Source organism: Aphidius gifuensis, linkage group LG3, assembly GCF_014905175.1.
Source record: "Aphidius gifuensis isolate YNYX2018 linkage group LG3, ASM1490517v1, whole genome shotgun sequence".
Lineage (NCBI taxonomy): Eukaryota > Metazoa > Arthropoda > Insecta > Hymenoptera > Braconidae > Aphidius > Aphidius gifuensis.
This window is the reverse complement of record NC_057790.1, coordinates 10,516,809-10,660,987: the sequence shown is the minus strand read 5'-3', so window position 1 is coordinate 10,660,987 and position 144,179 is coordinate 10,516,809. Positions and strand designations below refer to the sequence as shown.

At 28.7% G+C, this 144,179-nt stretch overlaps 1 protein-coding gene and 1 long non-coding RNA gene across 2 annotated transcripts; one reads left to right on the top strand and one right to left on the bottom strand.

Moving 5' to 3' along the window:
• The first annotated feature begins 12,123 nt into the window (after positions 1-12,123).
• Positions 12,124-13,293, top strand: LOC122851952. The gene is made up of 3 exons (XR_006373771.1): positions 12,124-12,245; positions 12,352-12,539; positions 13,191-13,293. It is a non-coding gene; the product is annotated as an uncharacterized LOC122851952 (long non-coding RNA).
• Positions 13,294-34,632: 21,339 nt separating this feature from the next.
• On the bottom strand, positions 34,633-133,621 carry LOC122851928 (alpha-2Db adrenergic receptor). Its single transcript, XM_044151439.1, has 3 exons — positions 129,245-133,621; positions 92,097-92,462; positions 34,633-35,348 (listed from the first exon to the last, which is right to left on the bottom strand). The coding sequence occupies exons 1-3, from the start codon at positions 130,445-130,447 to the stop codon at positions 34,737-34,739; spliced, it is 2,181 nt and encodes a 726-aa protein (XP_044007374.1). The 5' UTR covers positions 130,448-133,621; the 3' UTR covers positions 34,633-34,736.
• Between the last annotated feature and the right edge of the window lie 10,558 nt (positions 133,622-144,179).

The window sequence follows — 144,179 nt, the reverse complement described above, 5'->3', positions numbered from 1 at the left end:
CCTTCTTTAGCAGTAAAGAAAATCTTTATTTTTTTTACCATGGTGGAGATAAGGAAGATAAATTTTAGGTGTCTACCATGGTACCAAGCTAATTAAACAATAGGAAATATGAAATAACAAAAAAAAAAAAGGAAGAATGTTTAACTGAAAAATAATAAAATAATAATTTGAGGATAATATAAATTAATGAGCTTGTAATATATTTAACTTGTTTTTATAAAATCCTCTTGTTTTTTTATTCCCTACAGGGTAACGGGTTAGGAGGGAATGTGTATGATTGTAGATGTACCTTGATGTTAGAATAATCCGAAACCAGTATTGTTGAGAGCGTGTCAATCTGGATAGTCACCTTTTGATGTTGGTAGTCTCGAATAATCCAAACGGTAAAATAAACTCGAAGCACAGAAAACAACACCCCGGAGAAATGTCACAGTCAATTATTTAATAGTTGTAGGAACAGTCAATTTATAAAGAAAAAAATAATCATTTTATCACAAAGATTATTTAATTTAAATTCACTTGTAAAATTTTATTTATTAGAACGTAAAGGTTAAATTGATTTTATTATTTATTCAATTTGATTTGATTTTATAAAATTTATTTAAATTAAATTTAGATATTGTCCAAACAAAAGTTGTCGCAAGAGTGAAGCTCCTTAAATTATAAAAATAAAAATTCCCATAAATTTATAATCTAAGGTAGGGATGATAAAAAGTGGAACCATAGCTGAACCAATCGTATTTAAGGGTTCCCATGGTAGTCAGCATTTATCATTTGTTTAAACATTTTATTTATAACAATTTAGGAAATTTAACGGATGTAAACTATCGAGTTGCAAAGGTGACTTTGAATTATGGTTCGCAAAAATAATTAAAAATAAAAATATAATATTGTCAGAGAAAAGGTAAAATGTTGATTTTGCTTAAATAAATAAAAATAATTTAAAAAATAAAAAGGAAAAAATTTAATTGCTTACACGGTATTTTATATGCCCTTGAATTTACTTAATATTTAATTTATTCATTTATTTATTTATTATATTGATACCAAGACGTAACACGCTTTTTTATTATCTACTCGAATAACAAGAAAAAAAGCAGTTATGTCATTTCACAGGTAATAATATAACTTTAAAACTTATTTTGAAAATAAATTAAATTTATATATTATTCAGTTTGATTAAATTCTCAAAACAAATATATTTTAGTTTTTAAATTTAAAAATGACTTTTTTTTTCTTTCCAAATGAAGAAAATAATATATAGAAAAATGCAAGAATTATAATTCAGAATCCAAGGTAAATTTATTTAGTCATCAAAGTTATTCCTTTATTTTCGGCTAAAAACCGTACATCAATCGTATAATAATGGATGATTAAATAAATGCAAAATAAATGCTCAAGAAAAATATTTGAAAAAGTATATTTTTTTGAATCTATAGATTCGACTAGTTTACTAGACGAACACCTATACTCAGTTAACTCAAAAAACGTTTATTACTTTGACTCAAATTCTTCTTGATCCACATATTTATAAATACTTTGCTCAATTATTTTTTTACCAATTGACTTGTGGAATTTGGTTCTACATCCTTTAAGTTTTGAACTGATTCATGAAAAAAATTCGTTATTTAATACAAAGCCTATTCAATTTTGATAAAGCCCAAACCACAATTGCTCCAGGAAATAATTTTTTTGAATAAATAAAATTATGAGCATATTCTATCACAATCACATAAAGATGTCCAGTTGATATTACTACTTGAATCTATTATGAAAAAGTATTATATTTTTATCTCAGTGCAATTATTTTTTGAAAGAAATAAATTTTCAGTTCTCAATTTTATTTCGAAAAATATGTAAAAAGATAAAAGCTTTTCAATTCGCAAAAATTTTCATTCAATCACAAAAAAATAATTTATTTAGTATATTTTTATGACGTTTTTAATTCTATTTATAATACATTGATAAATTGAAAAAATATATATGTAATATATTATCAAAACAAATAAATGTGAATATTAAATTTCGAATATTCAAGCTCCTTTGTTCATCATTTTATCACGGTCTATGCACACTTTATCTTTGCATGTATTTTATTATTTTTTTCAAAAACTACTATACGAGTGTATAGTGTTCCATTTTTTCTTTAAATTCAGTTAATTAAAAACTGAATTACCAAACACCGTTAGTTTTTAGTGGATTGAAAAGCCTCATAATTTGTCATATATTATCGAATGACAATAATTAGTGCTTCTTTTTTTCTTTATTTTTCTATTTACAAATACTTTTTGTGTTACATTCAAAAGGCAAAATAATTCGAATATCAAACCCTGAAAGAAAAGAAAAAATCTAAATCAATCTAAATTTAAAAAAATTTAGAATTTTAAGCTAACCTGAAAAGTAAATAATCAAAACTAATCAATTACAATTATTTATATTGCCTAATTTTCGTATAGTTATTGAAATAACGAATTATTCTCAAATTTAATAATGGCAATCAATAGAGATCGTCGGGGAGAAGAAAATGTTTTTAAAAAAATTTCGATATCTCGAATAGTTTTCGAGTTATAAGATTTTTTAAAATTTCAATATATCGATTTTTTTTTAAATTAATTTGATAATGGAAGTCGATTAAACTCATCAAGCCGAAAAAATGATAATTTTTTTCATAATTGATAATATAATGGAGCTAAGTAAAAAAGTAAAGCTAATTAAAAAATATAGCTAAGGAAAAAATATAGCTGAGTAAAAAAAATAGCTAAGTAAAAAAAATAGGTAAGTAAAGAATATAGCTAAGTTAAAAATATAGCTGGTAAAATTATGTAGATATTGTGTGTTTGGCTATAAATATATAGCTAAGTAAAAAAAATAGCTAAGTAAAAAATATAGCTAAGTAAAAGATATAGCTGATAAAATTATGTAGGTATTGTGTGTTTGGCTATAAATATAGCTAAGTAAAAAAAATAGCTAAGTAAAAAATATAGCTAAGTAAAAAATATTGCTAAGGAAAAGATGTAGCTAAGGAAAAGATGTAGCTAAGTAAAAAATATAGCTAAGTAAAAAATATAGCTAAGTGAAATTATGTAGATATTGTGTGTTTGGCTATAAATATAGCTAAGTAAAAAATATTGCTAAGTAAAAAATATAGCTAAGTAAAAAACCTAGCGACCAAGTAAAAAAAAACTTGGATATATTCATTATTTTCGAAAAAAAAATATATATTCGTGCTTAACAATGCGCGACAATCAATAATTAGCAGTTTTTTTTTAAAAAAAACAAAAATTTCGACTTTTTTTTTTGAGAAAAAAAAAATTGTATACATTTTAAAAAAAATATCGATAATTTGATAACTATTCGATATAACAATTTTTATTGGGCTTTTTTTTAGCTTGGCGAGTTTTATCGATTGCCTTTATTAATATTAAAAAAAAAAACTTAATATATCGAAATATATAAGTTATTATAACTCGAAAACTATTCGCGATATCGAATTTTTTTATGTTGACTTTTTTTTTTACTTGACGAGATTTATTGATGGCCATTATTAAATTTGAGAATTAATCGTTATTTCAATAACTATACGATATATAACCGATAAATAGCCGTTTTTTCCATATTTCAACTCCATTTTTAACCACTGCGCATTCGTAAGAATTTTTTCCGTATTTTTCCCGTAATCGTGAGAAAATTTTCTATAAAAACCCAATAAAAAAACATGTTGTCTCGGTTATGATAATATCTTCTGAAATTCCTCTGTACAATTACAATAATAATTTTCTCTTTCAAACTAACACATCAGTCATCAGTGCCTATTTCTCTTTTTTTAAAACATAAAATTAGTCAATATTATAAATAAATTATTATTGTATAATAATTCAATATTATGTTTTGAATTTAGGAAATATTATTTTATATAAACAATAATAATAGGTATATTAATCTTGTAAATGAAAAATACTTGCATATGCATTAGGGTGGTTCTTATTTGGGTGATGGCAAAATTTTCATCGTGCCGCCCCCTAATATCGTTGAAAAAAAATTAAAAAAATTTTTGGGCTATATAAGAAATTTTTATTTTCATCCTAGCCACCCCCTGTAAGAGGGTGAAGTTTGTATGACAAATCGCTTTTAATCTTCATTTTGTTTTATTATTGAATTGTATACATCAAACAGGCTAACAGCTCGTTTAGCAGCAGCATTGACGGCTCTTCACTCCGTCACTGTTTTCAAACCTCTTTTGTAATTGATAACACTATGACTATAGAGATGGATCAACTTCTAAAAATCTTTTATCAATATGAAAACGAAGAAAAAATAAATTGATTCATAATCTAAATTAACTCCATAGCCGTTTCATACAATAATTTTAATTTAATATAGGAAAAATTGCTGTAAAGTTAATCTAGGCTTTGGATTAATTTATTTGGTTACACCCTTTCCTTAGCTATTTTTGCCATGATTAAATAATGAAAAAGCTATCAGCAAATGTTCCTAAGGAGAGGATGTAACCAAATAAATTACATCGTAGTCTAGATTAGTTTCACAGCAATTTTTTCTATATTAAATTAAAATCAAATGTGTAATAGAGTTAATTTAGATTATAAATTAACTTATTTGGTTACATCTTTTTCTCAGGAACGTTTGCAAATATTTTTTTTGATTAATTAATTATGGCAAATGTATCTAAGGAAAAAATAAAGCCGCAAATAATTTAATTAACAGTCTAGATTAATTTCGTAGCAATATTTTCTATAATAAATTGAAATTATTGTGGGAAATGGCCGAGAAATTAAGTCAGACCACGCATTAGTTTATTCGATTACATTCTTTTCTTAGCAACCTTTTTCATTGATAATTTATAAAAAAAACTATTGGCAAATGTATCTAAGGAATGGATGTGACTAAATAAAATAATTCGTAGTCTAAATTAATTCCTCAGCCATTGGCCTCAAATATTTCAATCGATTATAGAATATTTTGCTGTGGAATTAATTTAGACTAGAAATTATTGTATTTAAAAGGAACTTTTGTATAATATTCAATTGATTTATTTATCTATTTAATTCTTGAAAAGGGTGTAATTGAAAGCACGTTAAGAGGTTCTGCCGATTTTTTAAATCAAAGAGTAAGACAACAGTTTTCTTCTGTTTTTTGTCTTTTTCGCACTCATAGAAATACTGTGTTTTTAAAAGTCATCCACAAGAGGTCTCTAGTGATTTCTGAATAATTCCTGATCAAAACCAATTTTTTTTTACTTGAATTATTAATTGTAAAAAAACTAAGCTCCAAACCTCTTTTATTTTATGTCCATACGTTTTGTCTTGTCTCATTTTATAACCCGATAGTTTTTTTCATTACATTGTCATATTGTCGATTAGAGATATTGCTATTTTAATGGACTTTTTTTTGACAAAAATCGCATTCTCCATAATAGCCTATGGTAAAAGTTTCCAACTTTGAAAATTAATAGAAAATAACAAGCATCCAAACAATTACCAAAAAAATTACATAGAATGTATTAGTATTTCAATAATCTACTGTATCCCTTAAAATTAAAATTTTTGTTTCACCTTGAAAAAATTATAAAAAGATTTGCAAGAAATGACATCCCTTGAACAATTTGAGTTATAAGATGACCTTTAATTTTATTGAAAAATAAGAAAAAATAAGATGTTATTGGATATTTTGATCAATTAATCCATATTAATAATTAAACTGCACCTGAATAGTCCAAGGAGGTATTCAAACATAGATGTACAGTCTAGAGTGAATAAGAATATTTCGTTCTGTCTTTTTTTTTTGTGCAGGGCTGATGTCAGCGCTGCAGTTGGTAGCTTTCGAACTGACTTACTCCGAAATTTTAGGCTTCAGCGACAGCCTATGCTTCAACACAGTAAAAAGGCAAAGCTTACACTTCTTATTCAACTCCATGGTTTATACACATCATGCAATTTAATTTGAAAATTCAATATTTGTCTTTATAACTTATAATTTAAAAGAAAATGTAAAAAATTAAAAAAATGACCCATTTCATAAGTTTACGTGTAATGACCCATAGATTTTTTATTTAAAATTTTTTTTCATCAAATATATAAAGTATAATGTCATAACACTCATATTATATTGAAAACGTTGAAAACTAGAGAAATCGAACAAAAAAAAAAAAACATTAGCGTAATAAAAAAATTATGGAGTGACCCATATAAATTTTTTTTTTTGTCTTAAAGCAGACTTTATTCTCGATGATTTAATATAATGAAAGATTTTTTCCATGCATAATTGACGCTTTTAGATCGATTCTCACGTCTAAGTAAGAAAACCCCATGTATTTTAAACGGGAAACTTCACCCTCTTACATGGGGCGTCTAGGATGAAAATAAAAATTTCTTATATAGCCTAAAAATTTTTTAAATTATTTTTCAACGATATTAGGGGGCGGCACGATGAAAATTTTGCCATCTCCCAAATAAGAATCACCCTAATATGCATGTATATATATTTTTTTTTTCTCTCCCACCCCCTAAAATCTTAGTATTCAACAAGACAAAGAATCTACTATTTTCAATTTTTTTTTTTTTTTTTTTTTTAATGTCGCTCATCGACTTTGAATATTTTCCATTTAAAATACATGTAAGCAGAGTGTTCATTTGATACTTTTGTTCATAACTTCATCAATTCTCAAGCGAGAGACTTGAAAATTCGACCGTTCGAAAGCTTGAAAAAAAAGCTTCAAAACACATATTGAAAAAAAAAATTTCAATAAACTGTTTCGCGGCTAGAAAACTTTGTAGACGTTTATTTCTAAAAAAACGATAATTTATTTATTCGAAGACCTCTGGGCATTCATTAAAAAATGAAAATTCGGCGTATAAGATAAAGTATCTAAAGCTTTTTAATGAAGCTTTTTAGATAATCATCTTGAATTCAAATATATTGATTATTTTGAGAGTTATGATTTTCTGAAACATTTAAAAAAAAAACAGTGTTATTTGTGCAATTTTTTTATAAACGAATAAATGCTGTTTTCATCTAAGTGTTTCAGAAAATCATAACTCTCAAAATAATCAATATTCAAGATGATTATTTAGAAAGCTTCATTAAAACTTTAGATACGCCGCCGAATTTTCATTAATGAATGCTCTTCGAATAAATAAATTATCGTTTTTAATAAACGTCACAAAGTTTCTACAGCACCGAATTGAAAATTTTTTTCATATGTGTTTTGAAGCTTTTCTCAGCTATCGAACGGTCGTATTTCAAGTCTCAGCTTGAAAATTGAAGTTATGAACAAAAGTACTACAGCAAATGTATTGACAAAGTCGATGAGCATTAAAAAAAAAGACTATTTGTCTTGTTGAATACTAAGAAGGGAAGAGAATTTTTGAAACAATCTAATATATATGTACAATATGAACTTTACTTCGCCTAACAAATGCAAGTATAACAAATAAATACTTGTATATTAATATATACAACGGCGCATATATATATATAATAATAAATAAATTAAATATATAAATACGCGCATTTAAATTCATCTATACTACAGACCGGCTGATGGTAACGGTTACCGACCGATTACCATGGCGCTGCAAGGCGCAATGTAGACTGACAGAAAATGGATTCCTGCCCAGATCCGTTACCGGATCTGACGTCTAAACTCTATGTTTTTCCTTTTACTCCAACCCAACCCGCGCCTAAAGATGTTTACACATCAAAAGTTTTACTATATATATCGATGGCCCTCTTTCTAATAAGCCTACTTTCGATTCTTTCCAATAACTAATAAAAAAGATATCAACATCAGTAAAAGCCGAAAACAACATCTTATTAAAAAATAAATTTCTCAGCTAAATGTCCTCGTTGCCCCCATTTTCGAGACGTTTCATGTCGTACATACGGATATGCATAAGTCCTAGAAAAATTATCTAGAATATACTCATTAGAAACGTCTTAATTTGTACCATTTTGCACCGCAATTGTTTTCATTTATACCTTAAAATTAAAGAGTGGAGAAAGGGTTACGACCGATTTTTTTTCTAGATGACTCAGGGAGAAAAAAAATTGCTACAGACGCAGAATAATTTGTACTAATTTGTACCACCAAGCCCGGAATTTGTACCTTAAAAATAAAAAAATTATTTACTCCAAAACGTTAATTAACAATTGAATATCTGCTTTAATTATTGAGGTACACATTCCATTCTAGCTCACGTTCTACTCTTTAAAATAAAAAATAAAATATTTAAAAATATTTTTGAGGCCCCATGCAATTGTTAATAAAAATGTTTGATTAACAATTGCATGGCGCCTTTAAAAATCAATATTTTTGAATAATTTTTTTTTGTTTTAAAGAGCAGACGTTAAACTAATTTGTACCTCAATAATAATAATAAAAAAACAAGTTACTCCAAAATTTCAATTTTCAATACTTTGTTATTATTATTAAGGGTACAAAATTAGCCCACGTTCTGCTCATTAAAATAAAGTGAAAAATATTCGAAAATATTCATTTTTAAAGGCGCCATGCAATTGTTAATCAAACATTTTTATTAACAATAGCATGGTGCCTCCAAAATTCAATATTTTAAAATAATTTATTTTTCATTTCAAAGAGCAGAACGTGAGCTAACTTGTACCGTCAAGCCCTGATAGAAATATTTCTCCGCCATTACTCTGGCTTTCTCCGGCTTTTTTCTGCATTACTCCGTTTTTGGCCCATTTTCGGAGAAATTACTCCAGCATGAGATTAATGTCGGAAAAATTAATCTGCCACGACTTTTATGCCGGAATATTTTTTCCGCCATCAACCTCATGCCGGAGTAATTTCTCCGGAAATAGGCCAAAAACGGAGAACGGCCGGACTAACCCAGTTTAAATAATCTCATCGAAACCACGAAAAAGCGTCAAATACACATCAAATGCTCATAGAATAATAATAATATCTATGAGCATTTGATGTGTATTTGACCCTTTTTTGCGGTTTCTATGAGATTTTTTTAACTGGGAATGCCGGAGTAATATTTCTACCAGGGAGAGCAGAATTTGTACCTCAATAATTGAAGCAGATATTCAATTGTTAATTAACATTTTTGAGTAAATAATTTTTTTTTGTTGTTATTTTTGAGATACTAATTCCTAGCTTAGTGGTACAAATTAGTACAAATTATTACAAAGTGGTACAAATTAAGACGCTTCTAATGAGTATTCTATATAATTTTTCAAGGACTTATGCAGGCCAGGTTCACGCACCTGAATTGTACGAATATAATTCTTTATATTTTCTCTCACGAATTTTCATAAATTATTATTAGTTAAACAAAATGTGTGAAATAAAAACAAAACATAAATTTACAATTGATGTCCCTAGAAGCCTCAATTTTAGATGAGCTGTTTATTTTTTTATCATAGCTTTAATAATCAAAAGAAGTGAAATATAAAAAAAAATAGCAAAATTTTAAAGTATAAAGTTGAATAATTTGCTGGATAATAAAAAAAAAAAATAAAAAAATTAGGCGCTTTTTCACGATAACGCTTGCGATACTTGTTAATAATATTATAATGAATTATTAGCTCATGGCTGATGTGTACTTAGTCAACACTGACATTCTGGCCAGAACATGCCTGACCAAGACTACTCACAAACTAGTGGTCTTAGTCGATAATTTCCACAGGTTTATAGACCAATAACCATTGTCAAGAGGGCGAGACCTGCTAAATTTCGTCACAATTGTAACAAAATTTATTATTGAGTGGGTCCGAAATAAATAATCAAGCAATAGCTCGATAATAAATCAATAGCTCTGATTATTGATTTATTGTCACTCGGATTATTAATAAGTAATTGAAGTTTGTTGTTAATAATTCAAAGATTTCCAGTAAAGTTACTGTGAAAGGTCAATTTCCGAAATAAATAAAAATTCCAATTACTTTTAAAACAGTGAAATCGATAGTATTATGATCTAACTATTGAATTCATATTTTTTTCAAATTATTTTTTTTTGAGTTTTTTCAAAGCATGAGTTGCAACATAAAAAAATAAAAAAAAAAAAGTTGCAACTACCAAAGTGACTTTACGTTGGCATGCATAAAATTTTTAGTCAATGTGATTTTTATTTTTTCTCGTGAATATATAAACAAAAACAAAAAATAGATTCAAAAAACATAAAGATGTATATGGGGCATTCTGAGTCACTTCAGCTGGTCATCTGCCTGACTCTCTCGGATTAAGTTGAAATTTTTTTTATACATTGTTTTTGGCTTTTTATGCAGCCTGAATTTTTTCGGAAATTTTATGACGTATTTTAGCCGGTAAAGTAGAGTGTTTTAATGTTAATTCTCTTCTTTCATAAAAAAAGCCCCAATTTAAAAACATGAAATTTTTTCCATAAAATAAGGTACTCAATCCACGTGTGATCGATTAAAAATTAGAGTGGGCCAAGACGTTTTTATGCTTTTTTTTTTTTTTTCAATTTTTTTTTTTTCAAAATATTTTGAAAAAAAAAAAAAAATTAAATTTTTAAATACAAAAAAATAAAACAAAATTAAAACATATCTTGGTAAAATTTCATTTTCGGCATATTTTAAAACTTAAAAGTGGAAAATTTCACGAACATTTCGTTAAAAATTGAAATTTTCCACTTTTAAGTTTTAAAAAATTTCATGTTTTTAAATTGGGGCTTTTTTTATGAAAGAAGAGAATTAACATTAAAACACTCTACTTTACCGGCTAAAATACGTCATAAAATTTCCGAAAAAATTCAGGCTGCATAAAAAGCCAAAAACAACATATAAAAAAATTTTCAACTCAATTCGTGAGGGTCAGGCAGATGACCAGCTGAAGTGACTCAGAATGCCCCATATATATATTTTTGTGCATGAATATAGTTTTTTTTTTTTTTTTTTTTTATATAAGTTGTATTGTATTAAAAACAATACGTAATGAAAGAATATGAACAACTAAGATCCAAACAATGAATAAATCTGATATTAGTGGTTTTGTAGAAGTTTACAAAATACATTTCCAACAAGATCACCACGTCTTAAAAGCAAATTATTGAGATTCAATTCAGCATCAACATGTTGATTTGCTGTACCAAAAACATTTGAAATGAAACAACTTCATAGATACATTGAAATATTCAAACTCGTAATTGAATCACTGAAAAATTACCAGAAAAATTGAAAAAATATTGTCATATCAATTTAAATACACGTGATAAGATAAGTAGTCCAAATAGAAGTTGTCAAGAAAAAATATCTAACAGTATAAAAATAAGTAAAATTAAAAATCTATTTATCTATTTCTCTTTTTTCTTTACTCTTTTAATATTTATCATTTAATTATGACACTAAAGTTAGCTGCTTTTTATTTTAATGAAACTTTATATTGACATACGTTGTTGTAAAATGAAGTAACTTTCAAAATTGAATTGTCAACAAGTCGATCATGAACAACTCTAAAAGTGAAAGTTTTTTTTTTAAGTTTTATTGATAAAAATATTAAAAATGTAGAAAAATTGAAAAAAAAAATATATCACCTTTAGTACTTTTTGAGACAAAAATTATCATATATTTTTTGTTTTTCTAATGTTAATATTATCTGAGATATCTATTTATAAAGAGTTTATGAATAATTGAAAAAAAAATTAATTAATGATATTAAAAAAAAAATACATCACCTTTTTAAATTTTGAAGTATTTTAGTATAGTGTGTTTAGTATAGTTTTGAAAGAAGAATTTTTCTAAACTCAAGATTCACATATGAATTTTTTTATCAATAAGACTTGGAAAAAAAAAATAAAAACACATCACTTTTCGAGACGTTCATGATCGACTTGTTGACAATTCAATTTTATAAGTTACTTTATTTTACAACAACGTATGTCGATATAAAGTTTCATCAAAATAAAAATGCAGCTAAATTCAGTGTCATATTTGATTAATTTATTTATTATTTTCAATATTTAATTATTTTTTTCTCAACTTATTTATTTCTTTTTATACTTATTTATATTTAATTATTAACAGGAACGAGACGCTAAAGAACTAGTTTACTCTCGAGCAGAAGACGTTTCTTTCATAGCAGCTTTCTCAGTAAAAGATTGCTTAAAACAAAAAAAATATGGTAAAACAATTTTAGATTTTTACCAATCCTCAAATCCACCACGGTTTTTTAAACCACAAAAAGACAGGAGATTCAATTGTAAAGCGGTTGGAGATGCAGCTATGAGCGTCAAATTAAAGTAAGTAGAAGACAAAACATATATGTACTTGCACTCTCTTTATTGTAATTATTAATTAATTAATTAATCAATTATAATTGTTAATCTCTGTTAAATTCATTTAAAGATTGTATTAATTGGATCTTAAAACTTTATCAATTAAAATTGCGGAAGCATTTGTTGGAGAAGAAGCAACATTTTATTTTGATAAAATCAATGGACAACCAAAAGGTGGTCTATATCAGTATTTTAAAAATAAATATGCTCAAATATTAAAAATGAAAAGAGCAATAACTGCTGAAACTCCACCACCAGGTAATTGTCTTAAATTATTATTTATTATTAGTTATCATTACTCATTAATGCACCTGGCTAATCAACAGCAATAGAATTTTTATTGATATAATTTTTTATTTAACCAAACTCAAAAATTTTCTTCTTGGTATTGATAATGATGTACAGTTTGTTACTATACAAATTCGTAAAATTTCATTGGACTAATTCTTTTTTAATTTACTCGGTGTACTATTTTTATATTTTTTTGTTATGAATTGATATAAACAAAATACGTTTGATTATTTTTTTTCAAGTTTGTCTATTGTTCAAATTAATTGATTTTACTGTCTAAAGTCTTAAATATTTATTGAATCAACGAATTTTTTTTAATTTAAAAATTATTTTCAACATTTAATAAAGATACATTTATTTTATCTAATATTTTTTTATATTCATCACATAAGGAGTTCATAAATTTTAATTTAAAATAATTTATTTATTTTTTTTTAATTTAAATATTAGAATAATTTTATAAATATAATATTTTAACTAAATTTGAAGTTATAATAATAAAATTAAAAAATAAATTTTTAAAAAGTGAATACGTAGTTGGCCATGTTGGAATTTTTTTTTAATTCTCCTAATTTCTTATTACTTATTTCTTATTCCAATTTCTACTATTTTTCTCAGTAGTTAATCCAGACATAGAAGAAAGCCGAAGATTGTTAAATTCTGATATACCTGAGAATTGGGATAAAATTGAACATGCTTGGCAAACAACAATGGAAACAAGACAAAAAGATCTTGAAACCATTGAAAAACCGAAAAAAAAAAAAAAAAAAATGATCAAATGCTTTCGAGTCAAAGATTTGTGGATTGGCCGATTCTAAAACATCCTGATGGTTTCAAGCTGATAAAGTTAGATTTTACTCATTATTACCCTGATGCCAGAAACTTGACAGAAGAGAAACTTGATGAGCTCGTTTACAAACTCCCATGTCGTCGAAATGAAAATTGCTCAAGAAGAAGTGTCAGTTGGAAAACCGAAATTGAACTTTCAAAAGAAAATATCAATTCAGACACAAGCAGTCAAAGTGTAAAAACAGCTTGTAAAATCAAAATGTTGGCAAATCTTCTTCCACCTACGACCCGAGCAAACGCCGCATATCACACTACGGTAGTTGATGTTCATAAGAGCATGGTGTTTCATGTAAAAGTATAGTATTTATTATTAATATGTTTTTAAAAAGTCTATATTTTAGGTAGAAAATAATTTATTCACATTGTATTTTATAGACTGCAGATGCCGTTGAAGATGCATTAAGAGAAAGAGACAATTGGCTCAAAAAAAGAGGTAAAAAATTACAGCCTATTCTAGTAGTGATTGGTCAGGATTGGAACAATCTGGTTGAGTTTATTTGTTGTGTCAATGGAATCCGTTGGAAAGTGTGCGATGTTATCACTGGCATTGACATAATTTTTCAAACATTTTTTGCTATGAATGTTGAATATCCTTACGAAAGCCACGTCCATTGGCAGATTATTCAACAATATATTTATAATATTTCTAACGTTAATATGTCACCTATTCCCAGAGGTGTTTTAGTGGATTTGAAAAAGATTCCAATCTTGCCTGATAAACTTGCGCAAGTTTATGATAATAAACCTGTACCAGTCGTACCAAATGAACCTGTATTAGTGGTACAAGATGAACCAAATGAACCTGTATTAGTGGTATCAGATGAAACACAAAATACACTTGACGGTGAACCAAGAGATCGTGATCCAAGTAAAACGAACACTGTCATGATATCGAGACAGCATGAGCAAGCACGTCAAAAAACCAACAAAATCAGTATTCATCAATAATCTGGTACACATACAACATCAAATGAACCAGATAGTTTCGAGCTGGGTTTGAGTAATATATTGTTACGTTTATATAAACTACTTTTGGAATATTCAGATAAAAAAAATATTAAAAGTTGATCCAAGAAATTGTGCAGCTATATTAACTGATATTATTGATGCTAAATTACATAATATTCATTTTATTAGTTTAGATGAGGGAACATGTAAGATACCAGCTCATTGACTAGAAATAATTTTGAAAAAAAATGTTCATTATTTAATATTTATAAGAAATGACCAAAATATAATTGTTTTAATATAAAGAATAGATTATATTTATATTTTCATATAATAAATTAGTTTTTCGTGAGAAATCCAAATTTTTCGCAAATATTATGATGATTATTATATATATAATGATAATATAAATAAAACAAAAGAATGGTGTTTAAAAAAATTCTGAAAAAAAAAATTTATTCTTCAAATTATAATAATGATAAGCTTAATAATTTTAAGTGAAAAAATAAATTATATAGTTTTATATAATAATTGAACAATGTTTTTTTTTGTGTGAAATATCAAATGTAAGAATTTAAAAAAAATAATTGCATTTTTAGTTTTTTTCATTTTTCTGAATTTTTTTTTTCTTTGAATTATATGTTGAATACTTGAATATACTCAATTATTTTTTCAGACTGAATATTTTAAATTTGATTGATTAATATTTTGATTGAAACTAAAAGATAATTTAATATGAAAAATTTTTTTCTGACAGTCTAAGGTAGACATTACTTTTTTGGAGTTTCGAATAGATAAAATTAATCGTTTTTTGATAATGGTTTTTAAAAAAAATTTCTCAAAACAATCTATTTCTTGTTTTTTTGTGATGAATATTTGTAACAATTTAAAAAATTTAATTATCAAATCAAGAAAAATTTCGTTAATATGTAAACACTTCAAGATTTGTTCAAAGAAAAATTTGATTCGGAAATTAATTTATTCATTTGACACAATATATTTTTTTTTTCAATTGATATAAATTGTATTTCAAATAAGTCATATTAAACAGTTGATTTTGGATATTTCTCTCTTTAGTAGTTTCATTATTTTATCAATACAAGAAAAATATTGATTATATGAAATAAAAAAAAACCTATGGTCAAATCGTTTTTTTCTGTAGTTTAGTAAATTTTTTATTTCAAAAGATCCCAATTTTCTTGAAACAATCATACATAAGAATGTTCCCAAAAATTTTTTTATTCAATCAAGAATGTTTTTGTTATTTAAACAAGAAATGTTTTTATCACAATAATAATTTTTTTTATTTATTTAAAACCATAAATTTGGAAGAAAAAAATTTCTAACCATCAGAAAAAATTTTTACCATGTACTTTCTCCCACACTTATAATACTTGTGACGTCAGTATTTCTTATAGGATAGTCACAATGTGATATAGGCCTATGTGGAACACGATACTTTCTCGATCGCGGAAAAAAGTTATTCGGGATTACACTATACGTAGAAAATATGAGAACTTCGAATAGGGTTACCATGCGTCCTGATTTAGCAGGACATGTCCTGATTTTGTTTGGCTTGTCCTGATACGGTCCTGATTTGTCAAATGTCCTGATTTTTTAAACTCGTTCACAATTTAAAAAAATTTTTTTTTATTATAATTTTTTTTTTTAATAAATATAATATAGAATTTATCATTTACGCTAACTATGATAGACTCTTGAATACCTCTAATTATTGAAATTAAAATGGCGTGCAGAATATGTACCTCGTCCTATAGAGTATAGAGGGCCCGATGCAAAATTTCTATAGCGTAGGCAACCCTTCTTTTATTTTTGTAAATTTTGTGGTTTGCCACTTAATTTCTTTAGCTAAATTGAGCTAAATTAATTCTTCAAAAATTAATTGGTAAGCAACTTCCTTTCCTTAGCCATTTTTTCTATAGCTTTCAATTTCCCTGGTAGAAATAATTTATCCGGATTTTTTCCGGATTTCTCCTAATTTTCTACGCAATTCACAATTGAGACTACCGGAGATATTAATCCGAAATTTATTCGGATTTTCTCCGGATTTTCTTGGAAGAAAATTCGGTTTTTATATTTCGTATGTAAACTTTTATTTCTGGTTCTTTTATTGATTTTTCTATTTTTTTTTGTTGGTTTTTTTTAAGCGAAAATTCCGGAAAAAATCCGGAGATATTATGAAAATAGTCTGGAGATTACTCTGTAAATATCTCTGGAAGTCTCAATTACGTCGAAATCCGGAGAGAATCCGGAGAGATTTTTTCCACCAGGGTTGTTTAAATAGATAAAAGGCTATTGACAATTAATTGGTAAGCAACATCTATTTCTTAGCCATTTTTCCTATAGCTTTCAATTTGTTTGAATAAATAAAAAGCTATATTGTCAAGTTGCTAAGAAAAGGATGTAGCTCGCTAATTATTTTTTTTAGCCAAATTAATTCTTCAAAAATTAATTGGTAAGCAACTTCCTTCCTTAGCCATTTTTCTCATAGCTTTCAGTTTGTTTAAATAATTATTAATTTAACAACTTAAAAGCTATAACAAAAAAGCCTAACGAAAGGATTTCGCTTACCAATTAATTTTCGATGAATTAATTTAGACAAAGAAATTAACTACTGTAAAAAATTTTTCTATCGTTTGTGTAATTTTAATGAATAATTATTGAATAATTAAAAGAAAACAAATGAATAAATAACATATAATCAAAATAAATGAATTGTTATGATTATCTACTTGAAACATAAATTTATAGGTGGAGGGGGTAAAATTTTGGAGTGGGAGGAAAATGTCCTGATTTGGCTTTTTCGAGATATGGTAACCCTACTCAAGTGTATGCTGTAATGCTTCGACTTTTTGCTCTTGATGATTTTTCCTTTTTTTATATTTATATTTCTAACGTTAATATCCTGTTCAGCAATATTAGAATCAGTTCTGAAATTAACACAAAAAAACAAGTCGTTTGATTAAGCTACGATACAAACAAAACAATAATCAAAAAATTCAAGAAAATAAAAAATTTTACTCTTCATTAGTGTCAATATCTGATAAAAATTTCATACGGTCCTCGTGAACCCATTTTTTATCTGGAGTTCCTCCTGCAGATCCTGTTTGTTTTTTCATTGAATCAAAGCCATTTTTCTATTGTGAGATGTACGTAAATTTTCACACTTTTTGGACAACAAACCAATATCTAATATTTTTTGTTTTATCTGGATATTCAACTGTAAACGTTTGAAGAAAATAAAACTGAAATTTTTGAACAGTAATAAAATAATAATGTGAATATAATGTATTATTAATTATGTAACCCTTCATGGCATCAGATATTTCTGTCCATATTGCTAGTTTTCGATTAGGTGATCGTTCTGTTATACTCAATGAAAAGTTCCACAATGATGGATACTTATGGACTTTATCAATCAAATTTTCTTCCATTTCAACATACCATGTATTACTCTTTCTTCCCGGAATACCTTTTTTTTTAATGTTTGGATTTGAATTTTCATTTTTCTCACAGCCCTTACTGAATTGAAAAAAAGTGTTCAATACGATTATCGTTATCTGAAATTTATTTCATTGTAAGATTTGAGATTAAAATATGTGTATTTATTATCCAATTCTTATAGTAATCGAATTTACCTGTTTCTGTAATCTGTTGTTTTGCGATTATACTGACAGGTTTAGAATTCAACGACAACAACTGACTGGCAGTAAACCTCTTGACAACTACTCCATCAGCTGAGGAAAAGTTCAATGGGAAATATACATTTCTTGAATTATGATGATGACAAGATTCAGAATTGAAATGATTACTGACCTTTAACAGGGTATATTTTTCCATTTTCGAAGTGAAGCTTGGCATAACCATTGAAACATTTGTGACTATAAAAGTGCTGATTATTTTTTATTTCCAAGTGAGGAATCTCATCACAGAGACCACAGATCTATAATTAACTTACATTTTTATTCATTGTTGTGATCACAGTTACACACTATTCTGACGTTTGGTTATGTTTATGTTTATGTTGACGTCATATTTGTTGTCGACAAATGAATATTTGCAGTCTACAAATAAATATTTGCAGTCTACAAATAAAATATTTGTTGGTGACAATTATTTGATTGCAGGCTGCAAATATTTTATTTGTCGCTGACAAATAAAAAATTGTTGCCGACAAATAATTTGAGTGAAAATTCACCTTAAGAAGTTCGCACACAGTTACACACTCACATATAACTTCGAACAAAATATAAAATGTAAATTATTATGATTATTTTTACCTTTAAATATATATTTTCCAATGTTTTCTTTTTCGTCTTTATCCCTATTACATGAGTTTTCTGAACAAAAGAAACAAAGAAAATCTAATGAATTATAAAATATATTTTTTTCCCACAGTCTAAAATAAGCGTTCAACCTGAAAACATTAAATTTTTCTTTGTGTAAAATAAAAAGTAGTTAAATTTATAAATTCGTTTCATACATTTATTTAAATACATTTCATTTGTTATCAATAAATATTGAATAATTTCTATTGTTAATTATTGTTAATTTCATTAAAAACAAGTATTTTGAGTAATTGCGCCATTCTCGTGGTAATTTAATCACACATAAAATAAATAAGTGCCCTCTATGACAAAAATCTGTGTCCGTTACTATCGCATCTGTAGTAGTATGTATGTACCCGGCCTATACCAACACACACAAGAGCGACTGCAGCAATAAAGTAAAGGAAATTTCGGAGTTAATTAATCATTCGCGATTGAATATTTTCTGAAAACAACGGTCGAAATTAATGATTTTTCTTTTTAAATCTTCTTTATTAAAAAAAGTACAAATATGAATTGAATTTAGTAATTTCGAGTAGAAGTTTTAGTAGATACAGATAAAAACGTAGGTTTTTTTTCGTTTACGGTCGTGTTAACTCGGTCAACTTTATTTCTTGGTCGAAAAATTTTAAAAAATAACATTATTGGTCCATTAATGCACCCAGCCTGGATCGTTACGGTAATTTAATATCGGCTGCCATGAATGGCCCAATGATGTTCCCCGAAATTAGGCCGATGATTGTCCAAGTATAAGCCGATAAACGGCCATTTATGGCTCATTAGTCCCCTGAGGGTAAACCAAGTACGGCCTAATGCTTCCTACCATTTATCAATTCCATTAAAAAATTTAAAAAATATATCTTTTTATTATTTAACAACATGGCTTCTATTAAAAAAACTATCAATAGTTATTTGAAAAAATTATGATCAAACAATACTGATATTTGATTCTACCTGGACTTGAACAGGACTCTTCTATGCGATATCCTGAAGCATTACCACTTGGCCACGGGGGCTATAACGAAACTTATGAATAAATTTCTGCTTCGAATGAAATCAACTGGTGACCAATTCTTGGCCGTCCGAGAGTCAGTCAAGGCTTCGCCATGAATTAGAACCATAAATTGGTAATACAAGAATAAGCCAGTCGTTTACCAGGGATGAACCACGAATTGCCCGTGCCTAGTTACCAATCATTGTGGAAGCTACTATATTATAATGGTTATTTACAGTATAAAAAGATTCGAATGAGTTGTTTGAATGTACTACGAATGAATATTTCTTCATTAGAAGTAATTAACACAGGTGAGCACATCTTTATTTGAAGTCTGTGTTCAGTAGAGAAACACTTAAGCTTCTGTACTTATTTTTTTTCGTAAATTCAAATTTTTTTAATTTTTATGTGTTAGGATTAGGATGAATTAAATTGGTCTGTGGTTTAGTCACGTATCTGTTGGATGATTTTATTTCTTTATTTGTATAAATTGTATGTTTTTTTAATTTCAAGAGCCTCAGGAGAGAGGTGATCTTGTTCAGTTGTGTGATCGTAGACTAGTCTCAGCGTCAAAGCGGAGTTGTCGAAATTTTTGTACGAGGAAAATTTCTTTATTCCTTAAAATCTAAGGTTGTTGGGCTTGAGAAAATAATAATCACAATAATAATAATAATAATAATAATAATAACAACATCACTGTTACGGAGTAACAGTCTGGCATATCGTTTTTCGTGTGGTCTATAAACACTTTACTATAATGTTCATAATTATGATGAATTTACCTTTTCCTTAAAAATATACCGAGCATGATAGGGTTAAACGGTAGAAAAATTCTATAATAATAACAAGAAAACTAATATTTCTGTTGTTTCTTTTTTTATTTTAAGTTACAGTGTTAGTGATAATTATATACCAATGCATTTTGAATTAATAATTGTGTTGATGACATTTTATTTAACTAACGTAAATGAATACAATGTAAATAGTAATGATAATATAACATCATCACTACAGCGAAATTCCTTAATCTTAGTTAACAAGTTTGAGTTAATTGCTTAAATTGAATTTTTTGATTTACTGTTATAGAAAACTATTATTCCAACCCCAAACGTACGAGCAAATAATTATGATTTTTTTCGAATTATACCTGAATTTTATTTTAAAAGTTTATAAATTGCAGGAATTTTCGTATTTTCACTACAAAGTAAAAGACCTATTCTCGTCAGCGGAGAATCTACTTTCTCGTGTATTAGGCGTTAAATCAAGCATCATAAATAAATTCAACATGTTGGAAGTTTGAAACTCTTACGCATCATTTACCCGTCCAGCACCGAGAATAGGCTTTTGGAAAGTACTATTTTTATAATGCCAGAATTTGAAAATATCCTAACTTTTTATACAATTAGTATGAGATAGTCTTTATAGGAAATTGAAGCATAAGTTCGGATATTTTCGTAAATCTTTATAATTTGAAAGAATGAAATAATTATACTATATTATGAATTTTTAGTTTAGATTGGTCAAACTTATGTCAATAATATTTTTCACATTTCATCCCAACACAATAAACTTTATTCTTATGTGTATTCTTACTGACTTTCATGAATGAAAGAATAAAAATGGAAGACTTTTATAGATTAAATATTGAGATAAATTGATTTCCGCAAGCTTACAAGTTTTTTTTATAATTTGTATCCATTCCATTTCGACACTTATTTTTTTTTATTTTAAAATTATTTAGTATTTTTAATAATCGGTAAAATTGAGAACTAAAGATATAAAAACATCAAGTCCATTCTCAGGATACTTTTTAAATTATTTTGCACATACAAGATGCTATATAGAACCTTTTGGTCCGTTGTCATAAAATTATTTTAAAATTTTTAATTTAACAAACTTAGTGTTATCAACAATTTTTTTTTCGACATGTACATTAGGGCAACACTTATTATTTGCAGTTACTTTAATTTAACGAAAAATTACATGATTTAGATGTGAATTCATGCTTTTCTGATTGTTCGAGCATTTCTTGTATTTAAAATTCGTTGTTTTCATTAATTTGATCATATTCGAAGTAATAACATGGATGTATGCAATAAATTAGCATTGTTATAACAACATCGCTGATTTCAAAATCAGAACATTTTTTAATCTCCGAAATAAATCGAAGAAACGTAAAAACAGAAGTTCAATTACAGTCAACTCATGTTAATTGTTGACTGTTATCAAATTCCTAAATATCGTTTTACTCAAACAAATTAAACGAGACTCAGATGAACTTAAGCACCATGTCACCGATTTATTAGGTGACTCATCAATTTCCTTTCAAATGTTATTCATAGTGATCGTACTTTCAAAGCTTTTATCTTTATAGGTGTATCAATATAAGATAAGAAAAAATTTAAAATATTTATTTCTTTTAAAAAGTTAAAAAATAATATTTAATTTTAATTTCATCAAGTTTTGATGAACTGACATTTAGTTTTTTTAGAAATAAATATTTTGGAAATGAAATTAATGTTTCAAATTAATTCATAATTAAAATATCATAGTAAAAAGTCAATAATAATTGTATCTTTAGCCCAGGTAGGAAGTGACGACGGGCACAAGCCTGGGACAAGCCTGATTACCCGGCTCTCGGGCCTGTGTCAGGCCTGAGACACAAGCCTGTGTCAAGTCTGGAATGTTCACGATGTATTTGCTGGTGTCGGACTAGTGTATCGGGCTTGACACAGGCTTGTGTTCCCAGGCTGGACACAGTCTTGTGTTCCCAGGCTCGGCACAGTCTTGTGTTCCCAGGCTTGACACCGGCTTGCAAAAAAAATTATAAAAAAATATAAATAAACAATTATTATTAATTTATTAAGTTGACATTATTATTTTTTACGCAATACAATTTGAATTAACGATAATTATTGAACGAAAAAAAACGGCGTAACGCGGGATCGATCCTAGGCCACTCACGTGAAACTCCAATGCTCTATCAAGTCAACCGCGGGGTATTACTGAAAGAGTCAGTCAAAATTTTTTATATGAATGAATTTATTCAAGAGTCAATTCACAGTCCTTGTAAAAGCCTAGCACGATAGTCAAAACCTAATAATTGTTATTTAAAATTTCTATTTACAATTTATAGATCTATATTAATTTTTTTTTTTTAATTGAATATATGCACAAGTCAAGTCCCGTGTGAGGCTTGGTCAAACGGGCTCGACACAAGGCTTGTGTGAGGCCGGGGAAAACAAAAAAAACAGGCTTGACACCGGCTTGGACTATTGAGGCCTGTGTGAGGCCGGGGAAAACAAAAAACACAGGCTTGACACAGGCTTGGATTATTGAGGCCTGTGTGAGGCCGGTTAAAAACAACGGGGACAGTCTTGTGTCAAGCCTGTGTTAACAAGGCTCGTGTGAGGCCGGGGAAAACAATGGGCACAAGCTTGTGTCAAGCCTGTGCTCCCAAGGCTTGATACACGACCCTCGCACAAGCCTGGCACAGTTGTTCAAGCCCGAGAACTCCTACCTGGGAGTATCTAATTTATTGATTGTATCTAAACGTTTCGATGTATAACTAATAAACTACCATTATCATGTTCGGTTCCGTGGTGCATCGGTAACGCGTTAGCTTTCCGTCCGGTTAGAATCCAGTTCGATTCCCGCTCGAGGCAGTTAGGTTTTTCAGGTCAGAAAAAAAAAAAAAACCGTCTGTATCAACTCATATCATCAAGTTTCTGCTAAAATAAAATTAATTATTTTTTTTTTCATATTTCAATATTCAATCAATTAATCGTTTGTATCAAACATTTTGTCGTTTGAAATAAGTAGTTGATCATTTTGTTATAAACCGTCGACTGTTTGTAACAAGAAGCTAGTGGCATATTTTTAGAAGTATTCTTCTTGAAGCAATTCATTCTGTGGATTGAAACAAGACGCCATCTGCATAAAAAAAAACAGAATTTGGTTTGTATCAAGAAGAAACGTGGTTTACGTTTAGTAGTATTCTTCTTTAAGCAAACCATCTATGATTTAAAACGAGACACCATCTTCATGAAACAAACAGAATATTGTTTATATCAAGACTTTTTTTTTTACTTATTACAAACCATTTATTGTTTTTAATAAACTGTTTTCTTCTTTTTTCAACTAATATATTGCCAAGAGGTTTTTCTTCTAACTACAAGAATACTTTTTCTTATTTTTAACCAAAAACTTTCTCCGTGTACCGGGTTGAAATTTTTCAGTCCTGCTCAGTCTTTTGCGTTCTGCTCCATCCTGAATGCAAGCTAATCGTGTTGTATCGGCTTTGATTATCATTTTTTTGAAGACAATCGTTCTGCATCGTCTATTAAAAATGTTTAACTATTTTCTCTCTAATTTTTCCGAGTTCTGGAGGGTATTTATTTTGGAGACGATCGTCCGTTGAATCATTAATGAAAAAAAATCGTCTTTATTTATTATTAAATTATTGTTATTTTTCTTTATTGCGAGATTTTTAATATGATTTTTTTAAACAAAATTTTTGATCAGGATCGGATGCCGAATCCGTCGAGACTGACCAGATTTACACTCGGTTAACTTTTCATCGATAAAGACATAAATGACATTCGTCTTTTTAAAAAAAATTGACAAGAACGAAGAAAAAATGACGTCAAAATCATTTGACCTTTTTTACGCTTCATTAAAGACGTCCATTTTCTGAATAAAAACGATCGAAGACACGTCGAAACGATAGGCATAAATGTATGATTGAGCAGAACGCAAAGGACTGAGCGGAACTGAAAAAAATCGACAAAGCTCTCAAAAAAAAAACAAAACTTACGAGAACGGAGAAAAAAAGACGTAAAAATCATGGGTCTTCAACGGAAGGGGATTTGAAAACCAGTAATGGCTATAACTGGTGAAAACACCGTTTCAAAATCCTAACTGTCAAATACCTGGAAAACTGAATAGAGACAAAGAAATTTTCTCTCAGGTTTAGAGACTCGTTTTCTCACCTTGTCTTGTCTTGTCTTAAGTAAACTAAGAGAAAAAGAGAGTGATCTACGAGAAAAATATTGCCCCTTGTCTTAATTTATTCTTGTCAAAATCAACACTTTCTGGTCTCGTCTCTCGAGATAAGACTAACACAAGACTATGAATTTTTAAGGTGAAGTGAGACTGGGACGATACTCGCGTAGACCTAAGCGTTTTTCATGGAAACCTCACGAGGGTTTCACCAAAGCATAGATGTTATCAAAATTTGTCATCATCTCATTATTCTTCGAAGTGACCTTGTAGCATAACAGTTTGTATACTATTCACAATCATACACTTATGTTTTTTTCTCCTAACACAATAGCTATTGTAGACTTCCCTGAGTGTCAATAATATTTTGTATACGGAGAGAATTTTTTTGTGAAATTTACCAAAAAAAATATTTACTTTTACATAGTCACCACGACAGTTGGGATCGAAGTGCCAACGATGTAATTTAAAAAGGAGAACTTGTTAATTTCTGTGTATACATTAGAATTTTCACAGTGTACAATGTAAAAATAAAACGGATGTTATATTTTTAAAATGTTTTCTTTTTCACATAGCACAATGTAAAATTAAAATGTATTTTAATAAGTTTTTTTAAGGGTGACCATGTAAAAATAAAATGAAATTTTTAGTTTTTTTTTACCAATGCTAAATGAACAAAGAAAAAAAAAAAAATAGTATTATACATATTGTTCATTGTTTTTTTTTTTTTTTTTTTTTTGTGATGACTGTCCCGACCGGAATTCGAACCTGTGACTCTACCTAAACCTATGAAACCTATATTCTAAACCGAATGCCTTATCCCCTAAGCTATCGCGCGCTATTGTGAAAAGTATAAAATTTTAATCCTTATTAAGAATGATCTTCGCTGAATACAAAAGAAGAAGTTTTGTTTATTAATAAGGATACTAAATCGAAACATAATATAATAAAAAAATATAAAAAAAATTTGAACATTAAAAATGTAGAAAAAATTGAAATCTAACGAAATATTCAGGATATTTTAATGAATGTTGGTTCATATAGCTAGAGATATCAGAGAAATTAATTTGTAATCTTTGATAATTCCTTATTTTTTAATTTTTAAAAAATAAAAATGTCCAAGGAAAAGCAGTAGCTAAGGAAAAGATGTAGCTAAGGAATTACAGTTGCCAAAAAATTATTTTTCAAGCAAATATATTTCCTTAAAACATAATTCTTTGGCAACATTAATTCCTTAGCTACATCTTTTTTTTAGCTACTGCTTTTTCTTGGACATTTGTATTTTTAAAAAATTAATTCACATGTATTTTATTTATAAAATAAATAAAAAATGTCCAAGAAAAAGCAGTAGCTAAGGAAAAGATGTAGCTGAGGAATTAATGTGACTAAGGAATTATTTCCTTGAAACATAATTCTTTGGCAACCTCAATTCCTTAGCTACATCTTTTCCTTAGCTACTGCTTTTCCTTGAAACATAATTCTTTGGCAACCTCAATTCCTTAGCTACATCTTTTCCTTAGCTACTGCTTTTCCTTGAAACATAATTCTTTGGCAACCTCAATTCCTTAGCTACATCTTTTCCTTAGCTACTGCTTTTTCTTGGACATTTGTATTTTTAAAAAACAAATTCACATGTATTTCATTTTTTAAAAATACAAATGTCCAGGGAAAAGCAGTAGCTAAGGAATTGATGTTGCCAAAAAATTATGTTTCAAAGAAATAATTCCTTAGTCACATTAATTCCTTAGCTACATCTTTTCCTTAGCTACTGCTTTTCCTTGAAACATAATTCTTTGGCAACCTCAATTCTTTAGCTACATCTTTTCCTTAGCTACTGCTTTTTCTTGGACATTTGTATTTTTGAAAAATAAATTTATATGCATTTTATTTATAAAATAAATAAAAATGTCCAAGGAAAAGCAGTAGCTAAGGAAAAGATGTAGCTAAGGAATTAAGGTTGCCCAATAATTATGTTTGAAGAAAATAATGTTGCTTAAAATATGATTTTTTGGCAACCTCAATTCCTTAGCTACATTCTTTCTCCAGCTACTGCTTTTCCTTTTAGACATTCGTATTTTTAAAAAATAAATTTACATGTATTTTATTCATAAAATAAATAAAATTTTCCAAGGAAAAGCAGTAGCTAAGGAAAAGATGTAGCTAAGGAATTGAGGTTCCAAAACAATTATGTTTGAATGAAATAACGTTAATTAAAATATAATTTTTTGGTAATCTCAATTCCTCAGCTGCATTGTTTCTTTAGCTACTCCTTTTCCTTTTGGACATTTGTATTTAAAAAAAAAAAATTTACATGTATTTTATTTATAAAATAAATAGAAATGTCTAAGGAAAAGCAGTAGCTAAGGAAAAGATGTAGCTAAGGAATTGAGGTTGCCAAATAATTATGTTTGAAGGAAATAATGTTGCTTAAAATATAATTTTTTGGCAACCTCAATTCCTTAGCTACATTCTTTCTTCAGCTACTGCTTTTCCGTTTGGACATTTGTAATTTAAAAAAAAAAATTTACATGTATTTTATTCATAAAATAAATAAAAAATGTCCAAGGAAAAGCAGTAGCTAAGGAAAAGTTGTAGCTAAGGAATTAATGTGACTAAGGAATTATTTCCTTGAAACATAATTTCTTAGCCACATTAATTCCTTAGCTACTGCTTTTCCACGGACATTTGTATTTTTGAAAAATAAAATACATGTAAATTTATTTTTTAAAAATACAAATGTCCAAGAAAAAGCAGGAGCTAAGGAAAAGATGTAGCTATAAGGAAGTGAGGTTGCCAAAAAATTATTTTTCAAGCAAATTTATTTTTTTAAAACATAATTCTTTGGCAACATTAATTCCTCGGCTACATCTTTTTCTTAGCTACTGCTTTTCCTTGGACATTTTTATTTATTAAAATAAATTGCATATTTTTTATTTGTTTTATAAAGTAAAATACCAAGGATTAGTAGCAGATCACTAATTAATTCATCAAGTTCTATCCTTGTTGTAGACATTATCTCATAGTTTTTTAATTTACATGGTAACACTGTAAAAATAAATATGTTATCATTGAATTGAACCTGAGTAAGATTTATTGAAAAAAAAAAAAATTATATCGGTTTAATTTTACATGGTAACACTGTAAAAAAAAAAATCTTATTCATCGAACTTCATATAAAAAAGTAAACACACAAAATTTACATGGTTCATTGTAGAAATATACGGGTTCTTCGGATATAAATTGTCAATTACCTGCTGAAAATAAATACGCTTAATATTTATTATCCATACTATAGAGAAATTACTACAATTTAGATAAATATTCCTAATGACCATGTAAATATCTCAATTTACCAGAGATTTATATTTAGACACACTGTAAATAAATAAGGAAACCCCTGTAAAAATTACGATATTGTTTTTTTTACATTGTGCCAATGTAAATACAACCAAAGGCTTTGTATTTTTGATACAAAAACTAAATAATAATTACCAGGCATGTCACTTCGATCCTAACTGTCGTGGTTACCCTGTAAATTTCACAAAAAAATTCTCTCTATAGGCATCAACTAACAAATGTTATTTTGAAGATAACTACAGGCGATTTAAAAAGAAAACCCAAGTGCATCTGATTTATATTCATTTTTGAAATAACCTATATGTATTTTTTCCATGTAACAATAACGGCAATATTTATGATATAAAAAATATACAATGAAATATATCTTTATAGATATTTGTGGCTATGTCTACTAATTATGATCAACGATTTGTGCGTCACTATCTGCAATCTCTTTGTTTCTCATAAATGCTGTAGTTCTTGACAAAATATGTGTTTGTGGATTTTTCCAGATATTTACTGACCATATTTCAGCCACTGAGTTTTCAGAAATATTTTTTTTTAAATCAATTTTATCTAACTTTTTTTGCGTGAAAAGAATTTTTCAGGCTATTTAAAATTTACATTTTTTTTCTGAGAATGAAAATATATGGAATTGCATATAGATTGATAATTTTTTTAGATATCATTTTGGAGAAGCTGAGATAATTTTACGCTATATATGTCTTCCTGTGTCATCGCAGTTCTCCATAAATACTTTCGGAATCATTTAAGAACCAAAAAATGCGGAATAAAAAATTAAATTGGAAGAAGATAAATAAATAGAAGTCTTTGTATACTTTTATTATATTTCAATCTTTAATAGACTTAAAAAAGTTTTTTCATATTTTCCGAAAATTTAATATTTTGAGAACATATATATGATATGATTATAAATTATTTACACGTTGTTTTTCCGAAAACTACGATTTTTTTGTTTACGAAACTTTCAAATAAAAAGTGATTACAAAAGTTCGTTGTTCACCTTTACGTCCTTAACCCGTTCCGAACGACCTGAATGTGCATATTTTTTATGGTGTAAAGAAGAGTAGAAAAATATGCACAACTTACCTGGAAAATCTTAAGAAAATCTGCACTGTAATTTTTTTTTTTTCTATTTATAAGACAAAAAGTTCTTAATAATAGAAAATTTCTTCTTGCAAAAAAATGTATTTGGATTTGATTTGGATTGTGACAAAGACTTCTTAATCCAAATCATAAAAAATTTCTTGAATCATGAAAAAAACGTCATGGTTCGAGACAAACTGTTCGTGTTTTTAGAAGCATACTTCTTGAATTATAAATAAAACTGTCTCGGTTTAAGATGTAGTTTTCGTGTTTTTAGAAGTATACTTTTTGAATAATGAATAAATATGTCTTGGTTCGAGACATTATTGTTTAAATTTATGGATAAGTTTTTTTGATGGCGTTTGATTTTAAAAAAAAATATATATTTTTTATTTACGTGAACCTGATGTATTTTTTTTTTCCTACCTAACGAGGGACTTAAACCTATGACCGAAAATTCCTATCTATTGGCATTAACAAATATCAATAAAACTACCATTTCTTTTTTTTTTTTTTGACAAACTTGAACAAAACAATAAATTTTTTTTTTTTCGACTAACTTATTAAGTAATAATAATGGTAAAATGTTATTTAAAATATGTTAATAATTGTTTAGAAAATATAAAACGTTTTGATGAAACCATAGAATAATGTTCTCGTAATTTAGTAATTGATTGTTTTTAATCCAAATAAAAAAATCTTTGTCTTAATTCAAATCATTTTTTTCTTAATCCAAATACATTTTTTGAAGTGAAACTTCTTTAGTATGGGTAGTAAGAATGAAAAAAAGAAGAGGTATGCAACGAATATAACGCTATAAGGGTGGGAGTTTTTTGAATTATATCTTTATCTTTTTGTTTTTTTACTATTTATTCATTCTCTTAACTACGTCAATAAATAATCTGTTTATATTCAAAAAATCAAGAGAAGGTCGTGCTATAGATTGAATAAATCAATTGAAAAATACACAAAAATACAGGTAAGCATTAATTCTATTTTAATAAATATTATTTTAATTCTAAATTGGGTTAAAAAATACTTAGTTTTAAGACAAGAAAAATCGTAATATTCTATCAAAACAAATAATAACACCAGCAATAACATCAACAAATGATTATGTTTTACTTGATGATGAATGGATATAACGAAGACTTGTTTTATCCAGTATAAAAAAAGTATTTTTTAGCTGGTATGATAATCCAATGACATTTTTTGTTGCTTGCTCATGTCAATTAAACACCAATGAATATATATAAATTTACCAACAGGTACACCAGTTGTTACAGTATATAAAAGTGATGGTGCACTTTATCAAGCTGATATAGTCAAGTCAAATTTTGCAACTATTCGAAGTTGATGATAAATTTATGATATCTCCAAAACAAGCTGCCAAGTGTTGTTCAGATATAATAACCATTACGAATTCATAATATATAGTCTAAAAAATCGATTGAAATACTGAAAAAATACTTGATGTTCACAATTAGAGTGTACGTATGTTAAAGAAAATTATAACAACATATTTGTTGTGTCATTGGATAATCGTAATATTTCATCAAAAGGAATAATAACACCGGCAATAACATTAACAAATGATTATGCTTTACTTGATGATAAATGGCTACAACGGAAAGTTGTTTTATGGGTCCTGATAAAAATCTTTAGGATCCTCAAGCAACTGGAAGGAGTCAGTATTTTGTGAACATTTATCAACAATTCGAGATACTTTTCTTAATCGGTAATTTTTTTTTTTTAAATAATTATAATTATAATCGTCTAATACACATTTTATCATATAAATCGCTCTTCTTAAGATATTGCTCAGAGACTCAGAGACAGTTCAATAAAAATAAGTGGAAAAATTGATGAAATAAATTTTTATTTCTTGGTTACAAAATTGCAGAGAATCAAGAACACTTCACTTATTTCAAAGGAAAAAATTAAAAAGGGATTTAACCCAATCACTCAGGCTAATCGAAAAAATTAGCTTAAACAGGAATGACATCGTAGAAATTATTGGAGGGACTGTTAAACAATCACATGGAAATTTTCGTAATCCAAATGTTCACGTATTGAAATTCCACGTTCAGTTACCAAGTACAATAACGACTTTGAAGACCCATACATTTCAACGTATAAATCAATCAATCTTCCGCAAGCCATTTTCATTGAACCTCAATATTACAACTAATCAATAAATTTATGAATTTCTACCATAATTGTTAATGAATAAATGAACGAATTAGTTGACTCAAAATAGAACCGAAAAAGACCGCCAGTTTAAAATATATTAATGCAACGAGGGATCCTTCAATTAGAATTACCAAAGAAGTTTCACTTCCCTGTGCGTACAATAACACACAAGTTTTTTTGCAAGAAGAAATATCTGGCGTCTATCTGACAGAAGTTTTTTTCTTCAGTGTGTCGTGCTTGTAAGAGAATAATAGTATATGTTACACGTAAAAGATATGTAAAACCCGTATAAATATAGGATAGTACAAATCACTTTATGTGCTACGTTGTTCATTCATTGAAGAGTCTGCATAACGTACTTCAATTTTATAAAAAGCTTTTTCCTAAAAAAAGGTGTGATATGAGAAACTTGCATGCATCATACTCATGTATACTATAATGGAACAGAAAATGATCTTCAAAGTTTGAACTGGTTGCTACAAAATAACGTGAAAAAGTTACAGCTGTACACGGAGAAAAATAATTTGTAAACTTAACAAAAAATAGCGCGTATATCGTTGGTATTTATATGGAAATAGGCGTTCACGAGAGAGGGGGCTGATAATCACGCATATATAGCCTTAACGGCGGCTCTCAATTTGTTGTTAAATTAATAACTCAATAAATAATTAATAAAAATATCCGAAAATTTGCATAAAACTTCTTGATATACTGCTCAACAGACAACAATATTGCTACTGACAAGTTACTCGATTTTGAAATTTCTCCGACTCTTTTTTCATTCGAAGTTAGACAAATTGAATTTTCCATCGGCACAATACAATAAATAAAAAAAGTTAAACAATATAAATAAATAAATTTTTTAATATTACTATTGCCATCGCTAGCCTATGATAAAGCTACAGTTAAATTTTTAAGTCAATTTATAAATTTTTAAAGGAGTTATCACGAGTTATATGTTGAAAAAAAAGTATTTTTTTCAAAAAAAAAAATTTTGTTTTTATTTTTTACTGCATTAACTCATTATTATAAAAAAAAATTTATTTGAATGAAAATGTATATTTTTTAATTTTATAGATCACTGTATTTTTTTTTTTTTTAATTTTTCAATTTTAATTTTCCACCGAAACAACGTCGCGTTTCTGTCTTTGAGCGCTCGAGGTGTTATTGCATCCAGACCCTCAATTGGGGAATCCGTAACATAAAATGTGTAAAAACTACAAAAAAAATGTGTAATCAGATCAAAGCCGTAATTCACATTATCAAAATGTAAAATTTACATTTTTTTTTCACTAAACATCAGGCTTATTGAAAAAAAATGTAAAAGTTACATTTTTTTTTAGTAAATAAAGGATTCTGCAAAAAAAAAATGTAAAAATTACAATTAAAAATTGTTTTCATCGCGGAGATACAGTTTGCATAAAAAACATGAAAAATTAACATTTTTTTTTACTAAATGACATGCTTAGTAAAAAAAAAAAAGCAAAATGTAAATTTTTTGTTTGTAAATGGAGAGAGTCGGTAGTTGTTTTTTTTTTTTTTTTTTTTGTTGCTACGTGTACTGACCGGGATTTGAACCTACGACTCTACCTAAACCTATTTATCCTATCTTTTAAAAGACAGCGCCTTATCTCCTAAGCTATCGCGTGTTTACGTTAAAGTGGAAAATTTTTGTCTATATTAAGATAGACCTCCAATAACGACGGAAATAAAACTTTTTATTGATGAATTAGTAACATTAAAGAATTAACACGGAAATAAAAATTTGCACGTTAAAAATATTAAAAAGTCGTTTTAAATCAATTTGTTGGAATATTTGAAATCGTTTCGGCAAAAAACTCATGTAAGAATGAATTGAAAATTCTTTTATTTTATTTCGAAATTTAGGGCTAAGGAATAAATGAGGATGGGTAATAACAGTATTCAGATAGATTAACCAACATTAATTCCTTAGCCACATCTTTTCCTTAGTTACTATTTTTTCTTAGGATTTTCATTTATTTAAAAAATAAAATGCATGTAATTTTATTTGTTATAAGCAAAAATGTCCAAGGAAAAGCAGTAGCTGAGGAAAAGATGTAGCTAAGGAATTGAGGTTGCCAAAGAGTTATGTTTTAAGGAAATAATGTTGCTTAAAATATAATTTTTTGGCAACCTCAATTCCTATTTACATCTTTTTTTTCTATGATTTTCTTGACATATTTTTTTATGAATGAAATACATGTAAATTTATTTTTTAAAAATACAAATGTCCAAGGAAAAGCAGTAGCTAAGGAAAAGATGTAGCTGAGGAATTGAGGATGCCAAAGAGTTATGTTTTAAGGAAATAATGTTGCTTAAAATATAATTCTATGGCAACCTCAATTCCTTAGCTACATCGTTTCCTTAGCTACTGCTTTTCTTTTGACATTTCTATTCATTAATAATAAATTTATATGTATTTTATTTATAAAATAAATAAAATGTCCAAGGAAAATCAGTAGTTAAAGAAAAGACGAATTACTTTCTCACGCACACATGTTTCTTACCAGGCTTTCGAGAAATTAGACAACCCCAATTTTTTATACAATAAAAAAATGTAAAATCTACCTCTTAAATTTGTTAATTTCTATAAACTTATTTTTCCAATATACTTTACAGTTTTTAGATGTAAAATTTGCATTTTATTTTTGTGTCTTTTTTTTTTTTCTGAATTACAATTGAAAGCTGCAGAATTTACTAAAAAAATATCTAAAATCGTTAATGATTATTTTTTTTGTTTTTTTCACCGCATTCATTTGTAAAATTCGCATTTTTCAAAGATATAATTTAAATTCATTTTAAGTAAAACAAAAAAAATCAATTTTTAACATTTTTATCATTAAATTTCACCCAATAAGAATGTAAAATTTACAAAAAAAAATGTTTATTCAGTTTTGTTTTTAAAAAATAAAAATCTCACCAAAGAAAATGTAAATTTTTAAATAAATTGTGTCGGATTCCTCAATCGCAAAAAAAAATGCGAAATTTACAAATTATTTTTCTCCGCGTAATAGTCACTTTATACCAACAATGAACAGTGCATCACCTTTTTTTAAAAAAATTACTTTCACTGAATTCATAATCAAAATTTCTTGGATAAAAATCATCAACTCCATATTTTCTAGGAAGTATTCTATCAATAGTTGTTTTTGGGGTGGTTAGAGGATTGGTTTCCGGAGGAATTGTATGGTGCATAGTTCATCGGATTTCAGGTTTAATTAATTAGAAAATAAATTTACTCTATAATATACAATTATTCGAAATTGTTAAAAATGACATTTTATTTTTTTTTTCTTCATATTTGAGTCAGTTCTGATATACCATTCATAATACGATCATAAATTTTTGGCGACAAGCTCTGTACTATTTGTAAAGTATTCTTCGGAATGCCCGGCGAAAGTCTTTATTAAATACTGTATAAATGACAGGATTGAGTGCAGAGTTGATATACCCGAGCCAAAAAGCAATGACAAACGCCTGCGCAGGTATTGTGAGACTTGGTATCAGAGGTTTAATAATATAAAGAAAAAAAAATGGAAGCCAGCACGCAATAAAACTCCCCATTATTAAACCAAGAATAAGGGTAGCACGTTTTTCTTTCTTACGCGCGATCCTCCGTTTTTCACGCTCTGGATCACGAGGTTTTACTGGTTTTATTTCGATTGGCGTACTTATGTCACATTTACCCACTATACCAACATTATTGCTTGGATCACGTTTGATTTTTTCAACTGCTTTGCGACCAAATATTGGACGACACAAACGTAATTTAAGAGGCTTGACGACTGCACACCTGGATACAACACCACTGTCTGATGAAGATGGATCAAATTCTGATACCATGTCAATATCAATTCCGAGACTCGGTGCTCGGCATCGTGCTGGTACAATGTTGAAATTTGACTCGTCTTCCCCACCATTGAGTGATAGAGTTGCTTTTATGTTTGACTTCTGCAAGACCAATGGTACGTCCACCTGAATACGTAAACATATTTTTTTTAAGATTCTTGAATTTCATGAAACGAGACCAATGGCACGCCTTCAACGCGCACGTTGGAATTTCTTTGTGATATTACAATTTTGTTGAAAATATTTCCTTTTAATAATTTCTAATCATTTTTTTGAAGTGAAACTTCTTCAGAATAGGTGGTGAGAGAAAAAAAAAAAAACAAAAGACGGATGCAACGAATATAACGCTATGACGGTAGGAAATTATTAATTTTTTTGATAGTATCTTTAACTTTTTTTTTTTTATTGTTCAATTATTCTCAAATACAACGAGATATATCACACAAGAAGTATATTGTAAATTCCCCAGGTAGGAGTAAACGATTGTGCCAGGCCTGGCACAAGCTTGTGCACAAGGCTCACATGCTTGTGTCTAGCTTGTGCTACAAGCTTGTGCCAAGGTTGTTAAGTGATTGGAAATGTGCCTATGTTACAAGCTTGATGACAAGCCTTGTGCCAAGGCTCGTGTCCCAGCCTCGTGTCAAGACTCGTATTCCAGCCTTGTGCCGAGGCTTGTGCCTCGGGCTTGACTCAAGCTTCCAAAAACAATTTAAAAAAAAATATAAATAAATTATTATGGTTAATCTATTATTATTGTTAATTTAATAATTCCGACATTGTCATTTTTTAATTCAGACAATTCTATTAAACGATAATAATTAAACGAAAAACTAGGGACGCGACGCAGGATCGATCCGGGGCCTCTCACGTGGAAGTCCAATGCACTATCATGTCGACCATCGGGGTATTGATGAAAGTGGTCGTCAAAATTTTTCATAAAAATAAATTCTATTGAAACTGAAAACACAGTCCTTGCGAATGCCTCACACAATAGTCAAAGGCTGATAATTTTTATTTGAAATTTATATTAAATTTACATATCTAATTACTATAATTTTTTTTTTTTTGAGTTAAATATAAGCATAAGTCAAGTCTCGTGTCGGGCTTGGTGAAACAATGGGCACCAGCTTGAAACAAGGCTGTATTACGAGGCTCGTGTGAGGGCGGGAAAAATCAAGGGGACAGTCTTGTGTCTAGCCTGGATTAACAAGGCTTGTCTAGTGACTGGAAAAACAGGCTTGACACAACCTTGAAATTTTTAATCTTGTGTGAGGCTTGGGACTAACGATTAACACAGGCTTGGTACAAGCCTGGACTAATAAGACTTGTGCAATGACTGTAAATACAGGCTTGACACGAGCTTGGAATTTTTAACCTTGTGTGAAGCTTGAAATTAACGATTGACACATGCTTGTTACAAGCCTGGACTAACAAGTCTTGTGCAATGACTATAAATACAGGCTCGACACAATCTTGGAAATTTCAACCTTGTTTAAGGCTTGGAATTACCGATTGACACAGACTTGGTACAAGCCTAGACTAGCAAGTCTTGTGCAATGACTGTAAATACAGGCTTAATACGAGCTTGGAATTTTTAACCTTGTGTAAGCCTTGGAATTAACGATTGTCACAGGCTTGGTACAAGCCTGGAATAACAAGTCTTGTGCAATGACTGTAAATACAAGCTTGACACGAGCTTGGAATTTTTAACCTTGTGTGAGGCTTGGAATTAACGATTGTCACAGGCTTGGTACAAGCCTGGAATAACAAGTCTTGTGCAATGACTGTAAATACAAGCTTGACACGAGCTTGGAATTTTTAACCTTGTGTGAGGCTGGGAAATAACAATCGACACAGGCTTGGTACAAGCCTAGATTAACAAGTCTTGTGCAATGACTGGAAAAATTCTCTGTGCCAAGCTAGGTTCTAGTCCACCAAGGCTAGGAAACACAAGCTTGTAACAAGCCTGGCACGGCCGTTCACCCTTGTGGGATCCTACCTGGGTCTTAGGTCCGATGACTAATACCAATCAGAGTAATACTGACATCGATAAATTTTCAACTCTGGTTGAGAAAGAAGCACTTGAAGCTGAAGTTGTTAAAGGTAAAGACGAATAAACTGGAATATATCAAATATTGTTGAAACGTGTTGTTAGTGGTGTAACATCAAGTAATTATATAAAGCCGAGGATATGTTGAAAAATAAGAATCGTAATATTTCATCAAAACAAATAAAGTATGGTTAATGTTGAAATATACAAAAAGTTGAAATCGAGATTGAGTACAGAAATTTTAGTAGAGAAATTAATAACATGAACACTGCCCTGATGGAACTTCTAAATGCCACATATCATCCACAAGTTATCCTGTGGATAAATATGCATCCAGAACGTATTTGCAAGATATCTTTGTATCCAAAAAAAAGGCTAAGGATTTAAAATTCGTCCAGAGGATATCCAGAGTTGATTCCCAGGTAGAAATTGAGCATCCATTTGACGTCGATTCGAAGTCGAATTTCGAGCTCGGAGCTCACTCCGACGTCCGTACGTATGTCGGTTGGACTTCGAAACGTTACGCTAAAATAGCTCGGACGGACGTCGGAATTCGAGCTCGGATCGAGGTCGAAAAACGCTCGATTCGACGTCGATCCAGAGGGAGCTCTAACATAATTCTGTAAGTGAGATTGAGGGCAAGAGGTTCTCATTAAAAACTTTCATAGTAAGGTGATTAACTAATTAACGTTAATATAATAATTAATTTATGAATTTGTTGTCCGATTGATTCTTTTATCCGTCTATTATTATTGAATATTTGATGAATAGCTGTAATTCACTGTTATTGCAAAGGAATTTCGTTATTTATTGATTTATTTATATTAATTTTTTAGTTAGTGTTTGAATTTAATAAAAATAAATTTTATTAATTTTATTTGTCAAATGAATAAATAAAATAACAAAGGACATCAGCAGCTAAGGGAATAATGTGGCTACGGAATTGATGTTGCCAAAGAAATTATGTTTTTTGCAACATTAATTCCTTAGCTACATCTTTTCTTTAGCTACTGCTTTTCCTTGGACATTTTTATTTATTTTATAAATAAAATACATGTAAATTCTTTTTTAAAAAATAAAAATGTCCGAAAGGAAAAGCAAAAGCTGAAGAAAGAATGTAGCTGAGGAATTGAGATTGCCAAAAAATTATATTTTAAACAACGTTATTTCTTTCGAACATAATTCATTGGCAACCTCAATTCCTTAGCTACATCTTTTCCTTAGCTACTGCTTTTCCTTGGACATTTTTATTTATTTTATGAATAAAATACATGTAAATTTTTTTTTTTAAATTACAAATGTCCAAACGGAAAAGCAGTAGCTGAAGTAAGAATTGAGGTGAGTTAAAAAATTATATTTTAAGCAACATTATTTCCTTCAAACATAATTATTTGGCAACCTCAATTCCTTAGCTACATCTTTTCCTTAGCGACTGCTTTTCCTTGGACATTTTTATTTATTTTATAAATAAAATACATGTGAATTTTTTTTGGAAAAATACAAATGTCCGAAAGGAAAAGCAGTAGCCAAGGAAAGAATGTAGCTGAGGAATTGAGATTGCCAAAAATTTATATTTGAACAACGTTATTTCATTCAAACGTAAATGTTTTGGAACCTTGATTACTTAGCTACATCTTTTCCTTAGCTACTGCTTTTCCTTGGAAATTTTTATTTATTTTATAAATAAAATACATGTAAATTTTTTTTTTTAAATTACAAATGTCCAAACGGAAAAGCAGTAGCTGAAGTAAGAGTTTGAGGGAGTTGCCAAAATTATATTTTAAGCAACATTATTTCCTTCAAACATAATTATTTGGCAACCTCAATTCCTTAGCTACATCTTTTCCTTAGCGACTGCTTTTCCTTGGACATTTTTATTTATTTTATAAATAAAATACATGTAAATTTTTTTTTGAAAAATACAAATGTCCGAAAGGAAAAGCAGTAGCCAAGGAAAGAATGTAGCTGAGGAATTGAGATTGCCAAAAATTTATATTTAAACAACGTTATTTCATTCAAACATAATTGTTTTGGAACCTCAATTACTTAGCTACATCTTTTCCTTAGCTACTGCTTTTCCTTGGAAATTTTTATTTATTTTATAAATAAAATACATATAAATTTATTTTTTAAAAATACGAATGTCTAAAGAAAAGCAGTAGCTGGAGAAAGAATGTAGCTAAGGAATTGAGGTTGCCAAAAGATCATATTTTAAGCAACATTATTTTCTTCAAACATAATTATTTGGCAACCTCAATTCCTTAGCTACATCTTTTTCTTAGCTACTGCTTTTCCTTGGACATTTTTATTTATTTTAGAAATAAAATGCATGTAAATTTTTTTTTAAAAAATACAAATGTCCAAAAGGAAAAGCAGAATCTAAAGAAAGAATGTAGCTGAGGAATTGAGATTGCCAAAAAATTATATTTTGAACAACGTTATTTCCTTCAAACATAATTCATTGGCAACCTCAATTCCTTAGCTACATCTTCTCCTTAGCTACTGCTTTTCCTTGGACATTTTTATTTATTTTAGAAATAAAATGCATGTAAATTTTTTTTTAAAAAATACAAATGTCCAAAAGGAAAAGCAGAATCTAAAGAAATAATGTAGCTAAGGAATTGAGGTTGCCAAAAAATCATATTTTAAGCAACATTATTTTCTTCAAACATAATTATTTGGCAACCTCAATTCCTTAGCTACATCTTTTCCTTAGCTACTGCTTTTCCTTGGACATTTTTATTTATTTTATGAATAAAATACATGTAAATTTTTTTTTTTAAATTACAGATGTAGAAACGGAAAAGCAGTAGGAGAAGAATAGAATGAGGTTGCCAAAAAATTATATTTTAAGCAACATTATTTCCTTCAAACATAATTATTTGGCAACCTCAATTCCTTAGCTACATCTTTTCCTTAGCGACTGCTTTTCCTTGGACATTTTTATTTATTTTATAAATAAAATACATGTAAATTTTTTTTTGAAAAATACAAATGTCCGAAAGGAAAAGCAGTAGCCAAGGAAAGAATGTAGCTGAGGAATTGAGATTGCCAAAAATTTATATTTAAACAACGTTATTTCATTCAAACATAATTGTTTTGGAACCTCAATTACTTAGCTACATCTTTTCCTTAGCTACTGCTTTTCCTTGGAAATTTTTATTTATTTTATAAATAAAATACATGTAAATTTATTTTTTAAAAATACGAATGTCTAAAAGGAACAGCAGTAGCTGAAGAAATAATGTAGCTAAGGAATTGAGGTTGCCAAAAAATCATATTTTAAGCAACATTATTTTCTTCAAACATAATTATTTGGCAACCTCAATTCCTTAGCTACATCTTTTCCTGAGCTACTGCTTTTCCTTGGACATTTTTATTTATTTTATGAATAAAATACATGTAAATTTTTTTTTTTAAATTACAAATGTAGAAACGGAAAAGCAGTAGCTGAAGTAAGAATGTAGCTAAGGAATTGAGGTTGCCAAAAAATTATATTTTAAGCAACATTATTTCCTTCAAACATAATTATTTGGCAACCTCAATTCCTTAGCTACATCTTTTCCTTAGCGACTGCTTTTCCTTGGACATTTTTATTTATTTTATAAATAAAATACATGTAAATTTTTTTTTGAAAAATACAAATGTCCGAAAGGAAAAGCAGTAGCCAAGGAAAGAATGTAGCTGAGGAATTGAGATTGCCAAAAATTTATATTTAAACAACGTTATTTCATTCAAACATAATTGTTTTGGAACCTTAATTACTTAGCTACATCTTTTCCTTAGCTACTGCTTTTCCTTGGAAATTTTTATTTATTTTATAAATAAAATACATGTAAATTTTTTTTTTTAAATTACAAATGTCCAAACGGAAAAGCAGTAGCTGAAGTAAGAATGTAGCTAAGGAATTGAGGTTGCCAAAAAATTATATTTTAAGCAACATTATTTCCTTCAAACATAATTATTTGGCAACCTCAATTCCTTAGCTACATCTTTTCCTTAGCGACTGCTTTTCCTTGGACATTTTTATTTATTTTATAAATAAAATACATGTAAATTTTTTTTTGAAAAATACAAATGTCCGAAAGGAAAAGCAGTAGCCAAGGAAAGAATGTAGCTGAGGAATTGAGATTGCCAAAAATTTATATTTAAACAACGTTATTTCATTCAAACATAATTGTTTTGGAACCTCAATTACTTAGCTACATCTTTTCCTTAGCTACTGCTTTTCCTTGGAAATTTTTATTTATTTTATAAATAAAATACATATAAATTTATTTTTTAAAAATACGAATGTCTAAAAGGAAAAGCAGTAGCTGGAGAAAGAATGTAGCTAAGGAATTGAGGTTGCCAAAAGATCATATTTTAAGCAACATTATTTTCTTCAAACATAATTATTTGGCAACCTCAATTCCTTAGCTACATCTTTTCCTTAGCGACTGCTTTTCCTTGGACATTTTTATTTATTTTATAAGTAAAATACATGTAAATTTCTTTTGAAAAATACAAATGTCCGAAAGGAAAAGCAGTAGCCAAGGAAAGCATGTAGCTGAGGAATTGAGATTGCCAAAAAATTATATTTAAACAACGTTATTTCATTTAAACATAATTGTTTTGGAACCTCAATTACTTAGCTACATCTTTTCCTTAGCTACTGCTTTTCCTTGAAAATTTTTATTTATTTTATAAATAAAATACATGTAAATTTTTTTTTGAAAAATACAAATGTCCGAAAGGAAAAGCAGTAGCCAAGGAAAGAATGTAGCTGAGGAATTGAGATTGCCAAAAATTTATATTTAAACAACGTTATTTCATTCAAACATAATTGTTTTGGAACCTTAATTACTTAGCTACATCTTTTCCTTAGCTACTGCTTTTCCTTGGAAATTTTTATTTATTTTATAAATAAAATACATGTAAATTTTTTTTTTTAAATTACAAATGTCCAAACGGAAAAGCAGTAGCTGAAGTAAGAATGTAGCTAAGGAATTGAGGTTGCCAAAAAATTATATTTTAAGCAACATTATTTCCTTCAAACATAATTATTTGGCAACCTCAATTTCTTAGCTACATCTTTTTCTTAGCTACTGCTTTTCCTTGGACATTTTTATTTATTTTAGAAATAAAATGCATGTAAATTTTTTTTTAAAAAATACAAATGTCCAAAAGGAAAAGCAGAATCTAAAGAAAGAATGTAGCTGAGGAATTGAGATTGCCAAAAAATTATATTTTGAACAACGTTATTTCCTTCAAACATAATTCATTGGCAACCTCAATTCCTTAGCTACATCTTTTTCTTAGCTACTCCTTTTCCTTGGACATTTTTATTTATTTTATGAATAAAATACATGTAAATTTTTTTTTTTAAATTACAAATGTCCAAACGGAAAAACAGTAGCTGAAGAAAGAATGTAGCTAAGGAATTGAGGTTGCCAAAAAATCATATTTTAAGCAACATTATTTTCTTCAAACATAATTATTTGGCAACCTCAATTCCTTAGCTACATCTTTTCCTTAGCTACTGCTTTTCCTTGGGCATTTTTATTTATTTTATGAATAAAATACATGTAAATTTTTTTTTTTAAATTACAAATGTCCAAACGGTAAAACAGTAGCTGAAGAAAGAATGTAGCTAAGGAATTGAGGTTTTCAAAAAATTATATTTTAAGCAACATTATTTCCTTTAAACATAATTATTTGGCAACCTCAATTCCTTAGCTACATCTTTTCTTTAGCTACTGCTTTTCCTTGGAAATTTTTATTTATTTTATAAATAAAATACATGTAAATTTATTTTTTAAAAATACGAATGTCTAAAAGGAAAAGCAGTAGCTGAAGAAATAATGTAGCTAAGGAATTGAGGTTGCCAAAAAATCATATTTTAAGCAACATTATTTTCTTCAAACATAATTATTTGGCAACCTCAATTCCTTAGCTACATCTTTTCCTTAGCTACTGCTTTTCCTTGGACATTTTTATTTGTTTTATGAATAAAATACATGTAAATTTTTTTTTTTAAATTACAAATGTCCAAACCGAAAAGCACTAGCTGAAGTAAGAATGTAGCTAAGGAATTGAGGTTGCCAAAAAATTATATTTTAAGCAACATTATTCCCTTCAAACATAATTATTTGGCAACCTCAATTCCTTAGCTACATCTTTTCCTTAGCTACTGCTTTTCCTTGGACATTTTTATTTATTTTATGAATAAAATACATGTAAATTTTTTTTTTTAAATTACAAATGTCCAAACGGAAAAGCAGTAGCTGAAGTAAGAATGTAGCTAAGGAATTGAGGTTGCCAAAAAATTATATTTTAAGCATCATTATTTCCTTCAAACATAATTATTTGGCAACCTCAATTCCTTAGCTACATCTTTTCCTTAGCTACTGCTTTTCCTTGCACATTTTTATTTATTTTATAAATAAAATACATGTAAATTTTTTTTTTTGAATACAAATGTCCAAAAGGAAAAGCAGTAGCTAAAGAAACAATGCAGCTAAGGAATTGAGATTGCCAAAAAATTATATTTTAAACAACGTTATTTCCTTCATACTCTTTCGTCTTGGTATCAATATTATTAATAAATAATAAATAAATAAATATTTAGTGAATTCAAGGGCATATAAAATACCGAGTAAGCAATTAAATTTTTTCCCTCTTATTTTTCAAATTATTTTTATATTATTTTTGCAAAATCAACATTTTACCTTTTTTCTCACAACATCATGTTTTTTATTTTTAATTCTTTTTGCAAACCGTAGTTCAAAGTCACCTTAGCTACTCGATATTTTACATCCGTTGACGTTACAAATAATTCTCTAAGTAAAATATTAAACGCTGACTATCGTGGGACCGGTAAAATATAATTGGTCAAGATGTTCCCACTTTTAATCATCCCTTTTTTTTAATTTAATTTTTATGGGAATTATTATTTTAGAATTTAAGGAGCTTCACTCTTGCGACAACTTTTGTTTGGACAATATCTAAATTAATTATTATATTTAAAATTTTATAAATCAAATCAAATTAAATAAATAATAAAATCAATTGAACTTTTACGTTTCTAATAAATAAAACTTTAAAAGTGAATTTGAATTAAATAATCTTTGTGTTTAAATTATTATCTTTCCGTTTATCAATTGACTGTTCCCAATACTATAAAATTATTGACTGTGACATTTCTACGGGGTGTTGTTTTCTGTGCTTCCAGTTTATTTCACCGTTTGGATTATTCGAGACTACCAACATCAACAGGCGACCATCCAGATTGACACGCTCTCAACAACAATTGTTTCGGATTATTCTTACATCAAGGTACATCTACAATCATACACATTCCCTCCTAACCCGTTACCCTGTAGGGAATAACAAAATAAGAGGATTTTTTAATATTAACGTGAAATACCAAGTTGATTTGTTTTAATTATTCTATGATTTTTTGCCTATTTAATTTTGGTTTTACATATTCTTTTTTTTTTTGTTATTTCGTAGTTTAATTTTAATTTTCCAACTTGGTACGTAACAATACATAATTTTTTGGCAACCTCAATTCCTTAGCTACATCTTTTCCTTAGCTACTGCTTTTCCTTGGACATTTTTATTTATTTTATAAATAAAATACATGTAAATTTTTTTTTTAGAAATACAAATGTCCAAAAAGGAAAGCAGTAGCTAAGGAAAGAATGTAGGTGAGGAATTGAGGTTGCCAAAAAATTATATTTCAAGCAATATTATTTCCTTAAAACATAATTCTTCGGCAACCTCAATTCCTCAGCTACATCTTTTCCTTTGTTACTTCTTTTTTTTAGTTTTTTAATAATTTATTTGACAAATAAAATGAATACAATTCATTTCAATAAATTTAAATACCAAGGAATAAAATTAATCGAAATAAATGAGTAAATCAACAATAAAATTTGTAACGATTCTCGTTGCCTTAAAGGCTAAGCCACATAGACAACAGTTTGACTCTTCAACTAGCGACATCATCAACATCAAGTCACATTAGAATAGGGCAAATCCCCCCTCTTTTTGATTTGTAAAATTGAGTAAAATAATTAGTGAGTGAAAAACTCGCTCTCTTGTTCTTTGAGACGTCAGACTGACTGGACCTCTGTTTTAACCAGTCGTCTGGTGACGGTGAGTTTGAGGTTATTTTTGTATGTTTAACATGGTGGATCAACCACCATGTGTTACCTTTTGTTAGCTTTGTTTTTGGATGATCAACTCAAGGCGGATCCTCGAACTGACCATGATACTTTCGATACTTTTGATAATTAGAATTAGTTTGTTTATTAATTAATAATTAATATTTTGTTGGACGCGGTCCCCTTCAGATTAGGATTTTTGAGATAATTATGGATTAGTTTATTTTGTATTTAAGTTACGTTGGCTAAATGAGTTACGTTGATAATTGAGTTTGTTTGATAAATAAATATAATGTAAAATGAATTAATAGTGTTTCTTTTGTTATTATTTTGGGATATTTATTTATTATTATTTTCAGGTAAAATTAATTATAACCAGAGCCGGGAAGTTCGTCTGTTATTTCAGCTTGCCGTAAATACCATGGCAACATGGTGAAATATAGTTTAAAAAAAAGACGATCTGAACCTCGTACATGGAAAAAATGGCTCCAAAAAATGGCCTTATTTATTTTGGCCTCTTAAAAATGGCCCTTTAAAATGGCCTTATATTTTTGGCCTCTTCAAAATGGCCTTAAAAAATGGCCTTATTTTTTTTGGCCTCTTAAAAATAGCCTCAAATGGCCCCAAAAGAGGCCAAAAACATAAGGCCATTTTTTAAAGCCATTTTTAAGAAGCCAAAAAAAAAAAAATAAGGCCATTTTTGAGGCCATTTTTAAGAGGCCAAAAATATAAGGCCATTTTAAAGGGCCATTTTTAAGAGGCCAAAAAAAATAAGGCCATTTTTTGAGGCCATTTTTTCCATGTACAAGGTTCAGATCGTCTTTCATCACCATGGCCATGGTAACTAAACTGGAAACTTCAGTTCGCTTATGCTTTATCGGCTTCTACCAAAACCCACACACTGAGCGACCCTGCGGCTTTCCTCTAGATTGCTTGTTTCGGTTGTTTTATTCATTTGTTTGATTGTATTTTGTCCAGGTATGAATTTGTTTTGAGCGCGCGATTGTGTTATGCCTTTTTCCGGTTTTAAGGTGATTTGAAAACCCCTGATTTTAATTACTATGTTTTTTGGATACAAATTATTATTATTATTATGTTTGATTTATTGGTTTTTAGCTTTGTTTATGAAAAAGGACAATTTACAGGTAAAATGGCGGTAACAAGCGGTCCGAGAAGATAACTGGCAGAAATGTCATGTTACAAATTCTATTGCAGTAATGAAGAATAACTATTTATTAAATATTCAATAATAATAAATGCATAAATCAGTCCAGATCAGACAATATTAAATTTCTAAGTTAATTCTTATATTATCATTATTATATTAGTTTAAATTGTTCATTTAAATTGATATGTAAGTTCTCGCAATGAGAACCCTTTGTCTCTCAATCTTACTTACAGAATTGTATCAGGGCTCGCGTAACGTTTCGACGTCGATCCGAGTTCGATTTTCGACATCCGCTGGATGTTGACCGTCGGAAATCGACTTAGATTTCTACCTGGATCCAGCGCCTATCTATTGGATAACCTGTCTCTACTAAAAATTTGGTCCCAGAATTTGGTCCCAAAAAAGGGAGTCCCAGTATCTCCCTGGCATTCAGCAGATAAGGAGTTGGACTTCAACTGTTGTAAAAAAACTTTTTTTCTTAAAATATTATTGATATTATATGAATAAACACTTATAAAAAATTAATAAAAATGTTTAAACATTTATTATATCATCCTGGTAGAAAAATTCCGTCGGCCCGACGTTGGCCTGACTTATTGGCCCGACTTTACACATTGAGAAAAAAAACTTCTAAAATACAGAACTTTTGTTCTCGCAAAAAAAGTTCTTGGATTATGGAAAAATTTTCTTACATTAAATAAAAAACTTCTTAATTCGAGAACAAAAAATTTCTTGAATTATGGAAATCTTGTCTTGAATTATAAAAAAAAATTCTTAAGAATAACAAAAATTTCTTAAATCTTGGCAAAATGTTCTAATTTTTAGAAGTAAGGTTCTTGGTTTATGGCCAAACAGGTCTTGAATTATAACAATTACTTCTTGAATTATAAAAAAAAATTCTTAAATAATAACAAAAATTTCTTGAATCATGGCAAAATGTTCTAATTTTTAGAAGTAAGGTTCTTGGATTATAACCAAATAGGTCTTGGATTATAACAAAATGTTCGCGATTTTAGAAGTAAGCTTCTTGGTTTATGACGTATTTGTTATAATCCAAGAAAAATATTGAACGAATCAAGAAAAAAAATTCTTTTACATAAATAAATATAAGAGAAAAAAAAAAAAATGTGTGTGTTAGCAGTACGCGCGAGGGAAGTGAAACTTCTTTCGCAGTCTGTCAAGACATTTGTAACGACTTCGATAATATCAACAATCAATTAATTAGTGATGATATTATTAATATCGATGAAGTTCATAGTATAAATGATGATATCTATATTATATTTATAATAATAATATCAAGAGACTCGGTAGAGTCTCGCCTCAATTTTTAAAAAGCGAGACTCTTTACCGGGTATAAGTATTTTAAGTCAGTGGTCCGTGACGTCGTCGTTTTTAATTTATCAAATGGCGTTCTAATTATTTGTTAAAAAAAAAAAATAAGAATAGTTTTACTACACTCAGAGAAGGATAAGTTAACAGTTAACATACCAATATGTTTACATTAAACATACAAAAGTTTAATGTTAAGATATATATATTAACAATAAACATAGATATCTTAACTGTTAACATACGTATGTTTATAGTTAACATACGTATCTTTACGCGGCCAAATATTTTGATGCGCCAGTCTACTTCTTGTCATCTTTTTTTTTCGACATTATATTGTGATACTATTCTAATTGTAATATAATATAATATGTACTCGTGTTGTCATAAATTTATTTAAATTTAGTTTTTTTGTAAATTCATTCTTAATTTTACATTCAATTTTCATATTTAGATACGTAAATGGCTTCAACTATCAGCCTAACCTTCAAATTGTGTCAATTACAGATATCTTAATAGTTAACATACGCATATTAACTATTAAGATACGTATGTTTAATGTTAATATATATATCTTTGATGTAAACTTATCAGCCACCACCCATTTTCACATGGCATATGTTAACATTAAACAGGATATGTTAACTGTTAACATATCCTTCTCTGTGTGTATGTATATCGATGCCTCTCTTTCCAATAAGCCTACTCTCGATTTTTTCCAACAAATAATAAAAAAGATATAAGAGTCAGTAAAAGCCAGGTATTAAATCTATACACGTATATATACACGTTTAAATTTTTATATTTCAGAAAATTAGTATTCGATTATTATTTATTATTTATTATGGTATTCACGGTCAATTTAAAGTAGACGAATTACAAATATAATTCATTATTAGTTTAAACAAAATAAGTGAAATAAAAACAAAACATAAATTTACAATTAATGTCGCCAAAAAGCCTCAATTTTTAAATACCTGTCTATTCATCATACCTTTAATAATCAAAAGACGTAAAATATCCAAAAGAATGTCAAAATTTTGAAGTATAAAGTTGAATAATTTGCTGGATAAAAAAAAATTAGGCGCTATTTCGATACATGGTATAATAATAATATAATAAATAATAAAAACTGCAGCGCCTAATTTAAAAAAAAATTTTTTTTTATCCAGCAAATTATTCAACTTTATACTTCAAAATTTTGGGTATAAATAAATTGCTTTAATTAAAAAATATTTTGTTCAAATTAATACATTTTTTTTTTAAATCAAAGCCTAAAACTTTCAATCAAAATTTTGCTATATTTTAGCAACTTTTTCTCTCAGTGTACCTTTTTTTAATTCACTATAATAAACTTAATAATTATAAATATATATATATTTATCAAGTATACCATTTTTTCTTTACTTCGATTAAAAAAATATAAATAAATTATATTGTAAAATTATTGTACAATTACAATAATAATTTTCTTTTTCAAACTAACACATCAATGTCTATTTCTCTTTTTTTAAAACATGAAATTAGTCATTATTGTATAATAATTCAATATTTTGTTTTAAATTTAGGAAATATTATTTTATATAAACAATAGTATATATTAATATACTAATCTTACAATATCAATCTTGTAAATTAATGTAAATGAAAAATACTTGCATATGCATGTATACATATGAACTTTATTTCGCCCAACAAATGCAAGCATAACCAATAAATACAAATAAAATACTTGTATATTAATATATACAACGGTATATATATAACAATAAATAAATAAATATATAAATACAAAAATAAATATAAAAATGTGTGTGTGTTATTGTACGCACAGGGAAGTGAAACTTCTTCAGTAATTTCAACAAAGAGTGATTGAAGAATTCCTCGTTGCATTATTATATTTTAAACTAGCAATCTTTTTTGATTTCCTTTCGAGTCAACTAATTCGTTTATTTATTCTTCATTAATTATGAATCTCAAAAAATATCTGGAAAACTATTTCGATTTTTGCATCGTAACCAGGGTAAATAAAAAAACAATCGACTAAAAAGAATTTTTTTATTAACTTCAATCAAACTATTGACGTAAAAACATTTCGAAAAATATCTGGAAAAAAGTTTAATTAATACATTATAAATGAAACAGCATAATATTCTTTTATAAATATTTATATTAACAAAACATGATTATAGTAATAGACCAATTTTTTTTTTTTTTTAATTGAACACAACCTGTTTTTTCTTTAACATAACTTGGAAATATAATATGAAATGGAGAATAACCATAAGAAACTAATAATTTGAATTAATTCTAATATTAAATTGTCATTGTTTTTATTGTTGTTGTTTATGATAATGAAATGAATAATAAATAATTTCGACATCAGACTCGAAAGAATCATACAAATCATGGTTTTGCTGTTGTTATTGTTCTTGTCGTTGTTGATGGAAAGTATCATAAATTATGTTAACATCGGAATCATCGTCTATAATGGGTCATATAAATCATGGTATTGTCGTCGTCATTGTTGTTGTTGTTGTTGTTGTTATTGCTGCTGCTGTTGTTGCTGTTTTTGTTCTTCAACTAATAATGAAAATCAATATAACATTTATATTATAAAATTTGTTACTAATTGTTATTAATTTGTTGTAATTTAAAAAAAAATAAAAATTACCATTTGAGAAATATTGCTATAATCTTTGTTAAATATTTAAAGAATATTGTGTCCTCTCAGTCACTTGAGGATCATCAAGATTTTTATCAGGATGCAAATGCTTGATATTTTCCCTATACATATATCATTTTCAGATACATCAAGCTTCCAACGTTGTTAAACAATGCTCTTATATCGTTTCTAAAATCATAATGTGACATGTTGGAGCCTGAAAAATATAAATAAATATAATACAAATTTTGATGGAGAACATTAATTTTTTTCCATTTGGTTTTTCATTGACTGCTAGAACAACTAAACAATAACAGGAGCAATACTAATTATATAATTGTAATATAAATCATGGTTCATAACAAATAGTTCACGTATGTATACACCAGACAAATTGGATTGATTTCAAACACTACTTCTGTACTGGATGAAACAGTTTTTTTAAACATATGGACACTCTAATTGTAACAACTTGGTGAATCATCAATACTTGTATCAATAACTTTATTTGGTAATTTTAAAAGTACTTCAAGTTCAAGTGCTGAACAACCAGCTTTAAAAAGTACACGTGCAGTTGGAAAATCTACCAGTACTAATTGTTTATCTCGTTGTCCTTTCTTTCAGTACCATAACTAAAACCAGATAATACAACAGATGACATCGTTTTTCTCTATATTCAGTATATTGTCAGCAACTCAATGATACATTGGTGTTAATATATTTTCACGTGTTTTCTAATTCATCCATTGCTTCAAGTAATACACGTGCATCTTTATTATGTGAATAATCAAAACTAGCTTGTCCAAGATATAAATGCATTATTTGATTTGACATTGGTAATGCTTCAAGATCATATGCTTTCATACGATTTAATTTAGGTTGAAATGCACAGCCTTGTTCTAAATGACGATATATTTTATCCTCAATAAAACCATTTTTTCGACGAAATGTAAAGAATTTTCGAAATTGACGTTTTTGTAATGCAGTGAATGTAACACGTCTAATACTACGTAATATTAGCTCATCTTTATTTTGTTAACACTTTCTTTCATAAAGTGTTAATAATTTACGTATTTTTTTTCAACTGATATTGGTATACTAGGTATTGTTAATATAACTTTTTGTAGCTCAAGAAGTGGTAAACTCAGATCACGAAATGAACCCATAAGTTTTTCAATCAATTCACGTAATCTTGGCGATCAATATGGATCTGATAGTCAATAACCAGCTAATGTATTTTTCTAATGCTGCACGATATTTTTGATGTAAAGCATTTAGTTTTTTTGGTATTGCTAATGATATTGGTGATGGAAATGGTCCAGTATATTCTTGTGTTTGTGTACATTGTTTTCTCATCATATTTAACTTATTGATAAATTTTTTTTTGATGGTTTCAATTTATCTCTCATTAATTGTGATGAATAATTATTTTTAATTGAATCTATAATGTTTCAATTGAAATAATTTACATTAAAAGAGAAGTATTGCTTAACTGTATATTTGTCTGATGTTCAATCAGATAATTCAATCTATCGTAGTCAAGGAAATAAACAGTAAATAGGAAAAAACAAAAGATAAATATATAAATAAATTAATAAATTAATTATCATTGACTACCTTCATTGCGTTACTTTCATTGCACCCATCTTTTGTTTTTTTTTTAACTACCCATTCTAAAAAAGTTTCACTTCAATAAATAAATATATAAATACTCGCATTTAAATTCATCTATACTACAGAACGTCTGATGGTAACGGTGACCGACCGATTACCATAGCGCTGCATGGCGCAATGTAGACTGACAGAAAATGGAGTCCTGCCCAGATCCGTTACCGGATCTGACGTCTAAACTCAATTTTTTTCCTTTTACTCCATACCCAATCCGCGCCTAAAGATGTTTACACATCAAAAAGTTATTTTTGCGATTGTTTAAACTTTAAATGCCTAATTATACTGTTTTATTTTGATTTTTAGATGCAATTGTTATTAACAATAAATTTAAAAATTATAAACAAAAAAAAAATTTTTTTGTTTAAATTTTTACAAGTTTTTTTATATATTCTATTATTTTTTTTATAAAAAAAATGCAAATTTATCATGAATAAAGTCCTTCATGATGTTTAAACAATTTAAAACAATGGAAAATGATTAAATTAGACACCTCTCAATTCGGTGTCGAAAGCCTGTCGATTTAGTGACAAAATATCTCGGTAATAATGATCGAGTCAATTACCGATGAATGGTCTGAGGCTCGACAGCTTTCCGACTTCAGTAGATATGCGAATCATGTCAATCTAACCTCTCTACCTTGTATAATTCAAACTCTTATTTAATATTAAATACATGTCCCTGGCGGAACACACAAGAGCAATTCATTAGCTATTACAGAATGATTTCGGCGCTTTTAGAAGAACGAATCAATAGCTATCCAAGAGCAAATTAAAATTAATATTACAGAACCCCTAATTATAATATGAACCATTGAATACCATAATAAAATATTAAAATATTCTATTGACAGTTTAGACACATTAATTTAACGTAAATTATCTTTCATTATTGACAATTTATACGATTCGAAAACATAGAATTAAGAGGTTAGGGAGCCAGCTGTCAAACAAATTACAGACACAAAACACAAGACCTCCACTAGCGGTAATTTATGAAAACTTACCACTGAAATCAAAAGCAAATCAATACCAAACCATGAGCAAAACAAGAACAGAAAAAAAACTCATAAAAATAAATGAATAAACCTATTGTTGATAAGTGTATGTCGTCTTATCATATTTATTGTTATTATTTAGTCATTTTAACAAAAAAAAAAAATATATATATATAAAAAAAAAAAAAAAGTACACATAGTCTGCACAGTATCCAATCCATAGCAAATCAAGAGCAAAACAAGAACAAAACCAGAACGTTTCAATAGCAAAACCAGAGCAAAACAAGAACAGAAAAAAAAATCATAAAAATTAATAAATAAACCTATTGTTGATAAGTGTATGTCGTTTTATCATATTTATTATTATTATTTAGTCATTTTCAAAAAAAAAATATATATATAAAAAAAAAAAAAGTACACAGTATCCAATCCATAGCAAATCAAGAGCAAAACAAGAACAAAACCAGAACGTTTCAATAGCAAAACCAGAGCAAAACAAGAACAGAAAAAAAAATCATAAAAATTAATAAATAAACCTATTGTTGATAAGTGTATGTCGTTTTATCATATTTATTATTATTATTTAGTCATTTTAACAAAAAAAAAAAATATATATATATAAAAAAAAAAAAAAAAGTACACATAGTCTGCACAGTATCCAATCCATAGCAAATCAAGAGCAAAACAAGAACAAAACCAGAACGTTTCAATAGCAAAACCAGAGCAAAACAAGAACAGAAAAAAAAATCATAAAAATTAATAAATAAACCTATTGTTGATAAGTGTATGTCGTTTTATCATATTTATTACTATTATTTAGTCATTTTAACGAAAAAAAAAAAATATATATATATAAAAAAAAAGTACACATAGTCTGCAGTATCAATCCATAGCAAATCAAGAGCAAAACAAGAACAAAACCAGAACGTTTCAATAGCAAAACAAGAGCGAAACAAGAACAAAAAAAAAATCATAAAAATTAATAAATAAACTTATTGTTGATAACTGTATGTCATTTTTTTTTGGTTAAAATGACTAAATAATAATAATAAATATGATAAAATGACATACAGTTATCAACAATAGGTTTATTTATTAATTTTTATGATTTTTTTTTCTGTTCTTGTTTTGCTCTGGTTTTGCTATTGAAACGTTCTGGTTTTGTTCTTGTTTTGCTCTTGATTTGCTATGGATTGGATACTGTGCAGACTATGTGTACTTTTTTTTTTATATATATTTTGTTAAAATTTAAATAATAATAATAAATAAAAACTATTATAACTCAAATTCATTTACTATTTTTGATTGCTTCATTTTTCAGTGGTAAGTTTTCATAAATTACTGCTAGTGGAGGTCTTGTGTTTTGTGTCTGTAATTTGTTTGACAGCTGGCTCCCTAACCTCTTAATTCTATGTTTTCGAATCGTATAAATTATCAATAATGAAAGATAATTTACGTCAAATTAATGTGTCTAAACTGTCAATAGAATATTTCAATATTTTATTATGGTATTCAATGGTTCATATTATAATTAGGGGTTCTGTAATATTAATTTTAATTTGCTCTTGGATAGCTATTGATTCGTTCTTGTAAAAGCGCCGAAATCAAGTCTTGTCATTTCCGCCAGGGGTACTAGTCAAAGTTTCATTCAGTTTAAGTTATTGTCATTATAATCTTATATTTATTTTATATTTTTCCACCTCATTTTGAGTATCCGGTGCTCCTGAATTACGTTTTATATATGCTGTCGAATGGCTGTCAAATCGCTGTCGACTAAATGCTACATTGGCGAGTCGAGCCATCCGCTAGGGTGTGTTTGCATCAGTTGTTGATGTGGTTATGTTCAATTGGTTGACAAAATTGGTCATTGTTGTTGAATGTTGAGAAAAAATTATTCGGTTTTTTTACGTTAATAGTAAAGTCACCCATAATCGTAATCCATAGATTTTTTGGAGCATTTTTAATATGCTGATTTAACTGATTCTTGAAGACTTCATTAGGGGTACGTGGAGATTTATACCCTACAATAAAATAATGGTTATTCAGTTCAAATGTTCTAAGATCAAGTTGCCAACTTTTGTCGCTACCTTCTAGCTTCCCCTCTATCACATGACTTGGTGAGAGATTACGAACTTCAGATGAAGTTTTTGCGAAAATGATTAATCCTCTTGATTTTTTTTTGACAACCTTATCTTCCGTCAGAGGATATAATAAATCAAAAGTTGGGAGAATTTCAAGAGAGTTTATTTTTTCTATATTGGCTTCTGCCAGAATTACAACGTGAGCTTTTCTGTACCAACAGTCTCTGTAAGTACATCTGATTTATGTTTTCGATACGAATTAATATTATGGTAAATAACACTTTTGCCTTTCTCACAGTCAAAGTCGTAATAACTTATTGATAGTTTAGCTTCACTTCTTAGACGCTCTAGTTCAATTACACATTTTGATTTTTTGTCCTTAGGATTCGGAATTGTGAATTCACCAGTTATATAAAGTCCATCATAGTCACACCTCGAAAGTGCTATATATTTTAATGCTGCTGACATATTATTTTTCATCTTAAAATCCACGCAAACCGATTTTCGTGTCGTACCTTGGGCTTTATGGATTGTGCTAGCTTCAGCTGCTCGTAACGGAAATTGGTCACGATAAGCTTTATGGCTCATTCTGATTTTATTAGAAGTCATTTTCACTTTCTCTTTTTTTATCGGAACGTAATTTGAAGGAATATTGTTAATTTTCATAAACTCCCAGTATTTTGATCTTTCTTTTGAACCAATATGCTCATCGTCAAAACTTAACCGAAGATATTTGATGGTCGTATTGTTTTCATCAAAAGTAATACGTTCCAGTTTTCCGATATTTCCATTTGCTAATCCATCACTAGGATCAAGATTTACTACAATCATATATTTAATGCCTACTTTTATCGGCAAGACATATGGAATGAGAGTAGATGCAATCTGGTCATCCATATATTGTACTAACAAATCTTTAGTATCTTTAGTCGACAGATTATTTTTATAAACAGTATCTGTCGCGTAACATTGGTAAAGTTCACCTGGCATTTGCTTTATTTTCCTACAGTTCAAATCATTTACTTCTCGGTTAGTATAAAACAATCTTGAAGCATCATTTGGAACTTGACTTTCGGAAACTGTTCGAGCTTTAATGAGTTTTATGTATTCTTCACTCATTGAAGAATGTGCACCGTTCTTTAGAGCTGTGATAAATTTAATATTTTTTCGCCGCATTACTTGCTCTAACTCATAAAATTTAAAATTATCCCAGAGGTAATATTTGAAAAATTTAGTAGGATCATCACTATTCGGTATTTCATAAACTGCACTACCTTTCACAGGAGGAAGTTGAAGTAAATCACCAAAAAAAATGATGCATTTCCCACCAAATAGCTAATAAGATATATCAACACCGAACACTTCTCGTAAAAAAAAAATCTAGGTCAGCTAAATTTAATTGTGGAAACATTGAAACTTCATCAATTATAAAAATTTTCACATCTTTTAGTACAGAATAGTGCATTTGAAGATTATTGATGGTTCTTTTCTTATTCCATACGAAACGATACGAATATTTTGGAAATTTGAATACACTGTGACAAGTTTTTCCACCGATAAGATAGGCAGCTACACCAGTTATTGCACTAAGAACAACTTTTTGAGTATCTGTTTTAGCACCACGTATATTTTCAAAGTATTTTGTCATTAATTGATCAATAGCTTTTATTACGTAGCTTTTACCCGTTCCTGCCGTACCTTGTACCATGATTAATTCATTTTCTCTTCCAATTTTAAAACAATGTAAAATGTGCAAACATATCTCTCGCTGCTTTTCATTCAAATTTTGCATTAATTTAAGCAATTCGTCCAGATCAATGCGTGGAGTAACTGTTATTACGTACGAATTGATATTTTCATCATCATTAATCTTATTATTTTTATTTTTGTTAAGGCTTTTTCATTTATTCCAAGCTGAGAAAACGCATCCACTTTTTGGCTATCTGATATTTCATTTTCTAAAAATTCTCTTACTTGCTCTAATTCGTACTCTTCACGATCTATGTCGTACTGCTCTTTCTTTTCTTCTAATTCTTCAGGAGTAAAACTATTGTAAGCTCCAAATCTTTGAACTATGATTTCAAGATTTTGGAAATAAATTCCTTCTGCATCGACTTCGATTATTTCTTTTTCTTCATTTCGCCAAGGTAAAAAAAGCATAATTTGTTCGCGATAAAAGTTTGTAGGGTCAACAGCCTTTCTAAAATTACAGTATCGAATAATAAGAGGTTTTGTCCGTCTTAACTCTTAAGTAAATGACTCCTTCCCGTCCTTTAATTTCATAGTTTTCGTATTCATTTTCTTCGATTTCAACATCGTTTCCCCTAAGATTAATTTCGTTACTTTCATCATTGTCCTTATTATCATTTTCATCTTCGTTTTCACTGGCACTATCACTTTCGTAATCATTTTTAAACGTCTGAGAGGTTTTCTTAGTATACCATGCAGCAAAGTCAGCTAAGCAAACTTCTTCAAGTTCTTGTGGTCGTTTGCTGTAAAGATCTAGAAATTCTGCATGTGCAAAACTAGTATCGTCCTCGTCCAATTCTGCTAATTCTCGCTCAGATTTTCGAATAACAATTCGTTTTGAAGGAAGATTAGTGTTTATAAATTTCTCTCCACGACTAAACTTGGCCATGTAATGTGATAAACATTCATCTGCAGCTTCTTATGCTGATATAAGAGATGAATTTATGAAAACGTTGCTAACTTTTTTGAATTTTTCCTTTACTGAATGGTTTCCGTCTTTACATTCTTTTACAGCATCTTTCATCAGTTGTATCATTCCATATTCGCTCTTGAAACAATAGCCGAATAAGTATTTTATAGCACTGTATATGGATCAAGAATATACTGTATATCGTGGTTTCCTTCCCATACATCTAGCAACTCTCTATTGTAATTATTAATGTCAACTTCATTACTAGAGCGACGCAACAGGACAATGGGCGTTTTTGTGGCACATGATATTGCTTCGTAATATTTTTTTTCTGATATTTCAAGTTTTTTCAACATTTCACTAAATAACTCAATCTGTCGAACTTCACGGTAACTTTGCATTTGATCCCTTATTTTTTTAAAATTGTTTTTTATTTCTTCTATGTGACTTTCTTCGGGAAGAGGAAACACAACTGTTGTTTTTGGCATAACAAACTTTGGAAAATTAAATTGGCATTTCGATTTATTCCTCCCTTTATAACATGTATGAGTACATTGATGAATATATATGAATAAAAAGCTCTTGCTCTGTTGTGAAATTCAGCACACAAAACTGGATCATTTTTAATGAGACGACTCTTTTCTGCTTGTGATAAATTCAAGGCATCGACGAGTGTTTCAACAATTGGTGGTTTGTTCGTAGTTCGAGCTTCGTTAATTGCTAGTTGTAATAATAATTCTGGTGAAAAAAATTCATTTGGACCAAGCGTTACGAACAAATGGGGTAATCCTAATTGTCGAACCATTGCCAACGCATGTTTACCACGTTTTTCAGCGTAGCCTGGACTTGTTCGAATATTCCTGAGAAATTGATAAGCTGCGTTGTTATCACAAAGTCTTTGTCGATTTTCTTCACCCTTTACATCTTTTACTCTCAAATTATCACCTTTGAAATTTTTACGCATCGCTGTCCCAATTGCAGATTTTAAACAATATAATAATTTTTGTTTAGCTTTAAATAATACAATTTTTGGCTTGCAGTTTCTGCGGTCATGATGTCTTATTTCCCATTTGATTCTTCGAACATAAGATATTTTAGTTTTATCATACTCCAAATAGTTTCCACCATATATGGTTGGAAATGCAAGTTCATCGAAATATTCAACAGATTCATGTGATACAGGCTTCTTGTTTTGACCTGGAGCAATAATATGTATACCGTCTTTTACCAATGAATCACTTTCTTCGGGAAGAGGAAACACAATGCGATGGTCTTTTTCTTCCTTCAGTTTATTTTCATAATCAATAATGTTAAAATTTTTTCTAACCATTACTTGATCAGATTCTATAAAAGTTGAGAATATTCCTCCATAAAAAAAATCATCCGGAACGTCATTTAATTCAAAAAACTTTTCGTCCGATAATGAATCCTTTCTTTTTCTTTCTTCTTCAGTCTCGTATTTTTAATGAAGTCAGAATCTTTCATAACTTGATTTGAGTCTGTAATCGTTTGTATTGAATCATTAGGAATATTATTACTTTTAGCAGATAAGACTGTTTTATCATGATTACCGGCTATACTTTTGATTGCACTAGAATTATTTGGTAAAACAATATCATGTGAATTATTTAACTTTTCTTGGGTTATCATTTTTCTTATCTTTGAATAAACAGCAAGTGATGGATTTATAAACGTCTGTAAATTAATACTAGTAGTCTTTTTTACTTGAGGCAAATCATCAATTTTAATCCAGCCTGATGGGAGCGAAGAATAACCGGTATAGTGACCGATTTATTTATTTATTTATTTATTTAGGTTTTACGCCCTTGACATTTCTTTTCTTTTGGGCTACATGATATAAGTTATTATTATTACAATTACAGGTTACTAATAATATGTATATAATTTCATATATATGTAAAGAGAATATGTATTTGATGAGATGAACATGTGGTAGTAGACGGCCGTTGATGGCTTTTTTATGACGATCTACAACTGTGACAGAGTGCCATATGACTGACGATTTACAGTTGTAGTAGAGTGACACACAGGCTTCCACGTAGATCCACGACCAGATGATCATCATTATATTGGTGTTTTTCAAGAAGAATTGTGCAGTCGAAAAACTCGAATCTTTATTTTACATCGCCTTTTCGTTGTAACGATGACAACGTTTTTCGATGAGAAACTACTGTATAGACTCTGCACATAGCCAACAGTAATTTTTTGTTTTGCCATAGTCCGGGATCGAACTCGAGACGTTTGGGTGGAGAGTTAAGAGCGCTATCCACTACTCCAAACGAGCCGGCTTTCTTTTTCAGATTGAGGAGGATCATAATTAATAACAAATTGCAGATTGTACTTTTCATTATTTAGGATTAAACAAGAAGGAAGATTTTCTAACGACACATCCTGAAATGGATTGTGTGGTGCAAGCCCCATTCTGACAGGATTGATTAATAAAATCTCACGGAAATCAATAGTATGATTTTCGCGATTTTCCCAATGAGCACAAATTTGTTTAAGTTCAGAAGTGGTTTCAAGCACCAAACTATTCAAACTTTCGAAGTCAGAAGATGTCATAAAGACTGTTATTACGATAGATAAGCTACATGCCATTTGTTAGCATTCAGCACTAATGCAATTCACAACGACTGAGCAAAAACTCCTTTGGAAAATTGTGGCAGCAATTTCAGAGATATCTGCATCTTTCAATCTGCAAATCCCACTAGATTTTGAATATATATTCGATTTTCTTTTAAATGTTTAAATAAAAATGAAATCCAAATTGAATTTTTCAAACTATCGTTCGAAGATTCTACAATCATTTTAAGTGTAGAAAAAAAAAGGAAATAATAAATAAATAATATAAGGAATTTAAAACAAGACATTTTTTAACGGGTTTAAATTTTGAAAAAAATATATTTTTTAGTATATGAATAGGTCGCGGCATACAATAAAGTAATAAAGTGCCTGTCCAGTTGGGACAATAAAATACCTTGGTAAAGCACACATATGTGTATATGCTATGCACCAAATGCATGTGCGTATATAAAATCTTGGAAAATTTAAAAACAAGGAGATATAAAAATATACTTTAAATATACATAAATAAATTTAATACAATAATATCCATCATATGATAAATAATAAATAAGGAAATTAATTTTTTTTTTTTTTTGCATTTTAATTTTAAGGTTTTTAATACTATTATTATTAAGTTGGCATTTAAATTTATCTAATAAAAAAAAGTTAGACGAAAATGTTTATAAATAAACGTAGGAGGTAATTATTAATTTATAAATTTTTTTATTATTTTCGTCTGGGAATTAGTGCATGATGACAAAAAAAAAAAAAAAAATTAAAAAAAATTTTAAGTAACGAATTCGTTTTATTGAAAATTGAAAATTTTCAAAACTCCGGCGAAAGCCCGTGTGGTTTATCTCGATTATTCCAAATTCATTACAGTTTAATTTTTTTTACAATTTTAAATTATATAATTGAATTTTTTTTTTTTTTTTTATTTACCCTGATGTGCGCTGTCAAATTATGTACACAAATCAAAATACAGATAAAACAAATTTGAGGTTATACTTCATGTAGGTATTGATATCAATGATTCTATTAGATTTGTTCAAGAAATGAATCAATACAAATATTAAAAAAATAAATCGTTCAATTTACTTTTTTTTTAACTAAACAAGTTTTTTTTTTTCAAATCATTTTGTTTAATACTTTTATTTATAAAAATTTTTCCGTGGCAATTTTTTTTTTTTTTTTTAATAACGTGATAATTTAAATAACTATTTTATCGATCAAGCAAATTATAACTACAGCAAATAAACTTTTATGCATACGCGCATCTTTTTTTTGTCAAAAAACAGTGTTATAATTTAAATTATTAGTTGTTTATACTTTCAATAACTTTTGAACAAATAAACATAAAAAAAATTTGTAAAGCCCAAAAAATTCCTGATTAAATTTCTGAGAGCCACACTCTCTTCTAAAAAATCGTTAAAAGCAATCCTTCATGTCTATTTTTTTATTAGAACATACCAGACACTACTTATTATTATAAACAATTGTTGATAACTAATTAACGCGAGTTCGGAGTGTTTTTTATCAAGACAGTGTGGCTCTCGGTATTTAAAAGGCCAACAATTTGAGACCAAATGGAAGTATATAAGTTAATTTTTAAAAAGTTATGCAAGGTATAAAAAAACGTAAATTTTGTTTTTTTGTAAATTAACAAATTTCTAACAATAGCGAAAAAAAAACTACTTCTCAATTATATAGATTTTGCAATTTTAAATGTCTAGGCAAAAAATCGCATCCACGATTTGTTTTTAGTTTTCTTAATATTTTGATTTTAAAATTTTTGCAAAAACATTTTTTGTTGATAACTAATTTATTAACAATGAGAATATTTTTTTTTTCCTATTTTCGGTTGTAGTGTTTCTTCTAAGCTTTAATTTGGTTCTAATACGAACATTCTATCTATCTTATTTCAGAAGATATGAACATTTTTCTAAATTCATATAGTGAAAACAATACTAGTAGGCTTCCGCCTACGTAAAAATGAATTATGATGGTGTTCAATATATTTTTGAGTATCAGGATCAATAATATAAAGAGTAGCCATTCTATGTATAATTGAATTTACGGAACATGAATGTTCGAGAGACCTACTCTCTTGATTATATTCATCATACCCGCAAATTGTATTATTGAATATACCTCTTTCAATTAACAATTGATTTTTATCTTCACGATCAGCTAACTTACTACTTTCTAGTTGAAAAGGTGACCATGGTAAAAAAATAACATTTTCAACAAATTCTTTATTATCGACATTTGCATCATCTGGATTAACAATAAAATTTATTTGAGTTTCAGGATTCATAGAATCATATTGTTCGAAAACTTCAGGATCAATTTTTATTTTATGCATTTTATGAAGAGGTTTTTCATACAAAATAGAAATTGCTCTCATAACTTTTGAAGGATTAATGGTTTCATTTATATAATCAGTACGATGTTTCAAATTTCGTTTCAATTTGAGTTGAATGACTGACGTGTCTTTGAATTTTCGAGGCAAAACTGATGTCATTTCGTTAACGTCCACTGGAATATTGATCACAGATCCTTTGCATCCAAGTTGAGGATTTATTGAATGTCTTTTTAATTCCATAATTTGCATGAAAGGAATGTAAGGTGACACTAAAATTTCTTCAAGGTCAGATAAATTTTTTATGTCTTCTTCAATTGTAGGATATTTCAAACCACAATTCACAATTTGGATTAATAACTGGTATTTTTGCTTGACGGATGTTTGAGTGACAAGTGTGACATAAGTACGTTGAATTGTAACCAATAAACATGGACCTGAATTCTTCTTCGATTTCAATTTGTTTATTCTTTGTATAGTTATTATAGCTGCTCATATAAGAATGAATTTTTGAAGTAACGATCGATTTTTTGAACGAAAGCCCTTCACAACAACAACAACAAATATAGCTAGGAACTTCTTTTGTGGTCCTGATAAAATCAAGCATATATTTTGCACTAATATCCAGTGTTGCCAGAGCCTAAACTGAGAATGTGCCTCCTAGGCAGGGGGAAATGTGCCTCGACTTAGTTTTGAAAATTCAACACTAGATGGCGATACCATATTTTCTATATATTCAAAAGTTTATTTAATTTACTGATACAATAATAAATAATTATTTATTATTTGAAGCGATATAATATTATTTCATTTGATAATTAAATTAATTAATAATTTAATTGTTAAGTAATTCAATTTGATATAATAATAAATATTTATTCATTATTTAATGCGATATAATATTATTTCATTTAATAATTTAATTAATTAATGATTTATTTTCTAAGTAATTTTATTTACATTGTGAATATTTGCTATAAAAATTGTGCTTAGCCTTTTCCTAAGAACACATTTATCCCAGAGTTACAGCTTTACCGTTTTATTTTAAGAAAAAATAAGAAAAAATTACATAAAAGCCTTTATTTTACTTTAAAAAATTAAAATAAAAAAAAGTTGTGACGTAGGCAAAATTGTAATTTGCGGGATAAATTAAAAGTGCAAGCCACTGGCCCAGGAAATCTTATATAGAATGGAGCTAAGGAATTGATGCAGCTTACCATTTAATTTCTTTGGCTACATTAATTTTTTAGCTTCATCTTTTTCTTAGCTACTGCTTTTCCTTGGTATTTTTATTTATTAAAATAAATTGCATTTATTTTATATTTGTTAAATAAATTAAAATACCAAGGAAAAGCAGCAGCTGAGGAAAAGATGAAGCTAAAAAATTAATGAATAATGTTTCTTACCACATAATTTCTTTGGCTGCATCGATTCCTATAGGCAAACCCTAATAATTAATTTCAATGGCAATCCACACTAATTAAAATTGTATTATACAATGAATATTTTAGAAAGAGTTTCTTAAGTTGTACTCAATGCTTGGAACAGAGAAAAGAATACTTCCATTCCGAAACATAATATCCATAACATAAACATAATAAAAATAAAACATAAACATCATAAAATAATGAATTCGAGTTCTGAAGTTATTCAAAGCAAGAAGGCAGTTCTTATCGCATTGAAAAAAAAAAAATTCTAAAATGTTTTGGATCTAAAATGTTTTGAAAGCATATAAATAGAGATGCCGCGATACGATACGATACGATAATTGGCTGATTATCGTATCGTGTCGCGAAAGATGATTGTCGTTATCGTATCGTGTCGTCTAAAAATTCGACAAAAAATCAGATTATCGTGTCGTCTTATTATCGTATCGTCATAGGCGTTGTCGTATCGTATCGTGCGTTATCGACACTATCGACGATATTTTTTTTTTTCGAGTATAAGTTACAGTGAAATTTTCAAATATTTTTGACATACAAAAACATTATAAAAGCAGGAAGAATCATCTTAAGGACAATAAGTAAATGAGATAAATAATCTAAGTAAAAATTATTATACTAAAAGTTTATTATGTTTAAATTCATGGTTTAAAAGCTCATTGGCAAATGATATTGAAGAAAAACTTGAAAAACAAATAAACAAAAATATATTATAGCACATGCAACAACGTTTTATATAATTTATATAAAATTATTATCAATTATCATATTATTATAATTTATATTAATTTCATATTGTTAGATTGATATATCCAATATTATAGGTTGCAGTAATCTATTTTTTCTTTAATTTAACATTTTGTGGAGTTTAACAATACGAGATTTTTGGTTTGGTTTAAATGTATATTTTTTCCGACATTATCGTGATAACACGATAATTTTATCGGTTATCGTCAGTCAAATATCGTATCGTGTCGTGACGACGATACGATAAAAAATAGCATTATCGTATCGTTGTCGTCATTATTGTATCGTCTTGTCACGATATTATCGATTATCGCGGCATTGATATTTCCTTTTTTTTTTCAGCACCAGAATTTTGGACATCAAACATAGAATATTCAAGTGATCCTGCATACTTAAGTATTTTTTCTTTACTTGAAACTTGTACATCATAGATAGGATACTCCAGTAAATTTTGATATCCTGATGTATTTTTATTTTTTTCATCAGTTTTATTATCATTACATGTAGAATATTTTGATGTTTTTCCAGCACCAGAATTTTGTACATCAAACATAGGATATTCAACTGATCCTGCATACTTAAGTATCAAGAGGCACGGTAGTGCCTCGCGTCAAGTATGAGAAACAAGTGGGAGAAACGAGATTTAACTACCGTGCCTATATATTATCGACACAAAGCTAACCCTAACCCTCCAATTTCTCGGGAAATTATTTTAAAATATGATTGATCAAATAAATATATCATGTCTTCTGATCATTTTATTAAATCAATATCACACTTTTTTATAAAAAAAAAAACAGATTTTTTAGATGTATACTTTTCTTTTAAACTTCAAAATCATTTTTAGAAATTGCGCTTTTCTTGAAATTCTTATAAAACCTTACCGCACTCTGACAAACATTATAAAACCAAAATCAGATCAAAGCATTATGGCTGCCAAGTCCAGAGCAATTCACAACCTTATAAAATAAAAATTGAGCAATAATAGTAGAATGGTGTGAAAGAACCTTTATTTATATCATATACAGTATTCAATATCGCATCGTTGGTGCTACAGTATTCAATATCGCAGCGATGGTGCGCGCGCCATATGCCGTTGGGATATGGGCGCGAATCCTGCTCATCAGGTGTGCTAATGTACTAATATACAACATACACATGCTTGCTGATAAACGTAACCTTTTATTTATACATCCCTTTGTCTTTATCGTGCCTTTGTTTCTTGTGCCTTTTGTAATATATTATTTGATTGATGTGAAAAATATTCTGTCTTCTGATCATCTTATAAATTAATTGAAACTTTTTAATAAAAATAAAAACAGATTTTTAAGATGTATACTTTTTTTTAAAACTTTAAAATCATTTTCAGAAATTGCGTTTTTCTTGAAGATTATTTAAAACCTTACTGCACTCTGACAAACATTATAAAACCAAATCAGAGAAAGCAATATGGTTTCCAAATCCAGAGCAATTTGACAATATCATAAAAATAAAATTGTGCAAGGTAGATGGTGTGGGAAACCTTTATATTTACTTCAGTATCCAATATCGCATCGATGGCGCAAATTAAATAATGATACTTTAAGCTATGTTCCCAAGTCACATGTTATTGTTTATTTCTCTTTCCATCAAGTTTAATGAGTTTTTTTTTTTACATCATATGTAAACAAAAATATACAATATTTTTATTTACGAAAGGATTTATTTTTGAATTTTTAAATCATCTGCCAGAAGCATCGGTCTATAGAGCAAGAAAGCTAACATATTTAGATGGTGTGAAAAAACCTTTGTATATGTCAGTATAGTATTCAATATCGCATCGATGGTGCGCGCGCCATATGTTGTTGGGATATAGGCACGAATCTCAGGTCTGTAAAGTTAGCACATGCCAGTCATGCTAATTATGGTAATATATACAACATCCCAGGTAGGAGTAAACGATTGTGCCAGGCCTGGCACAAGCTTGTGCACAAGGCTCACATGCTTGTGTCTAGCTTGTGCTACAAGCTTGTGCCAAGGTTGTTAAGTGATTGGAAATGTGCCTATGTTACAAGCTTGATGACAAGCCTTGTGCCAAGGCTCGTATCCCAGCCTCGTGCCAAGACTCGTATTCCAGCCTTGTGCCAAGGCTTGTGCCTCGGGCTTGACTCAAGCTTCCAAAAACGATTTTAAAAAAAATATAAATAAATTATAATGGTTAATCTATTATTATTGTTAATTTAATAATTCCGACATTGTTATTTTTTAATTCAGACAATTCTATTAAACGATAATAATTAAACGAAAAACTAGGGACGCGACGCGGGATCGATCCGGGGCCTCTCACGTGGAAGTCCAATGCACTATCATGTCGACCATCGGGGTATTGATAAAAGTGGTCGTCAAAATTTTTTATATAAATAAATTCTATTGAGACTAAACACACAGTCCTCGCGAATGCCTCGCACAATAGTCAAAGCCTGATATTTTTTATTTGAAATTTATATTAAATTTATATATCTACTAATTACTATAATTTTTTTTTTTTTGAGTTAAATATATGCATAAGTCAAGTCTCGTGTCGAGCTTGGTGAAACAATGGGCACCAGCTTGAAACAAGGCTGTATTACGAGGCTCGTGTGAGGGCGGGAAAAATCAAAGGGACAGTCTTGTGTCGAGCCTGGATTAACAAGGCTTGTCTAGTGACTGGAAAAACAGGCTTGACACAACCTTGAAATTTTTAATCTTGTGTGAGGCTTGGAACTAACGATTAACACAGGCTTGGTACAAGCCTGGACTAACAAGTCTTGTGCAATGACTGTAAATACAGGCTTGACACGAGCTTGGAATTTTTAACCTTGTGTGAGGCTTGGAATTAACGATTGACACATGCTTGTTACAAGCCTGGACTAACAAGTCTAGTGCAATGACTGTAAATACAGGCTTGACACAATCTTGGAAATTTCAACCTTGTTTAAGGCTTGGAATTACCGATTGACACAGACTTGGTACAAGCCTGGACTAGCAAGTCTTGTGCAATGACTGTAAATACAGGCTTGATACGAGCTTGGAATTTTTAACCTTGTGTAAGGCTTGGAATTAACGATCGTCACAGGCTTGGTACAAGCCTGGAATAACAAGTCTTGTGCAATGACTGTAAATACAAGCTTGACACGAGCTTGGAATTTTTAACCTTGTGTGAGGCTTGGAAATAACAATCGACACAGGCTTGGTACAAGCCTAGATTAACAAGTCTTGTGCAATGACTGGGAAAATTCTCTGTGCCAAGCTAGGCACATTCTAGTCCACCAAGGCTAGGAAACACAAGCTTGTAACAAGCCTGGCACGGCCGTTCACCCTTGTGGGATCCTATCTGGGATACACATGTTTGCTGATGAACGTAACCTGTTGTTTATATAGCTTTCCGTTTTTATTGTGCTTTTGGGAATATATATATATTATATATATATTATTATGTTCCTTATATAAAAAGGACAGTTGTCATCGATCTTCCTAAGATTTGATTGGTTATTTGGTTCTCTTTGTCATTCTCATGTCATTTGTCATTCTGTCTTTGTCGGTTGTTAATGAAATAAATAAACAAATTTTCTTTCTCAGTCACTCACATTTTTTTTTTTTTTCCTGTCGTTAAGGTAATCAATAAATTTATTTGTTTATATATTTTGAAATCAAGATTTGACAGATCGCTTGAACAAAAAATAGTCTTTAAATTATAATAACTGTTTTTATTGATAATAAATGAACTGATTTATATATAACTTTATTAATATGATGATGGAAAAATCAATAGGCTTATGTACAAGAAAATAAAAGTATGTATCTATATAATATCCACATACATTCTATTAAGAAACAAAAAAAAAAAAAAAAGAGAATCATTTTATTCACAATTTTATTGACAATTGAGAATGTAATCATTCTATTTTGACAAAAAAAAAAACTGATTATTTCAGTATAACTATTGATAAATATATGACTGTTATAATTTATTGATGGAACTGGTCATTTTGATATGATTAATGGCATAGGTGTTTATTTTTATAATTTCTTCTTTCACATCTTATAAATAATTCACGAAAATGAGTAATGTCACACTTTGTTTAGAAGTTGTGGTGAATTATGTAATGAAAAGAAATTGAAACAAATAAAATGAGGATTCGAAACTTTAAAGGTAATAATATGTTGGTGTTGTCTTGATATTAGTCATGATCTCACTAAAATTTCATTGGAAAATATTTATTAGTCTTACAAGATTTTCATGTATCTAAGCTAGGCAATTTTTTTGAAGAAGTTCTTTGATCAGGCTGGCCTTACTAAAGAGAAGTTAAGGTTTTCTTCATCAATTCTTGATCAGGCTGGCCTTATTAAGGATAAATTAAGGGTTCCTTGATCCAATCTTGATCGAGTTATCCTTAATCAAGAATCTTGATCAAATTTCGATCAGGCTTCCAGTGTTAAGGGAACATTGATCAAGTCTCAATCAAGACTTGAAGTCAAATCGGGCTAGCCTGACCAGATTTCCACTCGGGATCATATTTATAAAGAAGAATTTTTTTTTTAAAAATACTTAAGAACATAATAATTCGCTCTGTGTGAATGAATGATTAATTAATCAAAAATATACATACCCCTGAAAACGGAATAGTAAAATGGAAAATGTTTGAAGTAAGCACAAAAATGTTATAAAGAAATGGATTTTTTTTCGACAAAGGTTGCCGGAAATTTCATTGTTTTATAAATTATATGTTATTCGTGAAAATATAATGTCGAAATTTTTTTGAAAATTAATAATCAACATAAATGAAAAATAATTGAAAAAGAAGATTTTAGAATAGGCGCATGATTTTTCAGATCTTTAGATTATGATTTGACAAATGGCTCAAGAAAAACGAAATATTAGCCGCTTTTTGAATTTATTTTATCTACAAGTCGTGGTAAATATAAAACTGCATAAAATAAAGAGTTATAATCATTTCATGAAATTGTTTGGAGATTTTTATTGAGGGTGAGTTTGAAGTCTCAGATTCATAGTTTCACAAAAATTCTATTTAGAAATATATGTTTTATGTACATGACTTGAAGCAGGAAACGTCGTATTTCGTGTACAAGTTATAGCAAATATAAAAAAGAGTCAAAATTGATTTTAAAATTTTTTAGGATAGAAGTACTGCACGGACAAAAATGAAAAGTAAAATTTATCATAAAAAAATTGTATAATTAATATTTTACGGAGGAAAAGAAGAATCTAAGGACAAAATCAAATGAAAATTACCTATTAATAAAATGAAAAAACGGAGACGTGTTTTTATATTTTTTTAATATGAATTTTACAATTAAAAAAAATAAAACACAAGCTTAACCATATTAATTTATAAAATTTACATTTTTTTTTTCCTGTAGTTTTTTTCATGAGGTGTTTTTTGAATATAGGAATCATGATTTCGGGAAAATTCTATTTAGAAATATTTTATTATGAACATGAGTAATTTTGAAATGAATGTTTAATTAATTAATTGGGAATTGCATCACAGAAATAAAAGAATCGAAAATTAAGTGATCGAGACTTTGATGAATAAAGTATTATGGGTAAATTATGAGAAGGGTTTTTTAAAAGACATAAGAAAACATAATTATAGTTTGCTCTTTTCGTAACTGAATGATTAAGTTATCAAAAATACTCAGCCATGAAAAACTGAATAGTAAAATAAAAAATATTCGAACTAAACATCCACAAAAATGTCATAAAGAAATGAGTTTTGCTTCAACAGTGGTTGTACGAATTTGTTTAAACTCTATCTTTTTTAAAAATTGTCTTTTATTCGTGTGAACAGAGTGTTGTTTTTTTTTTTAAATTATTACTAAATAACAATGAAAATAATTGAAACATAAATGTGAATTACTATTTTTAGAAAATAGCTCAATGAATAATGACATCAAGAGAAAGTATGATTGTGATAATATTTTTTAAAAAACTATCTTCTCATTTTTATAAGAAAAACAGGCGCGCGAAGCGCGCCCAGTGATCTCGTATTATATAAAAAATATTCATAATTATATATTTATTTGGTTTAAATTTGGATATTAATTGTGAAGGTAATTAATATTATAATAATACAATAAATAAATAAAATCAATATAGATTGATGCATATAGTAATTAAGTATTGTGTACAATTGTGTGATATTTTGGTGACAATTCATTTTCATTTACAAATGAAAAACAATAGAAGAAAAGAATGAAATTAAATGTAACCAGTGCAATAAAATTTTTAGTGAAAAAAGTAGTTTTTATGCTTATACAAGTTGAATTCATAAAATTGAGCTGGTTAAGACAATAACTGAAAACGAAACTTGTGTATACTGTGATGAAAAATATGCAAATAAAACAAACTTGTATTATCACTATTCACATTTTCATCAAGTCTCAGATTATCAAACTATGAATTGTCCATTCGTAGGTTGTGATGAATCTGTGAATATATAAGTATACTTATTTAAAACTGAGAAAACGCATTTGAAACAAGCATCATTATCCAGTGAAGATGGAAGAATTCGCTTTTCTTAATGATGATAGTGATTACAATGTTATTTGTTCATTGATTCATTTAATTAATAATAATTAGTATGATATTTTCTAATATAAATTATATTTATTCATTGTAAAATATATTATTTATACAGATTTCATGGATTGGAAGGGTATAGAGTTGAAACTAAAAAGGCTGCACCTTTATAATAAAAGATACGAAGAGCAGAGTTTTGGGTACTTCCAACACCAAAAGATAATACATCTGCAATTGCAACTTTAAAAAAATTCAAAACCACTGTATGTCCATCTATGATGGATGTTACAAGTGTTAAAGATCCTGACAATAATAATCAAAGTAAGGGTGCGAACTCACGACAAGCAAAAATTTCCGATTATAAACATGGCGGCTATAAAAATAACCAAAAAGTAACTAAATTCACTAAATTATCACTGAATTAACTACTATCTACTGAATCAACTGCAAACCCGTGGTGTCTCTCCGTGACTGCAGAAAAGCTTGACACCACCAAGCTTGTTCTAAAATCACGGATTCGCGATAAATTTAGTAAATTTAGTTACTTTTTTGGTGATTTTTATAACTGCCATTTTTGCAAGCGGAAATTTTAGCTTGTCGTGAGTTCGCACCCTAAAATTGATGTCAAGAATTGGTTATTTGATTGTAGAAAACCTTAAATTTTCCAAAAAAAAATTTAAATCTTTTAATACCAAATAAAAATAACACATTCATTTTACAAGAACTTATTGATCAATCACTATCATTGTGGCACAAAGGGGTTTAATACATGTGTCGATTGTTTTAGATCAACGAAAATTCTAAGAAAGATTGAGGTCCTCAAAATTAATGATATCATTGTTTTAGACCAATAAATTTAAATGGTCAAGTAAAAATGATAATTGCTTAATCAAAGGAATACCCACTTCTAAAATTCACATTTGTGGTTCTACCAAGACGGCTAGAAAGAAGGAGAGTCAACTCCGTACATTGGAAATGGGACAAAATATGTCCTGTACCTCGAGCTTCTCAAATTTGCCAATTTGGCGCTGATTGGGTTCTACGTATAAAGTTAGTTATTTCGTCAGTTATTTCCGCAAGAATACTAGCTGGATAAAAATTGATAATTTGTTCGTTGCTAGCAAAAACATATACTTTTTAATATTATCGTTTTTTCTATCGAATGATTAAAGGACTTTACAAAAAGATGTGATATCTAAACAAAAAAAGAAACACAGTTTTTTTTACAAAAAGGAGCGTCAAGTATTCGAAATCCCCACTAATTATGTGATTATAGTAATTTTATTTTATATTGATATTTATTAATTTTTAAGATACAAAAAGATATAATACCAAAATAAGTCAAGAAGGAAATATTAAACGCATATAATTAAGTCTTAATCTTTGACAAAATTTTATACTTGACCCCGCCCGGTTCTTCCCAAATAAAATTTAAAGACTTTCACACTAATGCAGATCTACTGAAATTTAGTAGTCGTTCATTTTCAACATAAATGTATGCGCAGTCACAACCTTGCAACTTTATTATAGTAGTTTCATATAAAAAAGACAAGAATAGAGCGTGACAAGTGTGATTTTTTTGAAAATCTATGAAAAGTATTTGAATGATATTAAATTAATGTCTTAGAGCTCAAACGCACGACAAGCTAACTTTTGCTTGTAAACATGGCTGACGTAATTCTGAGTGATCTAAGCATGCGCAACACGTAAAATTACTAGAAAAACCACGATGGCTGGGGACATATTACTAGTTTTATGGGAATTAGGACGGCCATGTTTACACGGAGAGAAATCCGCAGCAAATAATGCTGTAGAGTATCAAACAAATTTTACTGTAGTCTACTGGAAATTGAGAAGTTGCGTGGGGAGGCCACCAGGATCGACTAGAATTTCCTACTACACTACAGTAATTTTAATCAAAACAAAACAAAAAAACGTCACAAAAAATTAAATAAAACCTTATTATTTAAACATCAGAATAAAAATGTAATGTGTTTATTAATTTTAAAAAAATAAACCATTTTATAATTTTCATGTGTTTCACCGTATTTTAATTTAAATTCATGAATAAAATAAAAACAATAAACTTTTTTAGAAAAGGTTAGGAACACACTTGATTTCCAATAAATATTCGTGTCATCTGGCGGGAAAACCTGCTGTTCACTACAGTAATTTCTGGCATAAAGTATACCATTAACTCGAGAACTCCAAAAATTCCGGTAGACTACAGTAAAAAATTTAGATGAAATATAATAATAATCATTATAATAAGTGGGAATTAGTCGCTTTAATGACGTCAGCTATGATTTTTACGATACCACTACAGTAATATTTGGTGCGGATTTCTCTCCGTGTACAAGTTCGACACAACCCAACTCGTTGCGCGTGCTCAGTGCGCTTTACAAGCAAACGTTAGCTTGTCGTGAGTTAAAGCTCTAACTTGTTACACATCTTACACATGCTAGTGCGCTTTACAACCGAAACTAGGCTTATCGTGAGTTTATACCCTTAGCTTATTAGCATTGTAACTGAATTCAACTATAATTTTTGGTGATATCTGGGAAAATTGCATAGTGGACACCACCTTTTACACTGTAAAATATATATTCGGCGCTCGTGTCATATTGTGTCATACGCATTCATTATTGAATTGTTGATTGACGAAAAAAGTATATATATGTATATATATATATTTTTTTTTTTAAACATGCCGGAAAGTTAACAAGATTGTACGCTGCCAGTCCTAAGCCTAGATAAAATGTGAAGGGTACATATTTATAATAAGGGATAATTGGAAAATACCATTAACTCTGTTGTCGAGACGTGTGTAGGCTTTAAATTTTATTTGGGAAGAACCGGGCGGGGTCAAGTATAAAATTTTGTCAAAGATTAAGACTTAATTATATGCGTTTAATATTTCCTTCTTGACTTATTTTGGTATTATATCTTTTTGTATCTTAAAAATTAATAAATATCAATATAAAATAAAATTACTATAATCACATAATTAGTGGGGATTTCGAATACTTGACGCTCCTTTTTGTAAAAAAAACTGTGTTTCTTTTTTTGTTTAGATTTTTTCTTTACTTGAAACTTGTACATCATAGATAGGATACTCCAGTGAATTTTGATATCCTGATGTATTTTGATTTTTTTCATCAGTTTGATTATCATTACATGTAGAATATTTTGATGTTTTTTCAGCACCAGAATTTTGTACATCAAACATAGGATATTCAACTGATCCTGCATACTTAAGTATTTTTTCTTTACTTGAAACTTGTACATCATAGATAGGATACTCCAGTGAATTTTGATATCCTGATGTATTTTTATTTTTTTCATCAGTTTTATTATCATCACATGTGGAATATTTTGATGTTTTTCCAGTACCAGAATTTTGTACATCAAAAATAGGATACTCAACTGATCTTTCGTACTTGACTATTCTTCCATTACTCGAAACTTGTACATCATAGATAGGATACTCCAGTGATTTTTGATATCCTGATGTGTTTTTATTTTTTTCAACAGTTATATTATTATTACATGTAGAATATTTTGATGTTTTTTCAGCACTAGAATTTTGTACATCAAAAATAGGATACTCGACTGATCTTTTGTAGTCAGATAGATTTTCTTTACTCAAATTTTGTACTTCATAAACAGGATACTCAATGGGTTTTGTTTTTTCTCCAGTTAAGTTTTTTATTTCATGAATAGGATGCTGTATCGGTCTTTCATAAGTCGTAATTTTTTTCTGGCTAGAGGTTTGTAGTTTATCAATAAAATACTCAGATAATCTTTCATTAAAATATTTAGTCAATATCTCTAGCTTTTTTTTCTTAATAGGCGGATATCCAGACAAATATTCGAACGTTTTACTTTCGCTTAAGACATATTTTTCAGTACCAAAATTTGTAGAATTTTTTGATGACTTTATATCAGTTGACTTGTATACTTCATCAGAAAAATATTCTGATAATTATTTTTCCACTGATTTTCCTGCATGTTCCACAACGAGTAACAAATTAGAATCACGTTCATTTTGTTGTTTTGATTTTTTTTCACGTTTAGTGTTTTTTTTCCTTCTTTGTTTTGCAGACATACTTGCTGTTGACTCATCACAAACTTTTGTTTCGCTTTCATTACAAGACGTGAAATTTTGGTCTTCAATTGGTTTTTGTGTCGTTTGGAGAATCTTGAAACTTTCGATAATTCTTTTCTTTTTCTGTGATTTTGTTTTCGAATTTTGTTTAGCACACTTTCTTCTTTGTTTCTCAGACAATTTTATTACTCGATCATTCGAAACCATCGTTACACCATCAGAATTAGCAATTTTATTTTGGAGAGATAAATTGCTTGGCGTTATTTTGGCTGCCTTCATGATAGAATAATTCAAGCGTATATATATACAAACTTTACTAAAGTAAATGAATAAATTTTGAATAACAGCAACTGAAAATTTGTAACACCGACAAATATTTGATTTGATTGAATAAATTGATTGAATACCGCAATATTAATACTGAAAATCTTCGGAATAGAGTCTAAAAAAAATTTTTCTTTAACTTTGATCTAGCAGCAATTCCTGATTGTTTATATAAATTTATTTGGTTTCACAAAAATGATTAGAAATTTCTGTAAATAATTTTAGTAACAATTTCTTTTTTTTCTAACTTCAATGCAGAAACAAATTCTGGTTGATCAAATGAACTAATTTAATGCAACAATATCAATGATGGAAATCCTTAAAAATAAAGTTTAAAGAATTTATTTTTTTAATTTTGATGCAGCAACAACTGCTGATTGTTTCAATAAATTGATTCGATGCAGCAATAATGCTAAACAATCCCTGTGAATAATTTTAGAATAAATTCAAAATAATAACTTAAAAGACTGACGAATAGATGAAAGTTTAAATATATTTATTTCTGTTTTGGTTAAGTTAAATTTACGGAGCAACTAATACTGTTATAATTTTAGCTGTAGTTTATATATTGTTGGAAGACAACTGAAGCTGAAGAATTCCTCTCTGATATTAATTCTGATGCAGCAAAATTGCTTCTTATTTGAATAAATTTATTTGGTGCAGCAATAATATTAAATAAAATAAAAAATTGCTGTGAATAATTTCTTTTTTGTTTGGATGCAGCAACAAGTGCTGGATGATAAAACTAATTGAATGCTACAATATCAATGATCAAAATCCTCAAAAAAAAAAGTTTAAAGATGTTTTTTTCTCCAACTTTGATGCAGCAACAATTGCTGATTGTTCAAATAAATTTATTTGATGCAGCAACAATTGCTGGTTGTTTAAATAAATTTATTTGATGTAAAAATAATGCTGAGTAATCCCTGTCAATGATACTAGATAACCTTTTATTCCAACTTTGATGCAGCAACTATTGCTGGTTGTTTAAATACATTTATTTGATGTGACAAAAATGCTGTACAATCTCTGTAAATAATATTAGATAACCTTTTTTTTCCAACTTTGATGCAGCAACAAGTGCTGGTCGTTTAAATAATTTAATTTGATCCAGCAAAATTTTTATAAAAACTGTCAAAAGTTGGGAATATAAACAATTCTTTTATAAAATGTTGAATTATTAGTATGATGCTGAAAATATTTGAAAAACTTTTGATTAAAAAAAAAAAATAATAATAATAAAATAAAAAAAAAAAAACAAATAAAAAATAAAATGATTGTCAATAACAATGACGAGATTAAAACAGGGAAAAAAACATTTAAAGTCCATGCATTAAATTAATGAAATAACACTACACAATTAATACACAAAAAAAAAAAAAAAAGCAATTAAAAACACTAATTTATTCGAATAAGAACAAAATAAATTCTTTTTTGACTTGGTGTTTAAAAAAGAACATGTTCCGGGTCGAACCACATGTCTGTCGGTCCCAGACTGACCAGATTTTAATTCTTTTTATTTTTTAAACAAAATACAATAAGTCGATAAGTTTTAAAGATTACTCTGTTTTTTATGGCTAGATCACGAGATCATACAATTTCAAATAACATATGACTAACAATTTTGGTTTATATTTTTTCTAAAATACTTTAAACAACGATTTAGTTTATGTACTTTTTTAATAGCTTTTTTAACAAACTCGAATATTCCCACACATGGTCAACTAATGCATAGATTTTTGAGTAAAAATCACGTAACAAATAAAACCATAAACTCAAGTTTCTCTTTGGTAATAATATAACATATTTTTTAAAACATTATTTGTCAAGAATTAGAGAAAATCTCACATCTATCAAACAACTGCACTAACGTATTTTCGATACACAGAATGATCGTAAAATCGACAATAAAAAAGTAAATTTATAACTTTTTAAAATAAACTAAATTCATGAAAACGTCTTGGACTTTCCGGTCGTAAAATCTATATTTTTTGTACACATGGTATTTTTTATGTCACCCTTTGGACCACACAAGACCCAATTTTATGTCTAAAAATCCCACCACCTACACCTAGTTTTTTACCCTCCCTTGAACTAATTTTTGACCAATTAAAACTAATTTTTTAACTAAGTACACACCCATTTTTTGGACTTAACAATTTTCAACAAACTGAGAAATCAGTTGCTCTTCAACACTCGTTTACGTTACATCTCTAATTATTATTGATTCGCGTACAACGGGGTTTCTTTATACTGACAATATAAAATAGTAGTGTCTGTCCATGACAACACTTTTTAGAGTCAACTCAATATACAATATACAATACAATTAATTATAGTTTTAGTGAAATAATAAAGTGAAAATATTAATAGAATTTAAGCCACAGTGTTTGGATTTATTTAAAGTGTTATTCCTATTATTTCATCTTACAACCTATCCTCCACATCCTTTGATAGCCCTGTATCAAACTCAAGGCCTTACAACCCTTGTGAAATTATCGTGGTATATTTGGATACGTGGTGTGATACAGAACAATTTTATTATTTATAATTAATAATAGTCTTCTGGCAACAAAACAGATACTATTTTACCAGCTGATTAATATTTTTTTTTTTTTTTTAAGCGTCCTTTTCATCAAGCCGTCATTTTCAGTTTTCAGAGAACTCTATCGCGGGAATTGTAAATATACATATAATGAAATTTTAATGACAGAAAATGTAATTGAATTAATTATTTATAAGTATAAAAATCATTAACAATTGAAAAAAATTATTAATAATGAAAAAAAGTATTATTTTTCGTTTTAATATAAATAAATAAAATGTATATAATTAATGCGATTGATTTTCAGTCTGTATAAATAAAGTATAGATAGCGCCACAGGTGTTAGTTTAGCAACTCGGTCAGCTGAATTCCGGTAAGCACCGTTATAGTCGCCTAAAACGGTTGCATGAAGAAAAAAAAAATCACACTTACGTCACGTTGCTTGCATGGTTAAACCGTTATATTGTCAGTTTCAACAAATCATATGAACCACGTGTTTCCAAAAAATATCTCAAAATAGTGATTTATTATTGTGCAACACCTAAACATCTCAGTTTTTTTTTAAATATTAATATTAATTTATTTATGATGGCATCTGATCGTGAAATTAATGATTTTATGAAATCATTGGAGGACCTTGAGGAGTTGAAAAATTTGCCAGAAGAAAGGAAAAATTTGATAGCTTCAATATACGTCCAGTCACTTGAAAAATCAACAAAAAATAACATTGAAGAAAGTTTATTACATGAATTTATTACTGACGATTATGAAAAAGCAGTAATTGAAAAAGAAGTCAAAAGAAGAATCGAATGTGAAGAACGTGAGCTGCAAAAAAAACAAAAGAGGTTAACTGAAATAAAAGAAGACACAATAATAAAAAGAAATTTATTAATAATTGAAAAAATTGTTGAAAGGAAGATTGAAGTTATCGAAAAGGAAAAATATAGTGATGTTATGGCAGCAGAAACAGAGGATAATAAATTCAAAAAAAAACATGAAGTTGTATAGTCTGGAGAAAAGCAACGTGGTGGAAAAAACCTTGATAAACGTAACAGTCAGTACGTATTTTTTTTTTTTGTAATTTTTTATTTTTTATTCGATTGTGAATTCAAATTTTATTTATTTTTTAATTTAATTATTTGTATATTCTAGATAAACGACCACATGGAAACCACCTCATCAAAACTACAACACCAAACAACCACCGAGACATGATAACAGCAACAATAAATAAAGTAGAAGATTGGCTGTCAAAACAAGATGAACAGTCCAATTAATAATTATCTTTTTTTTTTTTTATATATAAAACATGCAATTTATTGCTTATTTAAGTGGTTTAAATTCAAATCTATTATTATTATTTTATACTATTGACATCCAAAAAGGTAGTATTGACTACCAAAGTATACCGTGGTGCAACATGACAAAGATTGAAAAAAAAGTAAAAAAGTATTGCTTAGAGTAAAAAAAAAAAAAAATGAAACCAAAAAGGTAGCATGGTGCAACATGATAAAGAGTAAACAAAATATATATAAATATATAATATAAAAAAAATAATTATTCTTAAAAAAAAGAAATTTATCGTGGTATCTTTTTCTTTGTACTTGAGTAATATAAAGTAAATTTATTGCATCATAGTTTTTCATAAATATAAAAGATAATGTAGTATAAAAAAAAATAATATTCAACATAAAGATATTGATGATCATGTCTACAGTACATTTTGCAAATTAAAAAAAATTATATTTTCATATGCAAATGCTTTCATGGTATTTCCCAAAAATATTAATTAGAAAAAAAATAAAAAGAAATGTATTTTTTGTTCAATGAAATATTTAATCATTAAGTAATTCATAAATAAATTTAACAAGACAAACTATTAATGAAAAATTAGTGTGTACGTTATTCTTTTATTTTATCCCATTTTTTACTTTTTAAAAAAAGTAATACGTTTAACAGATATGAGTATGAAATTAAAATTATCTCCAGAATCACCACGTCAATATTCATTTAGAAACGATGATGAACCATCAAGTATTGGTTCGTCATTTAAATATCATGATTCAACACAACATGGTTTAGATGAAAACACTTTTATTGATGCTGGTAATAGCTTATTATCAAGTGAGGTATGGGCATGGGGTGATACTAGTTATGGACAACTTGGTACTGCTGATAATGTACCAAGATCAAAACCAGTACTCATCATTAAACTACAAAATACTGGTATACAAAAAATATCTTGTGGTGCATATCATACACAAAATATATGCATATCAACGAAAAAAAAAAACTTTGATACAAGAGCAACAGATATAACAGCTGTCGAACAACACAGTTTAATTATTGTTAATCAAGAAATTTATTTAATTGGAAAAATAAATAAAAAACAATAATAATAGTCAAGAAAATCATGATGGTGATGATGATAGTATTAGAAAACTTGATACAATTGATGAAACATCAAGTATAAATTATTTATCAAGTTCAGGTAAATTTACAACTTATTCATTAAATAATAAACCGGATATAATAATAAATCAAAATAATATAAATAATGAAAATGTTTCTTAAAATCAATGATAATTGTTAGTCAAAATTTAATCAAAAGATTACAAAAAAAAAACATCAGCAACAAAAGAATTAAATGCTTATGAAAATTATGTAACTCATATTTAGAATTAATGTCATTAACAGCACTTTATGTAAAAAGTATAAATGATTATATAAATAATAAATTAAAAATATATGAATTATTATTAATTACGAGTCGGCCGTGTTCGGCTTCGCCGAACTTGGTTGTATATTTATTTTTGATTCTTCAAAAAATTAAAAACAAAAGAAATAAGTATGTAGAAAAAATTCAATTTCTACATTCTGATAATCCGGACAACATTAGGAACCAATGCATTTTTTTATTTCCTTTCTTCTCGATAAAATATATTGTTTCATCAAAAAAAACCCAGGAGATGATGAAAAAATTCAACTTCGACATCCTGGTGAACCGAAAACCAACATTACAAACTAAAGCAATATTTTTTAATCTCTTCTTTCTGAAAAAATATATTTAATAATAAGAAAATCCCTGAAGATAATTGGGGAAATCATTTTGACTTTCTGGTGATCGTAAAAAGTAACTTGGGTGATTTTTTCGTAGACTTAAACCCTCCCGATCTCAAACTAAATATCTATGTTAAATTTCATGTAAATCGGACCAATAATTTGCGTAAAACTGCGTTTCCAAGGATCCGGCCATGTCTTTTTATTATATAGATAAATGTTGATGAATTTATAAATGTTTATAGATATTACATTACATCAGTATGTAATGTAATATCCCTTGATGACTTTAAGAAATAGCTTTATTCATGGTAATGGTAAAATTAAAAAAATTTTAGTAACGGATTCGTTCTATTGAAAATTGAAAATTTTCAAAACTCCGGCGAAAGCCCGTGTGGTTCCTCTTGATTATTCCAAATTCATTTTAGTTTTTTTTTTTATTAATAATTTTAAATTATATGATTAAATATTTTTTGTTTTTTTCGCGCTGTTTTTCACCTGTCAAATTATGTACATAAATCAAAATACAGATGAAAAAAATTTGAGGTTATACCACTTGTAATTAACAATTTTATTAGATTCGTTCAAAAAAGAAATCAATACAAATATAAATAAAATTATCAATATAAAAATGGTGATATTTATGATGGCTGGTTTAAAGATGATTTACCACATGGACATGGAGTTAAACAAGAGGGTCATTTAATGACTGAAATTGCATCGTTTTAAACCACCTGGTGATTGGTCAGGTGGTTTAAAACATGGCTATGGTATTAAAGATGATCAAATGACAGGAGAAAAATATCTTGGTATAATGATCTTAAACATGGTACTGGTATTGTTGTAACACTTGGTGGTATTTATTATGAGAGTGAATTTGTCAATGACATTATGACAGGACATGGTTTAATGGTATTTGATGATGGTACACATTATGAGGGTGAAATAAAATCAGCTGGATGTTTTGGTGCACCATTGTAAATGAATATTAGAATTACAAAATGTCTTTACAATTGATGGTATTATACATGGTAATTGTAATGAAAATATTAAAGTAATAGCAACATTACAATTAAATAAAAAAAATGATGATAAAAAAAAAAATAAATAACAAAAAAAATATTCATTTATATATTTTACTTTTAATATTAATTGACAGCTTTAATTTTTCTCTATAATAATAAAAAAATTGGATACATTTTTTTTTTTTTTCTATACATGCTTTGAATTCCATTATCGATTCGCTCTGTCAATATAAAAATTATATAATAATACAGAATAAAAAATAAAAAGAAAAAATAAAATAAAATAAATACAGATATTGTACACAATAATGACAATGACATTTGAACCTAACCTCAACAACATGCTCATATTTTTAACTATGTATATATATACATATATATTGGTATATTTCTAGTTGTAATTTAGATTTCAAAAAAAATTTAATTAAAAATGTTGAGAGTTATCTTAAGTTTTACTATTTTCTTTAAACAAATTAAATCTAAATATTTATAGAGACAAAAAAAAGTAGTAAATAATTGAATAAAAGATCGATAAAAAAAAAAACTAATTTACCAATAGATATATATTTTTTGATAAGCGCATGCGCACAAACTTTTAATTTAGAAAAAATTATTGTAAATAATCAATCGGTAATTGTTTGGACACTCGATAACTTTTAAATAAATAAACGCAAAAAAATATGTTGTATTCAAAAAATTCTTTATAAAAATTGCCACAGCCAAGGATATGATAGAAATTACAATTTCAACTTTTTAAAGTTTGTTTATTCATTAAAAAGTTTGCGATGACACATATTATTATAAACAATCGTCTCACAATTGAAAATGGGTAGTTTCAAAATTTTCAAATATAGCCTTGGCTGTAGAGATTTTGATGAGGAAAATTTTAAAACCAAATAGAACTGTGAGATAATTTTCAAAAAAGTTATGAAGTGCCTAAAAAAACACTAATTCTGATATTCTGTTAATTAACAAATTTCTAGCAACAATAAAAAAAAAAAAAAATCGTAATCTTGTAGAGTTTAAAAAAAAACCATCCTGGCAAAAAATTGCATCCATGATTTGTTCTTAGTTTTCTTAATATTTAGAGTTTAAAATTTTTTCATTATCTATTTTTATCAATAATTAATTAACTAATAATCAAAATTTTTTCTTTTATATCCTTGGTTGTAGATCTTTTCAATACCTTTAATTTAAGCCTCTTTCAAACTCTACATCTTAAATAGTTTAGAAGATATGAACATTATTTATTTTTTGCCAGTGATTTCAATAAGTATGGCTTCGCCTCCGTAAAATTTAGTATCATAAGGAGAATAAAATCATAGTCGTATATATAATCGCGTCGTGGTTAAGTCGGTAAAGCGTCGGAATTAGAATAGGTAGATTTAGGTAGCGTTAGTGTCAGGAGTTTAAAACACTTCTCAGGTAAAATTTTCTGATACAAAAAAAAAAAAAATTCAACCAACAAAGTTCGAATAGTAATAAAAAACAATTAAAAAAATGATTGTTAACATAATTTTTTTTTTCTCTTATATTTATTTATGTAAAAGAATTTTTTTTCTTGATTTGTTCAATATTTTTCTTGGATTATAACAAATACGTCATAAACTAAGAAGCTTACTTCTAAAATCGCGAACATTTTGTTATAATCCAAGACCTATTTGGTTATAATCCAAGAACCTTACTTCTAAAAATTAGAACATTTTGCCATGATTCAAGAAATTTCTGTTATTATTTGAGAATTTTTTTTTAAAATTCAAGAAGTATTTGTTATAATTCAAGACCTATTTGGCCATAAACCAAGAACCTTACTTCTAAAAATTAGAACATTTTGCCATGATTTAGGAAATTTTTGTTGTATGTTTGTTTATTGTATGTATGTTTATAAATTCTTGTTTGGAGCATGACAAATTTTGTTAAACAGCACGGCAATTGTGACTCTACCAGATGAACAAAAACTATACTATCGGCAGAACGAATATTGTCGAGTTTCAACTTGGCCTCTACTTTTCTGTGCAGCACAACAATTTTTCTTATTTTTTTCTTTTCGTGTATAACTTGGGTATTCAGTGCATAGAACCTGGAAACCCAATGGATACATTTTCGATCAGGATATATCCAGTGGATGGCACCTAGATATCTGGTGGAGATCTTTTGGATATCTTTAGGATAGAACCTGGATATGTCCTGGATGAAAAAAAAAATATTCAATTGAATCTGGATATTATCTGGATATCAGGGGATATCCAAAAATGTCATCCAGAATTTATCCACGCGTATCCAAAAGATCGATTAGGGTGTATGACTAGTCTGTGTGTATCACTTGGTATACACTTTGTAACCTACTGTTGGCTAAATAGGATGTGCTTTGGTTCTTGCTACAGATGGCTGAAAGTTTATTCTTGTTTAAAAAAAATATTGACTATAATAAAAACATCAAAGAAATAATAAAATAAAATAAGTAACGTCAAACTATCATGGTAATAATAATTTAATGAGAATATTAACATTAAATAATACAGCAACAAGTATATGTATGGAGTGGGAATATAGAATATATGGAAACTTGATATTGATGCTTGAAAACATAGTTTCTAAATCAAAAAAATAAATAGTAAGAAGCATTTAAAAAATATTATGTCTAAAAATTTCTAAATAATATCAAGAGACTCGGTAGAGTCTCGCCTCAATTTTTAAAAAGCGAGACTCTTTACCGGGTATAAGTATTTTAAGTCAGTGGTCCGTGACGTCGTCGTTTTTAATTTATCAAATGTCGTTCTAATTATTTGTTAAAAAAAAAAAATAAAAACAGTTTCATTATATATATCGATGCCTCTCTTTCCAATGAGCCTACTCTCGATTTTTTCCAACAAATAATAAAAAAGATATAAGAGTCAGTAAAAGCCAGGTATTAAATCTTACTAAAAAATAAATTTTCAAGCTGAAATGTCTAATTTCTTCGGATACGTTGCGCATACCCCGCGCCTATCCCTACTCCTGAATTTTTTTTTACATGCATATATGTGTGTGTATGCAGCCGCATGTATTAGTTATTTATCATTGATGGTATAGCAGAATTTGTTTCTTTTTCCTTTTATTTAAAGCGTACATATATAGTATACATACACGTTTAAATTTTTATATTCCAGAAAATTAGTATTCGATTATTATTTATTATTTATTATGGTATTCACGGTCAATTTAAAGTAGACGAATTACAAATATAATTTATTATTAATTTAAACAAAATAAGTGAAATAAACAAAATACGTTAAAGCCTCAATTTTAAATACCTGTCTATTTATCATACCTAATAATCAAGACGTGAAATATCAAAATGTCGTGTTTTAAGTATAAAATATTTTTGCTGGATAAAAAACCAAAAATTAGGCGCTTTTTCGATACATGGTATAATAATAATATAATAATTAAAAACTGCAGCGCCTAATTTTTTTTTTAGTTTTTTTTTTTATCCAGCAAATTATTCAACTTTATACTTCAAAATTTTGACATTTTTTTGGATATTTCACGTCTTTTGATTATTAAAGGTATGATAAATAGACAGGTATTTAAAAATTGAGGCTTTTTGGCGACATTAATTGTAAATTTATGTTTTGTTTTTATTCTTATGATTTAAGACACATTAGAGTTTTTTTTAAATAATTTTTTTATTGAAAAAACTCAATTCTGTTTATGTATTAAAAGTGAGGTTAGCTGTCAGAATCATCTGTACACGACTGTGAGATTTTACAATTCTCACACAATTCCGACACACGACTGTGAGAATGTAAATCCGACAGACGTACGACAGTATATTTTCATTTTGTATTTAATATAAAAAAAGAGCATTTTATTAATAAAAATTTTTGTTCAATATTAAAGTTATAATATTTTAATAATTTTAAGCACATTAGATTTTTTTTTGAATAAATTTTGATAAAAAAAATAATTGGAATCGTCTGTGAGAATTTGCGATTTGCAAAAATTTTTGTTTAATAATAAAATTATAATCTTTTAATAATTATAGGCATATTAGATTTTTTTTAAATTTTTTTATTAGAAAATTATCATTTTTTGGTTTTTTTATGTGGTTAAGAACGATTTTTTTTTAAATACTTTTTTTTCAAAACTAATACATTTAATCAGTTTTCCATGTATTTGGTATTTTTGTAACTCGAATGTAATTTGTAATGAAACCATGTATTTGGTTTCCCATGTTTCCAATTATTTTTTTTGTCAAAATTTATTCAAAAAAAAAAAATCTAATATGCCTAGAATCATTAAAATAATATAACTTTAATATTGAACAAAAATTTTTATTAATAAAATGCTTTTTTTTATATTAAATACAAAATATAAAAATATACTGTCGTACGTCTGTCGGAATTGTGTCGGATTTACAATTCTCACAGTCGTGTGTCGGAATTGTGTGAGAATTGCAAATTCTCACAGACGATTCCAATTATTTTTTTTGTCAAAATTTATTCAAAAAAAAAAATCTAATATGCCTAAAATTATTAAAATATTATAACTTTAATATTGAACAAAAATTTTTATTAATAAAATGCTCTTTTTTTATATTAAATACAAAATAAAAATATACTGTCGTACGTCTGTCGGATTTGTGTCGGAATCTTGTCGGATTCACAATTCTCACAGTCGTGTGTCGGAATTGTGTCGGAATTGTGTGAGAATTGTAAAATCTCACAGTCGTGTACAGATGATTCTGACAGCTAACCTTACTTTTAATACATAAACAGAATTGAGTTTTTTCAATAAAAAAATTATTTAAAAAAAATTCTAACGTGTCTTAAATTATAAGAACATTATTTAGAAATTTTTAGACATAATATTTTATTTTTTAAATCCTTCTTCTATTTATTTTTGTTACTTAGAAAATCTTATAGTCGTGTGTCGGTTTTGTGTCGTTTTTGTATGAGATCAGTGCACAAACCGACTGTCGGATTGTTGTCGGATCGGTGTCGCCATTTTCGCTAGGGTGTGATATTTTTTCCGGTGATGGTACGTTTAGTTGTGTAATATTTGAGCAACTTTATACACTCCATGGTTTTGAAGATACTAGGAATTTGCTACTTGCGTATGCTCTTTTGACTGGAAAAAATTTTTTTTACGAGTTGTTCCATCATTCATTGATAATAGGCAACCAGAAATACTCATTGTCGATTTTTAAAGTCATTTTATGAAAGCTTTTGAGTCTATTTTTCCAGATACTGTAATACAAAGATGTTATTTCCATTTCCGTCAATGTATTTGGCGTTATATACGATCCGGTGATCTTGCTGTTGATTACATGAACATCGATAATTTTGCTCAGAATATTAATCAATTGGTTGTTCTGACTTTCGTACCACTCACTGACATAATACTTATATATAATCCCTGGTAGGAAGTGACGACGGGCACAAGCCTGGGACAAGCATGATTACCCAGCTCTCGGGCCTGTGTCAAGCCTGGGAACACAAGCCTGGGTCCAGCCCATGGCCAGCACTGGAATGTTCACGATATATTTGCTGGTTTCGGACTAGTGTATGAGGCTTGACACAAGCTTGTGTTCCCAGGCTTGATACAGTCTTGCAAAAAAATTACTCCGGCATTAAAATGATGGTGGAGAAATTACTCCGGCATGAGATTGATGGTGGGGAAATTACTCCGGCATGAGATCGATGGTGGGGAAATTCCTCCGGCATGAGATTGATGGCGGAGAAATTTTTCTGGCATGGGATTGATGGCGGAGAAAATATTATAATTGTTATTAATAAATTATCCGTTTGACTATTTTTAAGCAGACAAACTAGAAGTTTTTTTCATCGGTTGAACATTTTCATGATATGACAATCTATCTTATTGCGTTCTTTTGGTTACGGCTGCCAGAAATACCACCTCCACTACTCTTATATATGTGTGCGACACTGTAACACTCACACATATATAAGAGTATAGTGACAGTGAGCAGAGGAGTTGGTATTTCTGGCGGATTCCGCCGTGAAAGAAAGCAAGAAAGCCCCTTATAATCCGTAACAGGAAGCCAGCAAGTCAGCAACGTAGATTGTTTTTATACATTATCTTGTTGAAAGAAAAAAGTTGTAATGTTGTGCCCTATGTAGTGTATAAGGCAATGGAAAATCCTATCAATACACAAATAAAATAATAAAAAAAAGCAATATTGTGCCCAAGGCTTATATCGAAACACTAAGAATAAATTAATTCTGCTTGGATAAATTTGTAGTTCAGCAAAATGGCTGCAGCTGACTCATCAACGAACGACAGTCTTTATCCAATTGCAGTTTTGATCGATGAATTATAAAATGAAAATTTACAAGTACAATAATTATTATTTTTGAAAATATTAACAAAGTTTTTTATGTATTTGAAAAAAAAAAACAACTCGATGTTAGCCAGCAAGTGTTTGTAACAATGAGGTTACAACTGCAGCGGTTTTTTCAAAATCATTTTATCATATCAGTTGACCGACAATTTGTTTAAAATGTAAATATGATAAACAATTTATTTTATTACAATTAAGAAATATATTTTTATTTCATAGCTGCGATTGAATTCAATCAAAAAACTTTCAACGATTGCCTTGGCACTTGGTGCTGAACGTACTGGTAATGAGTTAATGCATAATGTTCCATTGGTACAACGTTTGGCATCTGGTTATTGGTTTACGCCAAGAACATCAACATATGGTTAATTAAGAGTATGTTATCTACGTGTAAGTACAGCAACAAAAGCTGAATTAAAGAATCATTTTTGTAATTTATGTCAAGGAGATACACTAATGGGGCGACGTTTAGCAGCATCAAAATTGGGAGAATTTGCAAAAGTTGTTGAAATTGAATATTTAAAATCTGATTCAATTCCAATGTTTGCTATACTTGCACAAGATAAACAAGATTCTGTTCGTTTATTAGTTGTTGATGCATGCGTTAGTGTATTGCAACATTATTACAACGAGAAGATGTTGAACAACTTGTTATGCCAAAATTACGTAGATGTGCTGCTGATCCATCATGGCGTGTACGTTGTATGGTTGATGCTAAATTTACAGATCTCCAAAAAGCAGTTAATTATAAACGTACCACATTCCAAAAATATAATTTTTTCTGAGTCATTAAATGTAATGGATAGTTTGAGAATGAATGTCATGCCGGAGTAATTATTTTGGCATAAGATGAATGCTGGAAAAAATGCTTCGGAATAAAACCCAGGTAGGAAGTGACGACGGGAACAAGCCTGGGACAAGCTTGATTACCCGCCTCTCGGGCCTGTGTCAAGGGTGTCAAGCCTGAGACACAAGCCTGTGTCGAGTCTGGAATGTTCACGACGTATTTGCTGGTGTCGGACTAGTGTATCAGGCTTGACACAGGATTGTGTTCCCAGGCTTGATACAGTCTTGCAAAAAATATTATAGAAAAATATAAATAAACAATTATTATTGCTTCATTATTTTTGACATTATTATTTTTTACGCGATACAATTTGAATAAACGATATTAATATGAACGAAAGTAAACGGCGTAACGCACGATAGTCAAAACCTAATAATTGTTATTTAAAATTTTTATTGACAATTTATAGATCTAATTAATATAATTTTTTTTTTTTAAATTGTATATATGCACAAGTCAAGTCCCGTGTCAGGCTTGGTAAAACGGGCTTGACACAAGGCTCGTGTGAGGTCGGGGAAAACAAAAAAAAAGGCTTGACACCAGCATGGACTATTGAGGCCTGTATGAGACGGGGAAAAACAACGGGGACAATCTTGTGTCAAGTCTGTGTTTACGAGGCACGTGTGAGACCGGGGAAAACAAAAAAAACAGGCTTGACACCGTCTTGGACTATTGAGGCCTGCGTGAGGCCGGTTGTGTCAAGCCTGTGTTAACAAGACTCGTGTGAGGCCGGGGAAAACAATGGACACAAGCTTGTGTCAAGACTGTGCTCCCAAGGCTTGATATACGACCCTCGCACAAGCCTGGCACAGTTGTTCAAGCCCGAGAACTCTAACCTGGGAACTAGTGGCGGAATAATTTTTCCGACATCAGTCTCATGCCGGAATATTTGCGTCAGCATGAAGTTAATATCGGAAAAATTAAACAGCCACTAGTTCTTTCTACTTCACTGATCCCGTGCCGGAATATTTTCTCCGGCACTGATCCAATGCCGGAATAATTTCTCCTTCAGTGATCTCATGCCGGAATAAATTCTCCGGCACTATTCCCATGCCAAAATAATTCCTCCGGCACTACTTTCATGCCGGAGTTTTTCCTTCTTCACTGATCTCATGCCGTATAAGTTTCTCCGGTACTCTTTTTATGTCGGAATAATTTCTCCTTCATAAATTTTATGCCGGAGTAATTTCTCCGCCATCAACTTTATGCCGGAGTATTTCTCCACCACCAACCTCATGGTGGAGTAATTTCTTCGCCATAAACTTCATGGCGGAGTAATTTCTTCACCACCAACCTCATGCCGGAATAATTTCTCCGCCATCAATTTCATGGTGGAATAATTTCTCCGCCACCAACCTCATGGCGGAATAATTTCTCCGGAAATGGGCCAAAAACGGAGAAATGCCGGAGTAATGCAGGAGTGATATTTCGACCAGGGTAGTTTAAAATAGATTAGTTTGATAGTTTTTAATCAAATAAAAATAGGACTAATAAATAAAAAAAAAAAATAGCATTACTCATGTACAGGTCAACCTAAAATTAATAATATTATTATTTTAAAATAATAAGTAAATTTCAGAAGAATGCAAAGAAAAATTTTTTTTTTCTTCTACACGATCATAACTTGAAAATTAATTGAAAAATAAAAAAAATGTATACTTAGTAATTTGTTCAAAATTAAATTTTCAACAATAAACCTTGCTTTACCCCATATCTATCTTCAACAGACTGAGCTGTAGGGAGATTTTAATTTACATGGCATTTCAAGATTAGTCTCGTCAGTCATCCATCTTGTATGTCATCAGCGTGGCTGTTGAATCGTATTTTTCACAATTCACATTCGTACTTTTTACCTAACCTAAACTGTAAAATTTACGAAAAATTTCTCTCCGTGTATATGAATTTAACTGTTTAATAATAATGATAATATCAATTACTTATTTATCATAATTTTGCAATGATTGTTTAATTATTTTTTTTTTCATTATTTAGAATTATTGAATTGATGAAATGGATAAGAATCGCAGGTTGAAATGCCGTGATTCGTAATGTCGTGAACTGTAATGGTGTGAGTCGTAATGTCGGTATCAGAATGTAGGAATCAAAATGGCATGGATCGTAATTCTACCGAAAATTAGTATTATAATTACCTTGAGTGTGTCTTTTTCCTCTGCAACGTAATTTACTCCGTCAGCTTCAGATGTGCTTATATCACTGGCAAAATCACAAGTGACAATTGGTATTTGTACGGGTTGATTTTCGATTGTTGCAATATTTTCGACGATGTTGATTCCGAATGTTTCAGTTGTAGGATTAGGTTGATTAAAACTTGTTTGCCGAATATCCAGTGACTCCGAGAGAGGGACTGGCCGTGGTCTAGGTTGTTTTCGTATTCCGCGTCTTGCTCGCGCTTTTGCAGCAAAATATATTCGTATATAGACGAACACCATAATACAAGAAGGAATGTAGAAACTACCAAGTGCTGAATAGAGCACGTAACCGATATCTTCGGATAACTGAAACATAAAATACAGAATCTATGAACCTCGTAAGGGTTTGGTTAGATAAAAAAGGCACAGTGTTATATCATATTTTTCTTCACAAGTGATGAAAGAAGATTGCAGCAACTCTTTTTCATCATGCTACCTGAGTAAAAATTCAGATGAGCATTGGATCCAGATTGGATGAGGATTCCTCGATTTCACACCTAACGAAGATCAAGATTTTTGAATTTTAAACAGATCAAGATTCTTTTCTGTAAGGTCGAGACCCAAATTAGAATACCTGATTTGTAAAAATACACAATCGGGACTGGATCGAGTTTTTAGATACAATTACCCGAGTGGAAATTTCAGTCCGATTCGGATCCAGGTCGGATCCAGTTTACTTGATTACAAATCCGATTTGGATCCGGCCAGTCTGATCCGATTCGGACGGAAAATGTAACACCGGCCAGGCTCCGGATCTGGTTACAATAAGGACACCATGGCTAAATCAGATACCAAATTATGTATCCAAAATTACATCCAAATCAAATCCGATTTTATGCTTAAACTTAATCCGAATTTATACTTAAACTGGATCCGAATTCATATTTAAACCGGATCCGATTTTGTTTAAAAAAAGTTTTGATTGAAAAAAAAAAATACATGATTTGTTCAATTATTTTTTTAACAATCATTATTAACAAAAAGATCTGGTAACGTTTGTTGGGGCGTGTGGCCCGCGTTACCGTTGAAAATTAAAAATTTTCCGGCTAGGGCCGTGTTAAATTTTATCTGTTAAATGATTTTTGAAAGTAACAATACAATAATAGTACATTTTTTTTTAATTTTCTCAAAATCAATTTTTTTTTTTTTTTTTCGCTCAAATTACGTAGAGTTAAGGCAAGCTATAACTTTTGTTAGAATCAACGGAATGACTTCAAATTAGGCTCAAAAAACGTGGTTTTCAAAACTCTATCGCCCCTCAAGGAGTTTATCCGGATTCTAATGGTCAATTTTTTTCTATTTTTGAAAAAAAAATTACGAAAATATTTCAAAAATTCTATTTTTTACAATTTTATAAAAACTATAATTTTTTTTAAAAAAAGTTTCGAGTAAAAGTTGTAGGATTTTACCACACATGCTTTTTAAGTCTTATACAAAGTATCTAGGATGATTTTGTCGAAAGTTAGAGCGTTTTTCAGAAATTACTCGAAAACTAGGAAAGCAATAACTTTTGATAAAATTATAGTAGAGACTTCGTATTACGCTCAAACAACGCATCTTCTGAAACTCCATCGCCCCTCATGAGGGAGAGCATTATGTGTTCAGTTACTTTTTTTAAAAAAAAAAAAAACTAAATTAAAAAAAAAAAAAAAAATCGATTTTTTAAAATTTTTTATGAAAAATGTGATTCATAGATCAAGATTTTCTCGGAGAGGCGATAGATTTTTCGAGTACGCATGTTTTAAGCCTAATATGAAGTCTCTAACACCATTTCATCACGAGTTATTGCTTGCCTAAAAAATGAAAACGGCACAAGCTGTAACTCAATCTCAAAATGGAGTAGTCGCAGAGGTGCATATTAGACTTAAAATAATCGTTTTTCAAAATTCTATAACTTTTTCAAATAAATTTTTCCCGTACGAATAGTATTTTTCTTTTATTATATTTCAGTTATAAACGTTTTTTTTTTTTGGTGGATAAATCCAATACTGCGGCTGAGCCTTTCGGCTCTTAGCCTCCGTAATATTTCTATCTTAGAAAATTCAACCTAAACTAAACTAAAATTCCGGAACTTACGGGGATCGATCTCGGGGCTTTTCTGTTTAAAGTCGGCAACACTATCCTATTGACCACGGGGGCGTTCATGGAATCAAAAGTCCTTTATAAGCGTATCAAAAAATAAAATGACATTCTAAAATCAATTTTTTTTTTTCTTTTGTAAAGTAGACTTTTTGTCTCTTTACTTTTTTTTTACATTTATTTCAATTTCAAACAATAATTTTAAACCAAGACATGAAATTTATATTTAATATTAAAAAGAATAAAACAATTTATTTAACAATTATACTATTTGATATGATAATTTAACAAGACACAATATATATATATATATATTTTACTGGTTGTGAGATGGCAAAGCCAAATCACCAATACAATTTTTACTTAATATTTCTGAATATTTTTCGGACGCACCGTTTAGCTTGGTGGCCAGACAAGAAGTGTTTTATATTTTTCTACGTCGTCTCTATGACACGCAGACACACATTACCACTCATACATACATCACTCATTAAATACAAAAATTATACTGGTGTCACGGAGGCACCAATACATACATACATACATTTTATTTACAATATTGTATTCATCTATTTCTTCACGCTACACTTTTCAAATACTTCTTAGTTGGATCCGTTTCAAATCAGGGAAACTGGATCCAGCTTACTTTAGCCAAGTCTGACTGAATCCGGAGGTTAACTTTAAAAAAAAACAAACTTCAATTAAAGTCCGGCAATCCGGATCTGATTTGGATCAAGAAAGCGTAAGGAAAACCGGATCCGGTCAGCCTTAGCTAAACCTAACTGAAACCGGAGATAACTTTGAAAAAAAAAAATAAAGTCCGATTCATAGCAGATCAAGATATAACGCTTTTTAGAAACGATTAGATCTAGATAGGATCAAGATACCTGATTTCGTTTTCAATATGTAGATAGAATGAATAATATAAACTAAATCTAAACTAAAATTATGGGCTGGGGCGAAGTATTTTTTAAAGAATTTCTTATCATTATTTTCCTTCGTTTGATTCCTATACGGAGAGAAAAGTTCAACAAAAATTATGGTTCTGGTACAACAAAATAGTGGCAAGATGACTGTTTTTTTTTTTTTTTTTATTTGTATTTCTTATAAAACTTATTGAATTTTTTGCTTTGTGGATAATAAATTTTGTTGTTCAGCACAACAGTTTTTGAGGTCCAACGTAACTTGTGTACCACGTAAGAAATTTTTTTCTTGGAACATCGCAATTTTTGTGATTCTAGAACCACAATTTTTGTCAGCCAGCAACATATGGCACACACAAACAAGTTTGGAAGCAGTGTGTTAGCTGTGTGAGTTACTGTTGTTGGCTGTTACAAGTTATCTTTATGTTTCGAATCAGCCCATCAGGATAGGCTGATTTGGACCTGTCATTAATTGACACAAACAGATGAAAATATATAAACATTATTCAATTATTCAATTGTTTAAAAATTGTAGGAATGAGTAAATTATAAAGTGTGTGAATTTAAAATTGAACAGAGTGTGAATTTGTAAGAGATTATGAATATTATATATTGGTAAGTACATAATTATTTTGGTTGATTAGTCATCTAAGAATCCCATAACCTCTCTTTTTAAACGTAAATTCAATTTTGTGATCCGTCAACGATAATTTCTTTTTTTTTTCAGTTTTGTCAATTATGGTATAGTTTACTTTTATTAAACTATAAATATTTTTTTACTTTATAGAATAATTAAGATAATTCAAAAGGAATGATGATAAATTCATACTGAAAACAATCGTAAGATGTTAAGACAATAATACTTATTATTTTTTATTATTATATAATTATTCTTATATTCTTATATTCTTATAATTATATATTATAAAATTATTTTTTTAATTTTTTTTGGTAGATAGTACCCTTGATGAAAGTCCTGAAATTCAAAATAATGTAATTTCAGAAATTCATGTTGATTAATTTTATTTCTATGTAGATTCAATAATTTTTAATTAAATTAAATACATTTATTTCAGTCAATTTTTTAAAAGTTGATAAATACGTCTGATCGTAGAAGTGTTCTTTTATTTTATCCCTGGCAGAACTGGCGTGATCGCTTTTGTCGCCAAAGCCAAAGCAAACCCAGAGCAACGCCAGAGATAATAAATACAGGCTATTAACGATATCTAACGTGAATTAGGGCTTTATATAAATATATTATTTAAATTAAATTATTATTTGACTCATTTTTAGAAATCATATTGATGTAGAGAGATGAATATAAGGAAAACAAGTAATGTAAAAGTTGACAGATTTTGACGTTTTGAGGTTGACTTGAATCGGCTAAACACAAAAATCCCTAGCGTGAAGCAATAGTAAATCCAGACCTTTTCCAGAGTGAAGCCAGACTTGTAAAAAAGACATTTATTTATAACAATAGCACTAACTATTAATAAACAATATTAAATTAATAAATTTTAATGACTTTTAGAGACTTTTTTATTATTATGATTAATTTTTCGCTTTAAAAAAAAAAAAAAGCACATCTATCTCTGGCAATACAAAAGCCAGAGTAAAGCCAGACTTGTAAAAAAGACATTTATTTATAACAATAGCACTAACTATTAATAAACAATATTAAATTAATAAATTTTAATGACTTTTAGGGACTTTTTTATTGTTAAAATTAATTTTTTGCTTAAAAAAAAAAAAAAAACACATCTATCTCTGGCAATACAAAAGCCAGAGGAAAGCTAGACTTGTAAAAAAAACATTTATTTATAACTATTGTACTGGCTATTGCACTAACTATTAATAAACAATATCAATTTTAATGACTTTTAGAGACTTTTTCATTATTATAATTAATTTTTCGCGTATTTTTTGTATTGCCACGAATCGATATGTTTTTTTTTTTTTTAAGCGAAAAATTAATCATAATAATAAACAAGTCTCTAAAAGTCATTAAAATTTATTAATTTAATATTGTTTTTCAATAGTTAGTGCTATTGTTATAAATAAATGTCTTTTTTACAAGTCTGGCTTCACTCTGGAAAAGGTCTGGATTTACTATTGCTTCACGCTAGGGATTTTTGTGTTTAGCCGATTCAAGTCAACCTCAAAACGTCAAAATCTGTCAACTTTTACATTACTTGTTATACTTTTATTTCTCTCTTTACATTAATATTATTGCTAAAAATGAGTTCAATAATAATTTAATTTAAATTACATATCCATATAAAGCCTAAATTTACGTTTGATATCGTTATTATTCTGTTTTTATTATCTCTGGCTTTGCTCTGGTTTTGCTCTGGCTTTGGCTTTTGCTTTGGCGGCAAAAGCGATATCGTTTTCTTCTGGCTTAGCTCTCACCATTTTGCCAGGGATACTTGTAATGGTTCTCTTGATAAAAATGTAAGAAATCCTATGGTTCGATTTATTATTGTTAATCAAGAATACCATTAGTTTGAGCCGATTTATTAACAGTGACAACCAAAACGTCTAAGATTATTCACGTAAGTCTTGAAATTTATTTGTCATGATTATAAATTAAAAAAAAATCATATTTATGTGATGCAGATGTTCACATAATTTTTTTTACTAACTTTATCATTTTTAAATTGCCATATTTATGTGATGCAGATGTTCACATAATTTTTTTTACTAACTTTATCATTTTTAAATTGCCGAATAGATGGACGGTGGAGGTTTTGAGTTTTTCAAAAAATGCTCAAAAAATACTCAAAAAAAGTAAAAAAAAAGTAAAAACGATTTTTAAATTGCCGAATAGATGGACGCTGGAGGTTTTGAGTTTTTCAAAAAATACTCAAAAAAAGTAAAAAAAAAGTAAAAACGATTTTTAAATTGCCGAATAGATGGACGGTGGAGGTTTTGAGTTTTTCAAAAAATACTCAAAAAATACTCAAAAAAGTAAAAAAAAAGTAGAAACGATTTTTAAATTGCCGAATAAATGGACGGTGGAGGTTTTGAGTTTTTCAAAAAATACTCAAAAAATACTCAAAAAAAGTAAAAAAAAAGTAAAAACGATTTTTAAATTGCCGAATAGATGGACGGTGGAGGTTTTGAGTTTTTCAAAAAATACTCAAAAAATACTCGAAAAAAGTAAAAAAAAAGTAAAAACGATTTTTAAATTGCCGAATAGATGGACGGTGGAGGTTTTGAGTTTTTCAAAAAATACTCAAAAAATAAGAATAAAATAATACTCAGAACTAAGTTCTCAAACTAACATTACAAAAAACAAATGAATGTTATGTTTATTTATTCATTTATTTTGAAAAGTAAATTACGATTAATTAATAATCCTCCGTATTTCAAAAGAACAATTGAACACATTGGCAGATAAAACAATTTTTTTCTCCCCTGGTACATCAAGAACTTCATTATATATTCCATATCATTAAAATAAGATACAAGTATTGATGCCAGGTAAACAAATAGCTCGACGAGTTCGAAAAATAAAAGCCAGTTGATCATTTATCAACCATTTATCATATGTCCAAAGACATCTACTACAGCAGTTGTTAACAACTGATCATCGGGAGCACACACTGTAAAAAAAAATTAATTAGTTTCACTATGTTACCGAGGGACGTTTTCGGAAATATGGTTTAACATATTATTTTTTATAATTTTTTTTACTATGTGAGCTTTAAATATTACTATAGTAAAATAGTAAAAACTACTCTGCTGAGATAAAACCGGTTTTTATTATGGTTTTAGTAGACTTTACTTGTTCAATAGATAGTCTTCACTATACCAATGATACGAACAATCATAGACTTGTTACTTTTTACTATGTTGTGTGTTTAAATTATTCATGACCGTGAGGGTACATTTGGAAAAGTGAACCGTACTATGGAAACCATTGAAATTCGTAGTTGTTACTATATACAAAATGGTAAAAGTTATTAGGTCAGTAGTTAGTTTCACTATGTTAGCATGAAAGAAGAAGGGAATAAAAAGAAATAAATATATATAGACATTTTTGATTCTTCTACTGTTTCATACCTGAATGGCTTTTTCGGTACACTATCGGAGTTCAACTCCAGAAACCCGGGTTCAAATCCCGAGTTAGGTCAAGAAATAGCCAAGTTCAGAAACATGTATAAGGATAATAATATTATTATAAATAATTTAAAGTGAATTTTTAAATAAACAAATAATTCTGTTTTTTTTAATCGAAAACAGAAATAGAATATAATGAAATGTTCTATTGAGCATCGTAAATCTCACCTTGCAACATAGTAGATTTATTGAACGCTAGACTTGACTATGTAACACAGTACTTCTTAACAAGATACATCGTATCTTTTCCAATTGAAACATTGTAAACTATACTAGGAGAAAAAAATTTTACTATGTGCATAGTACATGTTATTATTTTTTCGAAAACATCCCCGAGTACCAGAAAAAATAGTAAAAATTTTGATGTGTAAACATCTTTAGGCGCAGGTGACAGTTGGAGTGAAATGAAAAAACCAAAAAAAGAGCGTCATATCCTTTGACGGATGTTAGTCTGACTCCATTACTATAATAAGCGCAATGGTAGATTATTTATAGTATAATAGGTTAGCCATATTGATGCTTTTAAATGAATAAATGTTAAATCCATAAGGACGCTATATTTTTTCAACATTGTTTTAAATGTAGAATCATAAAATTCTGTCCCTTGATCGACATGAAGATTTTTACATATTCGACCTTTTCAAATAATGATTCCATTGCTGCTGATACCTCTTTTCCAGTTTTATTTTCAAGTCTAACAGCCCAGCTGAATTTCGAGAAAATATTAATGACTGTCAAAATATAATTGTAGCCAGAGTTGATTTCAGAATGTTCAATCATTTTAACAAGATCAGTTAGCCAAGTTTCATCTGTATCACGAATGTCAACATTACGTCGTCAAACATTTTTTCTTGCTGGAGCATGTAATTCATGCACATCTCTTTTATATTCAGTCATAATTCACTGACTAATTCATTTTTTATATTTATATATGAATCCACTTTCTTTCAACTCTTCAAGAATTGACATGATCTCATTATCATGATTTGGATTACCAGCTAATCTTGATGCTATTAATAATCGTAATCAATCAACAAGTTCATTTGGATCATCACAGTAGATATAATTGACTCTAGATGGATTTTTTATTGGCATATTAGATATATGGTATTTATGATGTGCATTTCTCTTCTTAACAATTTCACTATAATTTTTTTCAACGATATCAGTGATATTTTTTCTATCTGGTGATTTCATAAATAATAATTCCATTGATCTTGGTGTTATTTTGTAAGATGTATCAAAAATTTTTAATTCATCATCAATAAAGGATAATTTTGCATTTTCAATTTTATAGTCTGACTTCACTTGTTTTATACCATAATCTTTATCCCACTGTATTTTCCCACTTTATCCACTATTGCTTTTTTTCAAGTAATCACCATCATTGTTTCATTGATTCAATCATTATTTAATTCTTTCCCCACAAATGTTTCTTCGTCTTCATCAACAGTATCATATTCACCTTCTTGTTCATAAATTGATTGTTTAATACCCAAAGTACTATAATTGTCTTCATAAGTTAAATTATTTTTTTATCATTTGTATTATTTTCATTCAGAAATAATTCATCATCAATTACTGATGTTTTATTGGTCGATGTTGTTTATAATTGCGCAGCGAATTTGTTGAGCGGTGTAACAACAGATTTAAGATATTCATTTAAAGCTTCTGATATATTTTCTTTTTTTTATTTTGGAAATTAATATTTTTTACTAATAAAATTTCGTACTTTTTCAATTTTCAAAAATTTCGTTTCATTAACTAGTTCTTGCTCACGGAGTGACATGTTGACTTTTCAAGATTCTACAATTAACTTATAAAATTTAACAAACTGTTTTGTTATTCATAGCTATAAAGCAGTCAAAATTTTTTCTATATTATGCTTTATCTATCTCTATCGATACACAAAAAGCAATATTTTTTTTTCTAACAATCTACACACATCTGACGGAATTTACTATACTCCATATCAATGTTTACATGATCGTGATGTATGTGCTTTAAATTCGTATTATCTTGTGGGAAGACAATTCAAAAATTAATATTATCACGTATCAAATATTTAGGTATTCGTGCAGATGGTTGACATAAATAAAATGAATCAAAAGCTTTGTGTCTTCCCATACAAAAAAAAATGCTTTAATATGATCCTGCTTTTTAGTTGCAACATAATCAAATGTAAACAACGAATTTGATTTTGCTTTGTCAACTGGTACTACTTGATCATTATCAGAAAATTTATAATAATTTATTTCTTCAAGTTGTTCTAGTAACTTTTCCAAATATTGATATTTAGGTTCCTATAATGATTTACTATAATTGAAAATATTTGGAAATCGTAAACCATTTGAATCAACCATTAAAATCATTAAAGAGTTTGTTTTACCACAATTATTTCTTCCAATTATCGTTTTTGGCAATAAATTACCATGTCATTTTTCTATCAACCCATCACCACTTTTTAATGTAATTATATCAACGTTTATAACTGGTAATGTTAGAGCTTGTTTCTGGTATACTATCGTGATGAGCACTGAGCTCAAATAATATAAATTCGACTGTTTTATACCACAGCAAATCAGTCTGTTATAAACTATGATCACCAAAGGAAAAGAACAAAAAACGTCGTGGAGAACTAATACTCGATAAAATAATCAACAAATTACCATTTGAACTTCATCTGCCTGGCTATTTATATTGCGGACCAGGTACCAAGTTAAAAATGCAAGAGGTGATCCGAGAATTAATCGTTTGAACGCAGCCTCTAAAAATCACGATATTGCATATTCGAAAAATCAAAACGACATCAAAGCAAGAAACGCAGCTGATAATATATTAGCTCGTGAAGCAGTATTTTTTATCAACCAGTTTCGATAATAGTGATGAAATGAGAATATCAATACAAAGCCAAGATTTTTTTGTTCTAAAGTTAAAAAGCTATATACATATAAGTGGAAAATTAACGCATCAACATGCTGCTGCAAAAGATGTTTTTCCCAATGTTCTTGGTATGACGCTAGTAAATAATGCAATGTGTTTTTTGTTTGATGAAATGCGTTGTGAATTAAATAAAGTTTTAGTTGATAAATCAAAAAATGTTGGTATAACATCTACAATGAAAAATTATTCGTCATCAAGTTCAAAAACGATATATATGATATGTATGTGTTTTTATTTACTACCACTTCAATGAACAGTCAGAGATAGGGTTGATCCTTGGCTTATTCAAGTAACGAGTAATTTCATTAGCGACTAGTATTTTTTTTGTGTCACCAGACTTTGATCTAGGTATTTTAGTTTGTAATAAAATATCTCAAAATCCTCTAATATCTATAAAATTATGACTTCAATAAATCATGAATAAATTTATATAAAAATCATTAGAAAATTAATGTGGATTTTAATTAATGGTATAATCATTATTACTTTTATTAAAAATTAATTCAAAAATAAATAAATATGCTTAAAGAAAAATGAATAAATGAAAAAAATTTCCAATAACCAATCGAAAGATAAGTTAACTAATTTATTCAATTAAATAAATGATAAAAACTAGAAAAATAAACAACATACTATTATTATAACTCTCATGGTTATTCGAGTGACGGCTGCTTTGACTTTCGTAAAACGAGATATATTTTCAGTGGGGATCAACTCATTCAACAATAAATTTTTGATCATTTCTATTGTATCAGTCGGGAAAAAAAATTTTTTATATCGGATCCAGAAATGTTGCTATTTGACATAGTTTATCATCCATTTCTGGAAAACGTGTTTCAATGGGAGAATTAAATTTTTTTTTATAAATTATAATTACTTTGTAAGGAGAAAGAAAAAATCGAAATTTGTTTATTTCATACAGATGGCGTTTTGTGTCGAACGATAGATCGTTTTCATCAAGAAAAAAACTATACTATATCTAAAAAGTATCCCCACCACGCCTTGACACTAACACTACTACGTTCCCTATAATAGACTACATTCTTGTTTCGAACGGCAGGGGGTATTTTTTAAGAAATAAACTTCTAAAGTTATGCCACGTAGTATTTTTATTTAAACGGTGGCTGTTTGTAAAAAAACAATCGTCATTCATTTAAAACGATGTAATGTTTGTGTCAAATGACAGATGACTTAATACAATCAATAAAAGTAATGAATTAAATAAATTATAATTTGTTGCAAACAAAAAAGCGTTTTCAAGGAAATAATTTTTTTGTTTGATACAAACGATTTATTTTTCTAATCAAACTAATGATATGTTGAAAATGTGAAAAGAAAAAAAAAAAAATTCATTTTTTTTTCGTAGTTGATTATTTATTTTGTTGTTAATTCGATCAATTTCTAGGTAATTGAATTTTTTTTTTTTTTTCCTTAACTAAATATCTAAGACAGGGATCGAACCGAGAACCTGTGGGGCGGGAGGGGAGCGCGTTATCCGATTGACCGCGAGATCGATTATAGAAATCGAAAATTAATTCTGATACATAAAGAACTTTGGAATTGACAGAAATATTAAGTTTTTTCTTCGAATAATAACTTGTTACTACTTAATTAATTAATTTACTAACATATTTTCTTCCAAATAAATGATATTCAATTACAGTTATTTAATAAATTGAAAAATAAAGTTTAATATTTTTTTTTTCGAAAAAAACATTATTTTTCCAGGTCAAACTCGTCATAACTTTGTTAATAATTAATGAATCGACTTGAAACTTGGCATATAGTTTTGTTATAGTTTAGCGATAATAAAAATAACATTAAAAAAATTTACTTGTATTGTTTTTTTTTTTATTAATTTATCGAGTAATGCCGGTCAGAAAATACATTTTTCGAAATTTAAGATAATAAAGTGTCGAGAAAATTTTAGAATTAAAAAACTTGTCAGTGGCAACATTGTTCATCTATATATCAAGAAGTTTTTCTCAAATTTTCAAATTTTTTTAGCGATAATTAACCAAGTTATTAACTAATTAACAAATTGTGGGCTGCCGCTGCCAATATGAGAGTGGGCATACGTTTGCTACGGACTTACGATCGTAGCGGAAGCTATGAATTAATCGCTGTTAACGAGGTGAGTCACGGAACTGTACGCTTCGTGACCGATTGTACTGTTTGGTGACAGTTACGAAACTGGTCAGTATATACCATCTGGCTAGTTTGGTGACATTTATTTACTAATGTGTGTTTTAAATGGTAACAATAATTTTTGTAATGATAGAAGCAGAGACATCATAACAGTCCCGGAAATCGCCAGTTCCTCTGGAAAATTTTGTTCACCTGTAAAAATGGTATCTTCGAATTTGAATTGGTGTTAAATCTAATAAAATTCGTTCTAAAATGTTATTCTCAACATTTCATGACCCTGACCCAAGCAATAGTTAAGAAAAGAAGTCAAAAACTATGGAAAATTGATTTCTGTTTTTCAGTTTGTCTAACCAAAACTCAAAAATCCCATGAGGTGTATAGATTGGTGACAAAGAAAAAAACAGAAGTCACGTAAATAAACTTAAAAACTGTTAGAATACGTTCTAAAAGATCAGTCTTAAGATTTTTTTAACCTTACCCGAGTGAAAATTGAGGAAATAAGTCAGGAATTATGGAAATTTAACTTTTCAGAAACTCGTACGTTGCTCGGAAGAACTTACCACAAAAACGAAGAATACACGACATTCTTCGACTAGTATTAGAGATTTTCTGTCATACTCAACCCGAGTGGAAATTTAGTTAAGGTTCTGATCAGAACCGGATCAGGAATCCTGTTCAGGAATTGATCAGAATGTAACGCTCTTTTTTATGATTCTGATCCGAACCGGATCAGGAAACTTGGCCAGATTGTAGGGTTAGATTCAGGATACCTGAACAGGAATGGATCAGGATTCCTGACTAGAATATAACCAGGAATCCTGTTCAAGAACGGATCAGAATGTAACGCTTTTTTTTAGGATTCTGATCAGAATCGGATCAGGAAAACTGACCAGGATACCTGATCAGGAATGGAACAGGATTCCTGATCTGAAACGGATCAAGTAATTTTGAAAAAAAAATTGTTTTTTATTATTTGATGTTTTGTAAATCGGTTAACTAATTTACTATATAGCAAGGTTAATGATGAAACAGATTGAACGATAAGACTGTATATACCTAACATATAACTTAAATTACCTAACCACTAGCGGGACGCGAACTCGGAACTTTCAGATAACAACTACGGGCCTTAACACGCGCGGCCATGCCGTCTATCGATGATCTGATGTGATTTTTTGCTTTCATAAATTACATCAGCTAAAAAAAACTTAAATTAGAATTTGCGACGTAAATTTAACGTAAAAATAAAATATAACAATTTGTTAAATTGTCCGTTGTCATTTTGTTTTAGAATTAAAATTAAAATTAAAATTAAATCTAAAAAATATTTATCCTGATAGTATTCTTGTCAGAATCTCATCAGGATTCCCTTTTCAGGATATGCTCAGGTTTCCTGGTCTTTTTCTGAACAGGAAAACTGAGTGAAAAAAGTCAATTTATTTGATATATTTATCCTGATAGTATTCTGATCAGAATGTTATCAGGGTTCCCTATTCAGAATACGTTAAGGTTTCCTGTTCCTTTTCTGAACCGGAAAATTGAGTAAAAAAAGTCAGTTTATTTGATATATTTATCCTGACAGTATTCTGGTCAGAACCTGATCAGGAAGCCTTATTCAGGATATGCTCAGGTTTCCTGTTCCTTTTCTGAACAGAAAAACTGTGTGAAAAAAGTCAATTTATTAAATATATTTATCCTGATAGTATTCTAGTCAGATCCTGATCAGGAAACCTTATTCAGGATATGCTCAGGTTTCCTGTTCCTTTTCTGAACAGGAAAACTGAATGGAAAAAATCAGATTTTTTTTATTCATTCACCCTGATACTATTCTAGTCAGAATCTGATCAGGGAACCTTATTCAGAATACGTTAAGGTTTCCTGTTCCTTTTCTGAACAGGATTGAATAAGGTCACCTGACTTAAGGAAATCTTCAGGTATCCTGACCAGATTCGAGCCAGAAATGAGTCAGGTTTCCTGAATAAGGAATCCTGATCCGTTTCTTATCGGGTTCTCAGGTCCCATCTGAAAATAACATTTTTAAAAGCTTTGAGCATTTGGGACAGTTAGTTATTAGAAAGTTTTTGTTTTTCAGTTTGACTGAACGAAACTTGAAAATCTTGTCGGATGAATAGATTGCTGACAGTAAAAAACCTGATATCTCGGGTGTAAACTTAAAAACTGATGAGATTCGTGTTAAAACATTAGTATTAACATTTTTTGACCCTGACCCGAGCAATAATTGAAAAAAAAGTTAAAAAACTATCGAAATTCAACGTTTCGGAAATTCGTACGTTACTCTGATCAACTTACGACAAAAACAAAGAATACCCGACGTTTATTAACTAGAATTAGATATTTTCTTTCATATTCCATACACCTGATCTGAATATAAGTTGTCCAAAAGCTTTGAGTTTCTGGGACAGTGAGTTATTAGGAAGTCTCTGTTTTTCAGTTTGACTGAACGAAACTCAAAAATCCTGTCGGGTGGATAGATTGGTGACATTAAAAATCAGAAATCACGTAAATTATAGAAATAAAATACATGTAATTCTATTTTTTGAAAATAAAAATGTCCAAGGAAAAGCAGTAGCGAAGGAAAAGATGTGGCTAAGGAATTAAAGTGGCCAGAAAAATTATGTTTTGAGCAACATCTTTTCCTTAGCTACTGCTTTTCCTTGGACATTTTTACTTTTTTAAAACGAATAACATGTATTTTATTTGTTAAATAAATAAATGACTAAGAACAAGCAGTAGCTAAGGAAAAGATGTAGCTAAAAAAAATTATAATTATTATTATTTGTTACTATTTTTTACTATTCTGGATATTTTTTTCCATTTGTTCTTTTATCTACTAAAGTTTTATCCAAACACTGTTATTGTAATTTATCCTGGTATCAAATTATTATCATTTAAGTTGCATCTTGTAATTGAATATATTGTCATTTCATTGTATAAAGCACAATTTCGAGCTATTAATTTAAATACTTATATACAATTACAGCAGTTTAACTTTAAACTTTTATTATGTAATACCACAATGTAAAATGTTATCATTTGTCATTATCTGTTAAGTTGTATAATTATACAACTTTATCCTGTAGCCCTATTCTTGGCTTAATAAGCCGCTGGGTTTAAAAATAAATAAATAAATAAATAAATGAATAAATAAATATGGTCAAAATTTGAGTTACTGAGAGATCACGTGGGTTTTATCCGTTTTATCCTGTTTTAAACGTTCTAAACGTTTTATCCATGGATAATTGTAAACAACTCAAAAACTCACAATATGCCCATCCCTGGCTATTGGTTTTTTAATGATACATCAACATTTCACTGCAATCGTGCACACGCAACAGCAAATACAGTTTGTGATGCTGCATTTTTAGCATTAGATATATTCTTGTTAGCTGAAGATGGTGGTGGTACGGAAGCCGGGTAGGGCCACACACATACACGTTCACAAGTTAACATGTTGGCCTGTTCAGGCCTGTTTACATGTGCACATGTAAATGTTGAGGTGAATTTTCATGATATAAAAAATAAAAGATAGCGTACACTATACAACTTTGCGAAAAACGAAAAATATTGAAAAATTACTGAATAATATACAAAATCAAAAATATAATTTTTGTAAAAAACAAACTCGTTAAAGTTGTTCTTTACGTTAGCTTAGTACTACTGTATATACTAAATTTCTATTCAATTTAACAAAAAAAAATAAAAAATTCAAACAAACGATGATAAATAATTTAGGAGAATTAAAGCTGCCTGTGTTTGAAAAATAAAATCGAAATAAAAAAATATCACGTTTTATCCTTATTACACAAACAAACTTTAACGCCGCGGTTTTCTTCACAATTCCAAGATCAGGTTGACAGACAGCTAAGACTTAATATAATTTCATAATATGTCCATTCAAAATAATCGACAATACTTTCATCTAAGACTCGATATTGTATCACATGCAAATAAATGATTTTTCAATAGAAACGTCAAATTATTAGGAAACAGATTTCGTATGCACGCCCTGGTAGAAATATTTCTCCAACTTTTTCCAACTTTCTCCGCCTTTTTTCCAACTTTCTCCACCTTTTCACGAAAATGACCCATGGTTGGAGAAAAGTTGGAAAGAAGTTGAAAAAAAGTTGGAGTAAATTTTTGGTTGAAGAAGGTTGGAAAAAAGTTGGAAAAAAGTTGGAATAAATTTCAGGTTGGAGAAATGGCGGAAAAAAGTTGGAGAAAAGTCGGAAAAAAATGGAGTAAATTTTTGGCTGGAAAAAGGTTGGAGATATTTGTCCGCCATTTTTCCAACTATGGGTGATTTTCGTAAAGAGGTGGAGAAAAGGCGGAGAAAAGTTGGAAAAAAGTTGGAGAAAAGTCGGAGAAATATTTCTACCAGGGCGTATTTGACAAAAATTTTTTTTGATTATTAATCAGGTACAGCTGACAAATTTTTTCTTTAAGAGGACTCAAATATGTGATGTAACTCCAAAATAGCATATTTTAAATTGAAAATGAAGAAATTGAAAAATCTTTTCTTTATGCCTATCCCAGGTAAACAAGAATAGTTGTCGTTTGCATTGATTGATTTATTGATTGTTATTCATCAGCAACTCAATTACAGCTGTACTAGTGTTGTGATAACTGTAAAGGAAGGTGGAGTTATCAAAAAAATACAGAAGAACAGAAATATAATTCACGTTTCCAAAAAAATTTATATGAAATACCCTGCAAATACCAAAAAATCTAATATCAAGCTCATCTAAAGACAAGCTGAAAAGTTAATCCAATAACAAGATATATGCAAGATAGTGAGATTGTTGATCATCAAATTGCATCTTTGCTGGAAAGTATTCGTCTGAAAAACCTAATCTTGGAATTGTGAAGAAAACCGCGGCGTTAAAGTTTGTTTGTGTAATAAGGATAAAACGTGATATTTTTTTATTTCGATTTTATTTTTCAAACACAGGCAGCTTTAATTCTCCTAAATTATTTATCATCGTTTGTTTGAATTTTTTATTTTTTTTTGTTAAATTGAATAGAAATTTACTATATACAGTAGTACTAAGCTAACGTAAAGAACAACTTTAACGAGTTTGTTTTTTACAATAATTATATTTTTGATTTTGTATATTATTTAACTTCTTTTGTTTAAACATTCACCTTAAAAGTAAAAATAATGAATCAATTCATAAATGATTGTATTACCAAAAAAAAAAAAAAAATAAAAAAATAATTTTAAAAATATACGTGAAATAAAAAAATAAGAAATCCATTAGAAATTTATATAGTTCAGACTGATACCGATTTTAGTGGCAAGGCCGTTAATTCACCATTACGAAGGCATTTCTTTAAAAAATTTATCAACAAACGGCGCACGCAGGTGTCTTACGCCATCTATCAATAGTCACTTTACTGCGATCTAAAATACTGTCTGAAGCTAGGTTTTTCAGTATATACACCAATTATTTTCTTGCTGCGATCTAAAATAATGCCATGGATATCTCTCAGAAGTATTTCAGATCGTGGCGAGTAAAAAATTGGTAAACAGTACAGGCACTAGAAGCTCTATATATTATTATTGTCAATAAATATTATTCCCACAATAGCTAGAAATTTATCAACTAGTTGATTAGTGAATAATTTTTGTCACTATGATCTGAAATACCGACTGGGGATTCGTAGAAGTATTTCAGATCACATCGAGATTTAACTTTGTATAAATTAGAGGCACTAGAAGCTCCATATATGATTATCATCAATGAATATTATTATTTTATGAATATTATTCCAACAATAGCTACAAATTTAATGTAACTAGTTGATTGGTAAATAATTTCTGTCACACTACGATCTAAAATACTGACTGGGAATTCGTGGAAGTATTTCAGATCGCATCGAGATTTAACTTTGTATAAATTAGGGGCACTAAAAGCTCTATATATTACTATCATCAATAAATATTATTATTTTATAATTATTTTATAAATATTATTTCAACAATAGCTACAAATTCAATAACTAGTTGATTGATGAATAGTTTTTATCACACTGTGATCTGAAATACTGACTGGAGATTCGCGGAAGTATTTCAGATGGCATCTGGGTTCAACTTGGTAAAAAGTACAGACACTGAAAGCTTATACACTATGTATCAATAATATTCTTATAAAATACTGTTATTTATGTATTATGTATTATTATTGTATATGCATTATTTCAACAATGATTACAAATACTGACAATTGATGAGTTCAAAATTCGTTGATTGGTTTTTTTCTTTAATAAAATATGGCAACTTCGTAGTAGCACACACACAACAATAAAATATAAAGCAATATCCAAACGTTTTCCCGCAATATTTTGAGGCAGTGTTCAGCGTTGGATAGTTTGACGATAATGTCTGATAATGTCATACGTTTAATACTGCCTTGCAGTATCGCAGATCGCAGCAAAGATTCAAAATTATTGGCAAAACAATCCTGCGCAATAACCAGCGTACGCAACTACAGTTGTGCTTGCCAATGTTAATTTGTTAACTAATGTACTTACAATTTTTAACATGAGTCGTTTCATACAACTATTATTTTGGTTAGTAAAAATAATGGACGCACTCGAATTCAGTGCCGTGGCCCCCGTGGCGAGGGACGTGACTTATCGTCCATACTGGTCTCCATGACCGTCCGTTGTCATTTTTATTTTTTGACTAGTTTCGTCTAGATTTGCCAGGTTATAAATAATGTACTTAGAAAAAAAAGGAACTCAGCTTAGCCTTAGATGTAGGGAAGTAAAAAATCTAGCTAAGTAAAATGATGTAGATATTGATTGTGGCTACAATTACAGCTAAGTAACAAATCTAGCTAAGTAAAATGATGTAGATATTGATTGTGTGGCTGTAATTGAAGCTAAGTAAAAAATCTAGCTAAGTAAAATAATGTAGATATCGATTGTGTGGCTGAAATTAAAGCTAAGTAAAAAATCTAGCTAAGTAAAATAATGTAGGTATTGATTGTGTGGTTACAATTACAGCTAAGTAAAAAATCTAGCTAAGTAAAATAATGTAGGTATTGATTGTGTGGTTACATATACAGCTAAGTAAAAAATCTAGCTAAGTAAAATAATGTAGATATCGATTGTGTGGCTATAACTGAAGCTAAGTAAATAATCTTGCTAAGTAAAATAATGCAGATAATGATTGTGTGGCTACAATTACAGCTAAGTGAAAAATCTAGCTAAGTAAAATAATCCAGATATCTAAATTTTTTTTTTTTAAGGGACTTAGTTTTTTTTGTAAAATTTAATTTTTTTTTTCTAAGTCCATTGTTTTCAACATGGCAAAACTAGACGAAACTAGTGGAAAAATAAAAATGACAACGGACGGTCATGGAGACCAGTATGGACGATAAGTCACGTCCCTTACCGCGGGGGCCACGGCACTAAATTTGGATATTCCCAAAATAATGAGAGGCCCTAGAAATCACAGGAAATGATAAAAAACAAGGTATGGTGCGCGCAGCATCGCTACGCCTTTTTTAAACTTTCGCTGCCATATGACATACTGCTAATCAGATAGAGCAGGATGACCAACCAATATTCTCGGGCGAATTTATCAGATACAGGACGCCAACTTGGTAAAAACTTCAAATATCGACAAAATCGACAGAAATTTATTTTTTACAAAAAAACGGGGGGCCGGTTTATCATATATTTATATCTTTTTAAATAATGCACCGAAAAATCCGATAATAGGCTCATTTGAAAGAGGAACCTCGATTTACATAGTCAAACTGTTGTTATTTTTTTTTTCGATTGCTCAATCAAAAGATATGGACTTGACTATAAATCAATGACGTCACACACACGAACTTAAAAGACATATATCCCCGGCAGTCTCTCGTTTTTGAACAACTTTAACGAGAGACCCTACCGGGTCTCATGATATAAAGGAAAATACGATATATATGGGAAATATCAGTAAATATGAAGGAAAAATCACAGAATATGAAGAAAACTACGATACATATGGGAAAATATCAGCAAAAATGAAGGAAAATGTAGAAAAAAATAGGAAAATATCAAAGAAACATCCATGAATATAAAGAATAAAACAATAAATATGGGAAAATATCAGTAATTATGAAGGAAAAATTACTGAATATAAAAAAAAAAATCGCTGAATATGAAGAAAAATCCGATAATTATGGGAAAATATCAGGAAAATATCAGTAAATATCGAGGAAAACTTACTGAATATAACGAAAAATAAAATAAATAAGAAAAATATCAGTAAATATGAAGGAAAAATTACTGAATATCAGGAAAAATACGATACAAATGGGACAAAACAAAAACAATTTGATCCATGGTGCGTAAACACACACGTGGATTCAGACGCCATAATGATAATAATTATCGACGCTCGATTCTGATTGGTCGACTTCAAACGTTAATAACTCAGGCACAAAGCGTCGTAGACTCAAAATTTAAAAACATGTACTATTTAAAATTTCACGTATAATCTCGTGGTATACCTACCACCCGCGACTTACGAAGCATCCTGTATATCTCATAATATATTTTTGAGATATAGCCGTTTTATATTTTGTGTTTATTGAGTTTCACAAATATTTAGAATATATATCTGAATATTAGTAGGATATAATTAAGAGGTTGTAACTAGCAAAATGTATTCATATTATAGTTTCTGGATATATTTTCACAAGATATATTCTGAGGGCCAAATAGATATATTTCCCAGTTATATTTTTTTCTATGCGGGAATAAAGAAAGAATGATACCAGTAGAGGCTAATATGAAATCAGAAGACGATGAGGAAAATGAAAATATAATAAAGATTAATTTTGAATTGAAAAAATACAAGAAATCATTTACCAAATAATTCATCTGCAGGTAAAATTATTTTAGCAAAAAAAAAAAAAAAAAGAAAATTTTCAATGCTGATAATGTTATTATATAGATATCACCGCAGTCATAATAGCAATAAATGAAGTAGAATTTATATATGCAATGACAGGAAGATTATCAAAAAAAAGAACAATAACATTAGCAGACGACAATGATTATGAAGTAAAATAAAATTCGAATAAAAAAAATTTAATAAACCAAGTAAAGATACTAAATTTACTTAAAAAAATATGGAAGGAACAAACAAAATGGATGCATAATTTTTAGTTGCCACAGTAATCATTATAGCAATAGAGAATAAAATAAATTTGTAATCACGAATTTCAATAAAGAAATTAAAATTCCCCCCGCAGGGCAGGCACAGTTGCTTCAGCAACTGTTTCATCATTTTTTAATTCTATATTCAAATAAAATAAATTTTTTTCAAATTCTTTATATATATTTTTTTATAATATACAAGATTTTGAAATCAATTCATATTCAATAATAATATTAATAATATACATATATACATCATTTAATTTATCGAACGAGTCTTTACGTGTCATACAGCTAGTCTTTGTACCGCTCATACGCCTGAACTCATTAAGAGTCTTTGTTTTTAACATTTCCGAACCTGACCTGAGCAAGAATTAAAAGAAAAAATCAAAAACTATGAAAAAGCGACGATTCAGAAATTCGTCCGTTACTCTTAAGAACATACCACAGAAACAAAGAATACACTACATTCATTACACAATACACCACTAGAGCTAGAGATATAATAATAATAATAATAATAATAATAACAATAATGACTGTTTATGAATCGAGACATACGTTGAATTGTTTCAATAAGTTAACTTCTAAAATTGAGGAGTGTTAATAACGAACTAGAAACATTTTTATTTTTATTATATACAAAAATATTTAGATTTAGAATAATTATTTCATGTTTCAAGAAGCTTTAGGTGTTAAGGTTGAATGTAAGTCCCATCGTCGAATAACTTTTTTGTGCCAAAGGGGCTCGCCCCAGCCCATGCCTTTTTAAAATAAATTGGTGCCCTCTATGCCTAAAATCTGTGTCCGTTACTATCACTTCTGTAGTAGTATGAGTGTACCCGGCCTACACGAACACACACAACTACGACTGCAGCAGTAAAGTGAAGTAAATTTCGAAGTTAATTAATCATTTGCGATTGAATATCTTCTAAAAAACACGGTCGAAATTGATGATTTTTTTTTTTAAATTTTCGTAATTAAAAAAACTACAAATCTAAATCAAATTTAGTAATTTCGAGTAGAGGGGTTTTTAGATACAGATCAAAACGTGGGTTTTTCCGTTTACGGCCGTGTTAAATCGGTCAAGTTTATTTCACGGTCGAAAAATTTGAAAAAAATTCTATAAAATAGACAAAAGTTTTAGCTAGCGATTAAAAAAAAAATTAGCAAAATCGAGTAGAGGGAATTCGTTTTTACATTCAACCTTAATATGATGATACTTTTTTCATCTTTCAATGACAAAAATTTACAAGAATAGAAGTTGAATTATTGAATAAATATGATTAATATGATAATAATATGATAATCATATAAAAAATAAATACCGACTGAAGATGATTTTTTATTAAATTTTTTTTAACTAAATTTTTTATTGAAGTGAAACTTCTTTACGGAGGGTAGCAAAAAAATTCGAGGCCCTGCTAGCGTTACGCGCTCGCGTATATTCTGGCGTTTACTCTGGCGTATATTCTGGCGTTTACTCTGGCGTATATTCTGGCGTTTATTCTCGCGTTTACTCTCCCGTATACTTTCTACTATACTCTCTGCTATACCGGCAAGCATTATACATGCACTATATATAGCGTATAAACTCGGAGCGTCAGCTGCTATGTGTGTATGCGTGTGCGACTTTTTGTTTGTTTATTTATTTAAATATTATTAAACAGTTCAACTGAGTTTAATACTTAAATAATTGATTTTTAAAAAAAATTCATTTGAACGTATCAAGCAATAGTTATCTCGCGGGTTTAAAGAATCATTATTATAATAACAATAAAATTATTATAAATATATATAAATGATAATTATAACAACAATAATTTTGATAATATTACCAATTATTCACAATAGTATTGATATTAATAATAATATCTATAATAATAATATTTTGAATATAAATACTAATAATTATCAATATTTATATATGAATGTTATTGTCAATGTTATTATTTATATTATTAATATCACTGATATTATTATAAATCGATAATATTATTGTTATTATTACTAATATTATATTGATATTATTATTATCGATGATATTTTTGAAATTATTATTTTATTTATACTATGGTTATATATGAATAATATTATTATAAATAATAATAATTCCAATAATATTATGATTAATAATAATATCAATATAATATTAGTAATAATCTCGATGGTATCAATTATATTGTCGCATTAAAGAATGAAGTGCCAAAACGTCAATTTTAAAAGAAAAAGGGCGTAAGTGCGTTCCTACTTGAAAATCCACCTTTGATAAAGGATAAAGCAGTTTTTATCCCCATCACTTTTTGATATGCTACAAAACAAATTTATGAAATGCAGGCCATTGATTGTATACATAATTATACTTTAATCAATACGAAAAACCCTTCATCATACCACACCCTCTTAAGCCTTAATTAGGTGCAAAGCCCTTATCTGCACTCACGCCCTTTTCCAGTTAAAATGGCACTTACGCCCTTCTTCCATTAATGTGACATATTCGTATAAATACTAATTAATTAACTAACTAATTATATTCGAATATTACGCATTATTATTGTCTATTATTTACTACAAATACTCGTTACTCAAGCAACACGCTAATTTTTTTTATTTTTTCTTAGGTATTTAATATTACACTTTACTTTATTAATTCGAATATGATTAATATTTATTTGTAAATGTCATGCTTAATAGGAACGGAAATTTTCGTTTGTCTCGTAGATGCACTCGTGGCTCGGTGGGAAAGTCGTTAGGATTAGGATATCGTGGTTCGCGTCGGTTGAGGTTTCGAATTCCCTCATAGGTTGTAGGTTTAGGAAAAAAAAACATTGTTCACAATTTGAAAGTACACTGTTCTTCTGTTAATTAACAAAAGTAGGGTTAAATGAATAATTTTTTTTTTTATTTTGATCAGTAGTAATTTACTTCTTGAATTGAATCTAAATTTGACTTGATAGAAATCTTTTTCTTCTCATTTTAAAACACAATTTGATTTTTTCCAAGAACTCTTGTTCTAAAGTTCAAAACTGTTGTTCTCGAAGTCTAAATAATAAATTCAAGACCTTTTTAGCATTCATTTCCAGAAGTTTTTTTGTCATTACAAGTATAATTTTTCTTTATTCAAAACCAATTTAGTTTTATTTCAAATCTAAATCTTTCATGTCTCAAGAGTTTTTTTGTCTTTTAACAAGAAGTTTCCCATTCATAACAGGAATTTTTTTTTCTTTTTTCAAATCTGAAAACTTTCTAGAACGAAAATTCTATTTTCAAGAAGTTTTGTTATCAAATATAGAATTTTTTTTTTTTTTGCAGTGTACATCCTTTCTTTAGCTAAACTCGTCTACAGTATTTTAATCAGATAAAATCAATTACAAGCTTACTTTTAATAATTTTGTTCAATAAACCAAAATGCTATCGAAAAAGGTAGCTTAAGAAATCATGTAGATAGACAAATTAAGTTGTGTACCACATCTTTTTCTTAGCAACCCTTACCAACTGAGTTCATAAAAATACTCTAATGCACTCTCCTATAAATACAATAAGGCTGGACACGAACCAAAACGATTTCGAATTTAGTCGAGTTTTGTACCGGTTACTTCTAAACCTAAAAATTACTGGTTTCGTAGAGCCTTGTTTTTTTTTGGTTCTAAATTTGAGTGAGTTTCAGTAAAATTGAAAATTGTCAGTATCGTTTCGCTTTCGTTTCGTTTGTTTCGTTAGTTTAGTTTAGTTTTTTTTTTTGTTTTTTCTACTGGGAAAGGTTTTTTGTTAACAAATTTCTACTTTATAAAATAAATATAAAAAATAAAAAAACAGACATTGAGCCTCTTTTTTATTACGCAGAACAAAATCATAATCCTAAAAATGTTTAGAATTTTTTTTTTTTTTACTCTCAGATACAATTCTTTGTGTCTAGTGTTGCCGCGATACGATACAATACGTATCGTCAATTTTTCACGATATTATCGTATCGTGAATGTCGTCATGATCGTCAAAATGATCAGCGATATTATCACCGATAATTTCGTTAATATTACGAGATTATCGTGAATATGACGATATTATCCTTAATGTCACGAAATTGTCGTGAATTTGACGATATTATTGTGAATGATTATTTATATTATATTTTATAAAATTAAATGATTATGATATTATATTATTTAATATTATAATTTTTATTTTGTCGTCATATTACTCGGATTCATTCTGTTGGACTATATAACAAAATAAAAAAAAAAAAATTAGCGTGTTGCGAGTACGCGCGGGGGAAGTGAAACTTCTTTCAGAGTAATGTCACGCTGAATATTAATAATAATAATAATAATAATAATAATAATATTAATACTGACAATAATATTCAAATATAAATATTATTAGTTAATAATAATTATTAGTATTTATATTTCGAATATTATTATTATAAATTTTATTATTTATATCGTCACATTAATGGAAAAAGGGCGTAAGTGCCATTTTTAGGAATTTTTTTTTTCTAAAAGAAAAAGGGCGTGAGTGCGAATGCCACCAAAGGAGTTCAAGATAAAAAACAGCAGTCTTTACTCAACGTTTTAGATCACAGTGAAAAAAAACCAGGTACTTCGACAATTTTTTTTTTGTTAGACCGTTTTTTATATTTTAACAGGTGTTTAATACATTCAAAAATAATATTGTAGGTTTGGAATCAAGAGAAATTTATTTCAAAATCAGTAGAATGGGTTGCTGGTAAATATCTTCCACTCAGTTTTTTCGATAATGACTTGACTTAACAATACTTTCATGGAATAAATCCTTATTCAAAACCTCTATGTCGTACAGCTATGACAACAGCAGTTATTAACACCTACAATAAATCCAGGGCCATGGTGATGAACAAGTTGAAAGAAAATGATTCTAAAATATCATTCACAGTTAATGGTTGGACTTCAATTCGTACCAAGTCATATTATGGTGTAACTGGTCATTTTATCAACGATGGTTGGAGGATGTGCTCATTGGCAATTGATTTTATTCCATGTCAAGGACTCCATGCTGGTGTTGACATTGCTAAAATGTTTGTTGCTTGTCTAAGTGAAGCAGATTTGGAAAAAAAAATTCAAGGTATTACAGTAGACAATGCTTCAGTCAACAAAGTATTTATTGAGGAAGTAGAAAAAAAACTAAATAAAAAAAATATTGGGTTTTGTTACGTCTTGCTATCAATATTATAAATAAATAAATAAATAAATAAATAAAATATTTAGTAAATTCAAGGGCATATAAAATACCGAGTAGGCAGTTAAAATTTTTCCTTTTTATTTTTTGATTATTTTAGCAAAATCAACATTTTACTTGTTTGTCACAATATGTATTATATTTTTTATTTTTAAATTATTTTTGCAAACCGTAGTTCAAAGTCACCTTAGCTACTCGATATTTTACATCCGTTGACGTTACAAATAATTCTCTAATGCTGACTATCGTGGGACAGGTAAAATATAATTGGCTAAGATGTTTCCACCTAAGATCATCCCTACTTTTTAATTTCATTTTTTATGGGAATTATTATTTTAGAATTCAAGGAGCTCCACTCTTGCGACAACTTTTGTTTGGACAATATCTAAATTAATTATTATATTTAAAATTTTATAAATCAAATCAAATTAAATAAATAATAAAATCAATTGAACTTTTACGTTTCTAATAAATAAAATTTTAAAAGTGAATTTAAATTAAATAATCTTTGTGTTTCAATTGTTATTTTTCCGTTTATAAATTGACTGTTCCTAATATTAAAAATATATTGACTGTGACATTTTTCCGGGGTGTTGTTTTTCTGTGCTACGAGTTTGTGTTACCTATTGGATTATTCTAGATTATCAACATCATCAGGCGACCATCCAGATTGACACGCTCTCTATAATTTAATTTTGGATAATCCACAACAAGGTAGAATCTACAAAAATTACACATTCCCTCCTAACCCGTTACCCTATAGGGAATAACAAAACAAGAGGATTTTTATAAAATACGTTAAATATCAGGCTCATTAATTTTTATTATTGTCAATTTATTATATTATTATTTTTTTTGTCAAACGTTCTTTCTTCTTTTTGCTATTTCATAGTTAAAATAAATTAATTAGCCTGGTACGTAACAGTTTCCAGCTGAGTTGCAGCATTTTCATTGCTTTCCACACATTTTTAATTTAGCTGCACAAAATGTGCTCAAAGAATTACATGTTGATGTTGAGTCAGACAAAGATTTTTATGATTTGTATGAGGATGATAGCTCAGAAGATAATCATGATAAAGATCACAACAAGAAACTTCCACCACTTCTTAAATTACGAGGTATTTGTAAAAAATTAAAAAGGTCTCAACAACTGAGTAAAAAACTTGAAAGCTATTGTCATGTTCATGAAGAAAAAAAGAATGAATTGCCTCTAGATGTATCAACAAGATGGAATAGTAGTCATGATTTGATTACTGCTGGTATTAAAATGAAAAAATCAATCTCATTTCTTACATCAGACAAAGATTTAAATTTACAACACTTGGACATCACTGACCATGAATGGTCGTTGCTCCAGACGATCTAAAAATTTTTGAAAAGCTTTAAAGTATTCTCAGAAAAGAGTGACATTGAACATGACATTGATAAAAAAAATAATAAAACAGTCATTGATGAGACTTTGATTCGTGCTTTTCAAGCTGGTCGTGATAAAATATTAAAACACTATCACAAGTCGGATTGGATTTATTGTGCTGTACTAATTCTTGATCCCCGACATAAGCTTGAAATATTTGAAAGGACTTCTTGGGGGGAAAAATTAAAAAAAGAATCATATATTACCTTCCAAGATATTTACAGAACAAAAGATGCTGATACAATTAATGAAAACAATGAAACAATTCAAGAGGCATTTGATAGTGATTCAGATGAATATACTAAAAGTATGAATGAACTATACAGCACTGGTAGAAAAAAAAACCAAGACTGGGAATCAGAATTAGAAAGTTATTCAAACATGCCACGAGCTGATCAAAAAAATAATATTCTAGATTGGTGGAAAGTTAATCAAAACAATTTTCCAAGATTGGCCAAAATGGCTAAAGATTTATTGGCAATATGTGCATCAAGCACACCAGTTGAACGTTTGTTCTCGACTGCTGGATTGGGTTTAAGAAAACATCGTAATAAACTGAGTGATGAAAATATAGAATATTTGTTGTGTTTAAATTCTTGGTTCAAGTGTTTATTAACAGATGGTATTATGAAAAAACTTGAAGAAGAAATTTAAAAACATTGAAAAAAATATTATCCTATCATCGTTATTTTTTTTTAATCAAATATCATACTTTATAAAAAAATATTATTTAGTAGTTATCTAAAAAAAACAACATGTAGATAGATATACGTTGACGTATGTCATCTTATATTTATCATTATTAATAACATTGCAATTTTATTTCCAGCCATGATGATGCAATATTAATAGTACATATATGTAAAATTTCTCAGTTATATATCACTGATATATAAAACCTGAAATTATTTTTAAGATTATAAACTTGAACTTTGAATAAATAAATGAACTAAAAAATTATGATCTCATTATCTAAATTAATATTTTTTACTATCCGTACTCGAGAAACACTAGTTTCTGACACTGAATTTAGTTCGGAAAGTACTTGTTTGGAACATAGTTGAAATAATGCGGGAAACTTACCCCCTCCAAAAAAAAAATAACGCATACAACGATATTTGGTGTGTATGCGACACACCAAATATCGTTGTATGCGTAAACATTAAACTGTGGAGCTGTCATCGAGCATGCGCCGTATGATTTTTGTGTATATATATATGTGTATGTATCTTTATACATCTACGCATTAAATCAGTCCAGCAGCTGATTGTCTACATTTTTTTTTATTTATCAGTGTTAAAAATTTGTTATAAAAAAAAGTAATAGTTAAACAATTAAAACAATATTTTCAAAATTAATTAAAAAATAAATTGTTTGAAATAAAAAAAAAAAAATGAAAGTTGTCAGACTTGAAAATAATAGTGATTTTTGTTTGACATTTTATTTTTTTTCATGTGTGAGGTTAATCTTATTTTACAATAACAAAAATGATTGTAAACATGACTAATGAATAGTTAGATGTATAATATTAGACTGGTTATCAAAATTGAAATTATTTAAAGTTGATTTGTCTTTTTTATGTGATAACTATTAAAATTAATGAATAAAATTATTTATTTTTTAATTAATTTTTGTATAAATTTTTAATTTAAAAAAAATAAAAAATTAGATTCTATTGTTATTGCTTCACATTTAAAATTTTCTTTCGTCAAGCAAGCCCCTTTCGGTCCCACATATTTTTTATTAGCGTAACTCGAGTACTAATAGTAAAAAATAGTATGTTTCACTCGGGCCAATGTTGTTGTTTCTGGCTTGATTATGCATTATCGCTCGACACACGGTCGAGACGTTGGCTCGATGGTAAAATTTCGATGTCGCTTGACATCGAAATTTTACCATCTCACCAACGTTTCGCGCATGCGTCTCGCTCAACGCATAATCGTGCTAGAAACACCAACATCGCGCCCTCGTAAAACAATATACTATATTAAAATTTTTCTCAGTATTCTTTTAAGGTTGTTTTCAAATGAAATTCCCGTAATTTAGTTTTCGATTTTTTTTTTTTAAGGTTTAAATGAAATAATTATCTATTTGATGGAATTTTTTCGTAATTTTCTTCTGCGTCAAAAATCCAGATAATTAGTGTCAAAGTTGACAACTTTAACACGCAAGCATAGGGAGTATAGGTACGTTTTCGCTTGTACTTTTAAAGCTCTTAATTTAAATTTTGATTTTTTTCTACAGATTTGTACACTTTACAAATACGAAATCAATGAAAAAAAAAATATAGTCAAGTCCCCCAAGGTGCACCCTAAGTGTTCCGTAGGATTTTTTATTTTTTTTTTTGTTGTTTGATTTGTTTTTTCATTTTGTTGTAAAATAAATGACTTTTTTTTTTGTTTTGTTTTATTTTCTAATGTTGTTTATTTCTGTTGTTTAATGAAAAAAAAAAATAAACGACCAAAAAATTTCAAAAAAATATCGGAGAGTCTACAGATAAAGCGTCGTCGATTGAATCATTGCCGGATCCGATGCGTCAATATTTGAAATTGGGCCCTATCGAAAAATGGAAATATAAAATCTAATAAGGCCCAAAAATTGAAAATAAATATGATAATTGCTTTTGGGAAGAAAAAAAAACATAGATTTCATTCAACATCAACTAATTCGGTTCGGCGGTTCAAAAAATATCTTGCAAAAACAAATTCTGACACTACATTTTGTTTAATAAAAAAAAAAATAAACGACTAAAAAATTTCAAAAAAATATCGGAGAGTCTACAGATGAAGCGTCGTCGATTGAATCATTGCCGGATCCGATCCGTCAATATTTGAAATTGGGCCCTGTAGAAAAATGGCACTATCACAACTGATAAGGGCCGAAAATTGAAAATAAATACGATGATTGCTTTTGGGAAAAAAAAAAACATAAATTTCATTTAACATCAACTAATTCGGTTCGGCGGTTCGAAAAATATCTTGCAAAAACAAATTCTGACACTACATTTTGTTTAATAAAAAAAAAAATAAACGACCAAAAAACTTCAAAAAAATATCGTAGAGTCTACAGATGAAGCGTCGTCGATTGAATCATTGCCGGATCCGATCCGTCAATATTTGAAATTGGGCCCTGTAGAAAAATGGCACTATCACAACTGATAAGGGCCAAAAATTGAAAATAAATACGATGATTGCTTTTGGGAAAAAAAATGGAACTTAATGGGCTTCATAGAAGCCAATTCGATTCATAACTTTTATTTTTATCGCGAAATAACAAAAAGTCACACGAAAAGTGAAAACATAAGTGTCCTACGGAACACTAAAAATTATCCATTTCCTCAGTGCCGTTTAAAAGATATTGGCTAATTACTTTTTGAATTTACGGGTTTCAGCCGGCTAAATTACATTGAAAATTTGGGGTAAGTTCCAATACCGTCGTTCGGTTTTATTCTTCTAGCTCTATCCTTCTCTCTATCTCTTCTGGCTCAAACTTCTATCTCTTCTTCTATCCTTCTCTTACAAGAAATGTACGGTTTTGGAACTTCCCTCTGAATGTTTATTGCTAGAGTAGTATTAGTGTCTGTAAATATAAGCCGGCAAAACTCACACTACTTATGACGCATCAGTAAAGTGAAAAGATTTTAGGCATGAGGGTGCGCTATAATTTTTTTATTTAACATGCGTTTGTAAGTACCCTTGTGATCCCAAAACGTCGCCCGGTCATGCGATTTAAAAACAACCTTAAAGCTTAAATAAGAATGGAAAATTCTTTCAAATTAGATTTGTTTATTACAATTTTTTAAATAAATAAAAAAAAAAAAATTTATCATCTGGAACACATTGCATGAGATATATCAATCAAGTGGACCGGCAAGAAAAGCCACGTTGTTGAAAAAATTAATCTTGAATAAAATGGATGAAAATCAAAATGTAAGAGAGCATATAAGTGAGTTTATGAGTTCAGTAGATAAATTGTTGGACATGGACATAGTCATCAACGAGGATATGTTGTCAGTTATGCTGTTGTATAATCTTCCGGCAAGTTTCGAGAACTTTCGATGTGCCATAGAAAGTCGTGACTCATTGCCAAATCCAGAGGCTTTAAAAATAAAAATCCTTGAAGAAAGTGATGCAAGACAAGTTAAAGATTGTGAAAATACAAATAATAATAAAACAAATGCTTTTGTGTCAACATGTAATAATAAACAAAGTTGGAAACAAAATAGATACAACAATAATAATAAAAACATTGAAAAAACTCAAGGTAAAAATAATAATCATAATGCATCAAATAATTATAATAAATACAAGTTTCAAATAAAATGTTACAAGTGTGGTAAAGTTGGCCACAAAATTGCCGACTGTAATTTTAATGTGAATCATAATAATGAAACGACACAAATGGCGGATGAAACTGGATGGTATTCACAAGTCGCTACATGTGAATCGTCAATGCATACATACAAAAATGAACATAAACAATATAAATGGTGTCTTGACAGCGGGTCAACGTCACATATGAGCTCTCATGAAAATAAATTTATAAATAAAAAGGGATGTATTGGCACAAGTGTAAATATGGCTAATGATACAACAGCAGCTATTGATTCACAAGGAACAATAAAAATTAAAATTAAAAATAATGATGAAAACAGAATAGTGAGATTGGATAATACACTATTGGTACCTAACCTTAGAACACAGTTATTATCAGTTGGAAAAATTACAGATAATGGTTTTACAATATTGTTTGATAAAGATAAAGCAAAAATATTAGATAAAGATAATAAGTTTGTTGTTGTTGCAAGAAAAGAAAATGGTTTATATTTTGTTAGTGAAGAAATTGAAAAAGCAAACTTGTCAAGTGAAAATAAAAATAAAAGTTTGTTGTTGTGGCACCAAAAACTTGGTCATGTTAATTATAAAGATTTAAGATTGTTGTTGAAACAATTAAATATAAATTTTAATGACATTGAAACACCACAATGTGAAATTTGTATTAAAGGAAAATGTTGTCAAAGGTCATTCCCAAAGAAGTCACAAAGAAAAACAAAATTACTTGAAATTATACATACAGACTTGGCTGGACCTTACACCCTCCAAAGGTGGTATGAGGTTTGTGATTACATTTATCGATGATTTTTCTCGAATGTGCACTGTAAAATTTTTAAAGCACAAGAATCAAGCTTTAAAAGCATTCAAAGAATATAAAAGCATAGTGGAAACACAGACAAACATGAAGATTAAACAATTACAATGTGACAGGGGAACTGAATATTTAAATAATGAATTTGATAAGTTTTTATCTGATGCTGGAATTATTAGAAGACTAACTGTGGCACATACACCACAGCAAAATGGTATTGCAGAAAGAAAGAACAGGACATTATATGATATGGCAAGGTGCATGCTATTACAAGCAAATTTAAAGGGACACTTTTGGGCTGAAGCAATAGCTACTGCCAATTATTTAAGAAACAGGTGTCCATCAAAAGGCATCAATGGAGAAATACCTTATAAATTGTGGAATGGTAAAACACCATATATTAAACATTTAAAAATATTTGGATCAAAAGGTCATTGTTTGAATAAAGATCCAAACAAGGATAAAATGGCTGAAAGAACAAAAGAATGTATTTTTCTTGGATATGATGATGACAAGATGACAACAGGAACAAGTGAAACTAAAGCATATCGTGTTTGGTTAACACATGAAAACAAGTTAAAAATAAGTAGAGATGTTATTATACTTGATGATGATGTTGATAATAACAATATAAAAATTATTAATGAAGAACATTTGTTGTCAGAAAATGAGTTTATAAACAATGAAGATAATGAACATGAAGAAAACGTGATACAAAATTATGATAATAATACCAGTATAAATGAAGGTTTTAAAGGATTCAGTCCTGCTTCAATAAGTAAAAGTAATCAAAATGTAAATAAGCATCAAGAAAAGATGAACAAAATAATAAATTCAGATCTTGAACAAGATAATGTAACACCAAGAGGCAAAGGACGTCCAATGATAATTAGAACTGGTGGACGTGGTAGACCACGTAAAGTATATCAAAATGTTCAACATCAAAAGACGTTAAATTATGAAGAAGAATCAGCATGTATTGGTGAAGTACGAGTTGAAGATGCATTAAATGGTGATGATACAAATGAGTGGAAGATTGCCATAAAAAAAGAATTTGAGGCAATGCTCAACAATAAAACCTGGAATATTGTAACTAGACCAAATGACAGAGAGGTTATTGGTAGTAGAATTATATTAAAAAATAAATATGATGAGTCAGGTAAAATAAATAAAAGAAAAGCACGTTTTGTAATTAAAGGTTATTCACAACGTCCAGGGTTGGATTATAACAATACATTTGCACCAGTAGTGAGGCTGAGCACAGTAAGAGTGTTTTTGTCACTGCCAGTACAATTTGACATGAAGGTACACCAAATAGACGTGAATACAGCATTTTTAAATGCTAATTTAGAAGAAAATATATACATGGAAATACCTGAATATATACACGAATCATTAAAAATGATTGTACAAGAAAATAATAATTGTTCATATCAAGCAAAACAAATGTTAAACAAGTTGAAAGATGGTAGCCAAGTATGTCACTTGAACAAGGCTTTGTATGGCTTTGGATTGAAACAAGCCAGTAGACAATGGTACAAAAAGTTAAATAGTGTGTTAACAAGCTTGAATATGGTACAGTCAAAGTATGACAGATGATATATTGATATCATCCACAGGTGAAAGTTGGACACATGAAATTGAAATGAAGTTGAAAAATTGTTTTGAGATCAAAGATTTGGGTAAAGCAAGTTATTGTCTTGGTCTTGAAATAAAACAAGAAAATGATGTGATGACAATAACACAAACAAAATATATAAGTGACATGTTGAAAAAATTTAGCATAGAAAATTGTAAACCTGTTAAAACACCAATTGAAAGAAATTTACAATTTGATGATAATAAATTACAAGAAAATCAAGTGTTACATGAAGGACATAAATATCAAGAATTAATTGGAAGTCTCATGTATCTGGCAGTGGGTACCAGACCAGATATTATGTTTGCTGTAAACTTCTTGAGTCAATTTAATAATAATAATAATGCACAACACTGGTCAGCAGCTAAAAGAATATTAAGATTTCTACAAGGAACCAGAGATGTTGGTTTAAAGTATATAAAAGGAAACAAATCACTTGAGGGATTTGTGGATGCTGACTGGGGTCAATGTCTTCAAGACAGAAAATCATATACTGGATATATATTTTTGTTATCAGATTGTGCAATAAGTTGGCAAACTAAAAAGCAAAAAATGGTAGCTAGTTCGTCAACAGAAGCAGAATATGTGGCTTTGTCACAAGCCACAAAAGAAGCAATGTATTTATCAAGGTTGGTCAAAGAGATTACAAATGACAACGTTTACAATACAGTGAATTTATCAAATGATAATCAAGGTGCCCATGCTTTAGCATATAATCCAATACATCATGCTAAAACCAAGCACATTGATATACGTTATCACCTGGTAAGAGAAGCAGTGGAGAAGAAGTTAGTAAACTTGAAATACATCAAATCTGAAGAGTTAATGGCAGATGTGATGACTAAAGGACTGGCAGGGCCAGCTCATAACAATTGCATCAGTAAATTTGGACTCACCAATGCAAGTTTGAGGGGGCGTGTTGGAAATTGAACTTAACGACGCACACACAGATACAAACAGTTGCCTTGGTGACATCACATACGCACACATATACATTCATGCACACACAAAGTACATACACTTTCTGGCGACACCTCAAGCGAGGATGTCAAACATTCCACCTGTAATTAATATACTTTTACTCTTTATTAAATATCAATAATATAATTGTTGTTGTTACATTATTGCACCATTTTCCTAATCATAATCACAATAGATTACTTCCGTACAAATGTTTTTTTTTTGTTGGTTTGCTATTATCAGACAATTCCAATTTATAATTTTGTAACACAAAGCAATTTGTTAACGAAAAAAAAATCTGTCGGTTTAAACTTGTCGACCACTAGCTGGTTTGTAATACATATAAAAACTAAATTGTAACGAGTTGTGGGCATATAACACTCACAACGTTTCTCCACTCTCTTACGTTAGAAGAGTAATAAAAAATCTAAAAAAAAAAAGAAAACAAACCATGTTCTGTTTTTTTTTTTTCAAATTGGAGGAACTAAGCATGATTAAGTATTTTTGTCCAGAGTAACGGCTTTATATTTTGAGTAAACTTGAGAATTTCATTACGAATTATAATATATTTTTTAATTTTTCTTTATCATACAAATATTGAATTTCATAGACATTAGGATTAATAGAAACATCAATATTTTTATGACTCATAAAATTAAAAAAAAAATTAAAAAATATTTTACCGAAGCTGAAACTAACGAAACTTTTAGCAAATTTCAGTCTGAAAAGTCGAGTTTTGTATCGGTTTCGTTTCTTTGATTCAGAAGACAGCTTTGTTACGATTTCGTCCCGAAAAACTGAAACGAAACGAAGTCAAAACTGCTTTGGTGTCGTTTCCAGCTCTAAAATAAATAATTTCTTTGAAAAAATTGAAAAACTGATCAAGGAGCTTTCCATTGCTTTTAAAACTACTTGCAGAGTTTTACAATTTTGTCATGTATGAACGATTATTTGGAATAAAAAAAAATCTATAGAGATCGCAAGAGGCTCCATCTCGATCGACGTCGATTCGAGGGATTTCGGTGTCATATTCCGACGCCGTTTCAAGCTCGATTTTCGACGTCCAATGGATGTTGGCCGTCGAAATTTGACTCAGATTAACCTGGGCTCTTTTTCTCATAATTCATAGTAACTTGATAGTATCTCCGTACATCTAATTCAATTGAATTTCAATAAATATATTGGAGTAGTCATTGTAGTGCTCGAATGTAGTCGTATTTTGTCAAGTCACTTATAATTATTTATTTAATAAAACATCACAGTTAATAAAGACTTTAAATGAAAGATTGCAATTACAATTCGTTAGTTAACTTACCTTGCATTTTGGGTACTCTTCCTTTTGTCTTGGCCTTTTCCATCCAAGTAACGGAGGAATACAAACAGCTGCAGATAATAACCAAACGAGAGCTATCATAAGTGCTGCACGAGCCGGAGTACGTTTTTTTAGATAATCAACTGCTTGAGTTATACTCCAAAATCTATCCAAACTTATTAAACACAAATTCATTATACTTGCCGTACATAATAAAACATCCATTGCTGAATAAATATCACACCACCAATATCCAAATATCCAATAACCCATAATTTCATTCGCAAGTGAAAAAGGCATGATTATAAGACCAAGAAAAAAATCAGCTACTGCCAAGCTCGCAATGAACCAGTTTTGTATATTCTTCAATGCTTTTTCTGTTGCAATTGCAATAATAACGAGCATATTGCCGACAATAACAGTTATCATAAGTATTGTCGCAAATATTGATGCAAATATAATTTGAATTAAACTGTAACCAGATGGATACATACTATCACCGATAATTATATACGTCTCATTTGTATCATTGCTACAATTATAAATTGTTTCATTAAATAAACTAATGTTTGCAAATTTTTCCTCCATGATAGTAAAACTACGTTCAACATTAACTGATGAAAGCAAGCTGATGTTTCCAATAAGTAACGCAATTAAGCGTAGTCGTTGATATAGTTTGTAATTGTTGCTTATCGAAGAAGACTCAATTAACAAATCTTTTTGGTTTCGGTCTTCGTTGTTATCGAAGTCGTTGTTATCAGTTATTTTGTCACTAGATCCAAATACTAGGTCCACTTTTATAAATCCACGATTTTTAGGGGTATGATTCATCAAATCAATCACTGGACCCTCGCTACAATGATACGTAGTACCATTACATGCTATGGTCGAATAAGTCTCGATAGTGTTGACAGTTTCTTGTACGTTTTTAACAATGTCATTGACTATATGGAAAATGTATATTGATAGTGGTCTTATTAAATGTGTCCTTGTTAATGCTGTTGACCATGGTTTTGATAACAGCGAAAGTGCTTTTTTTTCCGTGATTAATGTGTCTGTTGATAAACCCAATAGTGATAATGATAGTGAAGATGCAAATTGCAGGTAATTGATGTTAATCGCAGGGAACCAATTTATCAAATTGCTCATATTCTTATCAAAAAAACCTGTCGATAGTAGTTTACTGACGCTTTTTTTGGCATTCATGACACTTGTACTATCAATAATTCGTGATATGACTTTCACCTCTGACTCCAATTTGTGCTATCGCACTGTTTCTATCAATGACGATTTGTATTGTTTTCGTTTGACTTCTTGATGCCAAGGTTGTAACTGCTGCTGGACAGCGCAAGGTTCCAGTAGCAACAAAAGCATAAGTATAACTAAAGAAAACAGGGACTGTCCGAAATAAAATCGGTAGCTTCGTTTTTGTACGTGCCAATAGCACTGGGGACGTAGCTCGTTGGGATAGAAAGAACAGTAATAATAGAAAAATTGATAATGATTGTTTTGATAATAGTAATGGTGAGGATTTTGTTTGTGATGATGATAATGACGATAAGGATGATGGTGACGACAATAATCGTGATAACGATGATCGTAATAGTGATAAGGATAATGATAATAGTATTGATGACAATGATGACGCCGATGAAAATGACGGTGGAAGTGGTCTCGTTGTGCACGGCCTCTTGGTATTGTAGATATGGTTTTGCTTGTCTTGAATTTTATACTTAAGTGCCACTCGTTGCATCTCGAGAAGGCCTCGGCCAACATACCCGGTTTACAAATGTCTCATGGTGGGATTGTCTTGTTACAGCCTTATTACTTCTTATATCAAGTTTCTAAGTAATCACAATCGTTATAGATATATTTCTAATCTAAATATTCCAAAACAAAATGCACTTGTGATTTTTCTTTTTCTTTTTCGTATATTCCTTCTTCTGCACTCAACACTAACACACTCTTCTTTTATACTAGTTTTTCTCGAAGAAATTCAAACGAGTCATATATACAGCTATTAACAGATATAAAAAAAATTCGTTCTCAAAATTTATTTCTTCCTTTATTATTTTTGTTTTATTTTGTATTTCTTTTGTTTTGATTAGACTGATTATTTTATGACAATGGAATAAATAAAAATGTTGGTCCCACTTGCAATTGGAGTCTTTTCTTTATCGGTATAACACCTGTTTTTTAGTCATTACAAATACATGGTGAATTAGAATTCTTTTTTTATTTATGTATCATTTAAAATTTTTAAAATATTTGAAATCCGATTGATTTTTAAAAACAAAAAAAAAAATGACACAATTGAAATAAAAGATTAAGTTATATTTATGAAATTCAATTCAGTAGTCTGCTCAGATAAATCAAGGAGTAGGACTACAAGTTAAATAAAGGACTTGTAAATCCGCAACTTTTTATACATTTTGCGACAACCACGTAAAGGAATATCAACTACAAATACAGTATTTTTATTATTCATATGGTCTTATTAAAATTGGATCTGAAATGCTATTTTTTTCTTTATGACTTATAGAATCTATTTTTTATTCTTCATTTGAGAGTTGCGGTTGCATTATTCAACATTTATAGTTATTAACTTCAATTCTAGTCTGGATACTGTTATTATATTATTTTTATTCAATAACGAGTTGAAATTAAGCACTTGTTTGTACTCATATTTTTTCCCTAATAAGTTTATTGTAACTTTTCTATAAAGAACATCAATTATCCTCTGGATAGTTTTTTATACATGCTTTTCGAATGTTGAATTACTCGCATTGATCTGATTTGCTCTTTCTATTATATTCGTATATATTTTAAGGTCAATTTACCTGCATTTGTTAATATGAAAACTGGGCTAAATATAATGCATACGACAGAGATAGAAGCTAGGATGTCTTAATTACAATTACAAGTATCAACATTGAAATTGTATCAGTAACTTTTACTCTTTTTTTATTAAATTCCTCAACCTATTGATATACAGTCAATATCTATGGCATATTGTTATGTATGAATCTGTTCGTTCATCTGTTTTTAAATCAATACATCGTCATATGTTCACTTAATATTCTTTTTTCTGTTACTGAACTTATCATGGTCTTTTATAGTCTTAGCCTTTATACGGCCAATTATTATTCTTTAGTCTTTAATCAATCAATACGCTTTCTATTATGTTGTGTTTTCTCCTCAACGTCGTTTTTTAGCTATATACGGGTATTGTGAACCGTATAATAATGTGTGCATGTATTGCGTATACTTTTTATATTCCTTTTTCTCTATAATCAACGATATTTTAACATACATGACAATGTTTCCTTTCGTTTTTCATGATTTTATAAGTACAGTAATAAGTATAGCCTAGGCATTTATATTAATTTGTCTATACGTTAACAACAACTATTGATTTTCGTCATGATGCTGCTTCACTTCTTGAATAGTTTTTATATTACAAGAGAACATGGATATGCTATAGATTTAATAATATTGTAGAACTTTTATTAATTTCAGTTTTATTTCTATCTTTGTGTATGCACAACGGTGAAAGGGGGATAGCACGCTGCACGTACGACTCAACTACTTCCTTGCAACTTTTTTTCTAACATCAAAATTTTACTGAGTAAAACTCCAAGTTTGTTTTTAGTGTGTAAACTAAACTTGTGTCGTCTTTTCGTAATCTATCGTAACTTTTTTTTGCATGAATACAAACAATGCTAATAATGTTTTTAAGTATCTCGTTTTCTTTATGTCATGTATACTTTGTAGTTCATTTATACATTAAGTTCTTGAATGTACTTTAGTTATTTACATGACGTACACGCCTATCTAATTGTACGCATAACTAAGTCACGAAGAACAAAATTTTCGTACGAAGATTGAATACAGCAAAACATACTAAAAATTAAGACAAACGATTTTGTTTCTTTAACTTAAAGAAACTAAACTTTTTTCATATGAGAAGAAAAAAATTATATGGAAGACGAATTTTATCAGCTGCATGACGAAAACATGTTTGTCTGAAGTAAACCGTAAAAAAAAGTTAAAAAAAAGCAAATTGAAAATTCTTGGTAGTTTTATTGAATTCAACACCTTTAGTTTATCAAGCTTCATTTTATCTTGAAAATACATGGGGTTATATAAAGATAACTAATAGATGTGTGTGAGCATTATCAGAATTTTTTCACATTGAGCTTCTACTGAACAAAAGAAGTAAATGAAGTAAAACTTCCTAAAATCGTAGCAATAACTTGATTATAAAGTCAACTTAGAGCACACAAAAATCACAAATTTTAAAACAACTCACAGTACAATAATAAAAAAAGGTGAAAAGCTAACCCTTGCTGGAAGCAGACTGGAATGAATCGACTATCGCGTGCGCTTTACAGTGTCAAATACATACTAGGCAATACTATTACAGAGCGCTTGCGTTAAAACGAAAAAGCAAAAGGGCTGTAAGTCATGCGTACGTCGTCATACGAAACAAAAAAGAGTATCGAAAATTTTGACGAACGAAACAATACACAATAAAATTGTTGCGTTGAAGCCAGTGTAGAGATAGTTCGATCTTAACCATGAGCCAATTCTTCACCACAAAATAAAAATAAATCGTAAGAGGAGCGTAAAAAATAAAAAACAATCGATTATAAATAACGAAAACTGAATATGAAAAAATAATGAGTTGTAAAGTATTAGAAGATTAGTAGGTTTTGAAATTATATTTATAAAAATGAATTTTTTAACGTTCAATCCTTCCTGAAGAAGCTCCTACACAACCTCTTCTCTTTTATATGAAGTTATATTTATACTTTTTTTGATGAACGAACACATAAGTATTGTAAGTTAGTATTGTCATTATCGTAAATTTCTGATTCATTTGCCGATGATAATCATAAAAAGACAATTTGATTGTTTCAATTAACATTGATACCTAAAACTTCTTATCAGTTCTTATTTATGTGAATGCCCGTACCTGTTGAAATGTATGAGTTTACGGAAGAGCGTTGAAGCACCATCCTAACATAGAAGGGTAAAATCAATGATTGTTTGACAAGAGTTGTCCGAGACATATTGATCTAACACTACTAGAATATATTCATTGAGTAAATTTCATAAAAAATTTGTACTCAATATCTTAATTTAGAAGATTACTTTGTTTGTTCGATGAGGTTACGAATTTTAGAAAATTCGAAATCGTGGATCCTATATAGTTGAGTATATAGCTGAGAAATTATATTTCATTATGTCAATTGTCAACGGTACATAATCAAATTATACGTTCAAACACTATTCTTTCAGAATTGAGAAAAATGTAAAAAAAAAAAAAAAAAAATAGCAATAAACAATAAAAATAATTTTTTTTATACTTCAGGACTTACTATTTTTACAATGAGACAATTAATTGAAGTTATTTTTTTTTTTTTTTTCACTAACCGAGATTCGAACCCCTGCCTAATCCAAACCTATACTTCTAAAGCTATAGTGCGTTACCCCCTGAACCATCACGCGTTAACGTAACAGACATGAAATTATGAAGTTCTTGTATTCTAGCATACTTGCATTGTTGTTTTTAAATTGAAATTGAAATTTGTATGAATTGTCAAAAGTTTTATTCAGATGAGCTGGTTGGTCTTTTTTTCGTTAGGGTCTTTGGTTAGGGTAAAAAAAAAAACTTCAATAAATTCTCTCATTGTGAAAATAGTAAGTCCTGTAGAAAAAAAAAAAAAATATTATTTTTATTGTTTATTGCCATTTGTTTTTTTTTACATTTTTTCCTTTAAGGAAGTACGAACGAAAAAACTACAAACAAAAAGTGTGGCCTAGTGGACACCTCAATGCTATAGTAAAAATTTATAAAATTTTATGCGGCACCCTTCACTTTTTGTTAAGTAGACGGTCCTGTTTTCCACCAATACATATACGGTTGTGTGTATCAATATGCACACAAGCATATTTTGTTATCTCCACTCCTTTACTCTTTGACTTTTTTTTTTTTTTTAAATAATGATTGTTTAACTTTCTAGCAGGTAACTTGAATTTTTGATGTGTAAACATCTTTAGGCGCGGGTTGGGTTAGAGTAAAAGGAAAAAACATAGAGTTTAGACGTCAGATCCGGTAACGGATCTGGGCAGGAATCCATTTTCTGTTTGCGTTTTTACATGGCTGCCATAATTCTAAACATGGCTGCCGTAATTTTAAACATGGCGCTCCATGATCCAAGCTTTGAACACTAGATACACTACACACACATTACACACAACTACATTTTTTAGTGATATTTTGGCAATATATAGTAATTTCGAGTGATTTAAACGCGCCGTGTGAATTAAACATTGTCGAGCGGGTGGATTAAATCACGGAGGCGCCATGTTTAGAATTATGGCAGCCATGTAAAAACGCAAACTTTTGCGTGTCGTGAGTTCGCACCCTCAGCCTACATTGCGCCTTGCAGCGCCATGGTAATCGGTCGGTAACCGTAACCATCAGCCGTTCTGTAGTATAGATGAATTTAAATGCGCGTATTTATATATTTAATTTATTTATTATTATATATATATACATGCGCCGTTGTATATATTTATATACAAGTATTTTATTTGTATTTATTAGTTATACTTGCATTTGTTAGGCGAAGTAAAGTTCATATTGTACATATATATACATTAGACCGTTTCAAAAAAAAAAAAAAAAATTTTTTTTCTTCTCTCCCACCCCCTAAAATCTTAGTATTCAACAAGACAAACAATCTACTATTTTCAATTTTTTTTTTTTTTTTTTTTTTAATGTCGCTCATCGACTTTGAATATTTTCCATTTAAAATACATGTAAGCAAAGTGTTTATTTTATACTTTTGTTCATAACTTCATCAATTTTTAAGCTAGAGACTTGGTAATACGACCATTCGAAAGCTCAAAAAAAAAGCTTTGAAATACATATTGAAAAAAAAATTTTTGATCAACTGTTTCGTGGGTAGAGAACTTTATAAACGTTTATTCCTAAACAAACGATAATTCATTTATTCGAAGACCTCTGAGCATTCATATAAAATTAAAAATTCGGCATATAAGATATAGTGTCTAAAGCTTTTTAATTAAGCTTTTTAAATAATCATCTTGAATTGAAATATATTGATTATTATAAAAGTTATGATTTTTTGAAACACTGAAAAAAAACAATGTTATTTGTTCAATTTTTTTATAAACGAATGAATGCTGTTTTCGGTTAGGTGTTTCAAAAAATCATAACTTTCGAAATAATCAATATATTTTGATTCAAGATGATTATTTAAAAAGAATAAACTTTAGACATATGCCGGGCCGAATTTATAATGAATCTTTCAGAAGGTCTTCGAAATAAACTGTTTATAAACACTTTCACCCGCGGCGTTTTCGGCCAATATTTCAAGCAAACCAGAAGGCGTCGTGGCATTAAAATGAAAATAGTAAATTGTTTGTCTTGTTGAATACTAAGATTTTAGGGTGGAAGAGAAGAATTTTTTTGACTCTTATGCATATGCAAGTATTTTCATTTACGAGATTAATATACCTATTATTATTGTTTATATAAATTAATATTTCCGATATTCGAAACATAATATTGAATCATTATACAATAATAATTTATTTATAATATTGACTAATTTTATGTTCAAAAAAAAAGAAATAGACATTGATGTGTTAGTTTGAAAGAGAAAATTATTATTGTAATTGTACAGAAGAATTTCAGAAGATATTATCATAACCGAGACAACATGTTTTTATTCGGTTTTATAGAAAATTTTCTCACGATTACGGGAAAATACGGAAAAATTCCTACGAATGCGCAGTGGTTAAAAATGGAGTTGAAATATGGAAAAAACGGCTATTTATCGGTTATAAATCGTGTAGTTATTGAAATAACGATTAATTCTCGAATTTAATAATGGCCATCAATGAATCTCGTCAAGTAAAAAAAAAAGTCAACAAAAAAAAATTCGATATCGCGAATAGTTTTCGAGTTATAATAACTTATATATTTCGATATATTAAGTTTTTTTTTTTAATATTAATAAAGGCAATCGATAAAACTCGCCAAGCTAAAAAAAAAGCCCAATAAAAATTTTTATATCTCGAATAGTTATCAAATTATCGATATTTTTTTTTAAATGTATACAATTTTTTTTTCTCAAAAAAAAAAGTCGAAATTTTTGTTTTTTTTTTCAAAAAAACTGCTAATTATTGATTGTCGCGTATTGTTAAGCACGAATATATATTTTTTTTTCGAAAATAATTAATATATCCAAGTTTTTTTTACTTGGTCGCTAGGTTTTTTACTTAGCTATATTTTTTACTTAGCTATTTTTTTTACTCAGCTATATTTTTTACTTAGCTATATTTCTAGTCAAACACACAATATCTACATAATTTTACTTAGCTATATTTTTCCTTAGCTATATTTTTTACTTAGCTATATATTTTTAACTTAGCTATATTTTTTACTTAGCTATATTTTTTGCTTAGCTATTTTTTTTACTCAGCTATATTTTTTACTTAGCTATATTTATAGCCAAACACACAATACCTACATAATTTTACCAGCTATATCTTTTACTCAGCTATATTTTTTACTTAGCTATTTTTTTTACTTAGCTATATATTTATAGCCAAACACACAATATCTACATAATTTTACCAGCTATATTTTCAACTTAGCTATATTTTTAACTTAGCTATATTTTTTACTTAGCTATATTTTTTACTTAGCTTTATTTTTTTACTTAGCTCTATTATATTATCAATTATGAAAAAAATTATCATTAACATTAGAAAGATATCGATAATTCGAAAACTATTCGCGCGATCAAAAAATTGTATTCGATTTTTTTTTCTCCTTGATGAGTTTAATCGACTTCCATTATTAAATGAATAAATAAAAAAAAATCGATATATCGAAATTTTAAAAAATATTATAACTTGAAAACTATTCGAGATATTGAAATTTTTTTAAGAACATTTTCTTCTCCCCGACGATCTCTATTGATTGCCATTATTAAATTTGAGAATAATTCGTTATTTCAATAACTTTACGACATATAACCGATAAATAGCCGTTTTTTTCATATTTCAACTTCATTTTTAACCACTTTGCGCATTCGTAGGAATTTTTCGTAGAAACACGCCGAAGATGTTTACACATAATAAACCTGCTAGTCTAGATGGCTCACAAAATTTTTTTTTTTTCTACAATTATTCTAAGGTTTCAAAGTTTTATACAGATAGTTTTTTATTTAGGTGTGAAAACAAGAACACTGTGAAAATTCGAGATATGTTGTTTTTTTCTTAACATTTTTTGTTTTTTATGTTAGCGTACACGTTAAAAGTTGTTGACTTTAAACATTAATAACTATTTTACTAGCAGGTATAGACTTCTGAAATTTTGGCATAAGATGGATAACTATTTCATGAACCTACTCTAAAAATTTAATAAAAAGTTAAAGATAATCGAGTGTTGTTCGAACTCCCTTAATCAAATGACTTAGCTTTTAAATTTAATCAAATGTCACTTAATTTCCCCACACGAAAAAAAAATATATAATTTTTATATAAAATTATATATAATAATTATGTATAACAATTATATATACTATTGGGCGAAAACGTGTATATAATTTATATAAAATTTATATATAACGATTATATATAATAGTTTATATAAAATTATATAATATACAATTATATAAAATCAAAAATATAATTTTTGTAAAAAACAAACTCATTAAAGTTGTTCTTTAAAGTTTTATATTAATTTTTAACAAAAATAAAAAATTCAAACAAACGATGATAAATAATTTAGGAGAATTAAAGCTGCCTGTGTTTGAAAAATAATATCGAAATAAAAAAAGATCACGTTTTATCCTTATTACACAAACAAACTTTAACGCGGCGGTTTTTTTCACAATTCCAAGATCAGGTTGACAGACAGCTAAGACTTAATATAATTTCATGATATGTCCATTCAAAATAATCGACAATACTTCCATCTAAGACTCGATATTGTATCAAATACGAATAAATAATTTTTTAATAGAAACGTCAAATTATTAGGAAACAGATTTCGTATGCACCCCTGGTAGAAATATTTCTCCAACTTTTTCCAACTTTCTCCGCCTTTTTTCCAACTTTCTCCACCTTTTCACGAAAATGACCCATGGTTGGAGAAAAGTTGGAAAGAAGTTGAAAAAAAGTTGGAGTAAATTTTTGGTTGAAGTAGGTTGGAAAAAAGTTGGAAAAAAGTTGGAATAAATTTCAGGTTGGAGAAATGGCGGAAAAAAGTTGGAGAAAAGTCGGAAAAAAATGGAGTAAATTTTTGGCTGGAAAAAGGTTGGAGAAATTTGTCCGCCATTTCTCCAACTATGGGTCATTTTCGTAAAGAGGTGGAGAAATGGCGGAGAAAAGTTGGAAAAAAGTTGGAGAAAAGTCGGAGAAATATTTCTACCAGGGCGTATTTGACAAAAATTTTTTTTGATTATTAATCAGGTACAGCTGACAAATTTTTTCTTTAAGAGGACTCAAATATGTGATGTAACTCCAAAATAGCCTATTTTAAATTGAAAATGAAGAAATTAAAAAATCTTTTCTTTATGCCTATCCCAGGTAAACAAGAATAGTTGTCGTTTGCATTGATTGATTTATTGATTGTTATTCATCAGCAACTCAATTACACATGGAGAAAAATATCCTGCGATTTTTACACAGAAAATAATTTAAAATTTGGGACCGTATTGAAATATTGTAAGAATTCATTTTTTTTTTAGTAATCGAGTGTTTCACGTATTTTTGAGTATAGTTTACATTCTTCTTGTAGAAGTGTTGTTTTACAAAGTTAAACTGCGAGAATTACATTTTTTTTGTAGAAATGTTGTTTTATAAAGTTAAACTGTAGAAATTACCTTTATTTTGTAGAAATGGTGTTTTACCGACGAATCATGTAAAATTTACATTTTTTTTTGTTTTTGAATAATATATAACGATTTTAAATTAACAAAAAAAAAAAAAAATGATTTTTTTTTTATTCAGAATATTAACGGGTTTTGTTTGTTTTATTTTTGTTTTTGCTTGTCCCGACCGGGATTTGAACCTACATCTACCTAAACCTATATAAACCTATAATCCTAAAGCCAGTGCGTTATCCCCTAAGCCATCGCGCGTAAACTTAAAAGTCGGAAAATTTTCTTCCATATCAAGGATGACATTCGACAAATAAAAAATAATACATTTTTAATTGATAAATTAAATTAATAAAGAAATAAACATATAGAAAAAATTAAAACATGAATGGAGTATAAAAATTAAAAACAAATAAATAAACTAGAAATAACTGTGATATAAATATAGACTACACTGAGAGAATTTTTTTGTTAATTCTACGGGGCAACCACTACGAAGTGGGCCAAGTTGACATTTCCGTATTTAACTATTTATTTACACTAAGTTTTCTGCATGTGGTTACTACTATTTACGAAAGAATACCGTAAAAATTCAGGAATTTATAATTACGGGAATATGATGTAAAAAATATAAAATTATCACGGAATTATTTCATTGCGCATTGAATATTTTACGGTGTATTCACGAGTTATTTTATATTCTATGTAGGGTATATAGATTATTTGTGAATGAATCATCAAATATTCCGGTATGACACCGTAGATATAGAACGTTTATCAAGAAATTTATAAATACGGAAAAAAACTCTAAAAAAGTTAGCAAAACATTGACGAATTTTTAAGTTACCGATTTATATTTACAGGGGACGCCGTACTTTTACGGCTTCTTTTATTTTTTGATGACAACAAACAAATTTTAAAAGCTTTTGAAAATAGAGAATTTATTTTTACGGGGCACCCGTACTTATAAAAAACATATAACGTCAACAAAGGTATAATTACAAAATACCCCGTAGTTTTATCTAAAAGAAAAACAAAAAAAAAAATTTATTTACACGACAGTCGTAATTGACACGATGCAAATGATTTCAATTAGTAACGAACATGTAATTTTATATAAATAATAAAGAAAAAATGTCCAAGGAAAAGCAGTAGCTAAGGAAAAGATGTAGCTAAGAAATTAATGTGACTAAGGAATTATTTCCTTGAAACATAATTCTTTGGCAACCTCAATTCCTTAGCTACATTAATTCCTTAGCTACTGCTTTTCCTTGGACATTTTTTATTTATTTTATAAATAAAATACATGTAAATTTATTTTTTTAAAATACAAATGTCTAAGGAGAAGCAGTAGCTAAGGAAAAGATGTAGCTAAGGAATTAATGTGACTAAGGAATTATCTCCTTGAAATATAATTTATATATAAAATGAATGAAAAATGTCCAAGGAAAAGCAGTAGCTAAGGAAAAGATGTAGCTAAGGAATTGAGGTTGCCAAAAAATTATATTTCAAGGAAATAATTCCTTAGTCTTTTCAGCTACCTTTCCTTAGCTACTTTTCCTTAGAAATTTGTATCTTTAAAAAATAAATTTACATGTATTTTATTTATAAAATAAATAAAAATCCCAAGGACAAGCAATAGCTAAGGAATTGAGGCTGCCAAAGAATTATGTTTCAAGGAAATAATTCCTTAGTCACATTAATTCCTTAGCTACATCTTTTCCTTAGCTACTGCTTTTCCTTGGACATTTCACATATTTTATAAATGTCCAAGGAAAAGCAGTAGCTAAGGAATTAATGTGGCTAAAAAATTGAGGTTGCCAAAAAATTATATTTCAAGGAAATAATTCCTTTGTCACATTAATTCCTTAGCTACATCTTTTCCTTAGCTACTGCTTTTCCTTGGACATTTGTATTTTTAAAAAATAAATTTAAACGACGTAAATCAAAAAGATCACTGAATAAATGTTTTTTTTTCATCAAATTATTCTGGTGTTTCATTTTCTCGGAATAATCGGTATTTCTCTTAAAAAAATGTAAAATTAACAATAAAATATTACAAAATTTATCTTTTTTTTAATGCAAACTTTACATTTTTTCATATGAAATAAGTTTTCATTTAGAAATAATAAATCTTACAATATAGTCAATGAAAATTTTATGGGATTCATCAGATAACGTAGAATCATTTTTTATTTATGCAAAAATTACACAAAATTATGGTGTATTTCGCAGATGTCGGCCACGGTCCCAAATTTTACAATAATCTGTGTAAAAATCGCAGGATATTTTTCTCAGTGCAGCTGTACTAGTGTTGAGTTAACTATAAAAGAAAGTGGAGTTATCAGAAAAATACAGAAATATAATTTACGTTTCCAAAAAAATTTATATGAAATACCCTGCAAATACCAAAAAATCTAATATCAAGCTCATCTAAAGACAAGCTGAAAAGTTAATCCAATAACAAGATATATGCAAAATAGTAAGATTGGTGATCATCAAATTGCATCTTTGCTGGAAAGTTTTCGTCTGAAAAACCTAATCTCGGAATTGTGAAGAAAACTGCGGCGTTAAAGTTTGTTTGTGTAATAAGGATAAAACGTGATCTTTTTTTATTTCGATTTTATTTTTCAAACACAGGCAGCTTTAATTCTCCTAAATTATTTATTATCGTTTGTTTGAATTTTTTATTTTTTTTTGTTAAATTGAATAAAAATTCAGTATATACAGTAGTACTAAGCTAACGTAAAGAACAACTTTAACGAGTTTGTTTTTTACAAAAATTATATTTTTGATTTTCTATATTATTTCACTTCTTTTGTTTAAACATTCAGCTTAAAAGTAAAAATAATCAATCAATTCATAAATGATTGTATTACCGAAAAAAAAAAAAAATAAAAAAATAATTTTAAAAATATAAGTGAAATAAAAGAATAAAAAATCCATTAGAAATTTATATAGTTCAGACTGACACCGATTTTAGTGGCAAGGCCGTTAATTTCTCATTACGAAGGCATCTTTTTAAAAAATTTATCAACAAACGGCGCACGCAGGTGTTTTACGCCATCTATCAATAGTCACTTTACTGCGATCTAAAATACTGTCTGAAGCTAGGTTTTTCGGTATATACACCAATTATTTTCTTGCTGCGGTCTAAAATAATGCCATGGATATCTCTCAGAAGTATTTCAGATCGTGGCGAGTCAAAAATTGGTAAACAGTACAGGCACTAGAAGCTCTATATATTATTATTGTCAATAAATATTATTATTATTTTATAAATATTATTCCAACAATAGCTAGAAATTTATCAACTAGTTGATTAGTGAATAATTTTTGTCACACTATGATCTGAAATACCGACTGGCGATTCGTAGAAGTATTTCAGATCGCATCGAGATTTAACTTTGTATAAATTAGAGGCACTAGAAGCTCTATATATGAATATCATCAATGAATATTATTATTTTATGAATATTATTCCAACAATAGTTACAAATTTAATATAACTAGTTGATTGGTAAATAATTTCTGTCACACTATGATCTAAAATACTGACTGGGAATTCGTGGAAGTATTTCAGATCGCATCGAGATTTAACTTTGTATAAATTAGAGGCACTAAAAGCTCTATGTATTACTATCATCAATAAATATTATTATTTTATAATTATTTCATAAATATTATTCCAACAATAGCTACAAATTCAATAACTAGTTGATTGATGAATAATTTTTGTCACACTATGATCTGAAATACCGACTGGAGATTCTTGGAAGTATTTCAGATCGCATCGAGATTTAACTTTGTATGAATTAGGGGCACTAAAAGCTTTATATATAATTATCATCAATAAATATTATTATTTTATAAATATTATTCCAACAATAGCTACAAATTCAATAACTAGTTGATTGGTGAATAATTTCTGTCACACTATGATCTAAAATACTGACTGGGAATTCGTGGAAGTATTTCAGATCGCATCGAGATTTAACTTTGTATAA

Coding starts and splice junctions, on each gene's coding strand:
- LOC122851928 (XM_044151439.1), bottom strand. CDS start 130,447: ATGAATGCCAAAAAAAGCGTCAGTAAACTACTATCGACAGGTTTTTTT. Junction 92,463..129,244: donor AAGAGTACCCAAAATGCAAG/GTAAGTTAACTA, acceptor TTTATGTTTCAG/TTATCCGAAGATATCGGTTA. Junction 35,349..92,096: donor AGGAAAAAGACACACTCAAG/GTAATTATAATA, acceptor TTACGTATTCAG/GTGGACGTACCATTGGTCTT.